This window comes from Podarcis pityusensis, assembly GCF_964106645.2.
Source record: "Podarcis pityusensis genome assembly, chromosome: 1".
Taxonomy (NCBI): domain Eukaryota; kingdom Metazoa; phylum Chordata; class Lepidosauria; order Squamata; family Lacertidae; genus Podarcis; species Podarcis pityusensis.
Window position 1 is genome coordinate 56939560 of NC_138028.1, and position 144179 is coordinate 57083738.

Consider the following 144179-nt stretch of genomic DNA (forward strand, 5'->3'; position numbering starts at 1 on the left):
CTGCTATGGTCCTTCCCATAATCAGTGCCAGTTCCAAACACCACGATGTACCACCTTCAAATTTTGAAAACTAATTATTTTACTTCACCTACAGGACAGCTGTATACATTGCAAAGGGCGCAGTGCTGGCGAGACCCCAGCCGCCAATCATCTTAATTTGCTCAGAGGCCTCTGTTTAAATTAGCATATGCAAATTCGCATCATGGGCCTATGCCCTTGAAGCTTTTAAGAACCTAGAGGCGCCCCTGTATCTAACCCTCAGGGTCTGCAACTGCAGTCTGCTTCTAGCAAACAGCCTGACTGAAATGGAAGGACATCTCAAGATCTAATATGGTGTGCATTCACAGATGATTCTAGTTTTGCCACTTTATTATCATCATTCGCACTACAGCATACATTATAATTATTCCTACTTGCCTAGAGCAATAACAATTCTTTCCAGTTTACTAGAAAAACTGCTCAAACCACTTGGGTTGATATATAGGTACACATCAGCAGGTAAAACTCCTATTAATTGTATACAGAAAAGCTTGAGGAACAAATTATCAAAAAAGACACGACGACACTTCAAGGTCAGAAGCCAGAAGGCAAATAAAAAGCCCTTTAAAAAGAATTGTGATTTAATATATTGGTCATCCCACATTGTAGTTTTTCAGGTTTCCAAAATCTCACAGAAACCCATAATGAGAGTTATGATGCAAAAGGTCTGTAGCTTGTGTCTGATGCATTAGGCTCATATATGTACTAAAAATAAAATATCACTGTTCCAAAGGTTATTTATACTGAAAGCATCTTTTACAGTTAATTAAAATTTTATTCTCAAATATATCTTGAAAGCCTAATTTTTAAAAAGCAACCTTTTATTTCCCCCCCATCTTAGCTGCACTGAATGATTGAAACCTAGTCGAGGACCTTGCAGCTAAAATGAAAATATGAGCATGTTATTTCCACTTTTTACTGTGATGGCATTTTATATTCATCGTAAGCACCACGTTTTCAGTCTTGTCTTTGAGAAGATTGTTTGTCAACCCGTAGAAATAAGGTGATTGATGATTGAATAAATCATTAGGCATGAAAAGAAGTGTGCTTGCAAAGGATGTGTCTGGGAGAAGAGACAGGTTGTCTTGGAGGCAGGAGAAGCACACTGTAAAAGCAGAAGGCGACTGTTGTTTCTGGCAAAGATTCAGATCATCTTCCAAGGACTTCTTCACCGCAGGAGTTTTCAATGTAGGACCATCCTCTGCAAGGGAAAATTCCTGTGGGTAAAAGGGAAATAGGAAAGCATGGCATGAATTCTAGGAAAGTTTAGGTCAGTTTAGGTTCTGCCAGTTTAGGTTCTCTGACAGGGATGGGGAACCAGTGGTGAACCTTCAGATGCTGGACTAGAACTCCCAACATGCCTGGCCACCAGCAATGCTGCCGGCTGGTGCTGATGGGACTTAGTAGGTTCTATGGATTCAGGAGAGAAACCAGAATTCAAACCATGTGTTTCTTGGCAACTCGGTACTATTAAATTCTGCAGAAAAGCAGTCATTTCATAACTTGTGGTGGTTGCTCTGCTAGAGGAGCTGGGCTAGAGGAGGAGGATGACCAAATATCATCCGACAGACCCAGGATATATTCCACTGCGAGTGTTTTGTGGCTACTATGATGTTACTGGGTTACAAACCATTTGTAAATTTATTGTTTCCACAGGTGTTGTTATTTACAGTAGCTGTCTGTACCAATACATCATCCTTGACACAAGCCTTGTTGGTTGCCTTTATGACAATTCACTCACCATCTGTGGTGTGTGATATAGGGAATATTTTGCTGCATACCATATTAACTGTAAGTTATAACCACTGCTTAAAAAAAGACAGTGGGTTTGGTTATTTGGAGCTTCCTTAGAGGGTAAAGATACAGCATTAAGTCCTCTATCAAAAATGTGCATTAGAGTCCATGCGAATGGTGTGCAGGTATATTCACATACTCTAAAGAAGAAATTGTGCTGAAGTACAGGATTTGACTTCTGAGCATCTTGCCTTTCTGTCTCTTCGACACTATATTTAAAACTCCTGACAAGAGTGTCTTCTCTTACAATAACCAACCTATAAAATCTACCTCCCCTGAGACTTAAATACATGCACACACATCACCTTCTTATCTTGCTTAGATCTTTCAGTCTGATCACTAGCCAAAACCCTGGACCAAAAATGACTTAAGAGAAACAGAAATAAGTTGAACATGCAGTTGGAACATGCTAGGGTCTAGCAGGTCCCCACTGCAAGCTAAATAATGTGTATTACATAGTGGTTCTATCCTTCCTAACCCCTTTAAAGAAAGAAGACAGCATTCTCAGCCCAGCAGATGTCTTTGACAGAGATTAAATTTTAACCCATAGGTAGCTCCATGAAAAACGGGTTTTCAAAACCTCTGTGTTCTGAAGGATGCTCCTGAGATGATTGACACAAAGAGCTTGTTAAATTTTAAGTCAGCCTCCTGCTTCCTGCAAGGGCAGGACTGTCAGTTCTAGATACAGAGACGTTCCATCTATTCACAGAGCAGGTAAAAACACAGATAACAACCATGTAAGGTTTCTGTGACACTGCTCCCCATTAGTCTTTCCCACCCATGGCTCAACGAAGGTTTGGGGGCTTTACCTGCTGGGACTATGTAACATTTCCTAAAAGGATGTTGGATTCAGGGTGTGCCAATACCAACTCCTGCCAGCAAGTTCTGAACTAGGATAGATTTTTTTACTTAAGTGTTACACCTACATATTCAAGCGTTATTTTTGGACATAACTCAGAGGTCAATGTTCTTTCTTTCGTCCAAAAGAACACCGGTTATTCCTTCAGCTCATCATTATGAAGCAGAGACACAGCTACCCACAACTTCTGGCAATCTGAATTTGCTACACGTCTCCAATATCTGCATGCTAGACATAATCATTAGACTAGAATTGTAGGCTTGGAAAGGACCGTGAGCATCATCTAATACAGTGGTACCTCAGAAGTCGAACGGAATCCGTTCCGGAAGTCCATTCAACTTTCAAAACGTTCAGAAACCAAGGCACAGTTTCTGATTGGCTTCCGAATTTGCGGCATTCGGGAGCCAAAACGTTCAACTCGCAAGGCGTTTGGGATCCAAGGTACGACTGTACAACCCTCTGCAATGCAGGAATATGCAGCTAGTCTGTTTGGGGATTGAACCAGTGACCTTGGCGTTATGAGCACCACGCTCTAACCAACCCAGCTAACCAGCAACTGCAACGTAACCCCATGGGATTTAAAGGATATTGTTTCGACTTCTATACAAATGCCTTGATATTGAATGTGATTTCCACTTTCTATCCGATTCTGCCCAACGAAAGCTTCTAAAAAGTCCTTGCTACAGCTTTGCATTTGCCCACTTCCTACTTTGCAATGGCCACACTGTATCGAGCTATCTAGCAAGGGCCCCCACCTGAGCAGCAAGTTTGAAAGGCTATTATTTATTTTGATGGCTTGCTGAAGGCAGGAAAATAATACCCTCTTTTAAATGCTGTTGCAGAAAAGAGTCAATTTTCATTTTAGTTAGCGACGATCAGGATCTATTCCTAGATTTGCTGAATAAAGATTTGATCATTAATTCCGCGGCGGAAGCAGAGGCATCACAACATTGGAGTAAAAGCAGGCAGGCTTAGATAGATCTTCTCTGCATTGTGGATTCTCTCTTCCTCCCCTAATCCAAGGTGTCTTGTCTCAATATCATTGGACCGTCACTAAACACCTCACTGTGTTCTTCACAATGCAGAAGCTCAGCACCTTCAACCCTAGTCTGGAAAGCTGGGAGTATATCATTTATTTTTTGTTTTTGGGGCACTTGGTCTTAGTCTCAAGCAGAAAGAAGCACAGCAGGAAAGTCAAAGCAGATTGTGGATGTTGGGAGGGAGAGGGATGAGAAACCTAATAAAACCAGTCCCATAAATTTAGGCCAAGCAAAGGTTTCTAGGAAACAAGATCCGAGTTGGTGGAGACGAGACAAGGCGAGCCACACCATGCATAAAAAGCAAATCCTCAGAGCTGATCTCCACCCCTTCTGCCATTCCAAGCATATCTATATGAAAGTGTTTTGTGAGCAATCGGGAAACGGTGAGACCCTGGAGAAATAATTAAGAAATGAGCTCTACTGGTTGGTGGCTTCTGTCCCGAAAGGGAACAAAGTGTCTTTTGTGAAGCCTTCTCCGCAGGGGAAAAAAAAAAGCCTCCTAGAGTTTGAACAGCATCCACAGCCTCCCCTGGAATTAAACCCAAAGCAAAGCTTTATTGTTCCCTTTCACTTTGACTGCCGCGTGTGGGGGTGAAAAATCCCAAGAGGTTTTAAAATATTACTGATAGGCTAGGCTTGGCTGCTTTTTTCCCAGGACATGAATCAACTTTATTGCAAAAAACAAAAAGCCATTAGTGTTATTGAGGCACAGACAGTGTCGGTGAATATACGCAGGGGTGAAAGGGTAAACAAATACTTTCAGCAGCATGAAGATACGCTTCTGCTGTTTTAAAAATGGATAGAAAAGGGATATTTTAAAGAATTGCTCAGAAAGTAGTGTAGCAAAAATTTCAGGCATGAACAAAATCTTAAGAGGTCAAAGATATGAGGCATGCCACTTAAATGTCCCAAATCTCAGGTTTCAAGGGAGGGATGGACTCTGGTCCCAATTCTTGCATTATTTTGGGATCCTTCGCACATGACAGTTTCCCTTAGTAGATTAGATCCTGTCAGTCAGATTCTCAAGTGCCCTAAGCAACGAACAAGCTTCACTGCTTTCAAGACAAGAGACTGGAGGAGAGGTTATAAAAAATGAAGTCTGCCGCAGGTAAGCCGTGCTTACAAGTCATAGCAGAAGGCAACTCCATTGCATAAAAGAATGCAAATATTATTACTACTATTAATATTATCCATGGAGTTTTCTTGGCAGGGATAATATGAGGGCACAAGGAGAAGGGGACAACAGAGGACGAGATGGTTGGACAGTGTTCTCGAAGCTACCAACATGAGTTTGACCAAACTGTGGGAGGCAATGGAAGACAGGAGTGCCTGGCATGCTGTGGTCCATGGGGTCATGAAGAGTCGGACACGACTAAACAACAACTATTAATATTACTACTTATTAATAAACACACTCAACATGTCTCAACCACAAGTAGATAAAAATGGAGTATTTTTCCTAACAGATCTGAAAAGGTTGCTCCTAGACTATCACTGCATCAGCTCTAATTGGTTAGACATTTTGAGATATAAAAGTAGATTCCTTATGGGACAAGTTAGAAACAACTTTAATCTAATTGATTTCAATGGTAAGTAAGTTCAATTAACTCAATTTCAATCCAATTCATCACCTTCCTGGTTTGATCCCATAATGCTCTCTGACCGTGAAACACATTGGTTCTATTGCTCTACAACAGCAAACATAATAAAAGACCTTTACAACTTTGGGGATTTTCTCATCTCTTTGGTTGCCTGTGAACTGGTCAGTCCTCCTGTTTCTCAGCTGATGTGACCCAAAAAATATCTCTGAGATATTTCCCTAACATTATGGAAGCATCAAACACATTACTTTGACTTTTTAAAGACTTGTTTTCCTGGCCACAGGACAGATCACAACATGTTCTTGTCTCAATTTATCCTAATGATCTTGTGGATTAGATTAGGCAGAGAGATAATGACTTGCTCAAGGCAACCCACAGAAAGCTTCTTGGCTCAGAGAGATATGAATTCTGACCTCCTACTACTCAAACCATATCTCTAACACTTACCAGGACCGCACCATACATTGCATGCCTGTATTATAAAGTTGTAGCTGCTAGATAAAAAAAATACCTGCACCATGTCCTCAGAAGCTGAACAACCTTTGCTGATTCAACAGGGTCCATTGGCAGGCGAAGGATCGTCATCGTTGTATCGTCTATTCCTTTGGGGAGGACTTGGTGAAGGGAGAGAGTCAGCCCTAAATGGGCGGGTTGGGGGGGGGGGAGAGAATAAACAGAGAAGTTTTCAGACTTGCCTTTAAACCTGTGAATTACAGTAGGAAAAGGGATTATTACTGCATGTGATGTCAAGGCCTATGGTGTCCACACATTCACACCAGAAGTATGAATACCTAGCTCATAGAGTTAGGTTGATGGAAGGTACGTTCAAAATGACATCAAGAACTTCCCATCAAAGGCAAGGTGATGGCCATTAAATGGCTAAGCAATGCTTAGCTCCAAGCACATGCATGCGCCATATTCCAACCCAACAAAGATGGTGCTTTCAGTAGCTGCATTCACTATTCTTCTACAATTTCCACAGCCTCAGTGTGGGAGGAATGCGGCTGCTTACTGCTATTGCTAGAAAGAAAACATCCTTTGGCTTAAATACTACTAGCCTCCCAAGTTAGACCAAGAGCTGGCAGCTGTTCTGCAGTGATTAAAGGATTCACTCATCTTCTACTGCCTTGCCTTGGCTGTGCATTACACAAAGTTTTTTATGCTATTATCACATAGCTCAGTCCCACTAGTTTTAAGGATTCCATCAAGTTAAAGGATTCTTTAACATCCTCAATTCATTTTTAATCTTAAACCATTGATCTCTCTCTGTTTATTTCTTAACACTTCTTCCTAAACAAAGTAAATCTTTATGAAACACCTTGACAAGGTTCAGCTCAAACAGAAAATGATGGTTAAATACATTCCACGTCAGGCTATTCATTCATTTAGGCCTAGGCTGGAGTCCCCAGAAAGCCACTGCCAATCAGAATACACAGTATTGATCTCTCCCACCACTTGTTACTAAATCCTTTAAAGTGGAGACAGCAGGAACTGAACCTGGGGCTTTCCGTATGCAAAGCATGCCTTCTAACCTTCCGCTAACCACAGATATTCATACTCATGGAACAATGGTTTGCTTAATGTTTCAAAGCAAAACAGGAACAATCCTTGATTGCAAATCCTGGCCTTTTCTGCACAACTATCGTTTATGCAAACCACAGTTTCCTGAGTTCACACACCACAGGAAAGCCACGATGCCACCATAGTCTCTTAGCATGACATGACATGGTTTGAACCTTGGATCTTCTTTTTTTTTTAAAAAAAAAATAATACTTTATTTAGAATTCAACAATAACAAAGGAAAAACCCACAGTAATTGCTACATCAATTCATTACAATTAACCAATTTTAACAATATATAAATAGTAATAGAAAAATTACACATCACTTTTAACTTACTGAAGTTTTCATATTACACTTTTATGTCTTTATCTCTTAACAAATCAAAAAGAGAAAGACCAAGAAAGGAGGCATAAAAAAGAAAAAAGAAGAGGAAAAAGAACGGGGGGGGGGGGGGGAGAGAACAAAGAAAAAAAGAGAGAAAGGGGGTAAAGAAAAAAAGGAAAAGAAAACAAAATAAACACATTTGACTTCTGATTAGACTCATTGTGTTATTATTTCTACTATTTTTTCACACACTGATCCAAATTATTGTATTGCTTTCTTTGTTTTCGTCAGACATAAAAAAACATTATATTTGTTGTTTTACAAGGATCATTCTATTTCTGTCAGGAGATATTTGTTATTGTAATGTTTTTCCAGATACTCTTTAAAGATTTTCCATTCTTTCTGTACTTTCTGTTTTGGATAACCTCTAATTCTCTCTGTCATCATGACCACCTGTAAATATTCTATCATTTGGACCTGCCACTCATTTATCGTAGGTGTTTTGTCACTTTTCCAGTTTCTTGTAATTAAGATCCTGGCTGCTACTGTTGTGTACATAAAAAGTGACCTAATTTCTTTTTTGATTTGTGGTGACATTATTCCCAGGAGGAAGGTTTCAAACCTTGGATCTTCTACAGGCAAGGCATGTGCTCTACAGAGCTACACTCCCTTCACACCAACAGAAAAACTGGTATCAGGCATTCCCTCTTCCCAGGGAACCCGCACCTGTTCTCCTAAGTATCCTAACTGTTGGAGTGATATAGTATACAGAACAAGTATATCAGTCTGAAGTATAAATAGGATCTAAAATCCGATAACCACTTGGGGGGCTTCATGAATCTGTTTTTCCCCACTGTGAAAGTGTGTTGGGCAGACTAACACAAGCACAAGCTGGTGTCTTGGTTCAATGAATTGTGTTTGCGGGTGGGAAGGAAGGAACACAGCTCACCCAAGTAGGCCAGGATTTGCAGCTGGAACAGCCAATTAACACATCTGGTTTTTTTTCAGGTTAGCCTTAAGGAGAGAGGGGGGACAAAGTTTGTGCAGACTGAGAAAAAGCCTCTCACAGTAATTAAGTGAATTGCGGTTGAATAAACTAATACGCAGACTCAATGAAGATAATGAGAAGATGAGCTGGGAGTTAACAGAGCAGGCAATAAAAGTGAAGCAGATGTGGAGAGGAGGCAGTATCTAAGCATGTTGTAGAAATAAGCAAGAGGAAAATGAGGAGCACCTTTCCCACCCAATGCAAGGAATCTGGTTAAATCTATACACATTTGTGAATACAAAATCTGCCTTTCTCATGAGACATCTGCTTGTGGCATGACCTGCCATGCTCCAGCTGTGAACAGCTTTCAACAGATATGCATCCACATCTACCAACACTCAGGGAAAGGAGGGCAGCGACCAATTGCAGCAGACAGGTATAACAAAACAAAAAGCAAAGCAAAGCAAAACGAGAAAATTAGACCAAGTTAGGGAGCATTTGTATTCCCAGCATGAACACTGGCCATCTCATGGTCCCTAGAGCACTGGGCAACCACTTTGTGTAAACCTGTAAACAGAAGTTACTCAACTTATGGGGTAGACCAGCCTCTTGCTCTCATTTGCCTCTTGCTCAGCAGAATAGCAAAAGCTAAGTCTCAGGAACCGTGGTTCCTTACGGAAACTGAAATATCACATGAGTGCACCCACAGCAATAGGATAGGTGCAGAGTTAGTGTGATGGGAGAGGAAGGCAGAGACTTGAGGTTCAGGGGGACTGCCCCTTGAGCAACAAGGCCCAAACCAAAATAATTCCCTCTGAGAAACCACAGCCTTTATTCCCCCTTCTACTCCTCTCACTTTTAACACAGCATGATTTTATTGCTATTTTCTGGCCGTCAAGTTTATGTAGCTTTTTGTTGTTGTCACTGTCACTGCTTGTACACCTGCATGTAACCATAAAGGTTCAGCGGGAAATCAACAGGCAAAAGAGAGGTGGCAGGAGGGGTGCAAGTGGCACGTCCAATCTGTCGCAATCCATTTCTGCAGAGCGGCAGCAGAACGCTTGCTAATGCAGTGAAGATCCCGGGAAGTCTTGAGAGTTTTGTGACACATGGCGAGATGCTCCCCAGTGTATTCATCTTCCACACAGTCTATTTTACTGCCTATCCATCATCTGGAACAGGCAAAAAATGAGAAAGAAAAACCCACACCAACCAACCAACCAACCAACCCCCCTTCAAGGTGTCTTGAGAATGAGTTTATGTAAGATATCATTCAAGCACATATAGCTGTAAAGCTACTGCTAGGGGAGAGATGCTGGTGGGGGCGGAAACACAGGTGGGATATTGGAAAATATTTAACAGCCAAAGGGGAGGACGTGGCATCAGAAAGCAGAAGCAGGAGACAAATTCAGGAGCTAAAAATCAATGAACTGCTTTAAGGGCACTTACAGATTCGATAAAGATTGTAGTATGTAGAGACTGAGGGCATTTCATGAAAATGTAGCCCCATTAACAGCCTCATATATACTCCCTTGACTCTCCAGTTGTAATCTTAATGGCGGATCATGCTAACTCAGAAAAGAAGAGATGCAAGGCTGCTCAGAGGCCAGCCTTCCACTCCAGCCTCACAACTGGAAATGGAGTCACAATGGCAATTCCTCTGGCCTGGCAGAAAGACTGTGCTGCAATGCACAAGGAACATATGGCTCAATAAGTTCATTTCAATAGAAAGGAAAGGATCACACAGACTTGAAGCCCCATTAAAATGCAAGTGTAAATGGGAACTCCAGGTGCATACCAGAGTTCCCATACCCATCACAGGGAAGGATGATAAGTAACTCTTGAGATATTTCATCATCTGACAACTTGAACCTTATGTTATTCATTGAGTGACACCAACAGTAACAACATGAATACCATGTCCTTGTTAGAGGTGCATCTCAATAAGGATTATGAAGGACTCGTGTACACTCAGCATCCACAGTCTCCATGTACTAATGTCTACAGTCTACACCTTGTTTTCATAGTCATAAGTGTTGGAAGGGAACTCGAGGGCCATTTGGCCCACCCCCCTGCAATGCATGAATCTTTTGCCACTGCAATGTCGGAATCTTTTGCCCAATGTGGGGCTTGAACCCACAACCCTGAGGTTAAGAGTGTCATGCTCTACCGCCTGAGCTATCCACAGGGCACCTATGTTACACCTATTTCTACCCTTTCTCAACAGTACATTGGGAGCCCTTCCTTATTCCCCCCTTCTCCATCCCAGCACTGGTAGTTTGCAGGTACAGTGGTGCCTCGCAAGACGAAATTAATCCGTTCCGCGAGTCTCTTCGTCTAGCGGTTTTTTCGTCTTGCGAAGCAACCCTATTAGCGGCTTAGCGGATTAGCGCTATTAGCGGTTTAGCGGCTATTAAAGGCTTAGCGGCTTAGCTGCTAAAAGGCTATTAAAGGCTTAGCGGCTTAGAAAAAAGGGGGGGAGCGGAAAAAAAATCTCAAGACTCGCAAGACATTTTCGTCTTGCGAAGCAAGCCCATAGGGAAATTCGTCCTGCGAAGCGCATTGAAAATGGAAAACCCTTTCGTCTAGCGGGTTTTCCGTCTTGCGAGGCATTCATCTTGCGGGGCACCACTGTACCCACTTTGAAAATATCCCTTTAAGGTGGAAATGCTGAGGAAATATAGGGAGCTATTGTTCGGACTCAACCTACATATGATTCCAACTGCTCCCAATACATTAATTGATCTGGATGTAATGGCCTTCCCTTGGAGACAGCTGGCATTTAGTTTTAATCATATTGGTCTTCTATACATGATTTTAATGGTGCTGTTGGGAAAGGGACTTGAAGGCACTGAGATGCGGGAAAGGGATGTGCACCTGGTCAAAGTGCTCAGACCCTAAATGAAGCAAATGATGTCATATGCTGAGTGGCCATTTATGGCCACGCAACCAAATATACTGGAAATGGGATGATGGAGTCAATGACCTCATCCTGTTCTTTGCTTACACAGCCAGAGGTGGTGAGGGCAACATAAATAACTCCATCAATTTACTTTCCTATATTTTTCCATGGAAGTAAAACTGTTTCCTTTAGTTGTTGGACTAAAGAAGATTCCATAATAGGATGGGGAGGAGCAGAAAGAATAGCCTTCCTGTTCTAGGAAAGGAAAACAGTTCAAGGCACAGGAGGCACATTCTTTCTTCTTACTATGAGCTGCTTCATACACTAGAGTTTTTCTATACAGATTGGCCCTTCTGTGTAGAAAATGGCTGCTGTGTCAGTCGGGGTTTTCCCTTCACACCTGTATATGGCAAAACGGCACATATCTATACTGCGTTCTTCTCACGACAGTAGAGCTTTGCCACAAAGAAGCACATGAGTTGGAGAGGAAGAGAAGGGGGAAAAACTTGCAGCCCTTGAACTGTTTAGTTGAGTGGGGACAGGGGTGGTCTGAAGAATGGGTGGGTGGGTGGTGGTGGCACCTAACCCCTAAAACCTCACCTAAATCCCAGCAGAGCCACCACCAGCCTCCCTCAGGCAACCAAAGCTCCCACCAATGCTGCCTCAAAAGTCTGTCTTATTTTGGAAAGAACTCAACTGCTGTGGCTGAAAAGGGAGGTGGGAGAACCCACCCATCCCACTTGGAGAAGCAAGGATGGACACTCTGGGTTTCCCACTGGTATTGAAGAAGATTCCTGGCACAAGATGTGTGGATGGGGAGTAGGAAGAGTTCTGGAAGCGGGAAAGAGCAACTAGGAAGGGCACAGGGAGGAAACCAAAAAGGGTCTTTTGTGCTCTCTAATGGCGTGCTATGCTAGAAGGTAATGATCCATGTCTAAAATGAATGGTGCTGGGGCTGAAGCCCAAACAACTGTCACATCATGACCTTGCATGTTTCTAAATTTGCATGTGGGCATGGATAACTTACAATTGCTCAGTAGTCAGGATAATGTGCTCCTCGCATATTCAGAGGTACTTTCTCTCACACATTCAAGGGCCCAGCCCTGGTAACTGAAAACAGATCCCTAAGAGCCCTGGTACAATGAAGCACCATTCTTTTTGGGTGGTGGAGTTCCTTATTTCACTTTTTGGTACCAAAGGTAGTGTGTATACACACCCAATCCATTGCAGGTAACTCACATCTTGAGTGAGGGTTTGGTGGGGGGTGGGCACACATATACATACAAAAATGCATAAAGCCAGGATCTCCTGGAAAGGGATGCTGTTTGCCTGGCTTTGGGAAAGAGCCATGAGGGCTCTGGCAGTGTCCTAGAGCCCTCACAGTTCCTTACCAAAGTCTTGAAAGCGCTTGCCCAGCTTTGGGAAGGCGGGGTGGGGGCGGAGAGCTCTAGGACCCTGTCAGAGGCTTGTGCCTCCTTCTCAAAGTCCATGGGCCTCGCTTACCTGGCTCTGGGCTTGGGGTGTTAGGGCTCTGGGATGCTGACTGGGGTAAGTAAGCTCACAATCATCACACACAGAGAGATTTGCTTTAAAGGGGTAGCCAGTGAGAAAATGGCGCTGCAGCAAAATGTCCCACACAGTCTTCAGACATGAGCGTTCTGCTATTGTCATCAACGGAGTGGAGTGGACACGCCAGAGAAACGTTTGGAGGCTACAGTCCCAGGAACCCAAGATGTGCATGGAGTGGAAGGTGGTGGAGTTTTACATATTGATTGACAAAAGAAAGCATCAGGCAAACACCTCCCCCCTCCACCCCTCTTGTGGCTGTGACCTGTGGGTGTGACAGTGTATGTGAACTTCTCTATGCATATCCATGCAGAAAATTAGACATGTGTGAAGCAGCTTCCAGGTTCTTTGTTTCAAAAAACACAAGCTTGAAATGTAGGGGGGGGGCACGTTCACAGCAGCCCTGTTGGAGGCAGCAAAAAACGCAGCTGTTCCAAAAGCAGCTCACAGTCTCTGCCGTGCGTGGCGCATTCTCACCTCAAAAGCTCTCAGAACAATTTCTGTACATTATACGCAACGATGTTTCTTTGGAACGGCAGCGCGTGTGCCACTCATTAGCATGTCACCAAGAGCAACATCTGCAGTGATGAGCCAGAAATATTATTAGTGCTCCTTCCACCCAGCCCCTCTTTTATCACTCCCCCTTTGCCTCCAAAACTTATTTACCAGAAAACTGACACTCTCACTGAGGAGATCTGATTCTGGGAATCAGGGAATATGACAGCATTAGTAGAGAAGCTTCCCAAAACCCTCTGATGCTCTTTATTAATTTAGAATCCCATGAATATCAATGAAAAATTGAAGAAAAGAGGCATAAGATGCTTGTCTCTTGTGAGGGGTGAATGATGTGTCAGGTTTCAGTCATTTTGCATGTCATATTATTTTATTTTTTGCTCTATGCACTGTGAGGCTAACATAGATAAGCATATTTCAGGGGAATAAAATGATTTCTAGGTTGTGATTTCTGTATGGTCAAAACTCCAGATTGGGCCAGTACATTTAGTACTTGGGTAGCCTTGCAAAATAAGGAGATGACACAGTTGCTTCCTGTTTCCTGTATGTAGTACTTTTACTGCTGACCCACCTTCTCCTTGTTGACCACCCACAGGACTATACTGTCCCCAGAGCCCGCAATTGTCAGCAGCACACATGTCCAGAACTAACTTTGCTGCTCTGCAGAACACAGAAGTGTTGGCGTTTTATTCCATACCACAGTGCTGTTAACAGCCTATGAAACAGAGATATACATGCAGCTGATTAAGACCTGTCTCTGTTGGATCGAACCAAGTGGTTGTCTAGCACTTCTAAGGCCTGCTTCAGATGTAATGGGGAAACCCTATATTACTGCTAGATGGATGAATATCCCTGACCCCTCCCATACTTGTTGCTCCTGGTGTGCAAAAGATAAGAGGAGGTTAAAGCAAAACAGATACTTCCAAAGTAAACCATATGTTCACATACACATGTAAACAGTCCTGTTCATATTCAAAAGTGGCTTGTTTAATTGATAGCTCATTAAAGGAAACCAACGTATGAAGCCGCAGTTTGATCTTGGCTTCAGTTTAATCAAACTACAGTTCCCAATGTCTGGACAGGTCAAGGAACTGTGGTTTGTTTTGAAAGTGGAAGCATATGCACCCAAGTTTCTCTTCTGATATACCAAGACGGAGAGAGCAGGGTGGAGCACCTGAACCCAGAACCTCATTCACATGGCAGGAGGCCATTGATGCATCTGAACTGGGGCTTAACAACAACCAGTTAGATGCCCCTCAGGAAGTTCAAAAGCAGAGCAAAATAGATTGTCCCCTGTTCTCTGGTAATCAAAATCTTAAAGTATGGCACTCTGCTCATCCTTTAGCAGCAACAACGCTCCAGGGAGTGGAAGAGTGAACCTTCAGCTGAATAGCCACCAGTACCCTTCCCAGTAACCTATTAACAATCAATCAGTTTGATTGTACGTCTTTTCCAAAGTCAAACAGATGAGCAAATCTCTCACCTTTGTGGAAATTCTCCTGATTAGCTGGTAATGGGATGTGTGGCTTGAATAAAATTAATCTGTCCCTAACAGCAAAAAGCTTGTGCAGCAGAGATGACAAATAGCCGATCTAATTCACCTTCATATGACCAAACTTCCATTTTATTGCATTCAGTCTCCTCCCTTTCATCTCTACGGTAGCTACTCACAAACAATAATGTCAGAGAAAAATGTGCTAAAACAGGAAGGGGGAAAGGACTTTGCAAGTCCTTTCGCTGGAACTTCAGGATTTTCTACTGAGGAGCTAAGGAAAAGGACACAAATAAGTTTTTCCCACCGGAGTGTCTGCTCCGATAAGACCTTGCAACTGACAGATGAGAATATGCTGTGCGCTTGGTTTATAAATATATCTCATCCCCCCCCCTTTCCTACATACTTATATATTACTTCAGTGCTTGGACCAAGCAGAATCTTCTCTTGCTGTCATGCTTCATTCTTCAGAGTGCAGATTAAAGGCAGGAAGCAAGGAAGACACTGGGATTAGCCTGAAGTTCTCCCTTGAAAATCAGGAGACCAGACACAAAGGATTCTTGGGGACATATGAACAAGCAGCTGATGTCTGTCACCACAGACTGCCGGAACGTGAATAGACATGTTGGGACAGGGCTTGCTTGTCCCTGTATCCAGAGATCTGAAACAGCAAGGCAGCAGGTTGGTAAACAGAGGCGAATTCAGAAGCCACAAATATGCTGGTATTCTCAAAGATTCTATTATGCCACCATTTACAAGACATTCAGCAGCAGGCCTTTGTTTTAGTTCCACTGCCAGGGGAACTGCACGGTGAGGTGGCATGACACAGGGTCTTCTCAGTGGTGGCACTCAGGTGTCTCAAATGCCTTCCATTTGAGGATTCACCTGGTGGTCCGTCTTACTTGAGTTTCAAGCTCCAGTTAAAAACCCATCTTTTAAGCCAGGGGTTTGCAGGAGGTTGTGATGTGGTCAGCCACTACTGTGTACAGTAACACAATTGCTGTATTACTTTATCCCCCCACTTTTTTGTTTAAAACAAAGACAAAACAACTGCATACAGTCAGAGAATCAACTCTGTGCTGTATTATTATGAATTTTTTTTTAAAAAAAAATGGGTTTAAATTGTAACATTTGATATGTGTTATAACCCACCCTGGGATATGGATGATTGACAAATAGAAGCAAACAATAATAATAAAAAAATAAAGGGACTTGGGTTCTCTCTGACCTCTTTACTACATTAAACATTCTTCCTAAGAACTATATAGCACTGGGAAGCAGTTGTAGAATGATTTTTACACATCCTCCTGATCCACAATTGTTCTGCCTCTCAAGCTGGCCTGCTTATCAGTATTTCCAAAGTTTCCTACAACAAGGAAAAGTCTAGTGTTTTGATTAAACTTTGAAAGGCATTTGGCTGTCCACTCTTAGAATACTGGACTAGTCTGATCTTGCTGGTTCCAACCTTTGTGTTCTTATATGCTCTCATGTCCTTTAGCAAGGCAACTTTGCAAATAGTTAACTTGCCAGTCTGCTCTGCCATTTGCCACCTCTTTTCTTTTTAAATACATTTTTATTAGTTTTTAACATATTAATTAACATTCATACAACAGAACTTCACATCTTATACAATATTTTTTGGACTTCCATCAACGCCTCTGATGATTTTCTGTTCTTATCACTTATTATGCATTTCTTAATCTCATATTACCTTTAATTGTCTTTAATTAATAATTCTCCTCATTGTCTTTTTTGCAATATTTCTAATAATTCACCTTACAAAACCTCTTGCGAACCTACTAGCATAATCTGTCCATCACAATTACTTTTCAAATAGTCTGTAAATTTACTCCAGTCTTCTGAGAATCTCTGATCCCACAGGTTTCGAATCCTTCCTGTTAGTTTATCTAATTCTGCATAGTCCATCAATTTCATTCTCCACTCTATTTGCCACCTCTTTTCTTTCCACCACCTCCATGGCATCCTGAATTTTCCTCAACTAGAATAAATGCACTTTAATTGCCATGATTTCAGTGGAATTCAGTACAGGTACAACTAAATTTCCAGAACTGCATCAAAGGATTTAAAAAATAGCAGCACATGGTCTACACTAACTCTTTGAGGTGAAGTTGTTGCTGCTAACTGTTGATTCACAGTAAAGGAAAGTTGTCTGCCAAAAAGATACACATGGAAATGTAAGGCATTCTAGGGAGCAAATTATGATTCACTTTGATTATTCTAATGATCCTATAGAAATAATCAACAAATTTCTCCTTTAATATGCCACCAGATGCCTAGCTCACAACTCACAGATGGGCTGGTGAGATGGATTTCTAGCTCTGGAATTTGTCCTCTCTTCATGTTAGGAGGCAAACAAAAGTTGAAAACAGGGGGCATTCATGTGCTTTGGGGTGTTTTTTGGGGGGAAGGTGTGGGTGGGTGGGTGATAGCTGTCAACGTTTCCCTTTTTTAAAGGGAAATTCCCTTATTCTGAATAGGATTCTTCACAAGAAAATGGAAAAGTTGACAGCTATGGTGTGTGTGGGTGGGGATGGGGGTGTACGTTTGATTGGACTGCTGGGGATGGAACAGATGGGGTTTTGAAGACATTCTGTATGTACAATTCTCTAATGGAATATGCTCTTCTCTTCCCAACTAATGCCAAGATCAAACTCTATTCTGGTTGTGTTTATCACAGTGAGAGATGAAAAGCTAGAGCTCACTCACAGAGGTAAATAATCGGAGATCAATCAGCTATTAATGGAGGGACCACATCATTTTGCTCTGAGTGGGAAAGGCATGCTGGTTTGGCAAAAGAACAGTCTTCTTGATCCTTCTTCTAAAAGCTACCCATAGAGGTAAATCTATTTTTAGCCAGCTCTTGCCAATTTAAATGCAACCTAATGATAAACCCAAGCATGCTGAATATGCAGCTTGAGAAAGAGACAGGCTGTGAATTCTCTTTTTACAACAGACAACTAGAAAAAAATAAAGATTTTGTATTGAAAAAAAAGTGATGTAAATTTGCTACATTTGCTAGGCACTGTTGGAATATTTCATTTGCATAGCCACCGTAATCCAGCACACACAATTTGTGCACAGAAATCTATTTCTGAACAGGGATTCTTCATTTATAGATTCAGACTTATGCGCAGTAAAGGGGATCCAGCACATCGTACACCTAGCAGAGTGTACTCTGGGAATCCTGCATCAGGAAAACACACTGAGCAGAAGACCAGGTCCCTGATAGTACGGCTTTGGTAGACACAGTACTCCACTCTTTCTCCAGACTTCCCCTGACAACTGCCTGTGCCTTCTAAGAAACCTGGTCTGAATGTTATTATCCCAAATAATGTTTGGGAATGTTATTATCTCACTGAGAGTGAGAACATTGGCCTGCCTGTTCTTGTCTACTATGACCAGCTGCAATTCTCCAAGATCTCCGGCAAGTGGACTTTTCTCTGTCCTGTACCAAAACATATTTTAACTGGAGATGTTAGGGATTGAACCTGGGAGAATGTTCCTTCCTTTTTCCTTGGGCATTCAAATTTTCACACTATATTATTGTTGCTGCTGCTGCTGTAGCACTTCTCCATGTGCAAAGAATTTTACACCGTCTATCTCAAGTTGCCTCAACCAAATCCTATGAAGGTTGCAAGATAACTATTTACCCCAAGCTATTTAGTGAATCTCTTTATGTTAAACTAAGCTACAAAAAATCAAAAACAAAGTTAGGTAGTAACTGCTCTAATATGCACTTAGCTACACCCTCCTGCAATTTGTTTCCTCAGCACTGACGGTTGCCATTCAACACAGCATTAACATTATTACTATGCCATGAATGTCAAGCTAGTTTGAATTCAGCCTTGCTCACTGACAAAACTGACTGGCAAAAGGCAACACACAGGCAGCCATTTCATTGCCCTTATGAAAGCCGGCTCTGTGTTGTGCTGCTTGCATTCCATTTCTTGCAAGCTCAAAAATACACTGCTCTAAATTATAAGTGTTGTATCTGGGAAGATGCAAGTGGAAGGGTTTTTGTTTTTTGTTTTTAAAAAAGATGATCATTAGGAGCTCCACCACCTCTGCACTTGATTGCCAGAGAAAGTTCAGGGCAGTGACTCATCCAGTCACTTGGTACAGCTTTGATAATGCATAAAATTACCAATAAGAAGTCAGGCTCATGCCACACTGCAATCATAGGAGAGGCTGAAACATGGAATGGACTCACTCAGCTCAGTATAACCAGTTGTTAAGCACTGTTATTCTTAGAAAGGTTTTACAGTGGTGCCTCGCAAGACGAAATTAATCCATTCCGTGAGTCTCTTCGTCTTGCAGTTTTTTCGTCTTGCGAAGCACGGCTATTAGCGGCTTAGCGGCTATTAGAAGCTTAGCGGCTATTAACGGCTTAGCGGCTTTAAGAAAAAGGAAACAAACTCGCAAGAACTCGCAAGATGTTTCGTCTTGCGAAGCAAGCCCATAGGGAAATTCGTCTTGCGGAACGACTCAAAAAACGCAAAACCCTTTCGTCTAGCGAGTTTTTCGTCTTGCGAGGCATTCGTCTTGCGGTGCACCACTGTATATTCTGCCATAAGTTCCTGATATTCTGAAGTTCAAACTGAATTTCTTTAACGACAAGGATTTTTCTCATGGTCCAAAAAATTGACTTACTGTGCTACGTCATGATAATGTAATGTATGTTTAGTAAATAAGACACAGTTTGGTGACCAGTCAACAAATGTGCAGAACTATCTTTTCCTCCCGGTTGCCTTCTTTCTATTTACCTAACTATGTATGTGCCAAATGTCCTATAATGGAACCAGAACACAGTGGTACCTTGGGTTAAGTACTTAATTCGTTCCGGAGGTCCGTTCTTAACCTGAAACTGTTCTTAACCTGAAGCACCACTTTAGCTAATGGGGCCTCCTGCTGCCGCTGCGCCGCCGCTGCACGATTTCTGTTTTCACCGTGAAGCAAAGTTCTTAACCCAAGGTAATATTTCTGGGTTAGCGGAGTCTGTAACCTGAAGCGTATGTAACCTGAAGCGTATGTAACCCGAGGTACCACTGTATGCTTCTTGTGGAACAAATTTCACTCCCAACTGCTTGAGTTATAAAATGGTTCCAGAGTGCAGTAGATAGGTCAACAAGGGCAAAGAATTTGATTTCCATTTCCCAAAATCAACTCAATGGGTAAAGGTAAAGAGTCCCTGGATGGTTAAGTCCAGTCAAAGGCGTCTATGGGGTTGCAGCGCTCATCTCACTTTCAGGCCAAGGGAGCCGACGCTTGTTCACAGACAGCTTTCTGGGTCATGTGGCCAGCATGACTAAGCAGCTTCTGGAGCAATGGAACACCATGATGGAAGCCAGAGCACACAGAAACGACGTTTACCTTCCCGCCACAGCAGTACCTATTTATCTACTTGCACTGGTGTGTTTTGAACTGCTAGATTGGCAGAAGCTGGGACAGAGCAACGGGAGTTCACCCCATCCTGTGGATTCGAACTACTGATCTTCCAATCAGTGGTTTAGACCACAGTGCCACCCGCGTCATACATGGGGAGGGACTAGAAGAACAATATGTGAATAAGCCTTCTTAGGCCCAAACTCAAAGGTTATGGCATTCTTTCCTCAAAGCAGTATGAATACTCTGCAATATCTCTTGGAACGAAACAAATTTCAAAATGACAAGAAGACATATTACAGTTGGTGCCTTAACACACACACAGGGAAATGGGCAATCCGAGAGACAAAGCAAGGATCTCTACAATCAAAAATCCAATATAATTCCTCAAGGGCAGCTATCCATACAAGCCTATGCACAGCATCAGGCTCTTCTCACTGCTTTACTTCAGAACACCATTCTATCACGCCAGGATTTTTTTGATGCAGCAGAAAAAGTGAAGTCATTATTTAGCTTGTGCTCAGTTTCTTGCTGATACTTCCTGGAAGAAAGCTGCTAAAAAACCTAGGTGTTGCTCTTCCACTGTTTCTTTATGCTTGGAATGGGGCACAATGATCAATGTGCTGACACGGCATAACAAATCGCAATCTTACCCTGATGTAGCCAATAGCTTAGTCCAGAAAAGCTGCATCCAGATATAAGGAAGCAAATATTTAGGACTGGGATGTGAGAAAGAAAATGAAACCATTTGCACCAATTTCCTTCAGGCAGAGTAGCTTTTAACAGGCAAGAATTCTGCCAAATACCAGCAATACCAGATCTTCACTGAACACCCCCAGCACTCAATGCCTCTTATTGTATACATTACAAACTGTGTTCTCAGAAACTTCAATCAGATAAGGTTAATGTTAATTGAAATTGACACTGATGGAGAAAATGGTGGAATAGAAGCTTTCTAGAGCTCTGGAAAGATGCATGCTGTGTTGAAGCAGGAGACCCAACCGTTTGAGCAGATTCCTGAAAGTCCCAGCAAAGGCTAACAAGGCGAGTTAGACCCCTTGGCTCCCAAGTGCCGGCTGCTGACCTACTTTAGGAGCAGAGCGTACCACAATATTATGGTAATGAATTCTGTGTGAGCCAAGCTATACTTACTTGACTCTAATTGTCCAATCACGTACTGATTTGAGAAACGTATATACATTTTTTTTCAAATCAGTCTAAGCTATAATTTGGGTAACAAACATTTGCATCTAGGCTTTGCTTCACCTCTCTTCTCTTCCCTCAACAGATGCCTTTATGCTTTGCCTCATCTGTATCTTGTACAGTGGTACCTCGGGTTACATACGCTTCAGGTTACAGATGCTTCAGGTGACAGACTCCACAAACCCAGAAATAGTACCTCGGGTTAAGAACTTTACTTCAGGATGAGAACAGAAATTGTGGGGCGGCGGCACGGCAAGCCCCCTTAGCTGAAGTGGTACTTCAGGTTAAGAACAGTTTCAGGTTAAGGACGGACCTCCAGAACAAATTAAGTTCTTAACCCGAGGTACCACTGTACTAAAGTGTTCTTGTACCAGGTAAGCTACCACACCTCCAAATAGCTATTTATTTATTGGTTGCACCTAAAGCACAAGTACGCTCTGAATGCAGTTGGATTACAACTCCCATTTCCCCCTGACTATTGACTATGATGGCTGAGAATGATGGGAGCTGGAATCCAAAAACACCTGGGAGCATACCACATTGGCTACTACTGACCTAAAGGATAGTTGTGTACTTATTTTCCCGGGGCTGAACACTTGTTCTTTGGTGATCACTCCCAGCTGAGTAAGATTGTCTTCCATGAACACGGTCTTAACTGTGAGTCCGTAAGTGACCAAGGAGGCCAATTCTGGATCCACATATCCTTCCACGGTGGGGACAAGAGACTCACCACATGGTCTTTATAGCTATATTTCAAGTCTACCTTTGCAACAAAACCATAAGGCAAACAAACCAGCCTCTCAGTGTTACCCTCCTTGTGAATGCTGCTGCTGCTGCTGCCTTTGGACTACTCATGTCTACCTGAGGAAAGCTGTATTAGGTGCCCAAACACGGGACATTTGCTGGCATTCTTTAGCCAAAGAAAGCAGCAATGAGTGGAGAGGTGGTAAAGGTAAAAAAATGATGGGAATGAACCAACACTGGTATGCTCAATCTGGGTCAGCACTGCACTGTCAAGTCTCTTTCTATATTTTATCTGTCTAAATTGCTGCAAAAAATGGCAGGGGGAGTCATATAAAAGCTTTCATGTGTTATAGTAGAGTCAGTGTTTTATTTTTCTAAAGGTCACGTCGGGAAGCAAGAGACAAAGCAAATGCCAACAATTACAAATTTACTTTGCAATGGGGAATCTCTTTTCAGTATTAAAAAAAGCCATTTAAGGCACTTATGGGAGCACAGGGCTAGAACTGGTCAAAAGATTTAGATCTCAATGCAAGTGATACACTGAAGAATTTATAAGACCTTCCAACGGCTTTATAGATTAAGACAGCAGGTCTCATTCTGGTATTTATTGAGGTATCTGTATGGTGATTTTGCATTCTAAGTGTTTTACATCTGAGTTCCTAAACAAAAAGGCACATGTTAAGCTGTTATTTAAGTTGGCTATGGAAAGTTTACTTATGTGTAAGAGAATACTGTATACCCACATAAATGAAAAATTAACTAAACATAGTAAGTCTTAAACTAACAAATGTACCCAAAGGAAATGAAATCCCGCTGTTGGGAGTTATTTCACTGAAAAGCTTGGTAATCACTGGTGTCAATTACCGATGTTCAAATCACGGCCAACACCCTCCTGTGTTGCTGGGGCCAGATGTACAGACAAAGGTAGTTATCAGTGGAATGCGCCAACCCTTGTATGAACAAGTACTAATTATTAACCAACAGGATATACTTCACTGAACTACAATCTGCCACTGTTTGTTATGAAATCCAACTATGCCATTCAAGAATGGACTTGCTTTCATTCTTAACACAGCAAGAGTGCAAGTAAAAGATTGCACTGCAGCCTCAGAAGTCTCCAACACACAGTCCCGACACATATATCCTAAAGGGTTTAAGCAGGCAGAAGAAGAAGAAGAAGAAGAAGAAGAAGAAGAAGAAGAAGAAGAAGAAGAAGAAAGCCTTCCTCTGTAGATCTCTGCCTGAATAAGGACCTGTGTTGCAGCAACTCTCTATTGGAAAGACTACAGTTGAATTCTTCCAAAATCTTGTGGGTTTCCCCCCGCCCCCATTCCACTGTAGTTCGAAGCAATTTGCAAAACCACACAAAGTATTTGAACACCTTGCTTCTATGATTTTTTAAAATATATAAATAGGAACTGAATACAGTCAAACTGAATGCAGACAACCAAGGCGTGGCTTAAGATTGGCTGCAGGAGCTTCCTGCACTCAAGTGGAAGCTGCGTCGGACTTTTGGATTCTGAAAAGCGTTCGAAAACCGCAACACTTACTTTCGGGTTTCTGGCATTCGGGAGCCGAAACGTTCCAAAACAGAGGTGTTTGGGAACCGAGGTTTGCCTGTACCCACTTCTCATAAATATATATAAACTACATCAAAACCCCACCCCACCCTAGCCTGGTAGTCTCTTTAACCAACGGCAAGGCTTATGAACCCATGATTTGTTAATAAACGCAGCAGGTAGTGAGTGGGGAGAGGTCATTCTCTTGAGATAGTCTGTTTTTCCTTGCTTGCCCAGTTCCAAAGTAATGGAAATGCCAAGAATCGGACTATAAGATCTGGGGGGGGGGGGGGGGGAGAATGTTTTCAAGGAAAGAATTTAGTAAGAAGAAAATTTAAATGTTAGAATTTGAGACTTATTATTCTACCAATTACAATTAAAGTTAACTAGGAGAAATAGCCATGGTGGAATGATGGAACAACTGCATTCACAGGGCTGGAAATACCCCAAGCAATTGTCTAGAAACTAAGAACTGGGAATGCAGTTCTTGGTTGGTATCTACAGATTTGACTCTTTTGAAATATTTTCCCCACCCAAAGCATATAGTATATGGAAAGATGGTTTGGTTTCTCAAAGTTTGATCAACTCATGTGCTTGAAAAAGGGGGCACCACTTTAAAGCCACTGTTCACATCTTCATCATTTCTTCCTTGCCTCTGAAATGGCCTTTATGGTGTGATTGTGCAGTGTGATCCCAAATCCTTCCAATCCTCATTCAAGTTGTTCGCGCATCAATCAAGGCCTGGCCCGTCTAGGGAATAAAGCTCTGCTCATCCCCTCCCCTCCCTCCGGTTCGCTTGCAAACAGATCTCTTTATGCTGCTTCAGCTGTTTCGAGCAACTCACAAGTGGCAAGGTGAGGAGAGAAAATTACAGGCACGGTAAAAACAGTGCTGCGCTTGCAGCTAAAGTAAAAGGGTGTTTCTCACATCACTCCCATTAAACAGAACAATTAGTTAAACCCAGCAAAAATAGTTATTACGGTTCCAGCTCCAGCCACCTTGGGACTGACCCCAATAACAATTCAGCATTGAGATACTACAAATTAGATTCAGTGACAATACACACAACATAATGTTAGATGTGTTGATGGTGGAGACACAGCATTACGGGTAGGGGCTCCCTCCTTAGTGTTTATTCACAACACTAGCATTTTCTGGGGTGTTCCATTAGTGTTCTTCATTCCCCCTAACAATGGCTCCACTTCTAGATTTTTATGGACACCATATAACTCTAAAGGTTAGTGGGAAAGGACTTGGAAGTCATGCTTATTCCACCTCAGCAAGACGTACTGAATTTCATCCAACGCTGGATGGCATTCTAGACTGGTGAGCAAACAAAATAAATAACGTGTATTCTACATTTTCAGAAGAAAGGAAAGATGTGGCACATTTCAGTTTAGGAATGTATCACAACAGAACATGAGGGGCTGTCATATGACATTCCCTAGCATCACAAAATGTTTGTTTATGGAAAGCTAATATGTCAAGCAGACTGGGGCTGGTTTTCTTCCTTACCTGCTAATCTTTTTTGTGCAGGTAAGTGAGGCAAGACTTACCTTTGTGCCTTTTTGTACTCTAAACCAGGCACGGGGAACTTTTAGCCCTTAAGCCCAGTTAGGCCTGTGAGAGGTCCTAATCTGGCTCAGAAGGCCATGCCCATGCTTGAGATCACACCTGCCTTCAGGTGTAGAACCAGAAAAGCTGTGCCTAGAAAGGAGCAAGGAGTGTTTACTCTGAATGTTCTTCTGCAAGTGCAGCTTCCTTTTAAATGCAGTGCTAAATGTAAGACTACTGGGCCAGCTCCCAATCAGAGCTTCCGAGTGGAACCAATGCTTGCCACAATCAAGAGTTTACCTTTGGTGCTGAATTTAAATTGCACTCAAGCCAGGCAACAAAGGAAAAATGTTCCTTTGCAGATGCAGCTTTAATCCAAACCATCCCTGCAAAGAACTGGGAAAAGACTCCTGATTCTCTCCTTTGAAATTGAGCCATCTGAAACCAGGGTGTTGTCAGGTGATCTGACAAATGTGATAGGTGCCCTACCAACCTGTCCAAGTGAGGCACAAGGGTAAGAGGGGTCTGGACTTGGCCTGGTGCCTCCACAGCTCTATACTACGAGTACAGGATTTTGGATGCAATCGTGGAGGTGAGCAGAGCAAAGTATCTCTGTGATCTATGCCCATGGGGAAGTGTCCAAGTCATGCCATCTGTTCCCTTTCACCATCGGCCAGTGAGAAGTGCTGATCTAGACATAGGAGGTACAGCAGGTATCTCCACTGCTCCCCACTGTAGTCCTCCTTGAATCAAAGCACCCCATGTCTTTCACGCAGAATGCACCAGAGAGGATGGCATAGGCACCCTAGTTCTCTCTTCTCCAGAAACTGCCTCTTCTTCTGAAGGAGGTTACTCACAGCCTGGGAGAATAAAAGGCCTTACCATAGACTGCTTCATTCGTGAGAAGGATGAAGTAACTGAGAAGAGGGCTGAGTGACTTGCGGTGACTGAGGAGTGCATGTGTGCACACCGAGAAGACAAAATAGTTCACTATTTGTTATGAGCTCCCATTAATCTTTATCTGTCTTAGGCCACTCATTTCTCTTCTCACTCACCTCACACTCGTTATATCAAATCTGAAGAGGTCATGTATTATTTGAACTCCAAACATCTGCCATCAAATTATTTTTCTCTCCCGGTTCAGTGACCTGTGATTCTGCATCGCTGAGCAAAGGAGGGTTTATCTGCAGACAACAGACTTGTCAGTGGAACGCCTGTCTCTCTTAGCTTAAACCCTGTGGATTCATGATGCCTTTTGGTGGTGGGGGAGAGGGGGCTGAAAAATGCAAGGGCTACTCCACAGATGACAAGTTAAGAAGCTACCCCCACCTTTTAACTTGACCTGGACAATCCAAAATAGGTACTTGAGATGGTAAGTGATCTCTTAAATTATGTCAACCGCTGAAGTAACAGCAGAACATCTACAGTGAAAATGAGCAAATCAGTCAGATATGCTGTGATTTAATTATGCTGTCAGGAGGAAACAGTTCATCAAGCAATAATGATTGATTGCTGATTTCCCCCCAAGATGAAGCGTTTTCTAGCTGAGAAAAAGAAGTGATCAACTCTGCTATCCCACTTTGCCCCTTGCTCTCTTGCTGGATCAACAGGCTCATGGGCAATGCTTTTAAGTGTCCATTTACTGATGTAAATGACACTGAAAAAATCCAAAAGTGCCAGTGACATCTGCATGAATGCAGAATGAATTCATTATGATTGGCATCGTTACAACGAACAGCAAATGTATCCATAAGAGCAAGACATTTAAAAGTAATGGGTTTCCAGATTCCTTGTCCATAAAAGTGATAATGAGGAAACTCGTGTACTACATAAATTAGAAAAAGGCTCGCAAACTGGCAAAGTGCCATTTCAAGGTGTGGGGAGAGGAGTTCATATGCTGATTTCTCTTTAGGAAGGACAGAATTAGGCCTTCTTCAGAAGGCAGCTTCCCCAGGGACTGTAGCATCAAATGTAAGATAGAGCTGGGGGAAGAGAGACATGGGAAAGAGGGGAGAGAGTGAAAGATTTGGCTGCTCTCCAAGTGATCGTGCCACAAGTGCTAATCTTGTGAGCCTCCTTGACTAAAAGAAGGTGGATACAGTTTGAATAAGAGACACTGATTCAAGGTGTCTTATCCTTGCAAACTCTTCCATCTGTATGTGTCCTTACTGTTTCCTCTTCTACTGTGAGCTCCTTGGTTTTCTAGCTTCAGTGATTCTAACCAACAGACAGTGTGCTATAGTGGCTAGTGTGTCAGTCTCAGACCTGGAAACCAAATCCCCAATCGGCCATGGAGCTCAATGGGAAGAACCTTGAGCTCCAGGGGTGGGGTGGGGAGATATAAATGCAATAATAAATAGATAAATGTTACATTTGGCATCTCTGGTGTAGGAGCTCATCAGTAGATTGCTAGGCTGATGCTCATGAGTATAATGGACACAAGGTGTGTTGAATGGTTGTGGGAACCTTGTGTTGGTAGGTGCCTGAATGAAGGCAACCTTGTGCCTGTATTTCAATGTTTGGGAAGAACAATATTTAGGGAAATGGTCTGAAGACAGACCCAAATACAAACCTTCCAAGAGCCTTGGGAAAACAAGGCGCTCTCATCTGCAATATGTTTCCAGTCAGATCTTTATCTACAGTGACTTGGGAGATATTGAAAGGTGGCTACATTTCGTATATGATTTCATACTGAGCTTTCAGCAAACCACAGGCAGTTCCATGAAGCACTGGGTATAGGAGTTTGTCCTGCCATTTGTCCTTCAGGAGAAGGCTTCTGATAAGTTTTTAAGAGGAACTCCAGGAAGTCTATGCTGACATAAAAAATGGATTTTGCTCACAAGCCTGGCTACATGAACTCTTCCGGCTGCTATGAATATTGATTGAAAACCTTTTAATTGGTAAGGGACTGTAGCACTCAGAAGACTAATGCATACAGTTTGATGATCCCAGATTTTGTATAGTTTCCTATATATTGATTACATTTGGAGCCTATAGCCATAGGTTGCCAGAGCGCTCTTGTCCTTGCTTGTCCTCATGACAACACAACACAATGAGATATTTCAGTTTTGTAAATGGGAACTACAGTAAGGTTGGGAGAATATGACTTTTGCAATTAAGTCCATTTCTATGCTCAAACTAGCAAAGTATCTAATTTACACTCCATCCAGTAGAGTAGATCATTCATGAAAGACCGGTCCATATTAGGACTTCAACAGTGTGCAGAACCACCTCATTTCCCAGCTATATCCATATTTAGGGTTGTACATGCATGTACACAGAAGTGTTAGCAATTTTTCAGCAGGCATGAATCAACCACATAGCTTCCTTCATTATAAAGAGAAACCTTCACTGCATACTTGGCAGAGATTTAAGAAGTGTAGCTCTGATGTGTATATCAGAATTATTCACTCTTTTTGATTAGTGTCCCATTAGCTCAGCTATACGGACCAGGTCACTGAATTCTGCTTCAGCAGTATGCAACATTTCGCTTCACCTGCAAGGATGCTCTGCCAGAAGCCCAGATATTTTTCCACGCTCTTTACTATCAGTAAAACACAGCAATGGTTGGGGGGGGGGGGAATTGTTACTGTGCTTTCAAGTTTCAAATTATTGTTTGTAACAGGTTTCAAAGAAGAAGCGAAGGCAGCGGAGGGAACTACTGCAACTAGGGAAGGAAGGAAGCAGGAACACTGAGAGTCCTTTCTGCCTACTAGCATAAAACACAACTAAATGGACATTCCCAAACTGCCAAACTGGTGTGCATCAAAGCTGATATGACTTTTCACTCCAAAGACACATTACTCCAAAGACATATTGCCATTTGTGCACAGGGTCTGGAACAAAATAACTCCACAGTCAGCAGAAAAACTCATTTGTACCTCAGTAAGAACTGTTATTATTACTATTACACTACCTGACTACTCATTTCAAATAAATACTCAGTTTCAATAGACAATATTAAAAGAACAAATTAATACACAGATAATTAAAAATGGTATGCAAGTGTTTCCAGCTGAACCAAGAAAGCAATATTTGAGCTAAAAACTCAGCTTAGCTTTGCTTCAGCCCTGCTTATAAAGGAAGCGACAGAATTTTAAGAAGCTAAAACAGACATATCTTTTGAAGAACAAAGGATTTGTTTTATTACTCAGGTCAAATCAAGTGCATTAACAGCAAACCAAGAGGGATTTCTTCACAAGGGAGAAACACTACAGATGGCCCAGGCTGTACCATGGATTAACTCAAATGCTGCATGTAGCAGCAAGACATTAATTTGTTTGCGGGATCAAACATCTCAGGAATAGCAAATGCAAAGTCAGAGATTAACCAAATCACCAGCAAGAGAGAAGGGCATGGGAAAAGGCATTTTCCAGAGAGCAGTCTGGAGTCAAAGTGTATTTTACTACTGGCAAAACTCACCTTGATTAAAGTTGGGCTTCATAAGGTCAGCAAAAAAACCCTTCACCTAGTGATCCTGAATCCAGTAGAAAACCACAGTATTTTTACCATGCGCTGGACACTGTAGAACATATTCTCTTCTACTGTCCATTGTACAACCAGCTACACAAACACATGCTGTCCCCTTTTTTGGGGGTAGTCTAACATCACAGCACAATGAAAATATCAGATTCTATCTGTCTGACATTAACCCAGAAGTAACTGCAAGGGTGGCTGAGTTTTTGTCAACAGTATCGCTTAGAGTGGTGAATGACACTATTTAGCGGGAAGAAATCCCAGTGAAAATCTCCGTTATTATATATTTTACATGGCTGTTTATTTGTATATACTTTAAAATTTTATATATGTTTTATGATGGCCTATACTTGTAATGCCTAATAAAGGTTTGGTGAAATAAGTAAGTAAGTAAGTAAGTATTTTTACCATGATTCTAGAAATCTATAAACTAGAAAAGCAGACTTAGAACATATGCATTTTTGATGATTTGCCTTCCCCTGTGCTTACTTCCTGCCCTGGATGTAGTTATAGGAGCAGGTCTGTAGTCTGTGTGGGCAGTCTGGTTTCTCTCTGTGTATTTTGTCACTGTGGAACTCAGTGGCTTAGAGCACCTTGCACCAGCTGCAACTGGTACATCAGCTGTAGTGGTTCCTGGACCTGGATAGCTTAACTGCAGTGGTCCAGGAACTGGTAACTTCAAAATTGGAGTACTGGAATGCACTCTGCGTGGAGCTTCGCTTGAACTTGGTTTGGAAGCTGCAGTTAATGCAGAAGGCTGCAGCAAGATGGCTGACAGGCATGAGGACCTACTAGCATATTCCACCCTGCTGAGAGATCTGTATTGGCTGCTGATTTGTTACCAGGCCAACATTAGTATATAAAGCCCTCGGCACCTTGGGACCAGTTTACTTGAAGGATCATCTTGCCTCATACATGCCCCATGCATGCTTTCATCTGTGGAATTTACACTTTAGCAAGAACCATAAAATGGTTCATGCTACATCTGCAATGAATCAATCTTTTAATGTGGCAGGACCTATTTTCAAGAACTCTCTGCCTATTAATGTCAGGCAGATCCCTTTATTGTACTGCTTTTGACACCTGCTAAAAACTTCTTCATTTTGGCAAGCCTACTCAGTCACGTAGTTTTGCCATGTATACTTGTTTTTAAATTCTATTGATTGTATCTGGATTTTTATAAATGTATTTAAAAGTATTAACTGTTTAGAAGTTAGTTTGTTTTTGATTTAGCAGTTTATTTCGTTGTTGTTGTTCAAAAGTATTTTCCATGTGATTTAAAACAGAACCACCCAGATATCACAACTTTTACCATTACTGGCCTCAATGCTCTCTTTAGCAATGACGAACTTTCACAAGCAAAGAAGAGCCAAGGTGTTTTATTTCTGATAACAGTGGCATCCAGGAATCCTCATCAAAATTCAGCCCTATTGCTTGAGGCAGCAATATTAACAAATCCTGTCCCAAAGAGCTCGTACTTTATTTCAATATGTAATGTGTTTTATCAGAAAGGCTCAGGGAAAGTTGCATAAATATTTACACTTCTGTATAAAAGAAGAAGAAGAAGATCCCCAGCTCCACAGGCATGCCACCTTATTTTTATTCTATGAGAGACGTCTTAAACTCAAGCCCAAGAAATTCATGGTTGGCCAAGGTTTCAAACTCGGTCTTCTCTGTTCTAGCATTATAGCCACTGGACCTAAACATTCCCTTTCAATCACTGACTTTAAAACGCAGAGATTTTAGAGGAAAGAGGTTCAGTTTTGTGAGATGAAAGACTTACAGATGCACTTACAGAACAAAACTTCTGGCTGGTGCCTTTATCGGTTACTAAGTTTTATTAACAGGAAATGCAGCATGTGTCGAGATTCCCCCAATCCACATAAGAGGGTTCTGAGGTCCTGCTGCTCCCTGCCCACTTACAAGGTAGCTGAGGTATTATTGTTACTTTCATCAGTTGAAGTGGCTTGGATTCTACAGAGCCAGTTCAGCACCCTCTCCTTTATCTTCCTCCCCGCAGGCAGGTAGGAGTAAGAGTGATCTAGAGTAATGAAGTTCAACCCTCCATTTCAGTCTCAATGACAGATGGGTATCACAATTAACTGGGGCTACTTTCAATATAAATGAGTAGCTATGCTTAATTAATAGGGGGGTTATTTGTTTTGTTCTTGTTTTGATTATGCATTTTGTGTTGAATTTTCATGCTGTGAACCGCCCTGAGATTTATATATGAAGGGTGGAAAACAAATTTAATAAATAAATAAAGTAATTTGAAAGCCCTTTACATATTCAAATATTCACTTTTAACAGGGCAGGAGAAGTTACATTTGTGATTGCAGGAGATTGTGGCGGCAATATGGAAAAATTCACTGCTGGGGCTGCAGCTGTTTCTGAGAATCATGCTTCTCTCTCTGTCTCTCTCTCTCTCTATACAAGTTGACAGAGAGATCATTCTCTTCATTAACTATCTGCCCAGGTTCACATGCATGTAGGCGATGATGATGATGATGATGATGATTTTAAAAAGGTAACCTTTCAAGGACCAGCCACTTTCCACACCGTATGATAAGGAAAGACATTACGGTCCACATAACTAAAGAGTCTACCATTTTTTATCGCACTTCGTAGTGGCATGTAGCATGGAATACCACTATAAACAAGGGAGAGAAGCATTTCGTGCCCCATGAGCAGCACCCGTGTTTGCAAAAAAAATACCAGTATTTATTTTTATTCTATTTTTTGATATTTTTGTATGCTTCACTCTGGAGCACAAGGCAGCCTCACATAAGAAACTATTGAACAACCTTCTAAAATAAACAACAGTCACAAAATATTTACATTTCATTAATAATATGGCTGCTGCAAATGAAAGGAATCAGCTTGTATGCATGAACCACCGCTCATTTCCTGTTTTAGAAGGTACAAAGACAGAACTGGGAACTGGAGTACTGCGTGCCCTCAGGTCTCTGTTGACAGGTCTTTTGCCCTACAGGAGCTGACAATTACCAACACAAAACTAGGTTGTGAGAGGCCTAGACAATTGCGTGTGTGTTAAAATGATAAGGCAAGACAGGAATCCAGTGTGATAACATAAAGAAAAATATAAGATCAGGATGAGTAACAGATGATGATATTGTCTGGAACGTATCAATTTGTTTAGAGAAGGCTGTGCATGATGCCGAATAAATGAAAGGATGTTTCAGGAATCTCTGAACATAAATGTTTATATCCTGTAAAAATAAATGGCCACAAATAAGAAGGGAAGGATCAAGTGCAGATTAGTTGCAGAATACAAACTCAGAGGCCTAGCGGTCTTCACCCCTCTTTTTAACTGCAGAGCGGGTAATTAAATTAGCAAAGGCATCTGTGATAAATGTGTGCAATCACATGAACTCACCACGAAATAAAAAAGGACAAATGCTTCAATAATTAAGGACCAGAATTAGGCCAATCACCAGAAAGGGGGACAGTGTGCAAGTACACTGAAGTAGAACAGACTTGGTTTCTCTCTGTGTGTGTATTTTGGTTTGTTTTACAGAAACGCATCAAGAAGTAGAGCATTTTAGTTTGTACCATGTATATGAGCGATTTCCTACTGCAGATTACACAGGTCTGGTGCTGAGACACTCTAATTAGTCCTGTTTCAGGGCATACAGTGAGGCCACCATTTAGACCTCACTGCTTAATTTGTGATTGATCAAACCTAGTCATGTACTATTGAGACTTTCACTCCATTCCTGAATTCAAGGCAGGCAATAAACCAGAACTATAAAGCATCTTGTAGGCTGCTATATCTAACTCATGGACTGTATTTGGCTTGGTGGGTTCATACACTTATGCATGCCTTACTGGGCATAGCACAACTTTAGCATTTCAGACTGAAGCAAAGTTTGAAAATCAAATGGAAGCAAAAGAGGACTGATGGTAACTAGAAGAAAAACAAAAAGTTGGCTCTTTTGATTGGGGTTATTGCACTTTATAGTCTTTTCCAGGAAATACTATTTGTTCATAAAAGAAAAGAAAGAAGAATGGCTGCTATGGGACAGTATTTATTATGTAGTTCTTTTCTACATGAGGCAGGCATGTGTGTAGATAATTAGCACTATGTTCTAAGTTTGGAAGTAAATAACATTGCATGTGCTCAACAACTTGAGTCCAGGATACCATAAGAACTGCCTGAGCCTTTATTATCTCAGCTCATTCACTGAGATTTATCTGGAAGAGCACTGATAGTTGTCCTCCATGTTTCAGAGGCCCAATTGGCCTCAACTAGAAGTTGGGCATTTAGAGCCACTGGTCCCATGATCTGGAACCCTCTTTCAGCAAAGATCTGGCAGGGATGCTCACTTTTTACTTTCAGGCATCTATTGAAGATTTTTTTATGCTGACAGGCCTATGTAGCTGTTAGAAGCATTTTTGACTGGACAACCATTTTATAATTGTTTTGCACTGATTTTAATGATGTTTTGTGTTTTATTGTTGTACGCTGCCCTGACATTACAGTATATAAATGGTAAGTATTTATTTTTTAAAAAAACCTTTATAAAAAATAAATTGGTGCACTCTGAACGTCTTCTCAAATCTAAAGATCACAGTGAGCTTCCATCTTGTACCAATTTCAATACTGTTTTTGCTTACATACTTATAAGCAATTCACAGCAGATCCATCCAAATCTTTCAATGGAGATAAGCAGCCTTATTTATGCTAGCACAGCTGTTCTATACAACATAAGAGACATTATTTTGGATACTAGAGGGATAATGAATTTCTGCCTCGAAATGCCATACCTATTTGTTTAGATTCACAGTGACAGATAGAGCTATCCAAATTACCAGTCTGCCATGCTGGATGTGATTGGGGTGGAATGGAGATGATTTCCTGCCCAGTCCTGCTCAACTCTGCCAGACTTTGCCAGCAGGGAAGCACTGCTGTCATCAAGGAAGCCCCAGTGGTGTGGAGCATCCTGTTATGTCCACCCAAATGGTGGGTGGGCAGGCAAAAGCTACCATTCAGGACACCCCCGACAGTGCAAGCCAGCAGAACAGCCCCTGAACAGGCCATTTCAGGAGTGGGACTGGGAAGGCACAGGTTGTGCTCGATCCGATAAAGACCCTGCTGTTGTCATGTGACAAGAACACACCGAAACTGGGCCTCTATGCTTCACCAACCTGGGAGTGGTGCCCCATATTCACCTGTTGGCCTTGCCAGCATGAGTTCCAGGGCTGTGAATGTGGCACTGCTTGCGCTGTTCCATCAAGTCATTCTGATGCCAACCAGGGGTTATGATTCCATCTTAATTTTATAAGATTAGACACCATAAAAAGAAATGTGTTTCTACCCATTTCCAAGGCTTTGACAGCAGGCTGCCTATACCAGGTTTCCATAGAGCCTCCAGGGGTGAGATTTATTTTATAATGAGTTGTGCCAGAAGATGTTTATTAATAGCCTCTTTGACAAAGTATTTTTACCAACCGGTGGCCTAGGTGTTCGAGGATATGATGAGGAGTAACGCAAGCAGCAAGCAGCCCTGGCTGTTCCTGGCTGTCTTTGTTGAGTGACCAAAGTCATTCTTTGCACTCTTCTGCTTTCTGAAGCCTCTTTGTGCTCATTTACTGTGTCCTTTCGGTACTTAGAACTCAGCAGGATGAGCTGAGAGATGATGATCCACAAAATCTATTCAAAAAAAGTGCTTTGTGAAGATGAGGCTTTCTAATGAAAAAAGCTAAATCTGATCTGGGTAATGATATTTACAATTTATACACCAATGTCGTTTAGCAAATAAGGAACTGGCCTAGAAAAACAATCCAAAAAGACCTACTTCTAATCAATACGTATAACCACAACTCTGAATTCCCTGACACACAGAAATATAGTTCATACAGGTCAGAATGTGAAATGGTTTTTTGACTGATGAAATAGTGAAATTGAATGTAAGAAGATAATGGCTTGGATCCTAAATTGTTCCTCTGTTCACGTAAGGGGTGGGGAGGGGTGATTCCCATCTAATCTCTGCTCCACCTGCACCTCCTAGGACCATATATCAAACTGTTTTCATGGTCCTCCCATCCCAAAATGAACTCTGTCCTGTACAAGGAAGGAAAATTAGGATCCAAGTCAATGTATTTCTTTAGAACAAAAGGACAAATACATCACCCTAACAGCCTCCTGTGTTTTGACCCCTGAGCTAATCTTATTAAGAGACAGGTTACTAGGCCCTTTGTTGGCAAATGGCACATTAATGAGATCTCCTTGAAATAATCCCATCTCTACTACGCAGAGAAAATTACATTTTCCAGTATGATTATTATGTCACTCAAACACCTCAACTCCAGCATTCAGTGCTTCTCTCCAAATTATAGCGTAGCTTGCCAGGCAGCAAATAAAACCTCTGAAAAAGAAGGGCTTTTTGGAAGAGGGGGGTACAAGGAAATAAAAAGCAGGGGATGCAATAGAGGGACTATGGCAAAGTTAATTGCGCTTTTAAATGAAGTCCAACACAGTGATGCTTTGTTAGTTGAGTCACACGGACCCCTTTGTCTGAAGCAGGAGTCTAAGAAACAGACCAACAGCTTGGGCAGAATTAGGTCACCGCCTTCACAAAAACGACATTCACCAGCATAAAACCATTCCTCAGGAACCTCTACAGGCTTTCGCACGCGTGTCTCATGAAGGTAAGTGTGCTACAAAACTCACCTTAGCAAATAGCCTATATGCCATTCTACCTATCAAGATGACTTGAAAGGTTATGATTAGCTCATTTGCACTGCAACGTTCCTCCAAGGAGCTTTAAGTGACTTTTATACAGTCTATCCCCTTGTATCATTACAAAAGCCGGGAGAGAGGCTAGATTAAGAGGTGATGATGATTTTGGGAACTGAAGCTAAAGGTTCTGGCAGTAGAAATCTGCAAGCGGAGAACTGTCCAAATTTCTAGTGTGAAACTTCTACAGGTGGTGATATAGTGGTGATGCAGCTTTCAACCCAACACAGACTAGGGTCTCATTGATTCTCAAGCTCTTGATTCTGGATGGGCTTCCTGGTTCAGGTGTAGACAGGTTGTCCAATTCCTTCACTGAAACACCTGACTTGCTCCAAGTCCCCAGTGAGCTTCACGGTCAAAAACAAATCTGACCCCAGGTCTTCCTGGCCTAAGTCTGCCAGCACTACACAAAGAATGGATGCTAATCCATACCAGCAGCATCCCTCCCTTCCTCCATTCTTTTATATTATGTTAGTCCCCTTTTCAGCAATCAGATGAGCTAGTTTAGATGGCAGGCTGGATCATTATCTCCCCTACCTCTCACATGCCCAGTTTGACAGGAAGGCATCAGATGTTGGCTGGGTGCAGCTTGGCCAAAATCGCCTTTCAGGTCAAGTGAGGAAACCTGGTGGGTTTAATTAGGTTCCCCGCCTGCGAACTAAATATTGCCATGCTCCATTTTATTTCCAGGACACTGAAAGATATGGGATACTTCTTTTATCAAGTATCTATGAGAAAGGCAGCAAGCATCAAACCCTCATCAGGATACCCAAAAAGCCCACACTACAATTTTATTCCTAGTCAACAAATACAGGCTACCACTCCCATGGCTAGAGGGAGTAATACCATGTTGGGACACCATGTTGGATATTCCTGCCTTAATATGCAATTGCTAAGACAGATCAGAAGTACAGTGTTACCTTGCCAAAGCATTCAAAAACCAAGGTGCGCTTTCCTATAGAAAGTAATGCAAAACTGATTGATCCAATCCAGACTTTTAAAAACAACCTCTAAAACAGCAATTTAACATGATTTTTATTATCTAATGAGATTGTTGATCCATTAAATGAAAGCAATAATCAATGTACTGAACTATGTATTGTAGATGATAAAAATTAAAATTAATTCTTTTTCTTGCCCACACTGATGATAGGTCATTGTTTGGATGGGGGGCTTTTATCCATTTCTGCAGTCACGCAATCAAACAATCAGTAGCTGAACTGAGTTCCACACAGTCACAAAACCAAATTAACCGAAAAAGCCTCAAAAACAAAAATGCAAAATAAATAGCAAAAACAAAATTGGCAAACTTAATCCGTTCCAGAAGTCCATTTGACTTCTGAAATGTTCGAAAACCAAGGCACAACTTCTGATTGGTGCAGGTGCCCCAGAAACAATAGCCAACAACCACATTGGACGTTTGGCTTTCGAAAAACATTCGAAAACCGGAACACTTACTTCCAGGTTTTCGGCGTTTGAGTACCAAGGCGATTGAGAACCAAGGCACCACTGTACAGCTGTGTACGTGCAAATATTTACTGGGGCGCAATCCTCACTGTGAGGCAGGGGTGTGTGTGTGTGTGTGTGTGTGTGTGTGTGCAAGTAAGTAAGTGAGTGAGAGAAGGTGGGGGGGAGAGTGCCAACTAATCTGCATTCCGTGCTCTCCAACCGGGACATTTTGTGTTTGTCTTGTAAACGGACCATGTTGTCTACAGCACTCCAGGCGCTACCCCTTTTCTAATGATTTTTTGCATGCTGCCCTTCTGAAAGGTGAATCCCTCCCCCGCCAGCCCCCCCCCCAAGGAGCTCATTTACCCTGCTTGAAACTACATTATCTTGCATTTCGCACCACTTTGCAGACTGCAGGGACTTAAATGGCTACGTGGGGTATGACACACCAACAGCATCTGCGCCCTGCCTTTTCATCTGCGCTGCACTCATATAATTAGACTTCCCCTTTCTCCTGCAATTATCTCCTCTCTCCCGTCCCCCCTTAACGATCAGCTGCGGAATTAAGGCGATTTCCCTCACTCTTCCCTTGTTGCCATGACAACAACAACTTGCCTGCACCTGCTGCTAGATGAACAGTGACACTTTTTTGGGTGGCGGGGGTGGGGGAGGGTATGTGGAGGGAGGCAGAGAAATAGCCACAGTGGGAACACTTTCCTTCCTATTAGCAAAGCATGTGCGGTAAAATGTCAGGAGAGGGAAAGGAGTCACAGGAAGTGAAACGAGGGACTGTGAAATGAAGACACGCACCCCAAAATAAGTTTGTACAGAGCTTAGGAGGGATGTAATTTCTTCCTTTCCTTCTGATCCACAGACAGCCATTTAACACAATGGTTAGACCCAAGGTACATCCTGCATAAATTTTCAAAAAAAAAATATTATGAGAAATAAGCAGAATAGGGTCAGACAAGGCGGGGGGTGTCCTCCCCACTTTGCACGGCTGGACAAGCTTGCTGTCATGTAGGTTGTAAAAAAGAATCTCTCCAGAAGAACAGGAGTTCCTCTTTCAGGTCCACCATGGAGCTAGCCCTGATAAAATAGCCTTAGTTTGTAAACTTTAAATCTAACAAGGGGTAGTGGTGTCTTTCCCTTCATTTCCAAATGCTGTTGCTTCCCTGCTAGCCCTATAAAGCTCAATGGTGCAAGAGTACATGTCCCCACCAAAGTTGGGACTGCGTCTCCTCAGAAGGCAAGCCCCCAGTATGATATTAAGGCACAATCCCAGCCACGCAAAAGTAAGTTCAACTGAAGTGGGGCTTACTCCCAGGTAAGTGAGTTTAGGATAGGAACCTTAAGTCTCTGGGTACCCTGAGATAGAACTCCCTTCATCACAGGTGACCTTCTGCCCAATGAACTAGGCGTCAGAGTCCAACAGAGCTTACCTGCAAGCATGAGGAGTTTCTACAAGTACAGTGACTGTGTTAAACTGGAGCTTTTAGACCTAGAGGCAGATCCTGTTCCCAGTCCTGTGCCAGGTGCTTCAGGCATGTCTGCATCCCTGTCCAACACCTTCCCCCCTCCCTGCTCCCTCAACTGGGGCCTTGGTCTCCCAGCCACTTTCATCTTAGCCATATTAAACATAGTTAATAATGACGGTGATGATGTATCTTGAGGCAAAGACTGCCCTTCCCTTGCTCCCTGCCCTTTCACGCTCCAGAGAAACACAACCCAGTTGTTTATGTCTTCTCCAAAATGCTTGTTTTATTTACAGGAGCAATCCTTCAGGTTACTTCAAGGACAAAACTGTGGTTTTGTGAGTTGCTCCAGTGACAAAAGGAGTACAGTGGAAATTACATACATATCTAGTTTTTTAAAAGAGAGCTACTGATAGCAGCATTTCTGTGTATAAATTCTTCTGCCAATATGAAATTTGTCAAAGTCAAAGATCTGCTGGAGAATCTCCATGAATGATAAAATTGGAAAAACTTGTTACCCAAGTAGGACATGGGTATGCTGAGAATCCCCATGCTAGCAAGGAGTTAATAGCTGGTCCAGCAATACAGTGGTGCCTCGCAAGACGAAAAGAATCCGTTCCGCAAGTCTCTTCGTCTTGCGGGTTTTTTCGTCTTGCGAAGCAAGCCCATTAGTGGTTTAGCGGATTAGTGCTACAGTATTAGCAGCTTAGCAGGCTTAGTGGATCAGCTGATAAGCGGCTTAACAATAAGCTGATAAGCGGCTTAATGATAAGCTGATAAGCGGCTTAACGATAAGCTGATAAGCGGCTTAACGATCAGCTGATAAGCGGCTTAGCATCAGCTGTTAAGCGGCTTAGCCATCAGCTGATAAGCGGTTTAGCGGCTTGGGAAAAAGGGGGGGGGAAGGAAAAAACCCCCGCAGGAACTCGCAAGACATTTTCGTCTTGCGAAGCAAGCACATAGGAAATTCGTTTTGCGAAGCACCTCCAAAACGGAAAACCCTTTCGTCTAGCGGGTTTTCCGTCTTGCGAGGCATTCGTCTTGTGGGGCACCACTGTATGTATTTTTAAAAGCCCATGACAAATGTTTCATCTGCGCAAGCATTTCAGGGTGAGGACAGGGAGGAAAGTCCTGTAGCATGTGCAGAAGTCCTTGTGTAAGGTTTCTGCTTGTTAGCTGAATCCTGCCCACAAAGTGCATTTATCTATATTTATCTATAGCCTTCCCCTAACATGCAAGGCTAATAAGGGGGATTGATAAAAACGTCCCTGAAAATGCAGACTGCCCTTTAGACCTTTGCTTGTTTGGCATGAAGGTCTGGAGAGGGTATCTAAGTGCTGCTAAACACACTTAGAAACCTCCCTGCAATCAAAAAGCCTGATAAGACAACACATGAGATTTCTAAGCGTGTTCATCACAACACATGTAGGAACCTTTGGCAGAGCTTTTTGCTGAACACAAGGAGTTCCAAAGAGGCGCGCTGGAGACATGTGGGAGATAGGGAGCCTTGCATGCACACCCTGACCCTTTGTTTAGCCCTCACATGCTCAGGTAAATACCCGAACCGAAGACAGATTTTGTGCAGCTCAAAAATTTAAAAAATCACACTTTCAGCCTTTGGAGTACAGTCGTACCTTGGTTCTTGAACGGAATCCATTCTGGAAATCTGTTCGACTTCTGGAAATGTTTGAAAACCAAGGCGCAGCTTCCAATTGGCTGCATGAGCTTCCTGCACTCAAGCGACGTTCGGCTTCCAAAAAATGTTCGAGTACCAAGGCATTCGAAACCAAGGTATGACTGTATTAGTTCATATAACAAGCAAAATACTTGGGGCAGTGGCACAGGATAGGGACTTTTCAGTAGTGACACCCTATTCCAGTTATGGGCTCCCCTTCGAAGTATGTCTGCTGCAGAGGTTTACTTTTTGGTGGCAGCTGAAGACACATCACTTTGCCCAAGCCCCTGAGTAGGTACGGAGTTCACATATCAGTTGCTATTGCTTGCTGTTAATACTTGGGTGTTGCTGTTTTTTACATTCTGTATTTTATATGTTTCATTTGATAGTTTTATTGTTCTTTTATGTTAACCTGCCCTGGGTTAACAGGGGCATAAACTGAATTATTAAACAATACTGGATTAATACTAAAGCTGCTGTCACCTTACTGTATTTTGATTTCACATTTCTTACAACTGTTGTCTCTCAAAGTGACTCAGTTACTACTACCAGTCATAGTAGTACCAGCCGTGTTGTGTATTTGTTGTTGTTCTATATATATAAGACCAACATGGGTCCTTTGATTCATCATGAACATCGGAAGAAGCTTTTCAAAGCATTACCATGGCTTCAGATGGAAGCAATGTATTAAGAATCATGGTCCCTTTATGTTCCACAGCAAGTATAGGCCATCTATTCAGTGGATTCCAAGCACACCCAGCTGCTGTGTCCCCTGAGATGACAGATAAATTTGACAAAGGACAACCTTTTTTTCTCCGATGCTATTCTAAAGATATCTGCTGGTGTCAACTCAAGTCTCCTGAGCACTGCACTCTATGGGACACAATACAAATGACTGCCCAGAATTAGACATCTCAGAAACCAAAATGAGGCCACATAGAAGAGCCCATTTAATCCTCAGTCCTAAAACAAAAAGGGACTTTTCCACTTTAGCTCTTATTTTCAGATACTTGCATGTTATACTCAATTACAACAAATCTATATTTTCTCTGTCTGCAATTTGAGGGTGATAATGATGCCTGCCTCAGATGGCTGTGGCAAGGATTACTGAGATAATGCACAGGAAGTGATTTGAGCACCTGAAATGTGCTGTAGAAATAATAAGGATCACCAATCCCATTCTCAAATCACCTAGATATTGGGCTGGTTACACGAGGGGATTTACAGAGCCCTTTTAGGGATAGATAAAGTCACCTTCATTGCTACGATAAAATTCTAAAACCTCCCAGTGCAGACATTCTAAAAATTGCGGCCAGCTGTCCAAGCAAATTTGTGATAATCAGCTTTTCCCCTTTTCATTCACAGAAGCTGCTACTACATCAATGAGGAGACACACAGCTAGATATAACCTATTGCCCCAACATGCCTATACTGAAGTGTGCCTTGCTTTGATTTAAAGAGAGACGTTTGTCTCCCTCATTATACTAGACTCAATGAATGGCGGGAGAGTCAAGACTCAAGACAGACAAAAGGACACACCTTCATACCATGCCTACTTAAAATCTATTGCATCCCGCTACCAGATGGTGACCCGCAAATGGTCACCATCTTAGACGGCTTTCAAGCTGGATTAGACCAATTCATGAAGGATAAGAATTTCACTGGCTACTAGTCACGATGGCAGAACAAACTTTGAATATCAATTTCTGAGGAGCAGCAGCAGAATCCTGCATTGCTCATGTCTTGCTCTTGCATTTTCCAAAGGCAACTGGCTGCTGTAGGGAAGTAGGAAGGAAAGAGTATGATGGATTAAATTGGCTCTTGGCCTGATCCAACAGGGTTCTTGTTATATTTTGTAAAGCAGTTATGTTTGAGGATTCAATACTAGCCCCTCTGGTTTCCCCTTCTGCCATGTAGACAGGAACCACAATCTCATGAAAGCTATACAGTTCAGATTGCAACTGCAGCCGAAGCTAAAGCAGTTTCTACAGAGGGGCAGTGGAGATATTATAAGCATCTCAGTAACTGTGAAGTGCTCTTTCCCTCCATTCTTTGTAACTATCCTGATTCTTTTTGCAGGGGGGTAGGGATTAATTCACTCCAGTCACTCTGTTTACTCATTCCACCTGGCGCATGTATGGCCAAAGTTCATTTCTACATAATGAGATTAATAAAAACATATAAGTTTTCATTTACTGATGGAGTATGCCACGTGGAACTAAATGTAAGCTCAACATAGTTTTTCTGCCTTTTTCCCCAGTGAGAAAAGAGTAATACTGCTTCTGGAAATCAGTATACTGTAAAACAGTATACTACTTGAACATGCTCATTCTTTCACCATTTTCAGCTTCAATCTTTCATTGTTTTAAATCTTTTAGAAGATCCTTAATTGGAAAGGAAAGTCAAGAGCAGCAGTACGACTAAACCCAAGCAATGAAGAAGAGGGCTTTCAGAATTAACATATAATATAAGTAAGTACAGAGGGAGTGATTACAGGTTAGACTGCATTCGCCTGGCAACATACTGAAATGTACAAAACCTTTTTTTGGATCATCAAGTTGTTAAATGATTAATCACAAAGTTCTGCTTGCCCGTTGTTTGAGACCATTAGCGTCTGAATTCTGAAATGCAATGTACCTATAGTGGCACAAAGAAGAAATAAAGCATTGCCAAGAAAGGATAGATAATTGGTCTGCAGCTGATGGGTCAGGACCCAATACTGGGTTGCAGACTGAACTACAGGCATCCCGCACTTACGTGCTTTTGACTCGTGCACGACTGTGCATACGTGTAGCGCCGGGAAATAAATAAGTAGATTCAAACCAGGAAATGGCAAGAGAGAGTTGCGAGAGTCCTCGTGGGTCATGAGAAGACTCTCCTCAGAGCCCAAAGAGGACTTCAGTGAGGGTGAAGAAAGCCCCAAAGAGACCAGAGGCACAGTGGGGCTTTGTTTAGGCTGCTCGGCCTCCCTGCCTAGCAGCTGATGCGAGTGGCAGTGCAGCAGCAACAGCCATTGTTCCGCGCTGTCCCCAGCGTGGCACAGAGCTTCAACTGTAGTTGAAGAGAGTTATGTGGAGAGAGGACAAAAGAGAGAGCTGGAGTCTTGGGGGGGGGGGGGAGGCATCAAGAAGCTTTTAAGAGGGTGCTCCCACTGCCTGTATGGTAGGTTGCAACATACAGTTCCAGCACCATACAAATGTATTGTTAAAACCTTAAGTAATGGGTGCCCAAATGCATGTTTGGGCTGAAGATGGATCCTGGATTTGAAAAGGTTGAAGACAGAGGTTATTCTTGTTGTTTCTAATGTGCCTACGTCACTGGACCTACACCTAGTCACGCTGCAAAGGAACACTAATGAACACTAAGAACATAGTACTGGATATGCATTTGCCCTGAAACAGTGACTATCATGAGGAAACATTATCACAATCTTTACTGGCATATAGTAGTTAAACTAATTTTTTTTTAAAGAAGAGCAGTCACTTTTTACATAGGCAGAAAATACTCTTTCTGGATACTGTGGGTTTCTCCATGTCCTTTTTTTTTTGGAGGGGGGGAATTGGCATGGATTTGTATAAAGGCCTACATGACATCTGCTTCATGAGAAAAGGGAATTTTATATCTTGGCAAATTTCTACGAATGCTTAGTTTATGCTCTTCTCAGAGGGAAGAATAAAAGGAAACAGCAAACAGAGGGGATTTCGGAAAATATCTAGGAACAGGAAGGGAAAGACAGAAAAGGACTGCCTAAAGTAATTAACTTTCTTGTTTAAAAATTTCCCTGTGGAAAAAAGGCCTTTAGAAAGGAGTGACTAAGCACTGGTTAAACCTCAGTTTTCATGCACATCAAATGGCTCTCACCTCAGCCAGTTCTAATCAAATAGAGATAGAGGCAGGACAGATGGAGAGACAATGGACAATTACTCCCTTGTGGGAGAGCCAGGCTATTAACTCAGAGCCAATCTGTGTAAGGTGAGTAGATTGGTCCCATTTGTAATTTCAGGTTCTGCTGGGATCCTGTTAACAATGTATTACTGTCACAGTGAGAGATTTAGTGAGACTAGGACTCCCCCTAAGGCTGCAGTGTTTAATGGGTGCCTGAAGTCCCTCTTGTGGAAGTGCTTTTAGTAATACCACTCCTCACTGCACTGAAGGGTAGGGAACAAAACAGTAAGACAACTAGCCATGGTAAAAAATAGCCTCTCATCAATACAGTAAACAATATAGTAAAGGTAAAGGGAGCCCTGACCATTAGGTCCAGTCGTGGCCGACTCTGGGGTTGCGGCGCTCATCTCGCTTTACTGGCCGAGGGAGCCGGCATACAGCTTCCGGGTCATATGGCCAGCATGACTAAGCCGCTTCTGGTGAACCAGAGCAGCACACAGAAACGCCATTTACCTTCCCGCCGGAGCGGTACCTATTTATCTACTTGCACTTTGACATGCTTTTGAACTGCTAGGTTGGCAGGAGCAGGGACCGAGCAACGGGAGCTCACCCCGTCACAGGGATTCAAACCGCCGACCTTCTGATCGGCAAGCCCTAGGCTCTGTGGTTTAACCCACAGCGCCACCCGCATCCCAGTAAACAATATGCAATGCTGCTAAAACAAGTGCCATATTGACATGCAGGATTTGTCCCTGTTCATCCTACCCCAGTGATTCTCAAACCTTCAACATTCAGCATCCACTTACGGCGGCTGAAAACTAACAGGTCCCACCTAGAGATGCGAAGGACTGTTAAAAATGGGAAAGAGAACCATATTCTCCTCTCTCACTGCCATTTCCTCCAGCCCTTCACATTTCTAATCCCACCAGTCACAAAAGGGTGGCAGATGCAGGCAGAGTTTAGCATAAATGGCTGGCAGTTTTAGATATTTTCTACTGATACCTAATTCTTTTTTCTTTTTTTTAAAGTCTAAATTCTTTGCCACACTGCTTTCCTTGTGGCAAGGTGCAACATAGATCAGCTGTCCTCAAGCTAGGTATAGACATTTGCTCTTGAGATATTATGACTCAGGCTCCCCCTTTTAGGCAGAATTTGCTGGTCCAAAGGCTCCAAGTGGAGAAGGCCATTCTCTATCGTATTTTTCCATTCCTACCACCAGATGCTCCTCACAATATTTTTACTTATCTCCTGAAACTTCTCCTACTAGTCACATTTCATGTTCATCCCCTGCCCCGCAAAAACCCATACTTGCATCCTTTCTCCCTGGAGCATCAGTACATGGGGAGTTCCTGGTGCTGTCACTGATCTAACCAATAGGCGATGGCACGGCTAGGGGGCAGGGTAGGAAGGTGAGGCAGCAGCAGGTGAGATGGCAGCAATGGCACAAGCAAACTGTGGGTAATTTATTTTTGTGCACAACACAATGGCTAAAATCACCTGCTCACATCCTAGCTAAATAAGCCAGGTTCCACGCAATCACAGTCAGTCCCTTTGCTGCTGCTTCACTACTCCCTTTGTGCAAGCAGCAAAGCAACCCACAAAGCTGGAGCTCATCAAGACTTCCCGTTATGTGTGAAACGTGAATTACGGTTAATGGTTCCAAATGAGACAGGCTTTTAATCTGGCTTGTTCTCTCACTCCACAAACAGCAGCAATGAGACCAAAGTGGCAGGGCCCCCACAGGAACCAAACTGCAAGCCCTAAAACACAATTCTTCCAAAGCGGAATTCTTTGGAAATTTAACAGGACTTCTTCACTGAGAACAACAGACACGATTCTCTGAAACACAACCTTGATCAATATCCACTATTACTGATTGCCCCCTGCAGCATAAAGTTGCAAGACAGCATTGAACACATTTGCGGTACACAATCTGTAGGGCAACAGCAAAGCCTAGCAGTGTGCAATGCTGATTCACAAAAAAGAAATTTCTCAGCTGTCCCATGAAGGTCTTTTGCCAGCTAAATCGACACGGAACAGGCTCATGGAGAGCAAAAAGTGTGAAAATCAATGCCCCAGAATCATATGTGATGCATTTGAGTTCATTGGCAGGCATTCCTGAGCAGACAGGATTCCTTGGATGTAGGAAATCTGAAGGTCGCTGTCAGGGTTTGCATGATTTTGACATAGGACATAAATATGACAAAGATAATAAGAAGAGATAGGCGAGCAGCAGCAGAGAAGGCCACCGCTGCAGAGTAAGTCAGCATATGGAAGACAGCTACAGAAAGGAAAGGGCAAAATGAAAAAAGCAGAAGGACTTGGCATTAGACAGGATGTGGGGAAAAGACTACACCATTAAGAAAGGATACAAAAGCACCCTTTGCATCAAGAGAGGAGATAACAAATTAGGTTGGGTGGAAAGTTTAGAAGCTTGGGGTTGTTGTTTTTTCCCCTGCGGGGGGCAATGTTCAGATAAAGTATGATGAAATAAAGGAACTGAGGGAAAGTCTGATCCTTTGGAACAGAAATGACATCAGAAAGAAAATATGGCATGCATAAGGAAGTTATTTTTCCAATACAGTACAATTGCAAGCGTGAAAATATAATCCAGGCTACTCTTATTAGGGGGAGCTCTCGAAAAGCTGCCATCAATGAAAATAGACTTGCTGCAGAGACTTCCCAGAGCAACAGCAGTGGATACAAGACAGTTTTTGTTTAAAAACATTCTACACTTCAATTCAAAATGTCCCGGTCAGCTTACAATAACTAACAAGAAGACTGCAAACAGCAGTCCTATAAGCAACCACACTGGGGTGGGAATATTGGGAAGACAGAGGGTGAAAGCCTTGGAAAATGAAGACATTATCCTAGATGCCAGGCAAGTCTCCATGAGGCGATAATCTCACAAGGGAGGCACCACAACTACCTCATTCTGGGTATCCAAACAAGAGCCTCAGAGGAAAATCTTTGCGTATAGGATCTTTGTGTATTCATTATTGCAGCCTGTGAACAAACTATTGGATACCAAACCAAGAAACACCAGGACTGGTTTGATGAGAATGACAGTGAGATTGAATGCATTATTGACAAGAAAATGAAAGCCTTCCAGATCTGGCAAAGAGATAGAAACTGTGCCACTAAGAAAAACACCTCAGCTAAGGCTGATGTTCAAGAAGAACAGAGAACTAAAGAACACCTGGTGGATTAAAAAAAAGCTCAAGAGATCCAGCACTTAGCCGACACTCATGATGCACAGAGTTTCTTTAAAGCCACAAAAACAATCTATCGGCCAATAAATTATGGCATATGCCCCCTATGCTCAACAGAGGGTACCACACTTCTAAAAGATGAAAAAGCTATTGCATTGCACAGGAAAGAACATTTGTTGTTTAGTCGTTTAGTCATGTCTGACTCTTCATGACCCCATGGACCAGAGCACGCCAGGCACTCCTGTCTTCCATTGCCTCCCGCAGTTTGGTCAAGAAAGAACATTACCAGTATCTTTTTAACTCCAACTCCCCTGTAGATGCTGAGTTCCTTTCACAAATTCTGCAAAAACAAACTAGAGACGTGCTTGCAGTATCTCCAAATCTGGGAGAGTTGTGATTAATCAGATGAAAAACAACAAAACCAGTGTACCTGATGGGATACCCGCCAAGTCTTCAAAGTGGGCAGAATTGAACTTGCACAACAACTTCACAAGCTCATTGAAAAAATGAGGGATGCCTCTTTGGGGATGCCAAAATTATCAATCTCTTTTTAAAAGGTTGATAGAACGGATTGCAGAAACTATCGAGGCATCTCTTTATTAGCTGCCGCCGGCAAAATTCTTGCAAGGATCTTAGCAAACCGTCTCCTAACTATATCCAAGTCTACCCTTCCTGAATCCCAAAATGGTTTTTGACCTTCCAAGGGGACAGTGGATATGATTTTCACTGCTTGACAGCTTCAAGAAAAATGCACATAGTGGAGAACTCCATTCATTTCACACCAAACCCACCCCTTGCTGATTAGGGAAAATATCATCCATAAAGGCTTTTGCCAGTTCTGCAGCCAACTCTGGCCCACTCCATACTGCAAGAACCAGAAAATTACAAGATGGAATGTCACCTTTCTCCTTACTTTGAAGAGAAGCTGTCTTACTATTGATATTTCTTTCGGATGTGCCATTTCAAAGCACCATGAACTACTCAACATAGATACATTAAAATTGCAAGGTCTGGAGCGAGATGGAAGAGCAACATAAAACAAGCTACTTAGACACCAATAAATTCAGTTGAACAACTCAGCCTGGAAAATTCCATACCAATTGCCTTGAGTACTCTTAATATCAGTGTTAAAACAGTGTCAACATGTCTGCAGCCAACAGAAAGGCACAAAAATTTGTGTTCTAGCTCTGCACATCGTCATCTTGTTGACTTAATCCATTTCCCTTTTCTCTCTTTGTGAATGGACACTTCCCAACTCCCACAAAGTCAAAATTGTTCCCAAGAACAATGCAGAACAGCCTATGCTTATTGGAAATGATGGGCATGTGCAGTACTCACCTGAGCATTCATTTGGCTGGCAATCTGGAATGTGTATTAGGAATGCCAAGCTTGCCTTGTATTATTAGAGCACGTCTCCCCTCCTACTGAGGAAAGTATATGGCTATGAAAAATAAGGCCCACAGGGAAAAGAGGAAGAAGCAATCTATTCAGCCTGTCAGCCTGCACCAAACTCAATGTCAAAATAGTGGAAGTCACATTGATAGACTTCATAAGGATTGCAGCGGGCATTGTCCGAATGAATTCCCCTTTCCCTGCTGTGGTACTGCAGGCAGTTGTGTGTGTGTGTTTTAAAATGCAACAGAAAATAAATGTGATGAAGCCCAATATATATTGGATTAACCTTCTCACAAATAGGGATTGGAGGGATTCACAGAGGAGAGAAAAAACAGTCAAATAATTGTGTATCTATAAACGCATAAAACAGATAAAGAGCAAAGAACTGGTCACAGCAAGAGGTAAAAAATTCATAAACCAGTACAAAGTGCTGTTTTTAACTCACAGTGGCTCAGAACAGCAGTACCCGAAGAACATCTTCTCCCCTACAAACCTACCCAGTCTTTTAAGGGCATCATCTGAGACCCTCCTCTAAGTGCTCGCTCTGGAGGGGGGCAACAAGAGGGAGGGCCTTCTATGGAATGCTCTTCCCAAAACAGCCCACCTGGCACCAACATTGCCATCATTCTAGCACCAGGCAAAAGCTTTTCTTTACTCAAGTAAAATCACTGGAACAGATTTTGTATCTCTGAATTTTACATGTGATTTTGTAATTATGTTTGTAATTATCTTTATATTGTACATAACTAGGAGGTGATTTTTATAACTTGGAGGTGATATTTATAAGGCCACTAAAAATCTAAATAATTAACATTGTTTTTAAAAAAGAAAAAAGTGGGGGAGGAATCTAAGACATCTTACTTTTGGGTACAACAACATGTGAAATTAGCTTGATTTCAGTTTCCATAGTTGGCAATAACCACTGTCACAAGATTATATATAGACCAATATTGCAACTCATATGCCTTTAGACCATAACAGCAGCTCATTAATTGTCCAGAGGGGGCACAATTAGGCCATGGTAAGTCATTGTGAGTTAATCCCTGCACCTTATTAGGTAGCATTTTGTTAGCTAAATATATAAGGTAAAGAATTTAAACTAGTATCAGCCGTTGGATGAGAAATATTTCATTTCATGCCATACTAGCAGCTCTCGGTGTTGCTTGCTTGAACAAATTTACAAACTGGTTGGATTTTTTGTTTTGCTTTTACTATTTAATACACATGCTTCCTTGCAATTGGGCAAACGCTTTTAGATCCCTTTGTGTAAAGCTGATGGGAAGAGTGTTAAAAATGTGCCTCGCCCCCTCCCAAACAAAAGACAGAACAGAACCTAAAGTCAGATCTGGAGCTGTAAAAAAGGAATGCAATCCCAAACACACACATGGGATTACCAGAAAATACCAACAGGGAAGAAAAGCTTACAGCTTCTCTTCCTGACTACAGTTCAAAGCATCAGCCACCACACAACACAGCTGACTGCCTATCTTTGTCCCCAGTGTTTCATGCCTTGACTTTCAGGAACCACACAGAGATTCCCCTAACCACTGGAGATAACAGGTGTACCCTGGAGGAACCATGGTAGCAATTACCAAAATGAATTATACGTTCAGACTGAAATGAACAACAAAACCCTTGCTTACAGGTCTAGTTTTCACATAAGTGATTCAACGTGTTACTAGCTATAGCCTTGGCTGAAAACCCAAACTTCTACAACTCCCTCCCATAAAATAAACACGGTTCCAGTGCATTTTTAAAATGTTTAAGTCTTATCTCATCCCCAACGGAATTTTGCATGCTTATTAGGTGGAAGGAGGGAAGAAAGGAGGAAGCAAGAGAAGGTTCTTTTTATCATATGTGGTGGTCTTGTAGTAAGGTTAAAGTTTACTGGGAAATGATAGATAATGAAATGAAAAGGATGTTTAAAATAACCTTTGTTTAAAAAACTAAAAGCCTTTCTTTAGGGAATTATAGGGACAGAACTACCTAAAATGTATAGAAACTTATTCATGTATGCTACTACAGTGGCAAGAATGTTACTTGCCACAAAACGGAAAGAAGCAGAAGACCCAGCAAAAGAAGAATGGATACAAAAAGTTATGGAATATGCAGAAACGGTGAAACCTACTGAAAGAATAAGAATTCAAGATAACAGGTTTTTATAAGAGAATGGAAATGGGTTATTGAATATTTACAGATATACTGTAAACAGATAAGATCATTGGCATGATTATTGTAATAACCTGAAGTTTTATAAGAGTATATATTTAAAGTAGAAGAATAAATGAGCAAATTAAGTTAATTTGGATATGCAAAGATTATTAAAAATAAATTGAAGGAACTCCAGAAAGAGAGGGAAGTCAAGTTTTGAAATGTTAACATGATTGTAAAATTAGTGAAAAGTATAAAACTAGTGAAATGTATAAACTTGGAAAGAAGTCAGTGTACTCACCTGTTTTCTTCATCTGTGCTCTGCAGGAAAACACACAAAGAAACAAAAATAAAACAACGTTGAGAGCAGCCCTGCAAACACTGGTTTTCATGTTTAGACTAGTGCGAGTAAGTCATGTATGACAGTCAGATGCAAGGCTTAGTGTCCAATGATAAAAAGAGAAGTTCCACTCAGCTAATGGAGGTCATTATCATTACATTGCAAGCTGCAGGCTACATGCAACCAGGAGGGCACACAGAAAAGATCATTTATTACACTGGGCCTGTGGCAGTAACAACAGTGATCATCTCCCCATTCATCCATTAAGCACGCTTGAGCCCTTCACTCTGGATTCTCAGGTCATCCTGGCCAGCTGAGAACAATTCTGGATGAAAATTGCTGAAGACACCACCTCATCCTGCTACGAATGATAGTTGATAACACTTATGCAGTGCTTGGGATGGCAGATGGCACACGATTGCACAAGGCCCTAATGGTACCTAACATTTCACATTATGGGGTTTTTTTTTTCTCCCATATGCCCTGGTGCTTAAATGATAAATACCTACAATCCCATAGAAATTGGGCTGGCTCCTTCTTGCCTTCACATAGGCGTGTGAACTAAAGGCAACACATACGCTGAGGCAAAAAAAGAAGCTGGCTCGATGCTCATTAAAGCGTGGCGCATTAAGGACATTTTATATCACATTCTGAGAGAGGAAAGGGCATTGCAATAATCAGTTCTATGTAAATACCACTGTGGAGTTACACAAGCAACATTTTCTCTTCGGCTGAGAAAAGGGCAACATTAAACAAGCTTTGATATCTGCTCACTTTGAGGGTCCGATAAGGAGGAGATGCAAAATATAAACTTCCAGTTAACAGAGAAATTTAATAGACATTTGTTTAAAGAGACAAGCGAGCATATCCAGGACATTAAAGAAATGCATATAACTCATCCATGCTTTCTTAAATTATTTGGTAAGCAACTGGTGCTTTTAAAGGCAGGCTTGGGCAAACATTACATCAGCAGCCTAGTAGCAGATGGAGAACAGAGAGCCAGGCTTTGCATACTGAATGTCCCAAGTTCCATTCCAAACATCTCCAGTTAAAAACACTCTTAGACCGAGACCTTGAAGAGCAACTGCCACTCAACGTAGCCAGCAATGGCTTAGGCACCCTAATGAGATGATTCTGAACATGGAAACTTCCTGTGTTCATAAGATATGGTGTATAACACATAAGCCAGCATCTTTCCATATCCCCCCCCCCCCACAACATGAGATTGGCAAAGACATGGTCTTCAGAACAAGGGAACCTTTGGCCCTCCCGATGTTTCTGGCCTACAACTCCCCTTATTCCTGGCTTTGCTGGCTGGGGCTGATGGGAGTTGGAATTCAGCAATGCCGAGAAGGACACAGATTCCCCACTTCTGCCTCAGAATGTAGTGGTGGAACCGTACTAGTTCTCTTTCTGCTCCCTTCATTTCATGAAACCTAATTACTCAGAACAAAAATGGGGCTATTATGTTATTTCAGTTTTCGTGTATTAACCTAACAGATCCAGATTAATGAAGAATTTACTGTTTTTAGATATACTGCATGTTTAAAACTACATTTACGAATTCATCAGTCATCTTCCAGATCCAGTCCTTTCTTGAATTATAGCTCTGTTTAAACTAATGTTTATTCTAGCACCGAGCCTACAGCAGAAGTGTTCTATTTCTAGGCTCACCGTTTCTTTGTATTTTCTATTTTTTAAAGGGCAGGGAGGAGAAAAAGTTGTATAATAACTATTTAGACAAAGAGAAATATTGCCCCACACAAGGCGTAATTAGCATATGAGAACCTGGGGACACTAGGGACGCGAGTGGCATTGTGGTCTAAACCACATAGCCTAGGGCTTGCTGATCAGAAGGTTGGAGGTTCGAATCCCCACGACGGGGCAAGCTCCCGTTGCTCGGTCCCTGCTCCTGCCAACCTAGCAGTTCGAAAGCACGTCAAAGTGCAAGTAGATAAATAGGTACCGCTCCGGTGGGAAGGTAAACGGCGTTTCCATGCGCTGCTCTGGTTTGTCAGAAGCAGCTTAGTCATGCTAGCCGCATGACCTGGAAGCTGTATGTCAGCTCCCTCGGCCAATAAAGCGAGATGAGCACCGCAACCCCAGAGTGGTCCACGACTGGACCTAACGGTCAGGGGTCCCTTTACCTTTACCTTTACCTCTAGCTCACGGTACACAGTTTGCAAGAAACAGAGACAAGATGAAGAAGGTTGATGTGGAAAAAAATCACTGACTGACAGGGCTTGGCATTTAATTTTTAAAGACGTGGGTGAACAAACCCTGTTCCTCACAAGACTAAAGGAAGAGAAAATCCCTTTACTCAATGACTGCTCCAGAGAGTCTTCCTTCTCGAGGGGGGAAAGCTGCAGAACAGAAAGTGAACAAAAGATACCAAGGTACTAACAGTAAAAATATTTCTGTGATCTATAGAGATCAACAACCTTTCCACCCAACTATCAAAGTACCTATGGTTCCTTTTCTAAGACAGGTGAATCAAAGGGTGTGGAATAGGCTCAATCTGTGCTTATAACAATTTTTTTAAAAAAATCAGTGCAAGTTCTTTCTTAACTTAGTTTCTTAAAATCAGTGATACAACTTCTAGGAAGTACCGTATTTTTCGCTCTATAAGACGCACCAGACCACAAGACACACCTAGTTTTTGGAGGAGGAAAACAAGAAAAAAAATATTCTGAATCTCAGAAGCAAGTTCAGCAAGAGGGAAAACAGCAATCCCTCTTGCTGTTCTGGCTTCTGGGATAGCTGCGCAACCTGCATTCGCTCCATAAGACACACACACATTTCCCCTTACTTTTTAGGAGGGAAAAAGTGAGTCTTATAGAGCAAAAAAAATACGGTAATTAAAGTTTCACCAAGGTTACATTTGTATTTTTATTGAAGAAGTTGGAATAAAGTCTTAGATGGGGAGTAAAGACAATCTTAACTGTAAGCATGTGCCATGAATATGCAGGCCACAAATCAAGATCTAATAAAATAGTACAAGATTCAAGAACTTATTTCTTATTAAGTTTGTCTAGTATTATGAGTACTTAACCACACTTTAAAGTTACATAATAAGTGAGAGCTGGACCATAAAGAAGGCTGATCGCCAAAGAATTGATGCTTTTGAATTATGGTGCTGGAGGAGACTCTTGAGAGTCCCATGGACTGCAAGAAGATCGAACCTCTCCATTCTGAAGGAAATCAGCCCTGAGTGCTCACTGGAAGGACAGATCCTGAAGCCGAGGTGCCAATACTTTGGCCACATCATGAGAAGAGAAGACTCCCTGGAAAAGACCCTGATGTTGGAAAAGATGGAGGGCACAAGGAGAAGGGGACAGCGGACGAGATGGTTGGACAGTGTTCTCAAACCTACCAGCATGAGTTTGACCAAACTGCAGGAGGCAGTGGAAGACAGGAGTGCCTGGCGTGCTCTGGCCCAGGGGGTCATGAAGAGTCGGACACGACTAAACGACTAAACAACAACAAAAGTACCAGGGTCTATCATAGATCTCCTGTTTATGTTATTCTTAAACAATGTGGGCTCAAAGTAAGCCATCATTTAAGTTTGCAAGCGCCACAAAATGATTCCGGATGGTGAAAACCAAAGCAGTCAGTTAAGAGCTCCAAACAGATCTCTCCAACAGCATTAAGGTCAACAAAATGGTAAATGATATTTAGTGCAAGCTCAAAGTGATGCCCATGGAATGCACATGGAAAGATATCACTGAACTGGGATTCAAACTTGTTTAAGATTCAGGAACCCTTCTGTGCCAGTAAATGAGGATCCTTCATTATTATTAAGTTCTCTAGCGTGCTTAATTAAGTAGAATCTTCTAGCAAGCCTTTGTCCTGTCCGAGAACAGGACATGAGTTTGAGCCCTACAAGGATCAATAAAGAAACAATATATTTTGTACCACCTAGATATTGGTTAACTGACTTTGGATGTATCTCTGCTAGAATAAGTGGGACCACCATTTCTCTATTGGTGATTTGGTGTAAAATTCATCAATAGAAAAGTCACAGAGTAGATCCAAGCATTTCAGTGGAAATGTCTCCAATCAGAGTAACTAATTTCTGGTATTCAATGGGGGAAAATATTGGATGGAAGATATTTTTTGTTAATTACAACATTATTGTGAACCACCCTGAGATCTTTTGAAGAAGGGTGGTATATAAATCTAATAATGATGATGGTGGTGGTGATGATGATGATAATAATAATAATAATAATAATAATAATAATAATAATAAAAAATTCAGCTTAGTGTATCTCAAATAGTGTAGGTCTGCTTTAGGCCTATTATAAAGTGCTTCAGGCCAAGGGGCTGGATGAGATAATCCAGGCATAGGCAAACTCGGCCCTCCAGATGTTTGGGGACTACAACTCCCATCATCCCTAGCTAACAGGACCAGTGGTCAGGGATGATGGGAATTGTAGTCCCCAAACATCTGGAGGGCCAGGTTTGCCTATGCCTGAGATAATCTATGCTTACTTTTACAGCTAGGTATTTGGATTATATGAGTGGTTTGCTGAACCCCAAACTGAAAACATAAGACCATCATTGTGGCATATGGGAGATAGCTACTGTATATCCAAAGTGGCTAAAACAGCTGTCAAATAAAATTCATGCCAACCCGAAAGCTGTAATAAAAACACAGACCTATTCTAGGACAAAAAAGCACAGTATCCTCCTCCTTTAAAGGAAGAAAGGGGAGCCATCAAATATAACCAAAATGCAACATTCTACTGTGTTCTTTCTACTTTGATAGAAAGCAGAATTGAAAGGAGTAACAAAAATGTGAAAAATACTCTGTATGGGTCCTGAGATACAAACATCATGCAGCAAAGCGCTGCAGCCTTGCTTTGAAATGGATGGAAGCAGTTGGCTTTGTGCCCTTTCAAACCACCTCAGTCAATTGGGTATCAACATAACCACACACAACTCATAATGCGTTATTACTTACAACTCTGCATATCCCCTTGGAAGTTTAGTGGATTTGTGGCCATCTTTAAATGCTGACAAGCAATAAAGTAGACTAAACCTCTGCATCCATCATAAAGCTTTACGGCCCTCTGCTGTTAACTGCTTCGCATGTACTTTATTTACCTCAGGCTTGAGCATGGCTAGCTCATTAAAGGTGTTCAGCTGCCTTGTGAGCTCTGCCATTTCTGTCATCAATTTTTCCATGCGAACATCAATTTCTGCCAGAACTTCTGTCGTGTGAGCAGTGGCCAGTGCTTCTTGGAGATCCACCAAGTGGAGAGCTCTGTGTTCCTCTTCACAAACCAGGCACCGTACTTTGTCGAACTCTTGCTGAATGCACAGCTTCATGGCACTCTGTGTCACCTGAAGTATAAGAGAATAATGGGCTTTTTAAAAGAGAATTTCTGACCATTTAATTTATTTCATGTTTAGGCAGGAATAGTATTGAGATATGGAATTACCCCAAACTCGGGGTGGGGGGGGGAACCCTAAACAGATACCTTCAAAAGACTGGTAGAACAAATACATTTTCATATGGTGAGAGAATCCCATCACACCTCCTGGGAAAGGGTGCCACTATAGGGAAGGCCAAATCCCACATCACCACACTATAGTCACTGGTGGCACAGCAAGACACAATATCTTTGAATGAGGGGCAGATTTTTTAAAAATAAATAAATAAATAAATAAATGAAAACATGGGTGCAAAATTATTTGAATAAGCAAGCAAACAAAGGACTTGTCTTTCTTCCAGAAATAGTGGGTAGTTTATAAATTCTTTGAATAAATAAATAGGGCTGCTGCTGAATCATTTAAATAAACAACCCAAGGATTAATATTCTTCCAGAACTTTGCAGAGTAGCTGTTGGAGAGCTAAAATGTGTTCATAGTTTTAAAAAAAAGGTTAAGGGACTCCGGTTAAGTCCAGTCAAAGGCGACTATGGGGTTGCGGCGCTCATCTCGCTTTCAGGCTAAGGGACCCGGCGTTTGTCCACAGACAGCTTTCCGGGTCATCTGGCCAGCATGACTAAACCGCTTCTGGCACAACGGTTTAGACCACAGCACCACCCACGTCTCTAGTGTTCATGAGAGGGAAGGGGATCAATGAGTCCATGCACTGTGATCCAAACCCCTGGGACAAATACCGTATTTTTTGCCCTATAGGACGCACCGTCCCATAAGGTGCACCTAGTTTTTTTGGGGGGAAATACAGGGGGGGGAATTTATTTCCCCCCAGGTGCGGGGCTGGGGCGGGGGAAGCCCGAGCTTCCCCCGACCCCAGCCCCCAGAACAGGCAACTCTCCGCAAGCCGCGGGAGCCCAGCGCCGGGCTCCTGCGCCTTGCGGAGAGCTGCGCCAAGCCTGGGCACGCTGAGCTCAGCACGCGCAGGCTTCAGCGTGCAGGCAACTCTCCGCAAGAGAGAGAATATCTGATTTCCTCCAAGCGAAAGCCACAAACTTGATGCATAAATTCACGCTTCTTAAATTGGATAGCTTATTTAAAGAATTAAGAAAAAGGCCTAGATTTCTGAACAGTTGAGCTTTGCTCAAATTATCCTTTTTACACCCTCACTCCCAACTTCTATCTTGAGGAGGAGAAAAAACATGAAGGGTTTTGTCTTCTAGTAGTGCATGTACAAAAATACAGGTCGTATTTCCACAGGGTGAGCCAAATGTTGTAATCTATAGACACATAAGACCTGAAGCTTCATGGCAGCAGGAGAGAGAACTGCAACAGTGAAGGCAAGCAAGGCTGATTGCAGCTGTAATGGCACTTCTGCAATCTGCAGTGGGGCAAAGCTGGAGAATTTCTGGAAATAAGTTCTTCCCACACCACACCTCTACTCCTTCATGGAGGAATGAGGTGCTTCACGGATCATCCTTTTGATTCCTGTTTTGTAGATGTGAGAGAAATGGAACATATAGACCCATTCTTAGAAGTACAGATCTGACAAAATGTATGTGTAGAAAACACTTTAACACAAGAAATCTTCACAAAACACAGCATGAAATCCATGTGTACAACTACAAATGACAACTGCTGTAGGGGAGCAAGACCTCTACTTAACAAAAAAGAAAGTGCACCGTGCATTACATGAAAGGAGATTCCAGCTAAACATCAGGGAGAAATGTCCACCAGTAAGAGCTGTTCGAGAGTGGAACAGACTCCCATGAAAGCTACTGGCTTCTCCTTCCTTGGAGGTTTTTAAGTATGATCATGTATGATCAAGTTGACATTCCTGCAGTGCAGGGGGGTAGACCAGATGACCCTTGGGATTCCTTCCAACTCCACAATTCTATGATTCTACAATTCATTTTAGATAACCCCCCTAGGGGTAGGGACCACTCAAATCTGTTCTTTGTAAATAGATGGCACCATATTCACAGCAGCAGCAAAAAAAGATGGGTGGCATGGCCTGGAAAGATCTAATGAAATAAATGCAAGGCAAAGTTTTCCCCAATGTCACAGCATTTCAACCATAAAGTGGGATAACTATGCTTACTTCTTCCACCTTTTTTTTAAAGTGCAATACTCAGATGGCATTTTGCAGAATACTCAATCACTCACATGTACAAATAAAATATTCAATTTCTAAACTAGTCAGAAAATGATATGAGCTGAGGTCACAGGCACCGTCAAAAAGGTGCTCATGGCACTTTCATAATCACATTCCTCACTGCATGTCCATTGGCCTAAAAAAAGTGCCATGCTATTGTGGTTTAAAAGACGTCGCAAATGTAAAACCTGCACATCAGATGTTGCATCTTGAGGGTGGCCGAATGAGGTAAGATCAGCACATGAGTGCAGAATGCACTACTACCTAAGGTAATCGTCTTCCAGCAAGGCCTTTTTGTACAACAAAATTGGAAAGCATTTAAACTGATCAGTCCGCTTCACCACTTCAGGACTGTACCATTTCATGCTGTTGAATGCATAATATAGGACTGAATAGCAAGTGTCCATTGGCTTCATCATAGCCTGCTCATCTGGAAGTATTTGTCAGAACCACTGCACACGAGGAACTCACAAGAAAGAAGCAACAACCCAATGCATGTGCACTCTGATGCAAGTTCCACCAAAATTAATGGACTTACTCCCAGGTGAATACGTATAGAACTGCAATCTTAATGGTGCACTTCACTAGGACAAGTAGGCTAGAAAACAAACACTCCCGGGGATGCTAGTAACAGGGAAGCTGAGTATCTGTTTCCTGCACACCAGGAATACCTGCCAAAGAACAACCAGCCCCGTTTTAAGAATCTGTTAGAAGTGAAGGTTCTCCCACTAAACCAGCCAGAAAAATTCTCTCCAGTTCTATCCCAACGCCTGTATGACTCCTGCAGCCTAGTATGCGAATGCAAACTGGCTGTGAGTAACCTATAAAAACTGAAGCTGCAAATCGCAGATGGGCATTGTTTGAAACACAGGAGCAATTGTGCAAGCTCTCTCTGTGTGTGTGGGCCCTCCAGAGCAACCACATTATTTTTGCAGCACTTTAATTGTAGGTGAGGGGGAAATAGCAACATAAAACAAGAATATGGAGAGGAAAAAAACTACAGGTACTAGCAGAAGATGCCTTCTTTTGAAAAATGGCAATAGTTAGCCCCGAATTTTTCCAGCGACTCTGGTGTCAGCAAGGAGCATAAGCCACATTCTCTATTAAATTAGCACCACTGAATGATGACGAAAAACAAGGCGTTGCGCTGGAGTTGTCCTGGAAATTGCTCATGAGGCATTCTGGGGGAGATGCACAGGTCAAGGGTAGGAAGCAGCAAAAAGAGAATGCTGAAACAGCTCGCTTGCTTCAGACACATTCATCCTATTAGCCAGATATCCTGCCAGGTAAAAAGCCAGCCAGCATTTCAGCTCCTCAATGAGGCATTGAAGCGACGGTGCAATTTCAAGGACAGTTGTAAAACCACAAATCAAAGCAAAAGCATCGTTAGGGATACTCATGTGAATGTACCTTTATTTATTTACAACTGTTGAGAAGTGCTTTCTCAGAAACAGTCTAAAGCAGTTTACAGCATTTTTAAAAAGTCTACTAGTTGGAAGGGCTAAATCCCTATTAAAAAAAGGAAAGCATTCCAACTTTTTTAAAACCCTAAAAGGGAGACTTCCTAACTTTTTCAGAAGGAGGGCATTGGGGCCATGATCATAAGGTTCCTGCTTCTTGCAGCCATTGTCCCACCAGAAGGACTGGCTAGAGAGCAGTGCCAGATGACTAGGCCTTGACTGGCAGAAGGGCTCATACAAAAGGCAGCTGTGGGTTTTAAGCAATGATAAAAACAGCAACCCTCCTTGAATTATGCTCAAAAGCAGAGTGGTAGCCAGTGCTGAACCATGGGAATAGGTGATGGTCCATTAGTACCAAAGCTTCCAGGTCATCTTTGAGCATACTGTCATATAGAACACATTGCAAAAATCAATCCTGAAAGTTAGAGGAATATGGGTCAGTGTCTATCCTATCTAAGAGAAGCCAGCATGGAAGCCAGAATGAAAAAAGTGTCAAGGAAAGATGGGGTTCTTCAATGTAAGATGGGAATCTCTCAACTCACAATAAACCTATGGTTGTGAACCACCCTGAGATCTTGCTAATAGGGCACCCTATAAGTTCTGTTAATATTACCTGTTGCTTCATTAACCCTCCTACCACCATAATGCTTAGCCTAAACCCCCACCCCACCCTGAGACATCCAAATTCTGTGAAACTGAATCATCAAGTTGTAAACAAACAGAATGCTAATTCTGAAAGCCTACGCAACCTGTTGCATATAAGGAGGAACCATTTTAAGCTTGCAAGCGTTTAACTACTCCCAACCCACTCTCTAACATGCACTTGTGCCCAAGAAAATTGTACCTACCCCATCCCCTGCAGTTTGTAACCCACTCTCCCTCCCAAAATACACTTGACCCTCCTTTTGTTTTAAAAGGCTCATTAAACCGTTCAAGGCAAAAGTGTGGGGCAGTGGGACAGACATGCACAAAATCAAGACTGAGCCCATGTATCCAGGTTTTAAAGCAGCACCAGGTGGTGGTTCTTGCTACCCACCTATACAGATGGCTGCAATGTGTCCTTGGATAGCACAGCAGGTAGCTGGTGGGAAAGTGATGGATGTTGGGGTGGGGAAAGAAGCTCAGCCAAGGAGCAGAGGGGAAATGACTATTTTATGAATGATTCTTTGGAACAGTGATTTGCATTAACGGCTCTGAAGATAGGGTTTCCTTGATGCAGAGCGGTGCAGCCATCAATATATGTCACTCTCGCTCTCTCCACAAGACATTCATGGAAACTTCGGTACAAAACACAGAGGCAAAACAGCAACAGGGTGGAAAGCGCACCACCACACTGGTCTCTTGAAACATAGCCAGGCCTCTGCTCCAATTAAAACTAGATTCTCCGCTCATGAATCAAGCCAATTCAAAGAATTTCAGATTAGTCATTCACCGGCCTCCTGGCCCGTCTGTTTATAAAGCAATTTTGTTCCATTAGGAGTGATGTTTCTGACAACTGCTCAGCAAGCTCATTAGTGCGCTGTGCATTTGCCTTTTGATGGTACTCATCAGCGGCATCCGGACAACTTGCAGAGATATGGATGTGGTTAGCGTACAACAACGGATTCATCAAAAGGGTTCTTTGAAAAAAAATAAAATAAAGGTGCCACATCTGGGTATACAGAACTGCCAACATCTCCAGAATGTGCCCACTTGTTCTGAAGGCTGGAACAGGTGCTGCCGTTTTCCAGTTCTGCTTTCAAAATAACTCAGCCCCCACGGATGAAGTCTCAGAGAACTCATTTTATTCAGTGAATATGTTCCCTTCGCGCATGAGAAGGGCCTCCAGGTAACACTAAAGCTACATGAGGAATGGGCATCGTATTGCCTTGCAGATGCTGTCACATCTGACTTCATGAACGATGCCACCCCACCAACAGCAACAGCTTTTTTGCATTTTCTGTAGCCACACCACAAGTCATCCAGAGAGACGCAGTTTTGCTGCATGCTCTATACAGCCTTAACCAAGGGAAACTGCTCTAGGATCTACACAGAATGCTTAGATTTAAAATTGAGACCAATTCAGCAAAAAAAGTATTTCAGGTATACTGGACTATACAAAGTCTCTACAATAAAGCATTGTTTAAAGCAACTAAATGCTGGAGGTGTAATGCTGTGAATGTCTCAGTAAGAAACCCTTTTTGGTTTGAAGTTGATGTCCATATTAATACGGTATTGCTGAAACCTCTGATATATGTGGATGTTTTAAATTACATATATACCAGTGGCATGGGGATTTACAACAGGAAAACCCAATGGTCGCTAAGAGACATACTTCAAGCCTGTAAGGATAAATACTCACCATCTATTATGTAATGGTGTGAAGACTTTAATGCCCTTGCTCCATCTGAACATTATTCTATAAACACCTACTTTGTTTGGATAACATTCAGGCATTTGAGTGGCATATATCCACCTGTACGTGTAAATTAATATACATGTCACGGGACGCGGGTGGCACTGTAGGTTAAACCACAGAGCCTAGGACCTGCCGATCGAAAGGTCGGCGGTTCGACTCCCCGCGGCGGGGTGAGCTCCCGTCGTTCGGTCCCAGCTCCTGCCTACCTAGCAGTTCGAAAGCACCCCTAAGTGCAAGTAGATAAATAGGGACCGCTTTCTAGCGGGAAGGTAAACGGCATTCCCGTGTGCGGCGCTGGTGCTGGCTCGCCAGATGAAGCTTAGTCACACTGGTCACGTGACCCGGAAGTGTCTTCGGACAGTGCTGGCTCCCGGCCTCTTGAGCGAGATGAGCGCACAACCCTAGAGTCGGTCACGACTGGCCCTGATGGGCAGCGGTACCTTTACCTTTACCTTTACCTTTATTGATGTTTATTGTATTGTGAATGTTAAGGGACTATTTTGCTTTTGTTTTCCCCTTTTCTCTTTCCTGCCCTCTTTCTTTAATAAATTTACAATTTAAAGAAATCTTTTTTTAAAAAAAAAAAGAGGAAATGAAATTTTGCAGAATAAAGTTAGCATATACTGTGTGTTGCCAGAACGTTGACCCTCCTCATTCTACTAAGCTTCTTTATGACAAGAGGTGGGGAACTTTCAATCCATGGGATTAATTAGCCCCACTCGGCTAATTAATGTTTCCTAATTAATGTGTTTCAAGCCCAGCCATGGCCACCTGTTTTATACCTGATCCCATATATATGACATCAGGTGTGGGGCAAGTAAATATACAGCTCCCCGCAGGCCCTGCCAATCAATGGTGCCTGAAAAGTCTTGTGTCTGCATGGTTTGCTTTGCAAGCAGAAGAAAACAGGTCACATGCATCAGTGTAATGTCAGGTAAGTGACAGCCAGCTGGTCTCACCCATCAAAGGTGGCTCTCAGGGGGAACTAAGGATATGGCTCTCTGGCACAATCCAATTCTCCGCCGCTGCTTTACATCAAAACACAAGCAAGAAACTTACCTGTACATCACTCATAATATGTGAACAGTTTTGACTTTTTCATATAGAAACATGTCTATGTCCTCTTTGTTTTCATAAACATTTTGGCAAACTGTATTCTCATAAACATAATGCATGTAGGAACACTCCCAAGAAACCAGGTCCCCAGGGAATTTGTAAAACACCTGTTGATATGAATGCATCTTTTCTCAAAACATAAGGGAAGATTAGAGAGGCAGGTACACTAGCATGATTTAAAGTATAAACTGTCTCTTGGCCCTAGGTTTTCATAAGCATTGTGCCAACCGCTTGCTAACATTTCCCCTTATCTACTAAACACCAACTGATACCAACTCCCTAGAGAGAGCTGTAGCATAGCTGCATTTATTTTCAAATCATGGCATTTATTTATTTTTTGGAAGTCGCCCCTGCTCAGAAATGAGCCCATGTGCCCTATTTAGCTTTCAGCATCTGACAAGGTCGTGGAGATGGCAGTGCCATGAATATCCATAAGGTTAAGGCATTTGGGGTGAGATGGTTTGGGGTGGGGAGAAAATCTGCTTTCCAATTCACGGGAGAACAGCCTATGCCAATATTACCAGTGGCATTTTCTCTGTGCCAAGTCCTCTACAGATCGATGGAATGTGTATGCACATGGAGAACCAATTGTGCTGGGAAGACTGCAAATTGAATTACTCAACTGCTCTGCTCTTTGCTGCCGAGAGAGCTCTCCTGTCTATTACCTTTACTTTTGCTGCATACATGTGCATGTGCATACAAACACACACACACACACACACACACACACACACAGAGAGAGAGAGAGGGGGGGGGGGTTGCTCTGTGGTAAGTGGATCAGTGTGTTATGTCACGAGTAAAAAAAACAATGAGTTTCATGATTAAATCATTCTGGGTCTCTTCCCTCTTCCCCTGAGTCTCTAGCTTAAGACACTTTTCTCAATGCAAATAAGGCACTTCAGTGCAATCTGAAGTGTGGGGACAATTGGAAGAATAAAGGTTCTGTCATAAGCAGCTCTCGGTTGCTTTATCTCCATTATCATTGCAAAGTCCTGTGAGTAGGTACCAAGGGCGCTTAAATTAAATGTCAAATACAATCTAGCACTGGAAACAAAAAGTGGCATTGCTCAAGGGGAAAGAGCCTGACAGCTTTGCTCTGCTTGTCAAAAGTGGCATTTGCTTCATAATTATCCGTTTGCACAAATGAATCACCATTTGGCAGCGAATATTGCCAAAGACTTGAAATAGCACGAAATGAATAAGAATTTTTTTTTTTTTTAACGAGTAAGAAAAAGCAATTTGGCCTGAAAAAAAATTCTTGATGGTGTTTAGCTCAAGGTTTCATCACTAAGAATAAAGAAGGTTCAACACCTTCTCTCTTCAAAAATAGTAACTGGGTGAGGCGATTTAGCTATATACTCATCATGGTAGCTAAAACAGGGCAGGTATCATGGGTGATGGAGACAAGAGTCTGCAATAAAAACTTTTCTATATACACATTCATGTGTTCATGGCAGCGTATTCAGGGATCAAAATATTTCAAGCTTACAGGAAAAGGCACATAAACCATTTGCAAACTAGCCAGCAGATGTTAAGACAAATTAGTCACAGGAATAGGGTTGGCCCTGAAAATGCATGTCTCAAGTGTCAAAGGCCAGGTTCACACCAAAAGCAGTAAAGTGAAGGTTCCAACTACCATATTTTTTTCAGGTGAGACAACTAGAGACCTCATACAGCATTCCAAATGTAGTCACACCATAGATTTGTGTAATGGCATTATGATACTAGAACATTTATGTTCAATTTCTTTTCTAATGATCCCTAGCATGGAATTTGCCTTTTACACAGCTGCCACACAATGGGTTAACATCTTCATAGGGCTAACCACCATGACCCCAAGGTCTCATTCCTGTTCAGTTGCTGCTAGTTCAGTTCCCATGAGTGTACATGTGAAATTCAGTTTTTTGCCTCTAAAGGATCATTTTGCAATTGTTTGCATTGCACCATATTTACCATTTTACCACCCATTCACTCTGTATGGTCCTTTTAGAATTCTTCACAATCTTTTTTTTCTTTTAACAACCATAAATAATTTTGTATCATCAGCAAACATGGCCACCTCACCTCTCACTCCTAACTCTAAATCATTTATGAACAAGTTAAAAAGCATAGGCTCCAATATCAATCCTTGGGGTGTTGTAAGCCAAAAATAGTTTATCTCCTGAGTTTATGCCAATAAAAAGGGATGTGGGTGGCACTGTAGTCTAAACCACTGAGCCTCTTGGGCTTGCCGATCAGAAGGTCGGCAGTTCGAATCCCCACAACGGGATGAGCTCCTTTTGCTCGGTCCCAGCTCCTGCCAACCTAGCAGTTCGAAAGCACACCAAAGTGCAAGTAGATAAATAGGTACTGCTCCCACGGGAAGGTAAACAGTGTTTCCGTGGGCTGCTCTGGTTTTGCCATGCTGAGCACATGACCCGGAAACTGTCTGTGGACAAATGGCAGCTTCCTCGGCCAGTAAAGCGAGATGAGTGCCACAACCCGAGTCGTCTGCAACTGGACTTAACTGTCAGGGGTCCTTTACCTTTACCTTTTTTTATGGCAATAAAACTCAGAAATGTGAGGAGTTAGGAGTCCATCATTGTTTATTGCAAAGCGATAGGTTATAGTCGGATCCTTCTGCAAAACTGCAACTGTGCCCAGTGGTCCAGGCAGTGGTATTTATAAAATTTCAAACAAAGCATTTCAATTTTCACCAATCATATACATCATTACCTCATTTCATGTTTAATACACATGTGAAATAAGCAGTGGCAATTTCTGCTGATTAAGTTCTGATTCCCACTGTGTTCTGTTATATTGTGTTAGTGTGCATGTTGGGAACCTGTGTTACGTGTAGCCATTTGCACCATGTAGCAACTTACCTTCTGGCTTTGAGCTGTATCTTTGTGATTCACATATTATCTATTTCTGCCCCAATGGGGGTCGGCAACTTGCAAAATAATCAGTTTCATAAAGTGGCGGGCTACCATAACTTCTCTATTAGAAGCACACTCAAGGATTTACAGGGGTACACAGTATCACATTTATTGTGGCCCTTTGGGCCACTACCACACGGGGAACACCATTTTCTACATCCCTCCATTGTGAGAACTATCCATGTATTCCTACCCTCTGCTTCCTGTTACTTAACCAGTTCCTGATTCACAAGAGGGCCTTGTCTCTTATTTCATGACTGCTAAATTTACTCAGGAGTTTTTGGTGAGGTACCTTGACAAAGGTTTTTTGAAAGCTGAAGTGACATTATGTCAGCTCAGTCACTGCATCTGTATGCTTTTTACACTCTCAATTCATTCTAACAGTTTAGAGAGACAGGACTTATCCTTTCAGAAACCATGTTGGTTCTGCTTCAGCAAGGTTTGTTCTTCAGTGTGCTTGGTTATTTTATCTTTAACTGCCTGGAATTTTGAGGAGCCATTTTTTTCCAAAATTGGTGTTATATTGACTACTTTCCAGTCCTCAGGTGTGGAGGATGATCTTAGGGAGAAGTTACGTATTTTTGTTAGAAGATAAAGAATTTTACATATGGGTTATTTGAGAACTCTTAGGTGAATAGCACCCAGACCTGGCAATTCACCAGCTTTTATTTTGTCTATTAGGCCTAGAACTTCGCCTCTCATCACAATTATTTGCCTCATTTCTTTAGACTCCATTCCTGAAAAAGTTTGCTCAAGGAACAGAGATTTTATTGTATTTCTTGATTGTTGCTATTATTGCACACTGCCTTGGGATCTATTTTGATGAAGGGTAGTTTAGACATCATTAAAAAAATAAATGAATAAAATAAATGTCACAGTGCTAAATCCAATACAATTTTGAGATTAAAACATAGGACACATACAGCATCTTCGTAAATGGCATTATTTTCTTATTTATTTAACTCACATTAATTTCTAGAAGCTTAAAACTGACTTAAGAGTCTCACGGTTCTTAAACCTCAGGAGCAAAATTCAATTTTATACATGGAAGTCTGATGGGTAAAAACCACAAGGCATACGTCAACTGAAAACAGGATGTTTTCATGCAGTCAGAAATAGATGTTCCAGACAATTAGGAAGGATTATATGAAGTGAAGAAGGTGGTAGTGAAGCACACTCACACACCCCACTTCTCATCAACTTGTTCAGAAACTGCAAGACCATTGGAATTGAGTTACATGTGTTTAAGGACTGAACTAGATATGTCACACTCTATCCAGATAGTACAATAAGAATCCTTGCTTATGTCTCTGACTAGTTTCATTCAAGATTTTCAGGGTCTTAGAACTTTTAATTAAAAAACAAAAAGGGCTACGTAAGAGCTGGCAACTATGAAGGAGATGCTGTTTCAGATGCAGCTGCTGGAATGCATCCAGGTCCCATATATAGAGAAAGGCAGCTAGATTTTTTACTAGACAAAGCCATAAATCTTCACCCACCCTTTGCACAACCATAATGCTAAAAATAACTACAGTGCCTGTGGGACATCAGCATTTGGATTAATCAAGTCCTGTGATGCTAGCGGGAAATTTGCTACAGGAACAGCAGCGCTGGAGGATTTTCGGAGCCAGATTGTACAAGTCAAGGATGCGGCAGCATCCAGAGATTGAAGCAGTTTGTTTCTTTCTTAAATAGCTCTTCCAAGACAATTAAAGCCAGCAGAAAAGGAGACAATTTCACGCAAGCACATAATAGCCAATTAGACGTGTGCAAGAAAGGAACAGAACGGGGTGGACTGTTAAGATCTGAACATAGTTAACGCCTTGGAGTTACAATCTCATTTACTTATACAGAATGCTGGATATTCAGAGTTCCATGTTGAACAGTAAAGCTATCTATAAGAGACAGAGCTTCTTAAACACTGTAAGAGTGCCCTCTTTAAGCACATAAAGGAGGAATTCTGGTCTGAGCCTTCCCAAACATCTCAACACAAGTTGCAGCGCTTGTATTTTTCATCATGCATCTTTTACATTTCCCATGACTTAGGTCCAGGAGGTGGCTAACTTGTGGAATTCCAGACATTGCTGGACTACCACTCTCATCATTCCTGACTACTGGCCATGTTGACTGCAGATGAAGGGAACTGTCACCTGACAAATGTTGTTGACCACCAGGTTTAGTCACTCCTGCTTTAAGGAGTCAGAGAAGAAACATTTTTGGAGAGTGGGGTGGATAACAGCTCCATTTATTTCTAGCTCAGACGCCCTGCCCCAAAATTAACAAGGGTCAATGCTGAAACTTTCAACTCCAAATGCATTCTGGGAATAGAAAAGGGAGCCTAAGCCACGGTCAACTGTTTATACATCACTGGGGGGGGGGGGTGGTGGCACTTACTTGACATGCTTTTGTGCACTCTTGAGAGAGTCAGTGATGGTTATGAACCACTACCACAAACAAAAAATGGCATCATGTTGCTTGCATGCAGTTCTTTTTTCTGGGGGGACGCATCCGCCTAAACATTTTGTGAATCTAAGTCTGGCCTCACTGAGGGACAGTATTTCAATATGAGTAGGAAAATGAGGAGTACCCCTAAACATATTTTTGGGGGAAAAGCACTGCTTGTGTGATACAGATTTCATAAATAAACTTGAGAGGGTTTCTTCTTCTACAACTGTCCTTTCTTCTTTGTTAATATTCCGCAAATATCACCTATTTTATTTAGTACTTTAGTCTCTATTCCAACCTTCATCCTAAGTACAGCATGTGTAAACACCAAATTTAAAACAGCAGTTATAGAAAAAGAAAGCAGTAATCTATTAACACAAGATACAATGGTCAATTGCACCAACTTAAGCAGCTGGGGGGGCAGGTTTTCAAATGGTATGTATGTTGGCACCAACCTAACCTCCAAAGGGAATTTTTTCCACAACCTGGGTGATATTATTGAGAAAGCCCTTTGATGGGCAACACCAGTTCCCCAGGCATCACTAAATATACCTGTCTTAATGAAATTAATCTCTTAACAGAAGTATTACAGTCATGGATTAACTGCCTTGCTTTTTACTGATGAATCAAGTCACATTTAATCAGTTGGCAGGCCTAAATCACAATATCAAACCCTCCCCCAGTACAACAACTTGTATTTATTAATTCTGTACAGATGGCCAACCTAGTTCAAGAGTGTGACCCATAAATCTTGCATCACACTCTATGATACTGTATTACACAATTACCGTTCTCTTGACCCTGATGACAGCACTTCTCACTTTGACTTTGAAAGCAGAGTGAAAAGCCCACTTCATAATATTGGAAGGGCGCAGCCTACGGAAACCACACAGCTCCCATGTTGGCACTCAAAAAGTCCCCCTTTGGAAGAGCACAAAGCACATGCTTAAAAACTCAGATTGGAGGATAGTTTTGGAGGTACATACTCTGCACTTGACAGCTGACAAAAAGAGTAAACAATTCACTCTCTGAAGTGGGTTAAAGAATTGCAGAACACCAATGTATAGATTCAGAACTAGATAAATATTAATCTACTTTGTTATAAAACATAATAAACATGCTACCTTGTAAGCCAGCGTGGGGAATCTCTGGCCCTGGTGCATGTGTGCATGCAGAAACATCTGACTTTTGTGTGTAACCTAAGGTAGATAGGTTAAAGCCACATCCATTGCTCTGCCCACTTTTGCCCTGGGCCCCACTCTGCCTTGGGTCTCGCTTAAAACTGGCATGCAGACCCCTAGATACTTCCCATATGGGACACAACTCTCAAGAATTCACCACCCCTGTTGGAGGCAATCAGCAAAGGCTTAAGAACCAAGACAGATATAGGCTCAGACTGCACACATTAAACCATGGTTTCTGAACAAACCATGCTTAAGCCAAATGATGTTCAGCAGACCATCAAAGAAACTATGGTTTGCTTCATTACAGTGGACGCTCGGGTTGCAAATGTGATCCATGCGGGAGGCACGTTCGCAATCTGCAGCGTTCACAACCTGCAGTGCCACATCTGCACATGTGCAGGTCGCAATTCGGTACTTCTGCGCATGCGCAAAGTGCAATTTAGCACTTCTGCGCATATGCAAGCACTGAAACCCGGAAGTAACCCATTCTGGTACTTCCAGGTTCAGCGCGGTGCGCAACCCGAAAACACACAACCTGACATGTCTGTAACCCGAGGTATGACTGTATATAGATTTGCTTCTACCACACCTACTTCCCACCATCAGCTGTCTCTGTGCCTGATTACCCTTAAGCATCACCCAACAGTCACTGGCGCCTTCTATTCCCACCAGAAAAAACATCCACACTCCTTTTCAGCCTGTCGTTTAACCCTTTTCTTCCACTTCTTCACTCTACAATCACTTTCTATTTTTCATTCCCCAAACCACCATCACAATTTTTGAAGCAGCCATATTTTCTCCCCTGTACGTTTACTTGAAAAGCTGCTCACATTTAAAGGAGGCACATTCCCCAAAATTGTTCATTTGCCAACCAAACCAACCAAGCACCCAGCAGCGGAAATGCCTGCAAAAGGAACAGCTCAAAGAAATTCCTTTTAAGTTTTCAGTTCCAGCGCATTATGCAGCTGTGAATCAAAGAAGGGTGTGGCGGATTTGGGGGGGAGGGCCCTGTTATCAAGCTGTTAGCAGTGATGTCAGCTTCAAGAATAGCACCAGTGAGCTGCTGAGCATTGAAAGCAGCATAGTTTTCCAGTCGCTCTTGTCCAGCATTTCTGTTGCTTGTTGGACAATTTGGGTGGGGTGATGAAACAAATCACAGATATAAACTACTGTTAAAAGAGGAGCCATGTTCATACATAACTTCAAGCTATAGATGTCAGTAAGGCAACAATGAACCATGGCTTATTTTCACAAACCATGGTGAAAGAACAACAGATAAGGCCCCTGTGCTAAGCTATGTTTTATTAGCATGACATGCTAACCAGGTCAAAGGGGTGCTAAGGTCCAAAAAAGGCCATCAGTCCACCCCTGCTGCCAATGCAATGCATCCACTAATAAATAAGTAGCCACACAGTCTCCACATCAAAACCTCTAATGAAGAAAAGTTCACCAAACAATCTGCAGCATCAAGATGTTATTCCTAACATTTAGTCAAAATCCTCTTTCTTGTAATTTGGACATGCTGGTTTTGAGCCTACTCTCTGGAGATAGACAGCCCTTCAAATATTTGTATATGACTCTCATATCACATTATTCTACTGACTGAAATTTTCAACCAACAGGTATCCAACTTTCTGTTTGGAGCTGGATGGGGCTAGAACACAAAAGCCAGTGCGTAGGCAGATCCAGGGAATGGAATGGTGAACAGAAGAGTACATCCACCTGGCAGCTGTTGCTGTTTAATTTGTAGTTTTAAATTTTCTGTACTGGTTTGCATGGCTCATGTTATTTTAAGTTGTACTTTTTGTCTCTTACTCCTCTGCGAGCTGTTCTAGGAACATAAATCCATGTTGAAGGTGCAGGATATAAATTATGTAAAAGGGTGTGTGTGCAAGATCATTGGTTTATTTCACTGGTGGCCCCGAAACCTCATTGCTTTCCATGACCTATTATTTGCCCAGAGCAAATAATCTGGGTTTTTTGCCCCCAGGAGTGCTTTTCATTAAAGTAAAACAAAATGCGCTCCCACATTCAATACATAAACATATAAACATTTGGTTCAGAGGGCACTCGATTATGTCTATGTGGACTACTGTACAAGAAAGCCAACAGCCTCATCAACTCATTGAAGTGAACATCTTTGGTACCCTAATACAATGTTTACTGTTTCGGTGCACCACCACTCCCTCCCACAGCAGGCTGATTAATAATTATGCACTCTGAAAGTAGATAGGCCCTTAAGGAAATGAAGCCAGTATACCTCAGTAGACCAAGAGTTGGGCCTGGAATTAAGCGATCTGGGCTCAAAGCCTCCCTTAGCCATACAGTTCAGTGGGTGACCTTAGGCCAATTATTGTTCGACAGTGGAACGGTTTCCCTCTCCCGAGGTTGTGGTCTCTCCCTCCTTGGAGATTTTTAAGCAGAGGTTGGATTGCCATCTGTCATGGATGCTTTAGCTGAGATTCCAGCATTGCAGGGGGTTGGACTAGATGACTCTCAGGATCCCTTCCAACTCTCATGATTCTGTGATCATACCTCAGCGCGACATTGATTTTCAACTGGTGGGCCTAGACCCACTACTGATTTGCAGCCTAATGTGGGTAACAAAAGCAATGCTATCACAACGAAAATATATGGGTTTTAAACACTAATCAGTTGGTTCCCCAAATCTGTGTTTGGGTAAAGGTAGGCACTGGGTCTGAAAAGGAGTCCTAAGTTACAAGAGGCTTGAGCTGCAAATGCTATGCAAATCATCTTGGAGGAAGGGCTGTATACGGATGAGATAAATAAATAATGTAAAAAATCATAACCATAATTATATGCTGTTTAGGGAAGACAATTACGGATTGTGCATTTCAAGCCATAAAATGAAAGCGGGCGGGCAAGAGAAAGAGACTACTTATCTCTAGGCACATACGAAGCTGGCAAAAAAAAAAAAAAATTGACTGACAGGCTTAATTAGATCTTAATGTAATGTGCAGATAGTCGTTAGCAAGCGTTTTTCTCAAGGAGAATGAAAAGACAAAAAAAAAAGGCAGCAGGCACTTTATTAACTTACTTTGGGGTCTGCGCACTTGAACTTTAACCTTTCCACCATATCTAGCATGGCCACCTTCAGGTCCACATGTTCTCTGTTCTGAAAGACAAAGAGGGCAACGGTCATGACTCTTTTCAACTCTACAAACGCAACAAGGATTTCCACAAGACAGCTTGGAGGGGGGAAAGGAGGGGGAGCACCAATCTTTCAGCACTTTCTACTAGCTAAGTTGCTATGAGCCCCTGAATACATTCACTCATTCTTCTGGGACCGAGGTTAAGCAAGCAGAGGTCTCCACGAAGAAGAAATGTCTCTGCCAAGAGCACTGGGAAAACTATTGGAATGAAAATTAAATGCAATTGCACAGGCCAAATCATTCACTGCTTGTGTCACATGGCTCAGCTTCAAGCAGGCTCAAATCCTGTTAGATGCTCAGCATTTTTCACCTCTCACCGAAGTCAAGAAGGCAGCCATCTGCAAGGGGTGACTCAGTACCCTTCAGCGTAAAGGCCGTGCTGAGAATATGCTAGGCAATGGTGACCTGGCTCCATGTTTCATTTATTTTCTGTAATTGGTATTGGCCGCCCGATAATTTAATCCTGCACTTCCGTGCTTCCAATTGTAAGATGGAGCAGACGGAAAGAACTAATTAAGGAAGTAATCAAGAGTTCACACTTCAAGAAAGGCACAAAGCACAAAGCACTTGTAGAATCCCGGGAATATTTGTTACTTTTGCTTGAACTATCCTCTCTCCAAAACTAAATTGCAGCTCATAGCTAAGGGATGGGGGAGGCCCCAGTGGTGAAACAAGCAATTCAGAGAGGCACACTTGGACTATTTAGTATTTTTCTGTCCTTCCTAACATGACTTATGGTTTAGATTGCCTTTTTCTGATTGCCTGAAAAGAGATTTTGAATTTTATCCTCAGTATTTGTCAACCAAAACTTAAAGATCCAGCATTAGCTCCTGAAAGATATTTTGGACTTTTCAGTGTCTATATAAGGATGTCATGCTAAAACAATGTTTTATCATGATGGAACAAGATTAGGGTTGCCTTCCCTCGTTTCCTCTTCAATACAGCTGAGGAGCTGTTCAGAAGCTTTCACTTCCATTTTCGATTAGTCACACCCTGCCGCGTTGTCTGACTCTGGCAAGCTGCAGTTAGTTTTAACGCTGGTTTGCTGAAACAAGCCAGCTTCAAACCATGACTTACAAAGCTGGCTTGTTTCCACTAATCACATTTAGATTAATCAGAGTTTAGGGTTTGGGCCTAACAGTAAACCAAGGGTGAGGAAGCTCTTCAAGCCTAAGGGCTGCCTTCCCTCATATGCAACATTCTGGAGACCATGTGCTAGTGGCTGAGAGGCAAAAGTGGGCAGGGCTTGAAGCAAAATAGACTGGAGCAATGGATGTGACTCTTAACTTTGTGCAGAAGGTTACACTCCAGCCAGCGTTTGAATTTAGCCAGGCGCAAGGTGCATTTTGCACCTATTGGCCACCTGACACCAAGTGAAGTTGCCAGGGCGCCAGGATGGCACCTGACGTTTCCACCATCTGGAGGTGCATTCCTGGGGGGCATTTAATCTTTCACACACTAATATGTCCCATCCTGAAGAATTCCATCTGCTATATTTTATCTGCACAATCATAATGAATTATAGGAACCAAAATGCATTGAAAAATATGACTTTTGAGCTATCTGGCCCCAAAATAAATAGAGGTCCCGGGCCCTAAGGAAGTCAGACTATCCTCCACCAGGGCCAGGGCCTTTTCAGTGATGGCTCCAACTTGGTGAAATGCTCTGTCCCATGAGACTGGGGCCCTTCAGGATTTAACCTCCTTCTGTCGGGCCTGTAAAACAGAGCTGTTCCGCCTGACCTTTAATTTGAATTCAGCCTGATATTTTATTTCCCTTCTCTTCCCTCCCCCTCCCTTTTTATGAAGATCACACGCTCTGAGACCCCACAGCTAATTCTCCCCTGGCCTCCTTGCTGGCCCAAGTAGGACCAATTCAGCCAGCTAGCCCGGGGGATTATCTAACTGATTTTCGATTTTTGAATTTTATTGTTATTCATGTTTTTATACTGTATTTTATGCCGTTTTTATAATTAAATGTCTAAAAGTGTTTTAAATTTGCTGTTAGCCGCCCTGAGCCCGGTTTTTGAAACGGGAAGGGCAGGGTATAAATAAAAATTTATTATTATTGTTATTATTATTATTAAAATGGCAACTAGATATGGCGACTGTAACCCTGGTTTAAGGAGCCAGTCGGCACCTAGCTAATAGATCTGAGTTTCTAACACTGACTCCAGCCACACAAAAGCCAGAGGTTCTGCAGACACAAACAGCCCACCTCTATCTTCCATCCAGGCAAACAAGAGGTGTTATCACAGTCCAAGGGCACTTCCAGCCAGGCAAAAGCACTCTCAAAGAGTGTGGACCAGTGCTGGTGAAGGGCTGTGGTTTCAAAAGAGTCTCAAGGGCTGGGCAGAGAGGCCTGGAGGACCACATTCAGACTTGTAGGCCTGAGGTTCCCCACCCCTGCTTTAGGCTGCTGTAAACCAAAATCAGAAGCAAAAGCTTTTGAACTCCTCATCAGTTACACCAGGGAGAAAAAGGGGAGCATGCAGACATTCCAGAAGATAGGCTTCTTCCATTCATGAGAAACCATGGTTTGTGATGTCCAAACCCACTAAAAATAGGACACTTTTGCAAATTGTTATTCTTGGGCCTAGATAGTCACCAGGTTTGAATTCTGGCAGCTTTCCAATTCGACTACATCACGGTAAGCACTTCATCCAAGACAAACGGTCACCAAAACAATGATCTATTTATACTGGGCTGCTCCCAATGAAACACACTTTCTGTAGTTATACACAATTTGCATACACTTCCTCAGCATTTTCCAACAATAATGAAGACAATCACTCCCACATCCATGTCCCCTGAAGGCTTCGAAAAACTAGCTGCCTGTGACTGTGAGGCAATACTTAAATATTCTCCTATGTATGGCTAACTCATGCATCGTAGCCAGTAAAAATGAAATCGGCTCCATATGTCCAACATTTGGAAAGATCCAAGTCTAAACATTTGGTTGTGCAGGCTTACATGTTCAGGTGTTTTAGAAAAATTAAATTCAATAATCTTACATCATTTCTGGCCCAAAAGAGCACCTTGGAAAGAAAGGTTGTACAAACCAAAACCAACTGTAAGGATTAAATGAGAGCTGCTCTAGGATATAGTCTAGGTGCATGTGCCAAGTCATTCTTGGTTCAAAACCTACCTTAGTCATGGTAGCCTGAGGCTAATAAATATTTTCTTAATAGGCTCCTCATCTGCCATACCAGAACAATATTGACTTGGCTTACAGGGTTGTTATAAGGGTTACTGAAATAATGTCTGTCAAACACTTCAAACATTGCCCCCCTTCCACAGCAAAGAATAAGGAGGAGGAGGAGGAGAAACAAAGTTAATGAAATAAGAAGTTCAAACTTGCAAGGGAACTTGATTGTGATGACCTCAATATTACACAAGAGAAACTTCATTAGCTCAGTCAGTAGAGCATTAGACTCTTAATCTCAAAATTGTGCGTTTGATCCCTTTGTTGAGGAAAAGATTACTGCATTTCAGGGAGTTAGACTAGATGCCTCTTGTGGTCCCTTCCAAGTCTATGATTCTTTTCTACCTTATCCAACCCTTTATTCACTTAACACTGAATCTGCTTGCGTAATCAGGAGGGCAATTCAAGATTGAGCTATACTTAGAGTGAGGACTATGGCAATGTCACATGACCATATGAGCATACAACATATATATCCAGATTAGGCAGAGTTATATGTCAGTAGGTTTCCCATGTGCCTGCAAATATGAGAATCTCTTGTCTAAATAACATGCAAAACTTGTCCCCAGCCAGCCTTGCAGAACTACTGTTCCACTTCCAGTTTATTATTGTCTGAACATCACAACATGTTGCATACAGCACTCAGACATGATACTCTGATTTGCATACTTGTGGAAGGTAGCCCATGTCTTCTAAATGTTGCATGATAAGCACCTCTTAAGAGGCAGCAGAACAGAAATAAGATGGTGGAATGAACTGTGCCACTTCAGACTGCAGGTAGAGAATCACAATTTAAAAAAAATGTTCCTATGCATAAAATAACTCCCAAATAGAAATCAGTTGAAACACAGAAAAATTCTTCTTGATAGTTTACTACATAAAGGGATATGTCTTACCAACCCACTGATGAATTAAAAATCATCATCATCATAATCTCCCTACATACAATGTTAAGTACATTTCATTCCACCACTTCTTTCCAATTTACGCACAAAGTGTCTCTCCAGGAGCCAATTTATACAGAAGAAGCAAAAGGGCATTTCTTGTGAAAATTTCCAATGCATCCTGGGTCACATTTAAATCCACTTACTACACACAGTGGCCTATTTTCATATAACATCATCATATCAGTGGCCTAAGCCACAGATCTCTGGTGTGACCATGAATGAGGTGGGAAACAAACAGCAAAACTAACTTTGCATTACAAGTAAGCCAGCACTCATGGCTTGCTCCTCTTCAAGCAAACAAAAGAAAATTTGTTTGTGGTAACCCATAGTTTGTGTGGAACTGTGGCTTACTCTTATGTGCACAAACAGGGCCACTGCCAATACACGAATTGTTACTTGCAGCATGACAGTGAGAAGTGCAATGCAATTGCCCACATGGTCAACTACAAAGTCCTCCTCTTATTTATCAGCCACAAAGGGTGCTGAGGAATGGTTTGCATATTACTTTCCCCTTCAGTTTCCATATAAGGAAAAGGAGAAGAAATGGCCAAAGCTGCAAAGCTTTGAAAAAATGATCGCAGGAGACCTTCCTTACACACCAAACTGGCAATGCTTCTTAAAACTTGTTCATCAGTTTTGTGTGTTTTACAAGTATCAATCCAACCAATCCTCTAGACGCCCACTTTTCCCACAGTCTTCCTGAATATATTGAGGGAAATGAAGTATTTCACCCAGAAAAAAACAAAAGGGGGTTTTTGTTGTTGTTTTTTAAATAACTGAAAGCACAGTATTCTGTGGGCACACAGTAAAGATGCTGGAAGTTAAAATAAGTCCCGCATCCCCACCCCCATCTATATGCACTGAGTCCTTTTAAAAGCATACAAAGAACAAGCAGAGTCTGTTTCTCACTGGAAGTTGCAAGCCTGCAGAATACCTCCTCCTCCCCCAAATCTATTTTGGCAGCTGGAAAAGTTAACACCATCATTGAAACACCTCCTACAGTTCTGCAAACAGCTACTTTTTTCTAGGGATCGCCCAAAAACAAACTGCTTATGTTTGAGAGAAAGCCTAAAATTAGACATATCAGCTGTTCTTTGGTTTGCATGGAATATTCTGTAACAGCAGACTATGGCAATGTTGGCCTCTCAGACTCTGTTTCCTGCCTGCACAAGAGGAAATAGACATTCAGCAAGAGAATGGGTAGCCCCTGAAAGCTACATACTACACCAGGGTCAGCAAACTGTTTCAGCAGGGGGCCAGTCCACTGTCCCTCACACCTTGTGGCAGGCTGGACTATATTTGGGGGGGAATGAATGAATTCCTATGCCCCACAAATAACCCAGAGATGCATTTTAAATAAAAGGACACATTCTTCTCATGTAAAAACACGCTGATTCCTGGACCATCCGTGGGCCGGATTTAGAAGGCGATTGGGCCGGATCTGGCCCCCGGGCCTTAGTTTGCCTACCCATGTACTACACAGTCAATAGCAAGCCGTTTCTATTCAGTAAAGAATAGGTCAGATGTTGCCAACAAGCCAGGATAAGGAAGTGATGTGTTAAAATTGGCTTATAATCCTGTTGTTTAGAAACCATTGACTACAGTTCCCAGTTTGCATGTAAAAGGAAGCGATGGTTAAGTCCAGCTTCTTGATTTGTTTCCCTGCTCGTAGGAGGGAGCTGCATATGAGCACATAGCATATGTGCACAAGGTTCCTATGGTGGTGTACACTTAGCAGATGCCAAGATAACAATAGCTAGTGAGAACTATTGCCTTCACACCCTGTTCGAAGGCAACAGGATAATCACTGCAGGAAATGGGACACTAGGATAAATGTACCGCAGGGCTCTTATGTTCTTATTCCCAAATACCAAATGTATTTGGCAAAAACAAGGGGCAGGGATTGCAGTAGCAACATACATGGTTGTCAGGCAGCAAGCAAGTTCCAAACACAGTGAAAGCAACAGCAAGGGATACATTTTAATCCAGATTTCCAGTGGTGACAGCTGCATAAAGCCAATTCTGAAACCACCTTCCCCGCCCCCTAAATTGACATGCCTTTCTCAGCTGCTTGATGGGCAGGAAATCAACATGTGTACCTCTCCTGAGATAGTATTCAGTTATAGGATGAGCTGCTCCCATTGAATTTTTCCTGTCATAGCAATGTGAAATGCAGACAGACTCTTTCAGGAAGGATGGTAACCTTAGCAGAAGTATACCGCTTCCACCTGGCTCTATAGGCATGGTTCTTTACAACAAAGTTAACCCAAATTCCTTCCTCAAGGAGATTCCCTCCAACTTCTTCCACTACATGTTGTTGTTGTTGTTGTTGTTGTTTAGTCGTTTAGTCGTGTCCGACTCTTCGTGACCCCATGGACTAGAGCATGCCAGGCACTCCTGTCTTCCACTGCCTCCCGCAGTTTGGTCACTACATACTTCTGGTCAACTCTTCAGAGCTACTTTCTAATAACTAAGGATTAAACTCAACAGTGCTCAACTCAAGGCCTATATTGTTTCAGTTTTTTGTACACCGCTTGGAGATTTCCCCCCCATATATTAAGTGGTATAGAAATTAAATAATCACTCAATCCCTGCAGGACATGATCCTCAGGGCTCCCACTTTGCCATCAATGGTCTTGTTGAGGAGAACCATTGCAATCATAAAGTCTGCTTACTGCAGGGAGCGAAAGGCAATTAACCAATTAACTGTAGTTCTTTCTGACCATAGCGCCACAGAAAATATGCATTCAACAACCTTCTGGTAAACAGAAAGTCGCTAACAAGGCGTCTGAACGCACTTTCTGCTTGATCGGCTGGGGAAAGCACTTTTAGAGCCTATTTCTTAAAAGGAGAAACGGGCCATCAGAGACTTCCTTGCCCCGCCTCCACTTCTGCCACATCCCTTTCCGCTGGCCCCCGTCCTTCCTCTGCAGCTGGACCAAAGCTCCCGTGACTCTCCGAAGCGGCAGGGGAAGGGTGCACAAGCCACAGCACGCAGTCAGAGGGGTGGGACTGGTGAATTCTGCTACCCAGAAGAACGAACACCCGATAAACCTTTCCAGCGCCCAAGCTTCCCAGTGCGCTTATGAACGCGCCTTCCGAAGTGGTCCCCGCCCACAGCCCTTTAACAAGTGCGCTTTCCGGGGTGCCATGCTGCCAGCATCCAAACCAAAGGAGAGCCGCTGGCTTTCGGGCACCACGCACTCCTAGCCCACCTAGCGCCTGCTCAGGATCCTTACCCGGACGGCTTCGTAGGCGTCGTTGAGCGTGATGATCTCGTGCTGCTGGTGGGAGCCCGAGACGGCGCACAGCACGCAGATGATCTTCTCGTGCTCCTTGCAGTACAAGCTGAGGTCTTCGCCGTGCTCCTCGCACTTCCTGCGCTCCGCCTTGCGCTCCCCTTCTGCGACCACCCGCTCCGGCTCCGCGGCCTCCCTGCCCGCCGGCTCCGCAGCGGCCACGCCAGCCGTCCGGTGGGCGCCGTACTTGCGGCTGTGCTCCTGGGCGTGAGGCCCGCAGAAGGAGAAGCCGCAGTCCTCGCAGGCCTGCACGGCCCTCTGCGCCTCGTCGGGCTCGCACACGTCGCAGGTGCCATCTTGCAGGCAGTCCTCGCCGCTCGCTCTCCTCTCGGAAGCCATCGCTGGCCGAGGGCAGGAAAGGCCCTTCGCTGGCCGACGCTGGAAGGGAGCAAGTGGGCGGGGAAGAGCAGGGCGCCCGGGCCGCCTCGTCGCCTGCAAAGCGGAGCTCGCTCACCTCCCGCGACAACTGTCCAGCCTTGGAGACTTGGAGCTCTGCGCTGCTGTTTTGCTTTCGTTTGCAAAAGCCACCTTTCTTTCGGATCCCTGTTTCCTGCCAGCTTCTTAGCAACTTTGGGCCAAGATCTAACACACATACACACCCAAAACAAAATCCCTCCCAGTGCACGCTTTTATCTTAAGGGCACCCCCTTGGTTCCGCCCCACCCCCCGCTTTATTCCGTAGCAAGCGCGCTAATTTCGCTTCTGGAGCGCAGGGCCCGAGTGAGTGTGCTTGTGCATGCGCGTGTTTAACTTCCTGAGTCACTTAAAGCGGCGATGCTTTTGCTCCTCTGCTCTTGAGGGGCTGCGCGGCGCGCATCGCGAGCGCGGCCAAGCCATGGTGGTTTGAAAAGGGATTTCCTCATATGGGATTCATTAAGGCCTCTTTTTTATATAAAAAAGGAAAAGAAAAAAAAGAGATTTCCTCTTGTGGTGAGGAGGAGGGAAATGCGCGCGCGTTTCTGTACCCGGTTGAAAAGCCAGGCGTATTCATTGGGAGCGGAGCCTCAAGCAGCCTAATAACCGGTCTGGCAATAATCAGCAGAAGCTCTTTGAAGTCGAGAGAATGTTTTCTTTTTCCCACTATTGTACTAAGAGGAGATAAAGGAAAGAAGCAAATTGGCTGGTTCTCTTTCTTGGCTTCAGGGTGCTTTGAAAACTAGGATTTGCCATTCCAATAAGGAAGTTTTTCTTTTTCTTTTCTTTTTAATGCAGATTTGTTTAAGCCTCAGTTTGCAGCAAGTACTATAGCACAAATGTTTCTGATCAGGCTGTCCGCCTGGCCCCCAAGCCTGTGTTCCAGAGGACGAAGGAGATGAACCGTGGCAGAAAAGGTGGAGGAAAGGGTTAACTGGCCAGCCATTCCCACAACTCCTTCTGTCACTGAGTTCAGTGAGTTACTTCCAAGTAGCAGAGTAAGGGCTAGTGTGTAAGTCCTATTGCCCAGTTACCAGAGCTGTACCCACTGAACTCAGGAGATCAGCCATTGCCAACCAGTTGTTCTGGATTACAACACCCATCACCGGCTGCACTTGCAGAGGCTGATGGGAGTCGTGGTCCGAAACATTTGGAGGTGGTCAGATTTGCAAAGGCTGCAATAGATAATAATACTTCTGTATTATTATTATAATATTATAATACTTCTGTATGTTTGCGTGGGCTAAATATATATATATTGATAAATAAGGGCTCTAAATGTTTACATTGTTGATTTGTTGCCTCAAGCAGCAAGTGTGTTTCAAAGAGGTAGTTTATAGCAGAAAAGTTGTGTTTTGGTCAACCTTTCAGCCCCTCTATAGCTAGAAAGTTAATTTCAGTGGCAAACCCAGCATTATATGATCTGAGATCATAACATTTCCGTTTATGGTAGCCAGGAATGGGTTCAGCGCTGACTGAATTTAGTTTGGCTCATAATTAAACGCCCAAACAGTTTGCAAAATTGCTACAGCAACTCTGCTCTGCTTCAGATTACTTGAACATGAAAACATCCCATGGCGATTGCTGGTGCGTGACTTGCCCTGATGTTACAGCGGAGCCAATAGCATCAGGAAATCAAACAAAACTCAGGAAAAACACCTTGGCATCTGCACAGTGCCTCGTATGTCATGAAGCAGATTTGCCAGTCAGAGGTGTGCCAAAATTGCACCTGCTGGAAATGCACAAGTATCAAAGATACTTGGGCAGTTGTTTAATTTGCCACTTATTATGAAATCTATGTTTGTGCCTCTTCAACCATTGCATTTTGGGGGGTATACTCCTTCCAGGGGGTTGTTAGGGGAGGGTAGTACCTCATGCTCCTTCTGGAGTGGTTTGTCCACCTTGGGTCCCCACCCTGCACTCAGTTCTCACTTGTGGCTCCTAGAAGCTGTCAGCATGTGACAGCAGCCACACCCTGGGAAAAGGCTTCAGCTGGCCAGCTAAACCAGGTGAGGGTAGTTGATGAGTCTCAAACTCTCAGTGAGATCAGGTGGTCCCCTGCATGCAAGGACAGGCTCCAACAGATTGAGAGGATGAGACCAAGAGTGGGTCCAAGGATCAAGAAAATGGTTTCTGCATGAGCTGTAGAGGGAAATGCGGGGTAAATGTTACATTAAGCAGTATGTAAGTTATAAAAATGAATAGGAGTTGCATCGCCAAGTGTTGTGGCTGCCTGCTTAATGTCAGCATTGGGGTTATTGTTACTGTTGCAATTCCTTTTACAGCAGGAGTGGGGAATAGCCTTCGGGTTAGCCTTACATGAATCTGCACACCAGTGATGGCTGAGGGAGAGGCAGAAGTGAGCGGAACAATAATTGTAAATTTTAACTTTCTACAATACGCTAGTTTCTACACACACACACACACACACACACACACACCCTTTTATCCTCCATCCATACAAGTGACAGGCATTGCTGGAGCTCAAGGACATGTTCCAGCCAGGCAGAAACATTCAAGGAGGGTGCAAAGGAGACATGTGGCCTGGAGAGGAGTATATGGCTGGGGAGAGTCCCAAAAGCTAGATAAGAGAGGCTTGGAGGGCTGAATTTGGTCCCTGGGCCTGAGGTTGCCCACCACTTGTGTTACAGTATAACATGGTGGGAAGAGAGCTCACAGTTTAGACATCAGAGGTGAAGCACTAGAAACTAGATGAGAGGGAGAAAACAGAATGAAGAGAAGAAGCAATGTGTTACAAAAGATGAATGTCAGCAAATAAAAAACACCCAAATTTAACTTTGTTTTTGGATGTTATTAGACTTCATTTTGGTTGGAGATGAGGAGTGGGGGTTAAGGACCAAGGAATGATCTGTAAACATCCAATCCTTTTGAGTGTGAGTTAAGGAGTAGTTAGTGATCTGGTCTAGAAGAAGAACATTGTGATTTTAATTGGGCTATTAAAAGCTTTTTGTGGGTATTTATCTTGATCTTTTATACATTGCTGCCTTTTATCTTCCATAGCTCAAGGGCCAGTTCAACAATTACTATCATAGCTTGTGAAAAATAGCTTTTGCAGTTCTACCCATTGGCTATTACAGACAGCTTCCTTATCATATGAACACATTCTCCCAGAATATATTAGGGATGGCAGGTCATAAACCAAGGCTCTTTGAAGCCCGAAAATTGTCTGCATTGTCACCAAGCTCCCTTCTATCATCCTGTTATGCCTTACGCTCTCAGGGTAGCTAATGGATTGGACCTATTGAAGGGGAGGTCTGATACTATCTCCATTAACTAAGACATGTCAGTCTTGATGGCCTTTGGTTTGAGGTATCCAGCTCTCACCTGGATAATACTGTATACACACAGTGGTCTTTAGTTTACTGCTAACTTGTCTACCAGTTGACCCTTCTTATATGTTCTAGCAGTATGTGGACCGAGAACTCCCAGAAGTGCAAGCTGGATTTAGAAGAGGCAGAGGAACCAGAGACCAAATTGCAAACATGCGCTGGATTATGGAGAAAGCTAGAGAGTTCCAGAAAGACATCTACTTCTGCTTCATTGACTATGCAAAAACCTTTGACTGTGTTGACCACAGCAAACTATGGCAAGTTCTTAAAGAAATGGGAGTGCCTGATCACCTCATCTGTCTCTTGAGAAATCTCTATGTGGGACAAGAAGCTACAGTTAGAACTGGATATGGAACAACTGATTGGTTCAAAATTGGGAAAGGAGTACGGCAAGGCTGTATATTGTCTCCCTGCTTATTTAACTTATATGCAGAATTCATCATGCGAAAGGCTGGGCTGGATGAATCCCAAGCTGGAATTAAGATCGCCGAAAGAAATATCAACAACCTCAGATATGTGGATGACACAACCTTGATGGCAGAAAGTGAGGAGGAATTAAAGAACCTTTTAATGAGGGTGAAAGAGGAGAGCGCAAAATATGGTCTGAAGCTCAACATCAAAAAAACGAAGATCATGGCCACTGGGCCCATCACCTCCTGGCAAATAGAAGGGGAAGAAATGGAGGCAGTGAGAGATTTTACTTTCTTGGGCTCCATGATGACTGCAGATGGTGACAGCAGTCACAAAATTAAAATACGCCTGCTCCTTGGGAGAAAGGCGATGGCAAACCTAGACAGCATCTTAAAAAGCAGAGACATCACCTTGCCAACAAAGGTCCGTATAGTTAAAGCCATGGTTTTCCCAGTAGTGATGTATGGAAGTGAGAGCTGGACCATAAAGAAGGCTGATCGCCAAAGAATTGATGCTTTTGAATTATGGTGCTGGAGGAGACTCTTGAGAGTCCCATGGACTGCAAGAAGATCAAATGCATCCATTCTTAAGGAAATTAGCCCTGAGTACTCACTGGAAGGACAGATCGTGAAGCTGAGGCTCCGATACTTTGGCCACCTTATGAGAAGAGAAGACTCCCTGGAAAAGACCCTGATGTTGGGAAAGATGGAGGGCACAAGGAGAAGGGGACGACAGAGGACGAGATGGTTGGACAGTGTTCTCGAAGCTACAAACATGAGTCTGACCAAAATGTGGGAGGCAGTGGAAGACAGGAGTGCCTGGCGTGCTCTGGTCCATGGGGTCACGAAGAGTCGGACACGACTAAACGACTAAACAAGAACAACATATGTTCTAGACTTGCTTCTTCATGCACCCTGGTGTCCAGCTTGTCAAAAGTTGCCTGGTAGGATATCTTTATGTTGGCAATTGTTTTCCATTGGTTTTCCAGATATTCTGGCTCTTTGCCTTAGGTACTTCTTGGATACATGTGTATTGGTTCCTATGTGTTAACCATCTGCATTGGTGTCATATCTATGTTCCTCTATTCTGATCCCATCTACATCTTGATGAGCCCTGGTTGCTGCTGCCCTGAATCTACTTGAGAATCCCACTTTGTTGGTACATGCAAGTACTGTTCTTGACCGGCAAGCCTGCTTCAACAAGCCTGCCTTTTTCTGTAAGTTGTATCTACCAACTCAGTTGAACACATGAATTGGGCCTTTTTAAAGCTATAGTCTCCATATGAGTAGATGGCAGATTGTAGACCAGGGATGAGAAATCTCTAGTTCTCCAGATGTTCTTGGTCTGCATTTCCCATCATCCCTCACCATTGGCCATGCTAGCTGAGGCTAATGCAGTCCATCAACATCTATAGAATCACAGAGACAGATGACAGGAAGCTGTAATTGTGAAGGGTCCATCATAAAAGCTCTTGGAGAAACATGGTGGAATAAGCCCGTTCTCTTCTTCCATCCTTTAGTAAGGTTAAGCATCTAGAAGTGCACACAGAAAGATACTGCTTCTTCCTGGTACAGCCCTAACAACTGGTTACTACTTGGTCTCAATGGACCAATGATGGGGAAGGAAGGACCATGCATCTCCAGACTTAAGTTGCCACTTGACTGCATGTTAAATTGCAGTAGCCCAGCAGCTCTCATTCCTGTTTGCCTACTGTGGAAGTTTGGAAAACACGGTTCATCATGACAAGCTGTCTGCAAGTAAAATAAAGCCTAAAAGAACCCCATATGGCCATTTTCATACCCTTTCCCCTCTTGCCATGATTATCTAGCACTCCACAGAAATATCTTCCCAGCCGTATCTGCGCTGCAGGCGCTGCGGGACTGAGCCTTCATAAAAGGTTTACAAGATGCTTCCCCTCTTGGGTGTTAGTGCAGGCCTCTGCCATTCCTGAGGAGTCCTCTGTTTGAACTCTTAAGCTGACAGATGTTTTTGTGGTACCTAAATGTTTTAAAATGTGTTGTCTGTATTGCCGGAAATAACATGTTTTGAAGTGAACAAAAGAGGATAACAGATTTCTCGGGGTATGGTTGCCAGATGAAAATACTAAAAAAGGAAGAAGCAACAGGCACTAACTGCTGCAGCATTTGCTCAATGGAGCTACAGTGTTCTGAAATGCAGGAGGCCCATTGTGTTTTCCTAAGGCTATGATGTTCTAAAATAACAAGCGTCTTTTCAAATGTGGTGCATTTGCAGTTGTTTGTGAGAAATGAGTAGGGTTTTTGCATGGCAGCTCCATCTACATTTAGACTTAGACTCAAAACCTAATGGCACAGCCGAGACCCATTTTAATTGGTTTGCAACTTTACCTCTCTTTCTTTTTAATGTTCCTTTCACCATTGCACACAGGCCCAGTTTGTACATAATGCTAATCCAAACCATGACTTAGTGTGAGCTTGCAGCCTCCTGTAGAGGATGCTGGGAGCTAAGCCTCGGTTTGAACCCCAGACTCTGGTTTCTGTCAATTGGCAAACCTTGTAGCCAAGGTTTGTTTTTGGGTTATAGCTCATGGCTTGCCTTGTGAGCACTGGGAGAAGACCTCAAGGGTGCTATTTTGCTATATGTATTCTACCTTAGTAATCCTTGATCTAGATTTTAGAAGCTGCTCAGAACAAAACTTGGTTTTACTGTGGTTTGTAATGCTGTGTGAAACTGTTAGAGGTGCATAAGCCATTTTAAGTTTTTTTAACTCTACTTTTAAAAATATACATTTCTTAAAATATATATTCATGCGACAGAAGGCAGTGGGAGGGAAAAAACCAATAATGCATCAAAGAGTAGGAGTTGAACTTTTCTCTGTACTACCTTTGAATATACATGGCGGTACATGTAGGCATATTTTGATATTTCCTAAACACCATCCATTTAAACACCTAGTCCGGAGTATGCAAACACATGCTGTTGCCACTGGTCAAAACACAAATGATAGTGTACACTGTAGACACATCACACAAGACAGAAAATAGGAAGAGAACATGATACATTTTACTATTTTTTACTTATTCTTCCTGTAGACCATACTGCAGTCGGTTAGGATTTAATGCTTCAGAATAAGAAACAACAAGCAATGTAATGTATAATTGTAAGATAAGAAAATTAGTAGACCTGGGTACCTGTACCTTTTCTTCTAGGAGCTCAAGGTGGTCCTCATTTTATCTTCACCACAATTCTGTGATGTAGGTTAGACTGAAAGTCAGGGAGGGTCCAAGGGCACGCAGGGAGCTTCATGGCTGAGTGGGGATTTCGAATCTGAGTCTCCCATGTCCTGGCTTAACACTTTTATCATGATGTACAAATCCTGTTTTGTGTACTGAGCACATAGGGGTCTGGTATGCAGCAGGAATCTCTTACACTTTCATGTACTGTGCAAATGGCTAAAGTTGTAATCTCAGGGTTTGGAGGTGGGGAGCGAGGACCACTGATTTGTATACAATGGTACCTTGGAAGCCGAACCCATTCGACTTCCAAAACGTTCAGAAACCAAGGCATGGCTTCCGATTGGCTGCAGGAAGCTCCTGCGGCCAATCGGAAGCCGTGCCAGACATTCGGATTCCAAAAGAACATTTGCAAACTGGAACACTTACTTCCAGGTTTGCAGCGTTCAGGAGCCAAAACGTTTGACTTACAAGTCATTTGTTAACCAAGGTATGACTGTGCTGCAACAAAGCAGCATGCATGAATAAAATAGTGGCGCTAGAAGGATGCATTGCACACCATGCATTTTAAGTATACATGCCTGACAAAGGATCCAGGGAACTGTAGCTTGCTAAGGGTGCTGGGAATTGTAGCTCTGTGAGGGGTAAACTGCAGTTTTCAGGATTCATGTGTGCGTGTGTGTGCTTTAAATGTGCTCTAAATGTATAGAATTATAGAGTTGGAAGGGACCCCAAGAATGATCTAGTCCAACACTCTGCAATGCAGGAATTTCAGCTAAAGCATCCATGGGGTAAGTCCACAACCTCCTGACTTTCTGCAGTGCAATGATCCTACTCCAAATCTGGAGAAATCAGTCATGCAGTTTCTATACTTGAATGTCTTTGGGGAAATTATGAAATAAGCTATAGGTTCTAGGACAATATTCTGATGCCTAAAATTACCCTTAACTGATATATTGTGGAGAAGAAGTGGCAGGTTTTTTTATTTTTGAAACTATTTTCATTGGGCTTTTGCATATAGACTTAAATGCTTTCCCTGAAAATAATGGTAGGCTAATTTCACTCATAGCATCACTAAGTTATTTACCTGCTTCCACAAAATGGATTTACTTACTCTCTTCTGCAGAGAATCTTTTTGTATGTTAAGTGAGCTATCCTTTTTATTCAAAAATGACTACAATTTCCAGTTTGTGGGATTAATCACAAAGCTATTTGCATTCCTTGCCATAGTAATGAAAAGAGTAAATTCCAGAAAGGGAGTGGGGAATCATATTTTTAATATTGAGACTGTAAAGCAGATAACTTTTTCATGCAATACAAGCCGTGAGAGTTTATGGCCAGTTTCATTTTAGCAGGCAGTCCCCGAAGATCACCTTATCTGATTTCCTGCTGTTCCCATATTAACTGATATCGTATCTTATTAGAGTACATGGCAGCAAAATGTAATGTCTTCTTGTTGAATAAATCCATTTCTGAAATGTTATGAATGAAAGAATCACAGCTGTCGCTAATGTTCCATGTCTGTGGATGAACATAACCTGCCAGAGTTGCCAGAGAAAGGGTTTGATTTAACTCCTAAATATTCCATCCTGCTACCTGAGAATATTCTAAATAAGTTATTTTGTAGGCTAAGCTGAATTATTCACATGTCCGTATTGCTCCTTTTATGCACAGTCACAAAGACAAAAAAGAATAAGGACAGAGCCATTTAACAACTCCCGAAGCTATGTTATCATTTGGGATGAAACTATTCTTTAATCATCATTTTCTCTAATTATTGTTGCACATTGCTTCATTGTAAACAGTATCATCTAACTAGAACACAATGACATTTACCCATATTTAGAAATCCTTACTATTTATCCAAGTTGATTTCATGTAAATGGAACATTGTTCTTATATATTGTTGTCACATGCCTTCTAATGCATCTGCCCCTTGTTGTAACGTACATTATGTGAACATCTGAGAATAAAAATATACTCTCCAGGAATTATTGGTAAAAATGTGATGATGCTCAGCAAAGGCATGGTAGGTTCCTTTTCAGGGTTTACCATTTAGGCCAGTGATGTTCAAACTTTCAGATATGGAACATTTTCTGAAGAACCCCTGTCAAAGAAGGAACCCCTGAAATCCCCAAGCAGATTCATTTGGCCCCACAAACAGAAACCCACACAAGGACTTCTGCTACCACTACTCTCCCCCTAAATTGGCTTTGTGGGGGTCAGGAGGATACAATGCAGAAGAGTCTAGGGCAATTGCTTGAGCACTTGCTCAGTTAATGTGGGACATTGGACAACAACACAGAAATCTACCATTTGCCCAGTCACAACAGACCATGTGTGCTTGATTAGGCACCAGACCTCTGAATTTGGCCCGTGAGGCCATTTTGGATCAACTATGCCCACCTGATATCCCAGTGGAGATCTGTTATCTCCACATTAAGGAAGGAATCCAACATAGAGGAGATTGTTCCATCAGCACATGCACTGCAGCTTGCCAGGCAGAATGCTGTCCCCATCCTCCTGTTTTGTGTTGTGGGACTACACTACTTGGTACTATTGTGGAACCAAAGATGTCTACTCAGAAGTAAGCCCCATCAACCTCAGTGGGACTTATTCCAAATTAGTGTGCACTCTCCTCTGTACCGCAAACCATACCACTGCTTATTTAACAACTCATTGCATTAGGTCACAACCTTAGGTCTGCTTTTGATGTTTCTTTGGAACACTTTGAGGTCATTTCTTCAGTCGCATGCATTGCCTAAAGACTCTTAACATGTAAGCTGGGAAATTGTGACATTCAACTAAGGTGAAACTTGCTAATGTGTCAGGTACATTTGAAACTCCTATAATTCCTGCATTTTCTATACTTCATATCCATGAGCTTACATCTACAACAGGACCGTTTCATGAGTGAAATTTTTAGAACATTTGTGAACCCAACCATTTGATGTTAAATAAAATCCAGCCATCCTGACCTCAATTTCATCTGCCTATCTCCTTTTAAAGGTAAAAGCGAATTATGAACAAACAAGTGCTAATGCACTGCTATAGACCTTCTTTCAGCAGTGACCCTCAGACTTCCTTTACTTCAGGTGTGGAAAAGCTGTTCTTTGCAGTAAGAAGTTAATTTGTTCAGTCTTGCTCTGTGTCCCTTTGGCTTTGATATAAGAATTCTATCCACCCAAGTCTGCAAATTATTGACTTCTTTTGATCCCCCAAGCTGAGATTTTCATCCATTCCCTAATAATTCATTTAACTTCAGTGGGAAACTACCGTTTCTAGCAGTAGCATTCAGGAGCAAGCAATAATCATGCAACCAGTGGGAAACGATAATCTGAAATGAAATGAACCCATTTCAGTGAAAGCCTGCTGAGGTGGGTTTGATTTTTTTGCTGCTCTTCAGAAACCCTCGGTCCAATATAATTTTGAGAGAAAACTCATACTGTTCAACTGTATTTTTGCTTCAGCTACAAAAACACATCTAAGAAACCATGTGAAAACGACACTGGAAAATGGTAAAACTATGGTTTGTTGGTTTTAAATGCAGGTATGTGTTTGTCAATGGTACATTTGTTACAGATAGTTTAGTAGTTCCTTTCAATGAACTTCTGGGGTGGGGAATTTTTTCAACCTGAGGGTTACAATGCTTTCTGGGAAACCTTATGGGGGCCACATACCAGTGGTAGGCATGGCTAGAGGCAAAAAAAGTGGGCAGAGCCATGTATATAAATTTTAGCTTGCAATACGAGGCTGGTTTCAATACATGCTCCCACACTGCTCTCTATCCTCCATCTAGGCAAGCAGGAGTTATCAAAGTTCAAGGGCTCATTCCAGCCAGGCAAAAACAATTGAGGGATTATGAAGCAAGGCTGGGGAGAGGCCTGGCCTGGAGAGAGGCCCAAGAGCCATACAGAGAGGCCTTGTTAGGTGTGCGTGCAGGAGCCAGGCCCTGTGACCAATAGGACTCTGCAGAACTGGGGCCTTCCTAAGTTTGTTCTGAAGAGGCAAGGTGCGGCCCACAGGTGAGGCCGATTGGTAACTCACAGCACCTGGTGGCAAGAGCTGGGAAGGGATATAAGGTCAGCATTTTCCCCTTCAGCTCTTTGCCACAGCAACACTTTCCCTGCCTTGCTGCGTTTGACTCCTTGCTTCTTGATCCTTGGTCCTTGGACCCTTGACTTTGTAATTCCTTGCTTCCTGACCCTCGGACCTTTGGCTTCTTGACTCCCAGCTCTCTGACCCTTGGACTCTTGGCTTTCTGACTCCTGGTTTCTGGATTCCCGTTCCTGCTCCCATCCTGCCATCTTGCCCCAGGTCCAGACGTCCCCAGCCGGGACTTCAATCGCCCGTGAACCGGACTGTGACAGGCCTCCCGGAGCCTGAGGTTCTCCACCCCTCTTCTAGAGGTTATAACATAGTTTTGAGTCATGGGGGCTGAAGGCCTCATCCTGCAGCAGGAAATGAGCCATTCGCCCTTTCCAGCCCTTCCTGCTTTATCATCATGGTAGCTTCTTAAATCTAGGCTGCTGGACTCTCTCAGACAGGTGCTAGGGAGCTAGAGCATCTCAGCAATGATACCATTCCCAGGCTTGGCGTATAGGGGTAGAGCATGTGAGAACAGGAGTCCCTTGTCTTCCTCTTCATACTGGCTTGGAAACCAAGACACAGCTTCTGATTGGCTGCAGGAAGCTCCTGCAGTCAATTGGAAGCTGCGTCAGATGTTCGTGTTCCAAAGAAAGTTCACAAACTGGAACACTCACTTCTGGATTTGCAGTGTTCAGGAGCCAAAACGTTTGAGTCACAAGGCATTCGGGATCCAAGCTACTTTCTTCTTCTCTGAGCCTGGTATTTTGACCAGTGCTGGTATTTTGAGTTCATGCCAAGGCCCACTGTTGGCCTTGTTGTAGCAATTGTACTAGTTGTGAGGACTTAGGGTCTAGGAACTGTTCAGATAGTTGCTTTTTAAAAAGCAGCAGCAACCCAAGTTGGCCAAATCTCATGAATGTTCTGAGATGTGTTTTACAAATATGGGTTTGGGTTTTCCCCCAGCATCCATCTCTTTGGAAGCTGACACATAGCATCTTCACATGCCACAGGAAGATTGTGTGTTCAGTCCTGCTTCCTAAAAATGTTGCCAGCCAGGGAAGCAGACAGAAGGGAGAAGATCTTTCACATCCAAAAACTTCCATAGAAACCTTTCTGCAGCCTCCCTGAGCAGCAGAGGAGCTTTCATTGCTGCAGTGTTAAACTCCCGTCCCAGGGAAGAAAGTGTCTCTGGTTCTGTCTTTTGCAGGATCCTTTCCCTTGCCAAAAAAAAAAAAAAAAAAAAAAAAATCCCCTCCAGATGTCTTGTACCTCCCTCAGAGAGGGATCTGCCTTGCATCTGGAAATCACTGTGTTAATCTCGTAATGCAATAATCATGAGCTGCAAAGAGAAGAGCAAATTCCACATATGAGAACTGGCAAGTAACACAATATAGCCAAGATTTATGACAATAAAGACACAGTGTAATCTTATGCTTAGACTTTCTGCAGCATCTTAATCACCTAGTTAATTCTGGTTATACCCTTTAGATAAATATCATTAACCCAGTTTACAGATGGAGAAACTGGGGCAGACTTATTGTATAATTTGTCCAAGGCTGATTCAGCAAGTGTGTTAATATTCAGTACACTCTGGCACTTAGATAAATTATGTGTGCACACAAACACACTTCTCGTTTTTCATTACTCATGGTTCTTAATGGGACTACTTTGCATTATGCTATATGGACTCTTGTCTTATGATAAATCTGGGCCAATTCATCCATAATATATCCCACTGCCACCACATGTAGCAATGTGTATGTGGGAATGCAGGTGGAAAACATTAATGACTTTTATCTGTTCTGCTGCTTGTGGAGATTTCTTTTCACATGGATGGATGTTTGCGTGTTTTGTGTGTGACTAGACTGGAAGCAAGCTGGCTTAGGTGCTGTGGAGTAGACCACATGGTGCACAGTTCTAGCTGCTTTCCCATCTCTAGCCCTACATAATATTCAGCAGGTGCACATTACATTCGCACAACTCCACAATACGCAGCATCACTCCAAATCAGATATCCCATTAGCTGGTAGAAGAGATACATTTTTCCCCTCAGAATATATTGTGGATTTTAAACTCTGGGGGAAAGCAATAATCTCAAAGCTGAAGCACTTTCTTGGGGGAAGTCATATGCATCTCACACAGCAAATGACTACCACCTGTGCACTTGTTCCTCTGCAAAGTGATCCTCTGAAAAAAGCCCTTAAAGATCATTAACAGCGTTTTGATGGAAACTAAAATGTCAGAAACAAAGCGTAAGTACCTATCAGTAGAAGATTCACAAAGGGAAAATATGATTCCACACCCCCTTTTGACATTTTTCATTGATGGGAAAATGTCATTCAGACCTAGTGAAATGTAACTTAGTACTGTAATACCTCTCTGTCAGAGCATCAAAAACATGTGCCTCCATAATGTCTTCTTGTAAACTTGAATGCTGTCAGCTTTTAGGCCCACTCTTACCTATTGGATAGTGTGAGGTGGTGACAGATTTTGGGATAGTGTCATAGGTGAGCAAAGTGTCGACAATTTTTGACAAACTTTTGTCAAACCAATACATGAATCGTTTTAATACATTGTGTTTTGGCCACCGTTTGGATTTTATTTTATTTTATTGCCTCAGGCATCAAGATGTCTGAGGCCATCACTGTCCGTCTGCAAATGACAGGAAAGCCTTTTTGTTGAGATAATCAATGCTGCCCTCTCCGCCTTCAGAGCCTCAAAGCATTTGCTTGTGTGATACACTCAAAGAACTGAGGAGAATTTTCAATCAGCCTGTGAACTTTAGAGGGCCCAGCCAAGGATCAAATGTCTGTGAAGGTGACACCAATCCTTCACATGGACAGCAGTATGTTATCACAGGGACTGAACACCATGCATAATGTAGTAAATGGTCTACAGAGGGTTCTCTGAAAGAGATAAAACTAACAGGTTTGGGGGGCTGCTCTTTATGAGAAATGAGACTCACAACAACAAAGCTGTTGACGCAGAAGCAAGGAGAACTGACACTCGCAGCTTTTGACTTTCACACAACTGTTCTGCCAACTTTCTGTACATTAAGTGGCCCCCTCAGCCCATAAATTAGTTGGCATAATGCTTTCATCACCACAAAGGCTCACAGTAAAGTCACCATGAATCATGAAAGGGGCAGTGTTGGGTGTTCAAGCTGCTCATGTGTACTTGAGGAGCTCTAGCAGCAGTGCTTTTTTTTTTTTCTTTAAAAAAACGTTTAGGGGTACTCTCATTTTGACTCAAGAAAACCACCATTTTATAGTTCAAATCAGGAAAAATAAATACAGTAAAAGTACAAAGATTCACAAAATGTTTAGGGATATGTGTACCCCTGCGCTCCCCAGAAAAAAGCACTGCCTAGCAGGATTAAATGGCAAAGGAGAGCAAAGCATAAGAGATCCTAATCAAGGATCAAACGCCATGCTCTTTAGTTTATAAACCATCCCCGACTCTGCGTTCATCATCTGAGGTCCTTCTTCATGTGCCTCCTCCAAGTAGGTCTGGAGGGTGGCAACACAAGAATGGGATTTTTATGTAGTGGTTACCCATTTGTGGAATGCTCTGCCCAAGGAGGTTCACCTGGTGCCTTCATTATATTTTTTTAGGCACCAGGCAAAAATGTTCCTTTTCAACCAGGCCTTGGGCTGGTTAATATTCTACAGCCTTTTAAATGTGTCTGTGGGAAGTGGGGATTATTGTTTTGCTGTTTTGTTTTACTTATTTACTCATTTTTATCCTGCATTTTATAAAATAAAATACTGGACTTAGAAGTGGTTTTACTGCTACAGTGGTAGCTTGGTTTTCGAGCTTCTTGGAAGTTGAATGTTTTGGTTTTCAAATGCCGAAAACACAGAAGTAAATGCTTCCATTTTTGAACACGCCTCGGAAGTCAAATGGCTTCCACTGAGGTCCCCCCCCCCAATTTTCTCTTGAATTTGCTGACCACCCTTTGCGCCTCGGTTTTTGAACATTTCGGAAGTCGAAGGTCTTCCAGAATGGATTACATTTGAAAACCAAGGTACCACTGTATTTGCCTTTGGAGCAACATTTCCCCAACTTTGTTTTTCGAGTACGACTCCCATCACCCCTGGCTAGCAAGACCAGTGGTCAGGGATGATGAGAACTGTGGTCCAAAAGCAGCTGGAGACCCAAGGTTGGGAAACCCTGGTTTAGAGGAATGTCAGATGATTGGCAGGTGCTCACTTCTCAAAATACTTTGTGCAGCGTTTCCCAAGTGCTTGGCAATGAGCTGATTGTCTGGTGCAAGGGGATTTGCCAACCCTGTGCTTGGTAAAGCACTGAGCACAGGCCTGGCAAAACTGCTTCCTGTAAGGAACAGCTATGTGGCCAAGTTACCTAGCCACATTTCTGCTTGCCTCATATCTGATGTCACATAAGATGTCAGGTGTGGGGCAAGTACCTGCAGACCCTCCAAGTGTCCCTATTTTCCAGGGACATCCCTGATTTAGAGAAGCCATCCCGGTTTCTGATTTGATCCCAGAATGTCTCACTTTTCCTTAGGATGTCCCTATTTTCATTGGAGAAATGTTGGAGGGTTTGGAGTTATCCAACCCCGGAGATGTCTAAAAGCAATCCTATATAGGGAAGTTTTTTAATGTTTGATATTTTATTATGTTTTCATATATGCTGGAAGCCGTCCAGAGTGGCTGGGGCAACCCAGTAAGATGTATGGGGTATAAATAGTAAAAATTATCATTATGGAATGGGACATCTCTATTTTCATCGGGAAAATGTTGGAGGGTATTTAGGTTTGGTCCAGGGAAAACAGCCTCCTGAACCAACTTGCTAGGCCAAATGTGGCTTGCAAGCTCAAGGCTGAAAGTTACCTGTGCAAAGGGCATTGATAAATTCATGGCAGGCGGGTGGTTGCTGCTGCTGCCATGTTGTTGTTGTTTAGTCGTGTCCGACTCTTCGTGGCCCCATGGACCAGAGCACGCCAGGCACTCCTGTCTTCCACTGGGTCCCGCAGTTTGTCAAACTCATGTTTGTAGCTTCGAGAAAACTGTCCAACCATCTCGTCCTCTGATTCTACGGTCTTTTCCAGGGAGTCTTCTCTTCTCATGAGGTGGCCAAAGTACTGGAGCCTCAGCTTCACGATCTGCCCTTCCGGTGAGCACTCAGGGCTGATTTCCTTAAGAATGGATAGGTTGGATCTTCTTGCAGTCCATGGGACTCTCCAGAGTCTCCTCCAGCACCATAATTCAAAAGCATCAATTCTTCGGTGATCAGCCTTCTTTATGGTCCAGCTCTCACTTCCATACATCACTACTGGGAAAACCATAGCTTTTACTATACGGACTTTTGTTGGCAAGGTGATGTCTCTGCTTTTTTTTGCTGCCATAGTCCCACTTATTTTGCATGCCATTTTACTCAGAGCAAAGGAAAACAAAATACTGAATGTGAAACGACTTCAGATTCCAGGAGTGCTGGAGAGAGGGAAGCTGAGGAAGGAGGAGGGAGAGAATGGATTGCCTTGAGGTGAGATGTCATGCAGAATTTTTAACAGCAGTCACCCAACGAGTATTGATAGAACAAACCTGCTGCTCTTTGAGAAGCATATGAATGTTGATGACTACTGAAGCTTTCATTAAGAGCAGCTTAACTCCAGATATAGTGTTATACCCACAAACAAAACAAGTAAATAGACTCTTTTTTAGAAAGCAAAGGGGGTGGGGGTGGTATGACCTTAGCAGGAAGATCATCGAACTCAGGAATTTGAAGTTATTGCCTGGAGACTTCCCATGATACCACCACCATCTGAAGCATGTAATTCTTAAAATACAGTACATAACAGATGTTCACCAGGTCACAAATGACAGGAATGAGTGAGTAGTTTGGGTCTATGCACTCTGAATCCCTCTTAGTTCTATAAAACATGCATCCCAGAAAGAACCACAGCTCAGTGGTTCTACACTCCACAGCTCATAGGCAAAAGGTTCTACCTTCCATGTCCAACATCTCTAGGCAGGGTTAGGAGAGTTCTGTCTGAAGCCCTGGGAGATTGCTGCCAGCCAGACAATCCTGAGCTACAGTAGATGCACCAATGGTTTGACTCTGTATGGGTCAGTTTCCTATGCTCAAAGGGAAGGGTGGCTAGGACTGTGGCTCTTCAGTTACATCCTAAGTATCTTTATTGAGAGTTTAGTCCCTTTGACTTCAATGAGACTTCTTATCTAGTAAGTATCCTTTGTAGTGTAATAAAAGTTGCCTTTTTTGTTTTTGTTTTTTTCCAAAATGTCATTTGAAGCTGTAGGATCTCTTTCCATAAAGTGCTTGGAAAAGAGTAAATTACAATCGTAGAGTATGTTTTAGATGTTGTTGTTTTTTAGGTGTTTTAACAGTTTTTAAACATTTTAAATATATTTCATACATTTTTGAATGCTTTAAATATGCCCCCCCCCCCATAGATGTGTTTTCTGCCCTGGGATCCTTTGGGAGGAAAGGCAGGAGAGAAATTTAATCAATAAAAATAAATAAATATGAATCTGTCAGAATCATTTCCAAATCTAGAGAGTCCTGCTTCTGCAGTACGCTGTACTAGGTGTCTAACCAAATGATATGAAGTCAGTATAGTATAGTTGGTAGGGTTACGCTAATGAGAATTTGTCTATGAAAGCCTGTAGTCCTAGGCAAGTCACTTTTGTTGACTTACTCCCTTACCCCACCTGCAATATATGGGTCATCATATTTATTTATTTTTCATCATTATTGCCTTTATTGCCACAACAACCCTGGAAGTAGGCTAAGTGACAGTGACTGACCAAAGATCTTAATGACCACAAGTACAGGGCCAGCCCAATACATTTTAGCACCTGAGGTGGATTCCAAAATGGCGCCTCCTTCCCTGCCGGGGAAAAACGGGTGATGGAAGATCTACATCAGGAACAAAGGGGTTAGAAAGATCTACATTGGCATCTGCCTGCCCGGTGGATCCTGCTGACTGAAGTGCCATCTTACCTGGTCTCATGGGTGGTCCGGCCCTGACTAAATATATAATAGGGGTGGTCCATAAGATGACTGAAAGAATGTATCCAAAGTGCTTTAAATGTTTTGGGAAAGCTGTTACATAAGTACCAAGCATTGTTACGTCAGTATTGGTCTCTTCACATGAGCAAGAACCAGGTCCAACTGTTTCCTAGTTTCCCAGTCCTAAAAGACTGGTGTCCAGTTACATCTGTGTGCGCTTCTTAGGACACTTACCCTGCCATCTTGAAAGGTGTATTCAGGTCCTACATATACTTGTCCATCATTCAATTATCATGGAAACAAGCCCCAGTGAATTTAGCCACAGTTTGGCAAGAGCTCAGTTAACTCCTAAGCTACAGATAGTGAAATGATAGAGTCTACGTGCTAAAGCTGGGGCAGATTAGCTTCGAACAAGAAGCCTTACTGCTTCCAGAGTAAAGTCTTGCTGTCTTGTAATTTCTTAATTTCCTGAAATTTATGCCCCAATAAAAGATTTTCTTTTCAAAATTGCCATCTTAAAGTTCTGCATATTACTGCAGTTAAATTAAGGGAATATCATAAATGTGTGTTATATGAACAGTAACATGGCTAATTTCATACTGCTATGTCCTTTTAATAGCAATTTGCAATTTGCGCTTTTGCAAACTGGTAGGCATCCTGATTAGCGAAAATTCTATAACCTCATTGTGTTGGAGACCAAACCAAAAGAAAATGCATTGCGTGGGAAAGTGTTGGCAATGCTAGATATGAAATCATGTATAACTTTGAAAGTCCCAATCTTTCTTCATTCTCCCATACTGATAATGCCTTACAGTGCAAGGCTATACATGCAAAACCTCTAATCTTCAAAATGCTAATTTCATGTAAAATGTGTGTGTGGTTTTATTGTCCATAAAAGGAATTCCCCACACACAAGGGGAAATCTGCCCATAGATTGATGGGCAGCTTGATGCAGCTAAATTTATTCATTTAGCACCACCAGTGTGCCTGTGCTTTCAGAGTCCAAGGGGACAGGTCTCTGTCCTGAAAAGCTTACAATTTAATATTCGATGCAGGGGAAACAAAGGAAGGTGAGATCAATGGAGCTGGGGGGCGGGCGGGTGGAACAGGGAAGAAACAGGTGGTTGTTTAGTTACAGGCTCAGTTACAGTAGAGCAAGGGAACTTAAATTAACTGTGACTAATTCCATTGGAAGCAATTGGTTTCAATGGCACAAGCCGTCTTATACACATTTACTCAGAAGTGGCACTTAAGTCAACAGGATTATTTAATTCAAGGTAAGTGTGCTATCTTGATGCTTTATGCTACAATCCCTGTTACCTGAGAGCTAGCCCAGCTGAATTCTTTCTGTGTGGACATAGTTAGGATTGCGCTATCATATTCCTTTTAGTTGGATTGAAACCGATGGTGGCTTGGGATGGATTCAGATCACTCCTTTCCCTTTTGATATCAGGAAGGAAAGTGAAGGTCATTTATGGGTTCTGATGAGCTGCTGTTGCTGCTGCTGCTGTTCACCAACCTAAGTCCTACATCAGACACTTTTCTTGGACTACCCTAACATTTTCTGGGTTTCCTCTCCTGCCGCTTATCTACCGATAGCACCAGGCACTCTGTTTTCAGGTTGCTTTCTGCTAGTAACAAAAGCGTGATGCACCATGGCAGTGCTGAGGAAGTGAAAGCCATTCCATCTGCTTAGCAGCAGTAGCAACAACAACAACCGTGGAACAAACCCCTTCCCCCATCCCAGCAATATGTTGCCCTGAGCCACGCAGGGTTGACAAACGCTAATCTGGCCAGGCTGGTTTCTCATCTCTGTTAAGCGAGCAGCAAAGCACAGAACTGCCCTCCTTGTAGCAATCAGGTTGTCATTTCCCCTCTTAATATTGTCCTTTTCTCCCCTCCTCCTCCTCCTCCTGCCAGTAGCTGCTTCTTGCTTTTTGCAACTATCTCCATGGCCACTTCAGCCTTTGGAAAGCTGGAAGTGTGCCTCCCCTGCCAAATCACGGCAAAGGTTGCTTTTTGAGTATTTCCAGCACAACTGGGCCTGGCCTTGCACATGGCAGTGGATGTACACACTCATCACATTATGGGTTGGAATGGCTGAGAATCAGAACAGGCAGTGGTTTTTCAGTAGCAAACCACAGGCTGAAATTATTGTGCATGTCACCCCTGATTAGCTTAGCTTGAACAGCATGTAATTTGTGCACTCCACCACAACCCTCCGCAACACGGGTTGAGCTGTGCAGAACAAACTCCAGAGGGCAAAGGAAAAACATCAGCTTCCTTGAGCTGATACAGGGATAAATTATCTATGCCTCCTGTTTTCATTAGCACATTAATTTTCTTCTTCGAAGGACTTCTGTCAAACTTTTGTTCAGTTTCTTCAAAGTCCTTTGAGATCAGTGGATAAAAGGTGTGCTACTATCTAAGCGGAAATCAGTTTTTTATTATTAATTCACTCCTGAAATCCAAGGCACGGGTTAGCATTAATAACCATTATTATCTATGGTCTATTTCCCCATCCTTTTACAGGATGATGTGAATAAATCCAATAAAATTTGTGAACGTAGAAAATGTGAAAAGATTAGTAGATATTGTCACAGCTAAAGGAATAGAGGGATCAATTGGGAAATGTGTATTTGTTCTCGTATTGTCCTAATGGAAACAATTAAATGTTGATGAACTTTCTGATCTGCTTTCTGCTGTGATCAGTGAGCAAATTCCTTCCCGCACTGAAAATAAATTCTGCAAATGATAAGGAACATATTGATACTTGTAGTTAACTGAAAAGAAACTTACGATCACTATTAAAATGCCAGTACTCTGGAAAATAACAGTGAAGCAAACACTTATGTGCACATGGATCATAAAATGGTTTCTCTCACTTTCTCAATATATCACCATAAATGGTGTTTCAGAAAGGGGTCTGGAGCATCAGGTATACTTCTAGAAGTGTACTTTTAGCCACAGAGAAAGCACTGGGTGTGGTAGTGAAGGAGACGAAGGAGATGATGGTGGAACTGGACATATTAAGCAGTTCCATACTGGGGGCTCAACTTAACATCACACACTAATATGTGTAACAAAAGTCACATTTGTATTGCATTTGCAATTGTCATACCAGAACAGCTGGAAGATCACAGGGTCCCTATGACTTTAATAGCTGTGGATGGTCTCTGGAATAGGTAATTCACATATAGGACTGGATGTTCTGATCTGTTTTACAGGGAAAGAAATCAGAGCCAGATTTAGGGCAGCGTGGCTTGTTCCCCCAAACTGGGCATCGGTAGGCATGCCACAGGGCACCTCAATATGATTTAGTGAACACACAGAATGGAAGGTCAGAGGGGGCAGGGTTTCTGTTGAGGCAGGTGATTAGCTGTGGGAGGAGCTTATCAGAGCTTGCAGGGCAGCGGCGCGTGCCTAGTGGCGCGCGCAGTTTGATCCATCTTTTAGATTTAGGGGAGCTAGTCTCAAGCTTTTGTTGGGGGAGACCAAGGTTTTTTTGTGGGGGGAGTTATTTGTCCTGTCTTCACGTTTTTTATGATGGAGGACCACTGTAGCCACCCCCAACGACACGTTCTCAAGATGGAGGGGGAGGGAACAGCTGTAGTCGCCTGAGGTTCCTGCGCAATGTTTGCCATCTTGCCAAAGGTTGCAGGCAGCTTTACCTGCAGCAATTGCATGTTGATTGCCCTCTTAAAAGACAAAGTCCAGCAACTGGAGGAACGTGTAGCTACACTCCAAAGAATTAGAGAGCTGGAGCTCTTCTTGGAAGCAACAGAGCACACTGTCTCCACCAAGGAGAAGCCAGATATATGGAGAAACGTGACTCAAAGAAGTAGGAGGCCCAGGGTTCGCTCTGATTGTTTAGAAGTACACAATCGCTTTGAGGTCCTCTCCCCTAGCATGGAAGACGAAGAGCAGACTCCATTTGAGGATCTCTCCCTCATTACAGTCGATCAGGTATATGAAGACGAGCAGCAAAGTCAGTCCTCAGGGAATGTGCAGGCGACCTTGGAACGGACACCTCACGGAAGAACCCCGACCAAACCTAAGAGGAGGCGTGTAGTGGTGATAGGGGATTCCCTACTGAGGGGAACAGAAGCAGTGATCTGTGGGCCTGACAAGATGTCTCGGGAAGTGTGCTGTCTCCCCGGGGCTAAGATCCAAGATGTAACTGAACGACTGCAAGGAATCATAAAACCCACTGACAAATACCCCTTCCTCTTGGTTCATGTGGGAACCAATGACACTGCAAGCAATAGCCTCCAGAAGATCAAAAGAGACTACGAGGCTCTGGGCAGGAAACTGAAGCAATTAAATGCACAAATTGTCATCTCATCTGTCCTCCCAGTTGAACGACGTGGCCCAGGGAGAGAGGGAAAAATAGTGGAAGTGAACAGCTGGCTTCGCAAATGGTGTAAACAGGAACGGTTTGGATTCTTAGATCACGGACTGCAGTTTCTTGAAGATGGACTTCTGGCAAGCGATGGGCTGCACCTCACAACGGTTGGGAGAAATGTTTTTGCCAAAAATCTCAGAAACCTCATCAGGAGGGCTTTAAACTGACTAATGTGGGGGAGGGAGACAGTGCTCCTGAAGGTAGGAGTCTATCAATTGATGAAGATGATCATCCAAATGTCATAGACCAAATGGAGCAAACAGCACGCAGACCTAGTGGTGGGAGGGAAAAATCCTTAAATAAGAGACACGGGGGAATGATTAATGGACTTCAATGTCTGTACACTAATGCGCAAAGCATGGGAAATAAACAAGATGAGCTTGAGCTCTTGGTACAGCAAACTAAATATGACATAATAGGCATCACTGAAACCTGGTGGGATAAGTCCTACGATTGGAATGTAATAATGGAGGGATACAATCTATTTCAGAGAAACAGACCAAACAAGAAAGGAGGAGGAGTGGCGTTATATGTCAGGGATGTGTATACCTGTGAAGAGATCCAAGATTTAGAACCTCAAAGCCAAAGTGAGAGCATTTGGGTCAAAATTAAGGGAGAGAAGAATAACAGTGACCTCATTGTGGGAGTTTACTATAGATCCCCAAGCCAAACGGAGGACATAGATGATGCCTTCCTGGAACAGATGGCCAAGCATGCTAAAGGAAGGGAGATAGTAGTAATGGGGGACTTCAATTACCCGGATATTTGTTGGATGTCAAACTCAGCCAAGAGCATAAGGTCAAACAGATTCCTCACTGGCCTTGCAGACAACTTCATTGTCCAGAAAGTGGGAGAAGCAACAAGAGGAACAGCCATTTTAGATCTGGTCCTAACCAATGTTGATGACCTGGTTAGTGGGGTAGAAGTGGAAGGATCATTAGGCGCAAGTGATCATGCTCTTCTGAAGTTTACTATACAGCGGAAAGGAGCAGCCAAGCATACTAGGACTCAATTTCTTGACTTTAAGAAAGCCGACTTCATAAAACTTAGGGAAGTGCTGGGTGAGATCCCATGGACAGTAATACTAAAAGGAAAGGGAGTTCATGATGGCTGGGAGTTTGTTAAGAGGGAGATAGTAAAAGCACAACGTCAGGCAATACCAATGAGACGGAAACATGGAAGGTGCCTAAAGAAGCCAGGGTGGCTATCTAAAGAACTTTTAACTGAGTTAAGATTAAAAAAGGATGTGTACAAAAAATGGAAAAGGGGCGAAACCGCCAAAGAGGAATTCAAACAAATAGCCAGCACGTGTAGACACAAAGTCAGAAAAGCTAAAGCACAGAATGAACTCAGGCTTGCTAGAGAGGTTAAAAGCAACAAAAAAGGCTTTTATGGGTATGTTCGTAGCAAAAGGAAGAACAAAGAAACAGTGGGGTCACTCAGAGGAGAAGATGGTGAAATGCAAACAGGAGACACAGAAAGGGCTGAACTCCTCAATGCCTTCTTTGCCTCAGTCTTCTCCGATAAAGAAAACAATGCCCGACCTGAAGAATTTGGAGCAAATGATTCAGCAAAGGAAACACAGCCCAGAATAACTAAGGAGATAGTACAAGAATACTTGGCTAGTTTAGATGTATTCAAGTCTCCAGGGCCAGATGAACTGCATCCAAGAGTAATAAAAGAACTGGCAGATGTGATCTCAGAACCACTGGCAGTCATCTTTGAGAATTCCTGGAGAACAGGCGAAGTCCCGGCAGACTGGAGGAGGGCAAATGTTATCCCTATTTTCAAAAAAGGGAAAAGAGAGGACCCAAATAATTACCGCCCAGTCAGTCTGACATCAATACCAGGGAAGATTCTGGAGCAGATCATTAAGCAAACAGTCTGTGAGCACCTAGAAAGGAATGCTGTGATCACCAATAGTCAGCATGGATTTCTGAAAAATAAGTCATGTCAGACTAACCTGATCTCGTTTTTTGACAGAATTACAAGCCTGGTAGATGAAGGGAACGCAGTGGATGTAGCCTACCTTGATTTCAGCAAGGCATTTGACAAGGTGCCCCATGATATTCTTGTAAAGAAGCTGGTAAAATGCGGTCTTGACTATGCTACCACTCAGTGGATTTGTAACTGGCTGACTGACCGAACCCAAAGGGTGCTCATCAATGGTTCCTCTTCATCCTGGAGAAGAGTGACTAGTGGGGTGCCACAGGGTTCTGTCTTGGGCCCGGTCTTATTCAACATCTTTATCAACGACTTGGATGATGGACTCAAGGGCATCCTGATCAAATTTGCAGATGACACCAAACTGGGAGGGGTGGCTAACACCCCAGAGGACAGGATCACACTTCAAAACGACCTTGACAGATTAGAGAACTGGGCCAAAACAAACAAGATGAATTTTAACAGGGAGAAATGTAAAGTATTGCACTTGGGCAAAAAAAATGAGAGGCACAAATACAAGATGGGTGACACCTGGCTTGAGAGCAGTACATGCGAAAAGGATCTAGGAGTCTTGGTTGACCACAAACTTGACATGAGCCAACAGTGTGACGCGGCAGCTAAAAAAGCCAATGCAATTCTGGGCTGCATCAATAGGAGTATAGCATCTAGATCAAGGGAAGTAATAGTGCCACTGTATTCTGCTCTGGTCAGACCTCACCTGGAGTACTGTGTCCAGTTCTGGGCACCACAGTTCAAGAAGGACACTGACAAACTGGAACGTGTCCAGAGGAGGGCAACCAAAATGGTCAAAGGCCTGGAAACAATGCCTTATGAGGAACGGCTAAGGGAGCTGGGCATGTTTAGCCTGGAGAAGAGGAGGTTAAGGGGTGATATGATAGCCATGTTCAAATATATAAAAGGATGTCACATAGAGGAGGGAGAAAGGTTGTTTTCTGCTGCTCCAGAGAAGCGGACACAGAGCAATGGATCCAAACTACAAGAAAGAAGATTCCACCTAAACATTAGGAAGAACTTCCTGACAGTAAGAGCTGTTTGACAGTGGAATTTGCTGCCAAGGAGTGTGGTGGAGTCTCCTTCTTTGGAGGTCTTTAAGCAGAGGCTTGACAACCATATGTCAGGAGTGCTCTGATGGTGTTTCCTGCTTGGCAGGGGGTTGGACTCGATGGCCCTTGTGGTCTCTTCCAACTCTATGATTCTATGATTCTATGTCATTAGGCAGGTGCGCCCAATTTCAGCCTCACACAGTGTTCTGCCGAAATCTAAAATACCAAAGTCAGCCCCTGAAGAAACAACAGTTTTGGAGATGGAGAGAGGACAAGCTGTAAATTTAGTGTACAGTATAGTATAGTATCTCCTTCATGGATCACTGCCTTGTCATGGTGAAGGGGCTTGAATAACTCAGAGAAGCTATGAGCAGGGCCACCCAAGATGGACAGGTCATAGTGGAGAGTTTTGACCAAACGCGATCCACCTGGAGCAGGAACTGGCAAGCCACGCCAGTATCCCTGACAAGAAAACTCCATGGACAAAGACAACAGGCATATAAAAGTTATGACGCTGGAAGATGAGCCCCTCAGGTCGGAAGGCATCCAACATGCTACTGAGGAAGAGCGGAGGACAAGTACAAGTGGATTCAGAGCTGATGAAGCGGCTGGGCCAAAGCTGAAAAGTCGCTCAGTTGTGGATATGCCTGGAAGCAAAAGGAAAGTCCAATGCTGTAAAGAAAAATATTGCATAGGAACCTGGAATGTAAGAACCATGAATCTTGGTAAGCTAGATGTGGTCAAAAATGAGATGGCAAGAATAAATATTGACATCCTGGGCATCAGTGAACTAAAATGGACGGGAATGGGCGAAATCAGTTCGAATGACCATCATATCTATGGGCAAGAATCCCATAAAAGAAATGGAGTGGCCCTCATAGTCAACAAAAGAGTGGCGAAAGCTGTACTGGGATGCAATCTCAAAAATGATAGAATGATCTCGATACGAATCCAAGGCAGACCTTTTAACATCACAGTAACCCAAGTTTATGCACCAACTACCGGTGCTGAAGAAACTGAAATTGACCAATTCTATGAAGACTTACAACACCTTCTAGAAATGACACCAAAGAAGGATGTTCTTCTCACTATAGGGGATTGGAATGCTAAAGTAGGGAATCAAGAGATAAAAGGAACAACTGGCAAGTTTGGCCTTGGAGATCAAAATGAAGCAGGGCAAAGGCTAATAGAGTTTTGTCAAGAGAACAAGCTGGTCATCACAAACACGCTTTTCCAACAACACAAGAGATGACATGGACATCACCAGATGGGCAGCATCAAAATCGGATTGATTATATTCTCTGCAGCCAAAGATGGAGAAGCTCTATACAGTCAGCAAAAACAAGACCTGGAGCTGACTGTGGCTCAGATCATCAGCTTCTTATAGCAAAATTCAAGCTTAAACTGAAGAAAGTAGGAAAAACCACTGGGCCGGTAAGATACAATCTAAGTCAAATCCCTTATGAATACACAGTGGAAGTGAGGAACAGGTTTAAGGATTTAGATTTGGTGGACAGAGTGTCTGAAGAACTATGGATGGAGGCTCGCAACATTATACAGGAGACAGCAACTAAAACCATCCCAATGAAAAGGAAATGCAAGAAAGCAAAGTGGCTGTCCAACGAGACCTTACAAATAGCGGGGGAGAGAAGGCAAGCAAAATGCGAGGGAGATAGTGAAAGATACAGGAAATTAATGCAGATTTCCAAAAAATAGCAAGGAGAGACAAGAGGGCCTTCTGAAATGAGCAATGCAAAGAAATAGAGGAAAACAATAGAATGGGAAAAACCAGAGATCTGTTCAAAAAAATTGGAGATATGAAAGGAACATTTCATACAAAGATTACGATAATAAAGGACAAAAGTAGTAAGGACCTAACAGAAGCAGAAGACATCAAGAAGAGGTGGCAAGAATACACAGAGGAATTATACCAGAAAGATAAGGATCTCTTGTACACCCCAGGTAGTGTGGTTGCTGACCTTGAGCTAGACATCCTAGAGAGTGAAGTCAAATGGGCCTTAGAAAGCACTGCTAATAAGAAGGCCAGTGGAAGTGATGATATTCCAGCTGAACTATTTAAAATTTTAAAAGATGATGCTGTTAAGGTGCTACACTCAATATGCCAGCAAGTTTGGAAAACTCAGCAGTGGCCAGAGGATTGGAGAAGATCAGTCTACATCCCAATCCCAAAGAAGGGCAGTGCCAAAGAATGCTCCAACTACTGCACAATTGCACTCATTTCACACGCTAGCAAGGTTATGCTTAAAATTCTACAAGGCAGGCTTAAGCAGTATGTGGACTGAGAACTCCCAGAAGTGCAAGCTGGATTTTGAAGGGGCAGAGGAACCAGAGACCAAATTGCAAACATGCTCTGGATTATGGAGAAAGCTAGAGAGCTCCAGAAAGACATCTACTTCTCCTTCATTGACTATGCAAAAGCCTTTGACTGTGTTGAACACAGCAAACTATGGCAAGTTCTTAAAGAAATGTGAGCGCCTGATCACCTCATCTGTCTCCTGAGGAATCTCTACAGTGGTACCTCGGGTTACATACGCTTCAGGTTGCATACACTTCAGGTTACACACTGAGCTAACCCAGAAATATTACCTCGGGTTAAGAACTTTGCTTCAGGATGAGAACAGAAATCGTGTGGCGGCACGGCAGCAGGAGGCCCCATTAGCTAAAGTGGTGCTTCAGGTTAAGAACAGACCTCCAGAAGGAATTAAGTTCTTAACCCGAGGTACCACTGTATGTGGGACAAGAAGCTACAGTTAGAACTAGATAAGGAACAACTGATTGGTTCAAAATTGGGAAAGGAGTGCTACAAGGCTGTATATTGTCTCACTGTTTATTTAACTTATATGTAGAATTCATCATGTGAAAGGCTGGGCTAGATGAATCCCAAATCGGAATTAAGATTGCCGGAAGAAATATGAACAATCTCAGATATGCCTGCTTCTTGGGAGAAAAGCAATGACAAACCTAGACAACATCTTAAAAAGCAGAGACATCACCTTGCCGACAAAGGTCCGTATAGTTAAAGCTATGGTTTTCCCAGTAGTGATGTATGGAAATGAGAGCTGGACCATAAAGAAGGCTGATCACCGAAGAATTGATGCTTTTGAATTATGGTGCTGGAGGAGACTCTTAAGAGTCCCCTGGACTGCAAGAAGATCAAACCTATCCATTCTTAAGGAAATCAGCCCCGAGTGCTCACTGGAAGGACAGGTCCTGAAGCTGAGGCTCCAATACTTTGGCCACCTCATGAGAAGAGAAGACTCCCTGGAAAAGACCCAGATGTTGGGAAAGATTGAGGGCACAAGGAGAAGGGGACGACAGAGGACGCGATGGTTGGACAGTGTTCTCGAAGCTACGAACATGAATTTGACAAAACACCTGGAGACAGTGGAAGACAGGAGGCAGTGGAAGACAGTGTCTGGCATGCTCTGGTCATAGTATAGTATAGTATAGTATAGTATAGTATAGTATAGTATAGTATAGTATAGTATAGTATAGGAATCTATATTGTACCAAGTCAGACCATTACCTCAGTGGTGTCTACACTGAATGGTAGCAACTCTGGGATTTCAGACAGGGTTCTCTCCCACCTCTAGCTGGTGAAGCTGGGGACTGACCTTCCGTATGCCATGAAGTTGTTGTGTCGCCGAACTACAGTCCTTTAGAGTCAGCTCCTGCTCCAGGTGCAGAAACTAGTGTTGTGCAATCTGTTTAGGGGTGTGTGTGTTTTTGTGCTTGCTTCCACTATCCTGCACTTCAATGTACATAAAAAACAAGAAAGCAAATATTACAAAGCCAACGTCAGCCTCCAGTGTTCTCCTCCAAAGGAAACAAAACCCTGTAGCATTGTCTTCATAACATTTCACTGCTATGGGAAGCCACAAAGTACCTTGTTATGTTCCTTGTCCATGATGGATGCAGTGCAAACAGAAAGCTAGCGGACTACATAGCACGGTGGTGTAAAAATAATAATAAAATACACATGTCAGTCTTCAATCATGAAAGGTGCTGTTAATAATACAAAGATATGTGCTTAAATTCTCCGGAGGTACAATCTACAGCATTCAATTTCACCCTTCCATATGCTTCCAGGCTGTCAGTAATTTTTTCCTTCTTTCCTTACATTCTGTAGATCAGCTGTGCATCACAAGCCAGTGTGAAAGCTGTCAGTCATTAGATAACATCTTTTGTCATCTGCTGACAGACACTTGAAAAGCCACATTAACGCCTTTAATGGAAAGCCCTCGCCCAAATCACAACTGTCAGATTTCTCAGATTTGCTCTTCCTCAGGAAAGAATATAGCATGCAAAATAAAGTTCAGGACAGAAAAATCCATTTAAGAGTTCTAATGCAGCAATGCAATTTGCAAAAATCGTCAGATTGTTTAACGATTCTAGTAGGCTTGACCTTTCTGGTGTCTATACTTCTCCTTCCATGCCATTTACTGAAAGCATAAAAATGTATAATGTGCTCCTGGTTTGGCTTTAGAATAATTTCCAGGAATTGAAAAAGTACATACCTCAGCTATAGTTTTCACCCAAAATCTTGTTAAAAGCAGAAAACCTCCTCTCTCTCTCTCTCTCTCTCTCTCTCTCTCTCTCTCTCTCGGGTAAACTAGTCTGGTTTGTGCTCCTCCAGTTTTTCCAATCACACCAGGGCTGTGGATATTTGCCTGTCAGGTACCTAATTTCTCACAGAATAACTGAATAGGCTTCTTTTTTTCTGTGAACATATGTTTCCAGGCTACTTTTGAGTAAGTGTTGAGTTGTTAACACCTGTTAGCAACCATGGAATGAGACCATGAATCTCCATTTGCACATTATTAGGCTGGCAGTAATACCAGCTATGTATTGATTACAAAACTGTATGATTCAGGCTGCATATAGACTATATGCATGTCATCTGTCACATGGGATCTCACTTCTATTTTAGAACTTTCTGTTCTCCACAGAGAAGGAATTTAAAAGGGATGATTCTTTCAGACAGGTTTTTCATTATTTAGAAACTAATTACACAGCAGGCATCTTTACTGAGGTCCCAACTGCGCTATACATTTTAAACAGTATCACACCACTTTAAACAGTCATGGCTTCCCCCAAAGAATCCTGGGAACTGTAGTTTGTTGTACTGGGTACCAAGAGTTGTCAGGAGACCCCTATTCTCCTCACAGAGCTATAATTCCCATTTTCCCTGGGAAGAGAGATTGACTAAGGACACCTCTCTGAATCATTGGCAGCATCCAAATTTATTTATATTTGATTAATTAATCAGTGTGAAAAATCCCACATGATTAATCAAGTAAATGTTCTCTTAATTGGTTGACAGCCCTTTTAAAATGACTTATTGGCTTTCAAAGCAGTGCCCCAAAGGAAATGGCAAATAGTACGAAAAAGAAAAGTGATTCATCACTTCAGAAAAACAAAAGTGGAAGCATAGTGATAGAAACAAGGTGGAGCAGTATGCTTGTTTTATTTGAGATTTCAGTCATTCCTGGATTCCATATTACTGTTCTTTTGGGACCCATAGTCAGCTGGATATCTTTTGCCGGGGTTCATGAGCTGGAAAGGGCCATTGTTCTTGAGGGCTTCCCACAGGGATCTGTGAGAACGGGATGTTGGAATAGCCACCGATCTGTTCCAGTAGGACTCTGCTTGTGCTATTTTGGGACAACATCCCCTAAATTGATTTGTACAGGTCAAGTGTCCTGGGCACTTTCTGCCTCCCTCCTGTACACCGACTGACACAAAACTCCCAGCAATCTGTTTTACAAACCTGGAAGTAATATGCTAGACTTTCCCATTTTGAACTTGCTTTTTCCTTGCTTGTAGTTTGGATTGATTTCGATAAAAGTAATTGTTTTTTATGAGCCTGCAGATGATTGCTACACCTTCATGTAGGCTCTACAAATAAAAGCCAATGATAAAGCAGTTCATAAACACACACACACACACACACACCCTTGTGTCCTGGCCCCCTGAATTCTGCAGACATATTTGTCTTTCTCCTAGATGCTTGGCAGCTGCCAGTGGTCATTCTTTTGCTGCATTTCTGTTGTCGTAAAAGAATAACAGAATAAGATCATACAGTGTATAAGATGCTAACCATCGATGAACTCTCATTCAGTTATTAAGCATCGCTTGAGTAGAGGAAATGCATTTCAGTTGGGTGTGTTTTTTTATTAGTCACAAATTTGGGGGTCAGTTTTCCATTCCTCACCAGAACCTTGTGCAAGATGGCAGTCAGAGTAATTTGACTATCCTTTGCCTCCACTAATACTGGAGTTGAAACAAGCGTCCTATGGTAGCTAACAGAGTGGGTTGCAGTCAGTGTGTGCTTGGTTGCAGTGTGCTGTGGCCACCACAACAGTTTCTCCAATTTGCAAATGTGCCCAAAAGCCCAAAGAGGTTGGCACCCCCTGCGGTAGAAGTTTGAAGGACTGTAACTGAGAACTGAAACAGCTCCAGGAAGTCACATATGCAAGTTATGTTAATTCTACCATAGAACCATCTGAGTGTCCACTGTTTTTGAATGTATGTGGGTGTGTATCACCCTCTTTGGGTGTTCATATCTAATATTAAAGTGGGGAGATGCAGCAGCGATGAGCATGCTAGAGCTATGCTCAATCCTTGTTTTCAGTGTTCTCCACAAGCTGGAGAGTGACCGTATCAGGGAGCCTTCTGCTCTTGTGGAAACTCCTCACGTGTTTTAGAACCCTGGAAAATACCTGCTGTTTTTGTCGCTTGAGCTGCCAGACATGGGTCAGATGACAAATTAAGCCAAACAATAGCTTAGCTCAGATACAGGGGTTCCTGGAGACAGGGCAGTCTTAAGCATATCCAGCGCCATGGTGCAAAGATCCCTCTGGCACCCTCCCCCCCCCTTTTCCCAGAGTAGTCGACCTTTTCCCAAGCCTCTCCGGGATCACTCTCCTCCTGCAGAGGCTTGGGAGACAAGCTGCACACCCGCCAGCCATATGGTTGGTGAGGCGCAGCTGGCGGGTGCAGGGAAAGGGGAGGCCGCTGGCAAAGCCGCACAGCTCCCCCACTCGCTGGGGTGCCCCTGAGATGCCTGTGCCCTGGCGCAATGCACCACTAAGCCCAATGGGAAAGACGGCTCTGCCTGGAGAAGAAATTGTAGCTATGCTGCTCCATTGGTACTACTGTTACTGCACTGCTGTGAGCTAAGCCATGCTTTGGCTTAATATGTCGCCCAAGCCCAGGCCACAGATCCTTTGCCACCCTTTGTGCAATTGGTCAGGCATGTGTGTCTGCTTTGAACATTCCCAACACCAATACAAGTAAAACCTGACATTGTGGCTGGCCTAGCATAGTGAAATGCAAAAGATTCATCCTGAGTTTAAATGGGTGCAATGGGCTGGTGCTGCATAGCTGCTCTCCCAACAGTGGCATCAGCTCAGTGGTAGGGCTGCTTGGGCATTCATTTTGCTGCTGTGCCCACACAGCCTTGACCTCTCAATCTCCCCTCACCCCCCCCCAAAAAAACTCCCATGGACAACCAATGAAGCTGAATGTTGGAAGATTCCGGGCAGACAAAAAGAAAGTACAGTGGTACCTCAGGTTAAGTACTTAATTCATTCCGGAGGTCCGTACTTAACCTGAAACTGTTCTTAACCTGAAGCACCACTTTAGCTAATGGGGCCTCCTGCTGCTGCTGTGCCACCGGAGCACGATTTCTGTTCTCATCCTGAAGCAAAGTTCTTAACCTGAAGCACTATTTCTGGGTTAGCAGAGTCTGTAACCTGAAGCGTATGTAACCTGAAGCATATGTAACCCGAAGTACCACTGTACTTCTTCACACAACATAGTGTTAAAGCTATGGAAATCACTCCATAGCATCGCCCACCAACTTGGATGGCTTTCAAAGGAGGTTGGAAAAATTCATGGATTAGGCTATCAGTAGACAAGATGGCTATGATCAATGTCCACAGTTGGAGGCAGCATGTTTCTGAATGTCAGTTGCTAAAAACCACAGGAGGGGAGAGCGCCATTGTGTTCAGGCCCTGCTTGTGAGCTTCCTGCTGGTATCTTGTTGGCAACTGTGAGAACAGGATGCTGGACTAGATGGGCCATTGGCCTGATCCAGCAGTCTCTTCTTATGTTCTTATGAGGACAGTTCTACGCCTCAGATCAAGAGGACGCTGGAATAGTGACCTCAATATACACCCTATATCAGTATACTCCCTTTCAAATACATCTGTGATTTATGAGTCACGTGATTTTGGGTTAGGAGGAAAAGGATAAACACAAAAATATTTGCCAGGCTAGCAACTTTTTAAATACCACATTAGCAATGCAAAGGAAAATGTTCTTTCAAGAAGAGAAAACTTTCAGAAGCCTAAAGGTGACAGAGCTACAAATGAAAACAGCCAAACAATATTCAGCAGTTTGAAAGACTGCGACTGAAAGGTTCCCAGCTCAATTCCAAAAAGCCATATGCACCAAAGGAGATAAATTTGCACCAGCAGCTTTGAAATATAGTTTATTAATGCATTTCTTCCCCACAGCAGGACACAAAAGAGGAAGATAGCAAGACAGACGCATAAAAAAATTATAACTCTGACAAATGAAATGTACAGGCACAGAAAGGAGCCACCTTCCCTTTGTGCTGTGTTGAGATGCCAGTGCAAGGAATGTCTTCAAAGCGCCTCCACTAAATGCACCATCTGTGCTATTAGCTCACTAATGCCACTTCCTGTAAGTGCCTAAGTGTCTGCTGCTTTCCTAGGATTTTGGGGAAGCTTTGCTGATGCGTGAAAAAGCTTTTTGATTGGAAAACGGAAGAAACAGCAGCCCACATTTGCCTCCGTCTCTTCCAATCTATCGGTTTATCCAATATCATTCTGAGTTCCTTAGTGTACACATATGGAGCCCAATCTCTGGCTCCTGGATGCATTTATCTGACTTTAACATCTACATATGCTTCTTTCCAAGCATAGCTCTGTCTCCCTCAGAGATCCTAATGGTTTTAGCATGTCTGCCTGCTTAAAATGTGTGTGAAGCCGTTTCATCTTAAAGGCATGTTTAGCAAGAAGTTCAATAGGGCTTATTACTACATAAATGTGCATGAGAGCCCAGCTTCTGGGAGAGATTCCCTCCCCTAAAATAATGATGAAATGGACTGTATAGGTCTAGATTTACCTGTCAATGACAATTCCAAGTTGATATGCCAAGTTGCTAGATCTCAATGAGTAGAATTTTCCTTTCCTTTCCTGCCCTATCCAATCCCAGATACTGCAGTTTTCTTCAAACTCCTCCATATTCCCCTCTCTTTCATTCTCCCAGTCCCTGTGCACCCCTGGAAGCCTCTCCTGAGTGTGGCGAGAAGAGGCTGCTTACACCCCATGTCAATCATGTTGGGGACCAGAACGGATTGAAGTTCTGCACTTGTTAACTGCAGACAGTAAAAAATGTTGCATGAATGCCTTTGGTGTTTGAGCCTTCAAATAAATGCTGCTTGACTGTGACCTATGTTTTCGTCTTTGCATGATTTTCAAACATTTTAGTCAACTGCATCACCACCACCTGCAAAAAAAGGGGGGTTGTATTCTGTTGCTTGCATAAACTGCACAAATAGGGTGCTTATTTTGCATAATTTCCTCTGGTTCTGTAAGTTATGGGTTGACCTGTGTAATGATGGTGAGCAAAGAGATTCTACCATTGATAAAATGTCATTTTTACTGAGACCTCTCCCACCCCGCATTGCATCAGGCATCAGAAGACACTGAGGCAGAACTCCCTGCAGACAACTCACTGGTCTCCTCCCCAGAATCAGATCCACACTCTCATCCCAATTCTCCTCCCACTCTGACCAGACCAGACCAGACCTGCCAAGAACTCTCCACGGAGCTCATGACATGCTTTTGAGCACTTGTGGACTGGTGGTGCTCATCGTCCTGGCGGGTTACTAAATGGCAGTTCAGTTTGGGAAGATATGGGAAACCGAATACAAAGAAGTAGTACAGAATGTTGCCTGCAGCAGTTTTGACTGCCTGCCTACAGTTTAGGATGGTAGCCTGCTGCCTGTGTGAATCTACCCCGCTGCGTGGCCTCTCATGCCTGTAAATCTAGGTCGCGTCCCCCATGCAGATAAGTCCTTCCTCGCTAATGCCTTGGGCCAAGGAACAACCTCAAGGTAAAAGGGTTTATAGGTCGTGGCCAATCCCTGCCGTCATTCTTGGCCTCAGCAGGAGCTGCTAGATTACACAGTCTGCCCTATTATTGTTAAGAGACATTGGCATGTCCTCGTACAGCTTTGAAGCCCCAGTTAAAATTGCATAGTGTGAATCCAGAACAAGACAGAGTAACACACCAAATAGAATTAGGTCCTAATGTGATCTCATAGTCAAGGCCTGGACCCACCAAGCATGAGAATGGGAACATTGTGGATATGATCACCATGGAGAAGACAAGTCCCCAAGGAAAACAGATCACAAAAAAATTCCTTTATTTTCCTGGCCAAGCGAAAGGTAGCATCTGCTGCCAACCCCAAGGAATCCAAATGAAGCTGCTATCTTTATCCCTCATTGCCGGGCACTGGCAACATTTTCAAACTGTTAAGTGATCAGACAGTTCTCTGTTGTTGATGCAGCAATGGTGAAATGTTACTTGTGCAAATACTGAATTCTGCCCCATCTGCGCAGCAGCAGCTTGCTTGAAAAACAAACAAACTATCAGCACTTTGGGGAATTTGGCAACTGGAAAAAGTTGTTCAGAATGAGGTGTGATGCATTTCCCAAAGCTAAAAATCCCAAATAATTTTTGAAAAAAGACTCAGCCTCTATACATGCAGTAAGCATATGTCTAGTCACAAACCACTTTAATGTCAGACATGCGGGGTAGATTTGCAGCAGCGTGTTATCTAGCAGGTGCAACCATCACTGCATAAGCCGGTCTTCTGAAAATTCAGAATGCTGTCGCCTGCAAGGTACACACCCGCAAATTCAACATAGTCAAACACACTAGAAGCTACTTTGTGAGTGTGATCATTACATGTGAACTGATTAGGTAGCTAAAGAATATGCTTACTCAAACAATAAGGTAAGTATATTACTATTTATGAGATCCTCAAGTCGCTGGTGTTCAAAGTGTGGCTTAAAACCTATCATGGGATCACAGAAACTAGATGGATGTGTTGCTCTAAGCAGATGCCAAGGAAATTGCGGCAGATGAGCGTGGAGGGTGTGTATGGTCACTTCCAGTTCCAGGACTTCAAGCAAAGACAGAATCCGGAAGGAATCCCATAGCTGAATCACTTGAAAGCCACTACTCAACAATTAATAGCAGCTTAAACTGTTTGACAAGCAAGCAACTAGAGAACTGATTTTTGCTGAAACATGGTAAGTGAATGAGCTGGGGGCAGGAAAAGGCAGGTGAAGATTCCATTGACAAGCATCCTGCCGAATTTGGAAGCTTGGAACAGAAGTTGCATTGTGCAAAACAGCCAGCCATATAATCACAGAATTGTAGAGTTGGAAGGGACCCTGAGGGGCATCTAGTCTAACCCCCTGAGATGCAGGAATCTTTTTGCCCAACATGGGGTTCAAACCCAATGACCCTGGTATTAAGAGTTGAAGTTGTTCAGAGACACTAACCGTCCTTTGTTCATAGGAAAATGTGCACAGGTTCTTTGTGTGGTTTGTGTGTGTTTAATAAATTGTTCGTCTCCTTCTACCAGTTCGTTATGTGGTCAGTATTTATTGTCTGTACTGAAATGGCATGGAGCTGTAAGCAGTTCACAGCTCTGCTTTAGAGACTCTGACCTCTCCAGATATAAGTCTACAAACTCACCTGATTCCAACCTTCCATATTGATTCCACCTCCGCAAGAATAAAAAAGGCCTCTCTTTTCACGTCAGTACAAATAAACAAGGGATCAACTTACAAAAGGAGTCTGCACACATTTTGTCACTCTACTGTGGTCCTGATCCAGATTATGCATTCTATGCTGGTTATTTGCATAAGGGGGAAAACTCCCATTGGAGCAAATGGGAACTGCCCCCCCACAACGCAACCTGAAGGTGCATGGGGCCCAGTCCAAACTAGGACTATACCAGATGCCACAATCCCCATTTGGATTCCCCCACCCCCATTAAAAAGTCAATAATGCAGTTGCTAAGTGTTTGATTGGTGTCTCATTCAGTCTGACCCTTAGTTACGAAATATATCAAATTCAGATTTGCAGTACATCTCCGCTTCAAACGTGGCAGCATACTACATGGGTGAAGGTGAATAGTGTTCTCATTGGATCTGGTTCCACAGGACTAGATGATTCATGAATGATTCATAATGCCCTTGAATTAATTAGTGAAACAGTATCAAATTGAATAGCAATATCGTGCAACCTACATGAATGACTAAACTGGAGAAGCAGATAGTGTAACTATTGAAAATGTATAGGTATTATGCAGAGATGGTTTCAGCAGGACCTCTGCGCTTTCTCAACACTTCTGAGTGTGCTGCATACGAAGTCACCCTCCTGCAACTGAATGGATTCTTACTGTCACCTGTCCCTTTCCCCTCCCCAAACCTCCAGATTCTGAGGAAGGAAACCCAGCATTACAGAATGATCTGTATACAAGTTAGGTAAATTTACACAGACACGCCTGCATTGGTATTTCTTGAGAATAACTTTTCTGTTTATGTTTTTCCTCCATTTTGCCAATCAATCTGCTTTACCATTTGTGCTCAAATAAATGGCTGACGGTACTTAAAGGAAGCCACACTAGCAACGATGATGAGAGCACGATCAGTAAAAAGTTTAGAAAAAAGTTTTGATTCTTTGGGTTAAAAGCAGCAGAAGCCCAGGCAGGGTATTAAGCAGGAGCTGGAATCCAAGGAATGTGGCAGACCAAGAATGCATAAGAGAGTGTTCTGTTTTAAAGGAATGGATGAGGGAGGGTTCCTTAACTTGATAGGAACTGAAGAATGTATTTCTCGGAGACCCAGGGTCCCTGGCACCAGCAGATTAATCTGCAGAGAACCCCACACTATTTTCTCTGCAATTCTGAAGCACATTGTTAAATGTCATTACACAGTTTAGGTATTGGTTAGGGTGCTTCCAGGCTGTCACTATTTTTGGCTGGGATTCAGTCACATACCAGCAAATTCAGGTTGCAAAATTATAGTTGGCTTTTGCGATCAGGGAAGCGGTAGGGAAATGCCCTGAGCAGTGTATAATAGCAATGACTTGGATGCAGCGGCATCTAACCTCTCTGCAAACAAATGGGGATGATCGCTGACTAGATGGGTCATCTGGAAGCAGCCTTGGTCCCTCAGATTCTTGCTTCTTAACTACTATGGAATCTAGTCCAAAACTATAGAGTTTAATCTCTGTTTAAATTTCTTTTTGTGTTTTCCGTTGGCAATAGATAAGCCAGAGTTCCCCTTGATTTCTCTCCTATTCTGAAGCAGCCATTGGCAAGCTGTCCCACACCCTCCTAAAGAGGAGAGGACGAGGAAGGACAAAAAGATGTCTTACTCATAGATTTCAGCCCCGGCTGAGTGGACTAATTGGTTCTTCCCTCCTGTCTGCATTGGCTTTCTGCAGCTGAATCATTCCAGAGGCAGGGCAGAGGGGCAACAATGAACCGGCACCTGATCTTACAGAACTAATCGGAATGCAATTCAACACTTATTTAGAACTGGATAGCCTCAGCTGCGCCAGAGCTAGGGATGTTCCTTTTTCAAAATACAGCGGCCGAAGCAGATTTAAAGCTTAGTGCACAACATACTATGACGCATTTTATTAGAGCAACTGCATAGACACCAACAGTTCAACAACTGTGGCTAATCCTGTTGCTGACCATCTGCCTGGCCCTGGGAAAGATGCTGAGAAAGTTCAACCGATTTGCATCCACAGCTTGATTCTGAAATCCAGAATAAAATGGGTTTCCCTTTATCAATGTACTGTATAGGCCAGAAAGGGGGGGGGCATGAGGCCCAAGGGCCAAGTGTGCCCCCCCAAACCTCTCTCTTTGGCCCTTGAGAGTCTCCCCAGGCCACAGTCCCTCCCTTATCCTTGAGTGCTATTGCTCCACTTAATTTTGCATTTGGCCCCACCCACCGCTGGGGTGTGGCTTCTGGAAGGCTGTCCACAACAGACTGTGGCCCCCAAGCTGAGAGAGTTCCCCTATCCCCCGTATAGGTTATGGTACATAAGGCTGCTTGTGATCAATAGCAGAAAGCCAACTTGGGTCAAGTTCTTACTGAGGTTCTATACTAGAGTCAGGGCTGTACCACATGGCAAAATGCTCTTCCACAAAATAGTTTCCTACCCATAGAAAAGCAGAATGTCAGGTTGAATGTTTGGTTGGAGCTTAGTTTCCTAAGCAGAGATATAGGTCACGTCCATGGCATACATTAAAGTCCCCCCCCACAGAATCCTGGGAACTGTACTTTACGCCTCACTGAACTACAGTTCCCAGCACCCTGAACAAACTACAATTTCCAATATTTTTTCGAGGGGGGGTGCATTTATGCTATAAATGTATTCTGCAGACGTGACCCTATATATATTTGAGTGGGGCAGGGGTAGAGAAAGAATCCTTAGTCCTAGGAGGCTGTACTTGTAGGTTTATGCGGTGGAGCTCAAGTAGAGAATCACCAACTCATTGAAAGAGAAACAAGAGCAGCTATAGTATCAAATCAGCCAATGGGATTAAGGCAGGGGGGACCAGCAGAGGTGAGAAGCAAAGGAGGGGAAAGAAGAAGGGGGGGGGACAATGGGAAATACAAGTCAACCAGGAGAACAGTGGTACTGAGAGCATGATCTCAGGGTTGTGGGTTCAAGCCTCACGTTGGGCAAAAGATTCCTGCATTGCAGGGGGCTGGACTAGATGACCCTCATGGTGCCTTCCAACTCTACAATTCTATGATTCCTGGCCCTAATAAATTCTAGTCACATGCACTGAATCTGGTGGAATACAATCAAGCTAACAGCCTATCTCCCCTACGAAGCCATTTCCCCCATTTGCAGATTTCCTGCCCCCCCTCTAGCATCATCCACTTAAAACCATTCTCCCATTTCCAAACATCACTGCCTACATATAATTTGAAATAGTCACCAATCATCAGAGAGGAAGCCCCGGCTGCTTTCTGAAAGGTGTAATTATCTAAGGCTCGGCTCTGGCACTGCTGCAGAGACGTATCACCCATTAAAGCAGTTTGAAACTGCAATTGTGTTGATACTTTCAGAGACATTTCAAGCGGAAGGAAAACCTTAAGGATCTCTGTAGCACCAACCGTTCGCTCTTGCGGGTGGTTGAGACTTTATGCCACTGCTATATTATTTAAATGCATTTTCATTAAGTGAACACATCTGGGGGGGAAAACCCTGCAGCCAGGCTACTTAACAAAACTCATGCTGACAAACAGTGCTAGGAAGAATCACACAGCTAAATTGTATATTATCATGCAAATGGCAAAAGAACCGGCACATGGGACTCTGTGCATTGTGCACAGTGATAAAAGAGTGGAGAGTTATAAATAAGAGTTAAAGAAAAGAGTCCTGTCAGTCTGGGCAGTGGAGTGAAAGAGCCTTCTTAGGGCAGTTAAGGAGGTCTGAGAACAATACTTAGTTAACAAGCCCTATGTATTTTAAAGGTCCAGCATCTAACCTTTGTAAAAACATCATTGTGCTCTTGGGCTCAGAAGTAATTATGATCAAGATGATTCGAACCAGCCCCATCACTTGCGGGAAGCGTTGTTACCCGAAAGGGTGCAATATGTTGGTGACGAAGCTCTTAGCTTACAAAGGATATTTGTATGCTCAAAACGATGTCAACTGCACTTACTTTATCTGATGCCTGCAAAATGCCCTCTGACCTCCAGTCTACGAAGGCAGACATCTCCCCAGATGCGGCAGAGATTATATTCTTATCTGATAAACACATACAGTTCAGAGGGAATTCAGCCGCTTTATTCCATACCTCTACATCCTGTGTTTACAAAGAGAGGCGTTTATAACATTGCCCTCCTTACTGTACGGTGTGGCTCCTCAGAAGCTCAATCAAGGCTGCCAAAAGACTTTAAAGACCCAAACCAGTTCTGGCCACGTCCGACCTATTGACAGCCTGTATTCACGCGCACCAGAAGACATAGCCCGCCAGTTCCCTGGAACCCAAACAAGCATTACAATACACACTGATAAGGGCACTGGCGCTGGTTAGATAATGGATCTCCCTTGCTAGATGGGGGTTTTGAACTTTAGTTGCAATTATGTACACATTTCATTTCAGCTTCTATCCCCTCCTCCCACCTAGATCTGGATAGAAACTAAGCTGAAATGAAGCCCTGAATTATTCTGGCATGAACAGTAAGTCATAGACTTTTCCATTTGTTATTGGTTTCCCAGAAACCAAAATGGAAAAGGAATTAACAGCTGCTGAATATGGCACATGCTCTCAGAGATGCTCTGATTTTATAGCTCTTGGTACTACTATAACAGGTTTTTCACCAGTGTGTGAGAAGCAACCAGCAGGGGCAGTCAGTGCTGAAACCTGAACTGACTGAATCAAGTCAGTTTTTAAAAATACACAGTAATTCTCCTGGAAATTTGTGTATGAATTCTTACTCAAATCAGCAGCAACCATTAGACATGCGTGTTACGCATTCTTGATGAGCACAGGGTTTTGGATAACCTAAGGCACAGGGAGAGAGGCTGCAAAATTAACTCTAAAGAGCAAGTGCTGTATGGAACAACTTAACTCTTTTATACCAAGTAAAGAAAAACACCCAATAAAATAAGGAAAGAGAAGGGAAAGTGTCAGAAGAAAAACATTGCTTTTCATAAAGCCAAAACCTTGAACACAAAAAAGGCAAAACTTTTAACACATTTTTACTGAAATATCCATTTCTTTAGTATGTTACAGAAGAGCTTAAGAACATACGTCATGTACCTAAAATGCAGACTTCTTTTAAAATAAAAAAGTCTTTTTATAAAAAAAATAAGAAAAGTCAAAGTAAAGTGCATGAAACTGATGTTTTCCTCCTCCAGATTAATGCATCAAAACATTTTAATACACTGACAATACTATATAAACCTGGGAATATTTTCTCCTCCATCACCCCATTAGTCAATTATTTACTGTACAGCAGTGGTTACATATAAAAACAGACACACAGAGAAACTAATGATATTTGCCAAATGCTTCTCACTGGTTAAAGTCAAGAGCTACTGGAATAGTGACTTTCTCATCACTTCTTTTTAAAAATACTAACTTTTGTCAAAACTATGTCCACCCTAGCTAGGAAGAGCCACAGGAAAATTTAAGTCTGTAAGTGGGATAGATGCTGATTGTTCCTGGATAGCAAGTACTTTTTCATTTAAAATACAGGGGATTGTTACAGGGAATCTTGTGCACATACAAATCCCCACTGGAAGGAAAAGATAGCTAGTTCCACCCAACCATGGCAATAGCTTTTGCACAGAGTATTTCAGAGTGAATTCTTAAGGGATGCTCTTATAAGAGCAATTAAGGGGGGGGCACACTTGAAAGAGAAACCTGGCATGAAATTAATACAGGGAAATATATAGCAATTAAAATATACACTTATTATCATTATGCCATGATGTTACAGGAGGCGCCCAGTGGCCTCTTATCCAAGGGACTAGTTAGGACCACACCCATTTAGTTCCAGCATCACATACTCCCAGGCCACAAACTGAGTCCCTCAAAGTTATTTTGGACCCTAATTACTTTGGACACAAAGAAAAGAAAAACAACACACTGTGCAATGGAAGGATATTACCTGGCCTAGTTTTATAGCAGACAATAGTGCAGGGCAGGTGCATCAGGGCAGCATTATACCTTACACCTAAAAAGGCCATTGTTTTCAGTGCATCCCTCTGACAAAAATCTAAGCCAACGCAGGTCTCTTTTTGAGGACAGGGTGGGAAGCTGGGAGTACAGCCTGCATAAGGCTGCCTAGTCAGAAATTTCACTTTTGGGGTTGGAATTTAAACTGTGTGCACCAAACAAAGGAAGACCACATTCTGCTGATGGATCCCAGCAGGAAAATGTCTGGGAACCATTAACTAGTCTCTACGCCCTCCCCCCTAAAAAAAAAAATGCTCTCAATTATTAAGTTCATTTTTCGGCAGGCTGGTCAGATATTTCAAGGCAAGGTTTCCAGAAGTGCTCTAGACCAGAAGCTGCGTTCCAGCCACCTACAACCGCGGCCCCTGCGTTCACCTCCTTTAGGGACACTGCACTACCGGGCACACTTCCAGTGCCTTCATTACGCCCATGGAAATGTTAAATCCACCCAGGTCCAGAGGGGTCACAGCGAGGCGGCCTTGGCTTTGCAGTGCAAAATGTGCTTGTGGACAAAGTCGACACGGTCCTGCAGCAGCTGCGCTTGCTGCTCTGAGAGGAAGCCCAAGACGCCGGCCAGGGGCTCCCGGGTCCGGTAAAGGTGGAGCAGCTGGGCGGCAGCGTTGCGCGCGCGGTGCAGCTCCCGCACCCGCTGGGCGGTGGCCTCTCGGAAGACGCAGACGGAGCGCAGCAGCGGCTCGTTGTACTTGTCCCACATGGCCAGCAGCCGGTAGCCGTGCACCAGCCCGGCCTCGTTGTCGAGGAAGACCAGCCCGCCGTTGGGCGCCCGGTGCAGGTTGCTGGTGGCGCGCTGCATCACCCGCGGGTCCCACTGCAGGCTGAACAGGTTGCTGACCAGCCGGTCGAAGTTGGCCGTCACGTAGTCGAAGACGATCAGGTCGCTCCACTGCACCAGCTCCACCAGCTGCGCTTGGCTCAGGCCGCGCAGCTCCCCGGCCGACAGGGGCTGCAGCCGACGGGGGCCCGATGTCGCCGCCGCGCCCGCCTCGGCCCGCCAGGGGGCGGGAGCCACCACGTCGGTCAGGTTGTCCACCCAGCGCGCCAGGCTCACCACGGCGCCGTCGGCCCAGGGGGAGCCGCGCAGCTCGTCGCGCACGGGAGCCCACTGCCCTCCGCGGGCTTCGACCCTCGCCAGCGCCAAGGGGGGCAGGCGCTCCTGGATGCCCAGCAGCCCGGCCAGGTGGTACGAGAGCGCCTCGCCCTGGATCTGCTCCGCGTTGATGCCGTAGCGAACGCACGCGCGGCTGCCGTCCGACAAGCGCGCTAGCCGGTTGGAGCTGCGCCCGCAGCCGCCGCGCTCCAGGGACACGACGCGCGCCTCGCGGGCCGCCCGCAGCCACGACGCCGCCTCCTCGGCCGAGAAGCCCGGCGGCACTTGCGCCTCCAGCGCCCGGCTCCAAAAGATCCCGCCGCGCACGGGCGGCTCCGCGACGCCCCGAGGGGGATCCGCGGGAACAGGCGGCGGCGGCTCCTGCCCACTTTCGCCCGGCCCCTCCGAGGGTTGTCCCGGCAGCGTAAGCAGCGCGCGGAAAGTTTTCTGCGCCGCTTGGCTGGGCGGCCGGAGGAGGCGGCCGCTCGACGTCGCTTCGACGCCGGGCTCCGGGGCGCCGCGCCAGCTCCACAGCCCCGCCAGCGCCACCACGGCCAGCAGCCACAGCCCGGCCACCAAGCCCAGCCCGGCCAGACTCGCGCGTCGCATTCTCCTCCTCCGCCTCGTCCCGCTCTCGCCTCCGCCGCCGCCGCTGCCTCAGTCTGCTGCGCTGGGACCCGGCGGCCGGGCGGCCCCGCGGCTCTCCCGACGCCCGCGGCTGCTGCCTCCTCCTCCGCTCATGGCGCGGCGCTGCTCCAAGAAGTCCGCCGGAGGGAAGCAGCCGCCCGCCACGGAGAGGGAGAGAGCGCGCCCTTCTCGGGGCGGCGGGACCGGCGTCTGCAGCGAGACCCTCCAGCTAGGGCAATTCACAAGCGCCCAGACCACGTGGGAGAGCGAGGTGGGGGGGGGGAGCGCGCCGACCCAGCCCACCGCCCAGCGTGGCTTTCCGCTTAAAGCGGCGATGGCCCCAGAAAAGCGGGGCCCGCCGTCGGGGAGTGGCTGCCCGTGGGGGGCTCCTGCGAGGAGAGGGGGCGCCTCCCGAGCCACTCTGACCCAGGGAGTGGGCTTTGTTTCCCCCCGGTTAGCTTCTCAGCCGCGATCGGGGGCATTTCTCCGACGGGGCGGCCTCGGCCACGGGCCCCCTCCTCCCGCGCCTCCCTCCTCCCACCCGGGTTGGGAAGCACAAAGGATTCGGCACGTTTAGAAGAAAAGATGGGAGCCGAGCGCTGGTTTCAAAGAGCCTTCCTTCTGCTGGAGTGGGAGGGGCAGAGGAGCGTGGGACGGAGCAGGAAAACCAGGCTGGCGAGAGGGGTGGGCTGCTTCCCGGCAACAGCGACACAAACGTAGGGACATTTGATCCTTGCAAGCGGGGAGCGAGGGTCGACGTGCACCTCCCACCTGCCCGCCACGCACAGAAAGGGCTACCCTTCGAAAGAGGGCAGTAGTCACACGTTTAGTCCGCTGGAACCCTACCCCCCCCCCAAGCGGTGTTTGCTCCGGAGTGAATAGTGCACAGGTTATGTGGGGTTCGGATCCTACTAACTGAGCCTTGTAAGATATGCACCAAGAAAGGCAGCATTGGTGAGGAACACAACTGGATCCACATTTCTCGCTGGAAAGGTCCTGTTTCCTCCCGGCTGAACCGACAAGAGGTAAATTCGGTCCCCTCCACTTGGCTTCTTCGGAATGATCGAATAGAACTATAGTGGCATCAGTCCCTTTGTATGTATCAGTAAGGTGCACAAATTACAGGTAACATTGGGTAAATATTTATTAAGCGGGAGCTCTTTGAAATCGACCAAGGATGGTTTGAAGTCTAGGCTGCTATCTGCTGGCCTCAGTGATTCGTTCTGTCATCCTCCCACAGAGGAAAAAAAATGAACTGGGGGGGGGGGGGGGGAACGGACGTGAATTCAGAGACGACAGTCACAACCATCTTTCTTTGCCAGCTCAGTGGCAGTTACACTGTGATCCTCAGATGTGAGCTGCTTTGTTCAGTGGAACTTTTTTAAAAATAAAAATGAGTGTACATTGGGTACCAACATTAAAGTACAATCTGTAATTAGAAAGGATCCAGGCAGTTTGATGTAGATTCTACTTCCACCATGTACACAAGCTTTTTTTTCTCTTTTCTTTTGGCATATGAAGTCATCCCATCTCACCCAAACAAGCTGTCACACATGTGGACCACCAGCTTGATGTTATTATTTCACACCCCTTTGGGAATAATCTGGGGAGTTTTGTACTTACAACAAAGAAGAATGGTCCATCACCAGCTTAGAGAATTGCTATGGAAGGATGGGAAATGGGCCACAGTATCCCAAAGCATCTCTAAAGGAACGTTTTATTGACTATTCCAAGAAAGACTGTAGGTGCATTCTAGAATAGAGGGGCTTATTATTTCCCCCCGGCCCCAGTCTTTCTTCGTAATGACTTGTCCTCTGGACCCTCTCTCCTCCTTGAACTTTCTTAATTCTTGTTTCAATATCCTTCTTGAACAGAGGCAACTCCAGCTGAATACATTACCCCAAAATTAAATTTCTCAGAGTCTAAATGTAACAGTCTCAGATCTTTCTCAGATCTTGGGGCCTTCACCAATATCAGTTGGTCAAGCAAAAATGCCATGTGTTGTGCAGGATCAGTATGTGTTATCTGTCTAATAAGCACTTTTCTTTAGAGAATATTGCACACACACACATCCTCAAACAATATATAATTGCTGGGTGGAGGGGAGGACGCAGTTATTCCCCACTGGAACAAAGGGACAAGCCATGGCAGCATGAAGGATGTCTAGAATATGGTTGGTGGAATGAGTGTCACAGGGAGCCCCATGAGTGATAACACAAGTACTCTTCCATGCCCATTAAAGAGGTTTTATTTGTATTATGTATTTATAGCTCCTCTGTTGAACCAGGGTGCATGCACAGACTGTCTAAATCAATGGTTCTCAACCTGTGGGTCTCCAGCTGTTTTTGGACTACAACTCCCATCATCCCTCGCTAGCAAGACCAGTGGTTAGGGATGAAGGGAATCGTAGTCCAAAAACAGCTGGAGACCCAAGGTTGGAATACACTGGTCTAAATTAAGGGTGTATGAAGACAACCACAATCACATATCAGTTGGCCAGAAGCATACAAGAATTTAATTAGGAAAATGGGAACGTACTAGGAAGTTGCCTCATTCCAAGTCAGACCCTTGGTCCATTTAGCTCAGCGTTGGCTACTGGCAGTGGCTCTGCAAGGTTTCAGACAAGCCTCTTTAGTCCCTAACTGGAGATGCTACTGCAGATTGAACTCGGGACCTTCTCCATGCAACACAGATCTTTTGCCACTGAGCCACAGCCCTTCCCCATTTAGCTTGCCGTTCTGCTCCCAACTTTCTTCTGACAAGTTCACAAGGTCATTAAGGCAACACCCCCTTCCTTGCTGTTTGTTGCTGGTGTCTGCTATCCAGAGGTATACTGCCTTTGCCTCTGGAGGCACTATTTGGTTATCCTGTCTAATAACCCGGGTGATGCCAGAGCACGCAGCCCACCTCAAGCCTGATCCAATGCTACAATCCATTCTCCAAGGGCTGGATTGAGTCACCAATAAAATGAACAAGCCCTCCAAAGCTCTAGCTGAAACTGCCACCAGCCTTCATGAGTATTCAATAAGTGCACAAACCACCTACATTTTCTTCATTGCGGATGTTGAAATTACATAATTGCTTCTCCCCGTCATGCATTATAATGTATTAATCCACTAGCCCCAATTCATTATTTACACAACTAATAAAAGCGTTCAGTGTTTTAATATAAAATGACAAGTTTTACAAGTAATTATAGACACTGTTATCATCCTGGGATAGCACACCGTTACTGCGATTGAGGGCTCCACCGTGTGGCAAAAAACTGAAATGGATGGAATTCATAAGATGTTGCATTTAGCACTGGAGATCGTTCAGAGTGCTGTTGCACTTTATTTCACAAATCCTTACAGCAGAATCATTAGGTTGCTGATCATCCTCATACAGTGAATAAGGGAGTGATACTGAAAAAGCAATGGCTTGCCTCAAGCAAGTTCTTGTCAGAGATGGTATTTCAACCAAGGATGTGGTTCTGTCTTAGGCAATGTACTTCTTTGTGTCTTTACTCAGCAGAGAGCTCCATTGCATTCAAGGTATCAACTCCCAGAAAAAATGTGCATAGTATATTGTTGCCTGTCACTATACTGAATTGGTATGTGTAATCTACATACTATGAAAATTAGTGTGTGTGTATGAATAATTCATATTTATTTTATGATAGACATATTTTTAAGGTGGCAGATGTTCTTGTTTTAATATGGTTTCAAGGTATAAAAACAATAATTTCTGACACTTTATGAGGTGTCTATGGTGTAGTATTTATAACAAACATATTAGCAAAACATGCATTGTACTTTTTATATAACCTTTATTTACTGTAAATAATTGCTGTTCTCACTTTAACAGTGAGCTCTGAAGCTAAAAATCACTTTGTTTTTTCAAAAATAATAATCAAGTGGTATCTAAATTTTATGAAATAAATAATGTAATTAAATGAGGTTATTGTTATTCCCATTTTACATATGGAGTACTAATAGCCCAAACTGTGTGACACCATCATATCTATGACAGACCCAGGACTTGCTCCATTACTGAAATCATTACTAGCTTCATTACTGAAATCAAAAGGAAATACACTTCAAATGTCAAAGTTTATTTTAAACTGTCTATCAAATTATAATGCCTTTTTTCAGATGAAGAAATATTGAGTTTTATGGTGAAACTAGAAGACAAGCTTCCCACTTTTGATGTTGATGTTCAGGTAGAAGGACTGGACAAAAACTGTCTTCATGTGGAACGGTTCATAACAGATTTCACATTTGCATATTCAAAGATTATTAAATATCTTCTTCCTTCCCCATCTGGCTGTGAATATGGTATTTTAAACTGACCTTTGTGGCAAATTTCTGCTTCCCCAACAATGTTCTTCTTACTCCACCTACAGGCCAAAAGCAATTTTGCCATTTGTTTCTGTTCACTCCTGTACAACAATATTTGAAAACAAATGCAGGCATTAAATGCATTAAGTTACAATGTAATGCTGCCCACCTTGTTACTAATAAAAATGGACTGGAAACCGAGATGAAAGGAAGAAGACCCTAGGACCAGTTATAATTCTGCTGGGTTCTGTTCTCATTCCCTCCCACCAGCAGATGCAATGTTCTGAAGGTGGAATATGGAAATGCAGGTGTCTTCCCTTGAGGCAGGAGCAGCCCTCCTCCTAGAACGCTGCCCACAATTTTGCATGCCAACCCATCAGGAACCTGTTTTCACTGCCTCCCTGGGACTGCAATGACAGAAGGGTCATCAAACACCTGGCAGGCCATGCTTGATGGACCATGTTCAGATTGATGGTTCTCAACTTCTGCAAGCCTGCCCTCAAGGAAGAAATATGCATTTGACCTGCTTTGTATTGTGAATGTTTCAGTGACAGAGTGGGAAATATATTTTTCCTCTCCCTTGGGTTTTTTTAAAAAATAAGATAATGTCAGATACCACATCATTCAACCTCTAGGTTGTAGAATTAGCAGGCCCTTAGCCATTGCCCTGCCAGTCTCTGAAGACTTAGACTGAAGCCATACATCTGGGCTGAGGGACCTGTGGCTGAAACCAACATCCGGAAGGCCACAGGTTTCCTGCTAAATCTGAAACCTTGGTGAAGAAGAAGAGTTTGGATTTGATATCTCGCTTTATCACTACCCTAAGGAGTCTCAAAGTGGCTAACAATCTCCTTTCCCTTCCTCCCCCACAACAAACACTCTGTGAGGTGATTGGGGCTGAGAGACTTCAGAGAAGTGTGACTAGCCCAAGGTCACCCAGCAGCTGCATGTGGAGGATCAGGGAATCGAACCCGGTTCACCAGATTACGAGTCCACTACTCTTAACCACTACACCACACTGGCTCTCTAGTGAGAAGTTCTGAGCCTCCTGATAGAAACTGGGAAGGCAAAGTCACAGGAATATAGGAAGCCACCTCCTGCTTTCTCAGTCTGGAGAGCTTGAGTTAAGTCAGTTACTGACACACCTCTTTGGCTGAGGGGTTTTCCTGAAATTGATTGCTGCCCAGATTCCTTCTTCATGCTTCATGTCTTGCTTTACAGTTGCCATCTTTTTATTCTGGCTGGGCATTCTTGCCCAAAACCCAACATGCATCCCCATCATTGCATCCATGTGCAGAGGAAGACCTTCATCTCTTGCAGTTCTGCTAGTAAAGATCCAGTGACACTGCTGGAAAGGAAGAAGGGGACACTATATCTGCCATATATATGCCTTTGAGTCCATTAGTCCCTGCCTCATTCTTTGTGATTTAGTTTCACAAATTCAGCCAACCGGGTTGCTGCATTCCTTCAGTCAATCAAGTTCACTTTAGTCCTATTGATACATTGGAGAAATGCAGCCTGATCCTCTGCTTTATATTGACTTAGAAGTACATCCCGTGGAATTCAATGGTGCTTACTCCCCAGTCAGTGCACATACAATTTCAGCCTAAGTGCCCTGGAGTGGGTGAGTATAAAATGGGGATAAGAAACTTGTGGTCCTCTAGATCAGCCTTTCTCAAGCTGTGGGTCCCCAGATGTTGTTGGGCTACAACTCCCATCATCCCTGAGCTCTGGCCTTGCTAGCTAGGGGTGATGGGAGTTGTAGTTCAACAACATCTGGGGACCCACAGGTTGAGAAAGGCTGCTCTAGATGTTGTTGGCCTCCAACTTCCACCAGCCCCAGTCAGCTGTAGTCCAGCAACATCTGGAAGCCAACAGGCTCGCCATAATTTAGGAGTATAAATTTATTCTGTGAATCGCCCTGATTTATTCTGTGAACCACCCTGAGACCTGTGGGTATAGAGCGGAATATAAATAAAATATATAACTCCGGTCTAAATATCTGGAGTCTGCTCTACAGGCATAAGTTTCCTGCATGATTTAGGAACATTATAAATTGCATAGGGAACCTATGCCTGTACAGAAGCTCCCCTCCCGCCTGCTGCAATCTTTAGACCTCCTCTCCCAATAGAGCTATGTGGAAGTGGTGCTAATTGGGTGATGTGAATTCTGTGAGCTGAAAATGCCAGAATAGGGTTCTATCAAATCTAGGGTTGAGAGAGAGAGCTTTTGAGACACTGAATGCCCACATCCCAGAAGTTCCATTTTGTCACTTAAATGCTATATGGCTTGATAGAAATGTTATTATTTAATTTTTTATTTCTTTCGAAAAAAGTTTGTTTTAGGATACCATGTGATCTATGTACGTGACCATCTAATTGCCACCAATTTGACAGAGTGGGCTTCAACTCTCCACAACCAAATGTGTGGATACTAATTGTAAAGGTTTAGGATTGTACCACTGTAGGTGGACATGTTGTCCCTTTAACATCTGGAATTTCAAGGTGGCTCCACCAATAGGAATAAGGGATGTAGATCATCCCTTCCTCACACCTGAAACTCACCCCACCCCATTTCCGTAAATCTTTACCCACATCATGATCTCACAGAAGCCTTGTGTTACTCTACCAACTCACAACAGATGCTGCTGGCTGGACAAGAAAGATGCACATCAAGGAGTCAAGGCCATTTGCAGCTGCCATCTCTTGTTTCTTCCTCTGACCTGCTATTGAAAACACTCCTGGCACCTGGATAAACATTGCTCCTGCTTATATTGCCAACAGTCACAGTTCTTATCACATCAGATCCTTCTTTGGTGGTGCACAGCTATTTAATATTTATCCAATGCTAGCAGTGTGCTGGGTGCCAATAGTCCTTTTTCTTCTTCTTCTCCAGATTCTTTTTACTGGGCAATGATATGCTAAAAGCTGGCTTTTTATCCCTTGAAACTGCACAGTGTTAACAGGGACAATCAGATATTCCATTGATGGTGCTGATTGTCAAAAACCCGCAATTCTAGATAGGAACAGCCCCATTATCCCGAATAGCTGCTTCTTATTCAGTAGGAACCAGGGTGGTGTTTCAACAGGAAGGAGCCCAAAGGCTGACACAGGCTAGCATCCGAGAGCAAATCATTATGTGCCGGGAAAGGGAATCAAGGATATGAATTTAAATTTAGAGATCGTGGTTTTACTAGTAATACATTTTCAAGGAAGTCTATTTCTCTCTGAGGCTAAATTATGCTTCTAAACGAGCAAACCTTTAGGCAGGGAAATCCTCTCAGTGAAGAACCCTGGCCACTGATATACAAAAAGCAACGCTAAACATAAAGATTTATGTGCTATTGCTTACAGCATAAGCAAAGAGGCCAGTGGCATGCAAAACTGATTGAATCCCCTTAAGCGAAAGCAAAAGAGATGGGGTGGTAGTGGAATGCAATTAAGAGTGAAATGCATCAATACTGGAATGCAAAAGGTGGGTCTTAATAGAGTTGTCACTTGATTACAAAATATTGTACAGCTCAGTTGTGTGCATGTCTATCCAGAGGTTCGCTTGAGTTCAGTGGGCTTTATTCCTAGGAAAGCAAGCATAAGATTGAAGTCTAAGGTCACCTCCAGATTATCAGTATTTTGCCAGGGCGTTTCAAACACATACCAGAAATGCAGGTTTGTGCAATTTAAGTTGATTAAACTGTTTTTTCACCCTGGTGCAACAAATCCACTTTTAAAATACCTTTTGTGTTTAGGAGAGTTATGTGAAAATGTACTGCTGAACAAATATTAACAGGAATACTTATTATTTACTTATTTTATTTATTTACTTATCTGGAGAGAAGCAACACGAGACCGGGCCTTTTTGGTGGGGGCTCCTCACTGGTGGAATGTTCTCTCCAGGGAGGCTCACTTGGCACCATCATTATATGTTTTTAGGCACCAGAATGCAGTGGGTCCCAAGTTCAATTCCTGGCATCTCCAGGTAGGACTGGAAGAGACTCCTGGTCTGAAGCCCTGAAGAACCACTGTCAGTCATTGTTGACAGTACTGAGCTAAAATGGAATGATGGTCAGATTCTGTATAAGGCAGTTTCCTATGTTCCTGTGCTAGGGTCTCAATCCATAGAAATTCTGGCTACTTAGAAAAATAAACAAAAACATTGCCCTTAAAATCAGAGCTACATGACATGAAATTTGGCCCTGAAATTTGGATTCTGATACAAAACCTCCTGCAGAAAACAACTGCACAAAGACCTGACCGAAGGCAACCAGTTAACGCTGAAATTTCACTTTCTGTCTGGGACTCATTGGCTATTAAACATGTGTAGCATCTATCTGTGTAGCCTAACACCATGCTTCTGCCTTTTTTTTGGTTTGATTTTTGGATTATTTTCTTGTGTGTTTCTTCTCTTGGAGTATCTGAACACCATCATGGCAAACTTCTGTGTGATTCATTGGTGGCCCTGATTCATCACTTGCGAATTACTGTTTTAGAACAGCGTGTGTTAGCACAGACCTTGCCATGGCTGGAATACAAGGAGATGCCAAGTATTTAAGGGCACGCTGGTTTCCTTTCTCCAGCTCCTGTGCCTACCCATGTCTGTTTTCCAGATGGAAAAAGAAGAGAATACAAAGGACTGAGTTTTACAGCTGCAGATCTACAGTACCTGTGTATTCCGGGTGCATCCATTGTTCAGCTAATGCAACAACTGACATTCTGATCGTGCTACAAATAAACCCTGGTGGCAGATATTCTTTCAGTCCATTGGCGCTAATTTACCCCGAATGAAGCAGAAATACAGATGCTGGATTTAGGCCAGAAGGTTCATAATCCAGCTCTTACAGAACTCAAATAAAACAGATCATTTAAGGGATATTACCAACATGCTTGTGTTAATGGAGGAAATGGATAACAGTTCCTGTATCTTGTTATTGCCGTCTAGGCAACCAACACAATGGAGTAATACTGGTGCCTGAAATATTCATTTCTTTGCCTTGTATATCTGCACCTTCCACTAATAGTTCCATAATTTCTAGAATTCCAGTTACAATTAAACAATAAATATACCAGCCCCACCTGCCAATGATATGTGGCCCTTGGAAGGTTTCGTCTCAGAGGATGCAGTTCTTGGGCTGAAAAATGTCCCCCAGTCCTATTTTAGAAGGTCACATATTAGAAGAATTAATTCATATGCCTTGCACCAAGGGAGCTTATTGTTATTTAGGTAATACATCAATGTACAGAGCAGCATCAGCAAAAGAAGATAGGCCTCTGCTGCAAGGAATTTACATCACACTGCTTCCAGAGACCAGTTTTTCATTGTGCTGCTTTGTTTTCTGTACATTCTCTTCAACAAGCGCCTTCATTGGCTTCTCTGTATCTTTTAATGGAGCTGTCCACTGTAATGAAAGATTTGATTAGGATGTTCATGATTGAAATGATTGGGTTTTTATTATCTTCCTGACGTGATTGTCATCTAGAGATCCTCTAGGGGTCCTCCTAGGATTTTTCCAATAGTAGTCTACAAATTTGACGGAGCCAGGAACCCAGAATGCTTTCTGTCTTGTGGAATGTTTGAATGCTATATGAAACAAATGTCTTTTTTGACATTAACCAAGAAATCTAAGCTCCAGATGCAGGATACTAAAGGCCAGTGATTTATGTACAGCAGAGTTTCATGTTACACAACACTTCATAGGTAACCATGGCCAGCAGCCCTCTTTAACATCAAACCAGTTCACAAGAGTTTTGATGCCTGATTCTTGGCAAGCTATAGTATCCATCAGCTGGTTTGATGATCCACAGTTATATGAGAGGGATATGCACATTCCTTTTCAAAGATGATTCACAAAGGTAAAGGGATATTTATATTTAGTCTAGTAAGGAGAGCCAAAGGCTCTGCCATGTGTGATTTATCTGGCACCAAAGAAACTCACACTGTGATAATTCAGCTGTACGTAAAATACAGTCTGGAATCCCAATCCTAAATTCATTTCTTTGGAAGCAAGCACAGTTGATTCCAATGGACCTTACTTCCACACACAAAAACTTTCATCCAAGTTGCACAATCCAAGTAGAAAAGTAGGAGTGTGCCTTGTATGGATCTATGCTCAACTTGCACATGTTGATATGATTGTGTGGTTGCTTCACAATCTACCCAGTGACCCAAAATTATTCCACAGTTAAATATGGATTGTAAAGGGGAATCATACACATAACTATTTACCAAGGGCTGAATCTTGCATGGATCCACTCTATCCAATTTTTGAGGTGCTAATGCAGTTGTGTGGATTGTCTTCAAGAACCTGAATTGTCTCAAAGAACTGATGCTTAATTTAACTGAAGATTTTCATTGGGATTAGAAGACACCAGGAGATATGTATTTGTTTTCTAACAATGTAACGCCAGTGTCTTAGAAATGAGGTTTAATAATAAAAGATGGCTGTTGCACCATGCAGACACCATCATTTACTAATCATGCTAAGTTCTTCTCTTTTTGAAAAGAGATAGATGATTTTAATATTCGTATAAAGGATAATCCAAAGTAAACAGCAGAGATGTCTCTTTTCTGACACATCACCTCCATCCCATGTTTGATTTACTGGATTGTTCCTCTAAATCTGCCATCATGTACCTCTATTACTAAAAACTGCTTTCTCTGAAATTCATCTTTGCAGTTCCTGCTGGTGTGTTTGCACCGCATAGAACCTGCTGCTGCCTCCCCTCACTTTCCCTCCATCCCAGTATGCAGTGATGATGCAGGCAACTGGAGGTCAGGGTTTGTCCCCCCCACCCCACCACCTGAAACTGGGTGTGGAAGGCCACTAAAAAGGAGCCCCAGAGACAGGATTATAGTGATAAAAAAGCAACATTTTATTTATTTCAGGAAATTAGTTGGCATGCCATTCAAATGTAGAAAAGAAGAAAATATTCAAAAGTATATTGCTGCAAGTTTCTTCCTACTTGTCTCATGAGGTTATTGGGCTTGGAGGTCCTCGAGCTCTTGATTTTATTCTGTGAACTGCCCTGAGACGCCCGGGTATAGGGTGGTGGAATAATAATAATAATAATAATAATAATAATAATGCAGAAAAATTACCTTTGCTTCCCTGAAGATGGAACAATGCATACAAGAACCCCCAGAAGTTTGATATCATTGTCTCTTAAAAATCCTTCTTAACTTGTTAATAATAGCTTTGTGTTTATAGAGTAGCTTTTTCTAAGAAGACAAAATGTTTGTCTTTCTAACCCTTCGTCTTTGTAACCCTTTCAACATTCCTTTTCAACAGCCACCTGTCTGTACCAGGACAACTTTCTCCCTAAAGTTCTGCTTTCATTACATCATTTTGAGATGGTAGTTCATGGCCAAGCTGAGATTTGACCCAAGGGCTTTCTGCTCCTAGTTCATTCTCTTTAGTTCATGCCTTGTATACCTTAGACCAGGTCTTTCACACAATCCCCCCCCCCCCCGGAACATTCTTTTCGCAAAAGAAAATAAATTGCATGTCTGGCAACTGCTTATGCTGAAACTATTACAATCTACAGATTTGAATCTATATCCTATTGGCTGATTTGAGAAGCATAACGAAGAACATTTCTTTGGTTCATTGTAAAATGGCTCTTTGGCTCAGGCTTCTGGGCACACTGTGGCTGGGTAAAAAGTTCATTCCCATAAACAGGAATTCCCCCTTGCCACTCCATTAGCTCATACGAGGCAAGTCCAAGGCCATTATGGCTGTGTAGCTAATTAGGTCAGATGCCTTCCTGGTGAGGTATCATGTTCACTCGCACTTCAGTGCTGGAAAGTTATGGTGATCCAGGCTAAGGAATAGTTGTCCTCTGTATCCAGGCTTCTTTCCATAAAAGTGGTTTTGCTCTTTGTTTAGTGCCTCAGTTTTGGATCATCACACCTATGCACACCCGGGTGCTGCTTGCCAGTTTTTCAGTGCGGAGAGCAGCTCTAATGGTTAGTATGAGAGAGAGGCAAGCTAGTTTTCTAGTTTTATGCCCTGTAGTCAAATTCCCAAATGTATTCTTGCACTATGGCTATTTCTCTTATTTATTTATTTTTTAATGTGACGGGTTCCTGCAAGGTTATAAGCTACTAATCTTATAATTATTAATACATCTACTTTTTATATTTCTGGTGTAGTTTCTTGTGGTTAGGCTTGGCTCTGAATCCAGTACCTACCCACTAGTCCAGGGGCCAGCAAACTATTTCAGCAGGGGGCCGGTCCACTGTCCTTCAGACCTGGGGGGGGGGGCAGACTATATTTTGGAGAGAAAAAAATGAACGAATTCCTATGCCCCACAAATAACCCAGAGATGCATTTTAAATAAAAGGACACATTCTACTCATGTAAAAACATTCTGATTCCTGGACTATCTGTGGGCCAAATTTAGAAGGCAATTGGGCCAGATTCAGCCCCCAGGCCTTAGTTTGCCTACCCATGCACTAGTCAAACTGCTACAGAGTAATTTGGGCTTGGGGCTCAAGAGGCAGAGAATCTGGATGTTTAGCTCTTGCTCTCCTGAATGTCTGGCATACAGCTTGAGGTTTTTCTGGCTCCTGCTGGATATAGACTAACAGGAGTGGTGGCAGCTGTAGGATTAATTTCAGCCTGGTCATTTGGCACCTTTTACACCCAAAGGAAGCTAGTGCTGAGGTCTTGGGCACCAATTATCCTTTGCAGTAAGGATCACAGCCCAATATACAATTATGTGCGATTTAGCTTCCTGATTTAAAATGCTGACCTGAATGTTCATACATTTGGTATTCAGGTCAAGAGTAGTGTGTCTCTGGAGGGAGAAATATTTCCAGAGAAACCTCTTAAATGGGTGAATGTTCACTCTTTTCTCTTATTGTATCTATCTATATATTTTTTTAAAAACCATCCTCTGATAAGACTTATGACAAACAATCCCCATATACCTCTAGCCCCCGAGAAACATTCCATGCACGGTAGCGGAGAGAGGGGGTGGGGGGCCACGGGCGGCACTGGGGCTGCAGGACTTCCTCCAGTGGATGGGCCCAGTGCTGCCTGAAAATGGGACATGGCATGGGACACGTGTGGCATGTGGCCTGCAGTGCGCTGCAGCTGCCCTCCAACTGAAGGAGAGACTGCTGGCCCCTGCCCCGGCTCACCCCGCCCAGTGGGTGACTTGTCCCGCCCCGGTGGCAGCTAGCCCCACCCCGTGGTGGCTAGTCCTGCCCCCATGTGCAGTGCGCATGCAGGCACCCCAGTGGCTAGCTATGCCGCTGTCCATGCATATACAGTGTAAATGATAGTCAAACATTAAGCAGGTTAATACAGGAGTTTCGAGTTGATTATATCAGTTAGGTGCCTTCTACTCTCCTACTAGAGGGACGTGGGTGGTGCTGTGGGTTAAACCACTGAGCCAAGGACTTGCCGATCAGAAGGTTGGCGGTTCGAATCCCCGCTACGGGGTGAGCTCCCATTGCTCGGTCCCTGCTCCTGCCAACCTAGCAGTTCGAAAGCCCGTCAAAGTGCAAGTAGATAAATACCGTATTTTTTTCACACCATAGGGCGCACCGGACCATAGGGCGCACCTAGTTTTTAGATGGGGAAATCAATAATAAAAATCTTTTCCCCCCCCAGCCCCAAAGAGCAGCGTACAGGCTGTGCACAACCTCTCCCTGCCGGAGGAGTTGTGCGCGGCTATGGCACAAGCCAAGGCAGCGAGCGGGATGGATCCCGCTGGCTGCTTTGGCTTCCTCTTTAGCCCCGCGCAATCTCTCCCTGCCGGGAGAGGCTGCGTGGAGCTAAAGAAGCCATAGCCCCATGCAGCCTCTCCTTGCCATAGGGGTTGTGGAACAAGCCAAGGAAGCGAGCGGGATGGATCCCGCTGGCTGCTTTGGCTTCCTCTTTAGCCCCATGCAGCCTCTCCCTGCCGGAGGGGTTGTGTGTGGCTATGGCACAAGCCTGCATTCGCTCCATAGGACGCACACACATTTCCCCTCAATTTTTGGAGGGGAAAAACTGCTTCCAATGGAGCGAAAAATACGGTAGGTACCGCTCTGGAAGGAAGGTAAACGGTGTTTCCGTGCGGTGCTCTGGTTCACCAGAAGTGGCTTAGTCATGCTGGCCACATGACCCGGAACCTGTATGCCGGCTCTCTCGGCCAATAAAGCGAGATGAGCACCGCAACCCCAGAGTCAGCCACAACTGGACCTAAATGGTCAGGGGTCCCTTTACCTTTACTCTCCTACTAGAGTGAGTTGTGGGTAGCTGGTGATGAGAAGACAATATTATCCTTTCCAGGGTATTGAATAAACATGTACCATGCAGTTGCAAAATCATCTTTGGTCTTTGTGCTCACTCTTTTCTTGAAGCTGCTGCTTTCTGCCGTTGTTTCCATTATCTGTTACTGCTTTATACCATTTTTATCCAAGCGAAGGCTAGGAAGAGTGACCTCAGCCAATCAGGAATCATGGAGCAAATGTTACATCTCTTAACATTCCATGGCCCATCAAATTTGGTTGTGTGCTGACATCAATGAGGGCACATGAAGCAGATTTAGAAAGAAGGTAATGTTTAGTGCACTGATCATATGGGTTACCAGAGGCCACCAGGGATCACATAGTGAATGTGATGGCAAATAAAGTGTATTTACATACATTCTTCCCAAGTCACTGAAATGACACTCCTCAAAATTGTTTTGCAGTGGAAACCTTGCAGAGCAAAAAACAGCTTGAAGCAGCAAGATTTTTGCAGAAAACTGGGGGGAGAAAAGTGTTAAGAAACTCCTTCTCCATACCAGTGCGCTGCTTGAGATTACAGCTCATCTTTAAAAGAAAATAATGTCAGGGACTTCCTATATGCACCTGGGTTTCCTGTGCGGTTTGGCCAATTTGGACCTCCAAATTGTGGAGCACATTGTATACTCAAAAGCACCATATAAATGTGAAGTGTTATTATTGCTAGGCTGATATGCTCACAGTTTTCACGTTTCCCCCTGTGCATAAGGTTTGAAGCAGCCCCCAGTCAGTGTGATCAAAGAATCTTATTAAAGCGCACAAGTGTTAGTTCTGTGCTGTCACGGAATACAAAATACCATTGCTGTCTTTTTGGATCCAGAACTGTTTTAAATTTAAAAGGAACTCTGTCACTTTATCTGAAAAGCATACAGCTTTTCAAGACTTGTACAACTGAAACTGGCCCACAGCAACCGTGAGGAATTTTTTTGGCCCCCTAGAGATACTGCCTGACTGATAAACACTTAAAAAAACAAAACAAAACACGCAGCATCTAAAGGCAGTAGCGAACGTTGCAGCAGTAAAAGCCCGAGAAAGGAAGCCATCGGGAAGTGTTATCCTTGCTGCATGCTGCTGCTCCCTCTTTAGAAAGGTGGTGTAAAACCCAACGCTTGTAAACCAAATTTGAACTAATGGGATATATACACAACTAACTGGCTTCATGGTGGAATAAAAAAATCTACTTGTATGTGTTGATTATCATTTCCAGGAAAGAATTGGCTTCTGTATGGGAAGTTTTCGACATGTAAAGTGGTCTTGGGCACTGGTGGAGGAAGAGGGGGGTGGGGGGAGGCCACCGCCCCCTGCAGCATGATCCCAGTGCTGTGTCACTGCAGCTCCCCCCCCCTGTTGGGCACCATGCCCCCACAGGTGGCATGTCACACCCCCGGGATTCGCGCCAGCCTCGCCCCCACCTGCTCTCCACCCCCCGGTGCCAGAGCATGAAGCTCCACCACTCGTCTTGGGTAAAAAGCCATTGGCCCGACGCACATGCAGATGTACCCCATTCAGTGTTTGGTGAAACATTGGAGGGGATGGCTTGAAAAGGGGTTCAGACAAATTCATGGCTAGTAGTCATTTTCGCTGTGTATTACTTCCAGTATCGGAGATGGTAGAACATCTGCTCTGCAAGCAGGTCTTAGGTTCATCTTCCAGCATCTCCCAGGTATGGCTGGGAATGTCCCCCAGTCTGAAACCATAGAGAACTGCTGTAGAAGCTACTGAGCTACATGGAATGGATGATGTGACTGTGTACAAGGCAGCTTCCTATGTGCCAGTTGCTGGGATTCACAAACAGAGCGAACGAGAGGGCTCTTGTGCTCATGTCCAGCTTGTGGACTTCCTTCCCATAGGCATCTAACTGGTCATGGTGAGAATAAGACACTGTATTTCCAGTTGGGCCTTTGGTCTGATCTAGCAGGGCTCTTGTTATATTCATATGTAGAATTCCTGGAAGGAGGAGGGATAGTTTGACAGACCTTCATGGAATCATTATTTACATACTTTCCTGATCCTTGGAGGAAGCTGTAATTGAATTGTTGTTGTTGTTGTTTAGTCGTTTAGTCGTGTCCGACTCTTCGTGACCCCATGGACCAGAGCACGCCAGGCACTCCTGTCTTCCACTGCCTCCCGCAGTTTGGTCAGACTCATGTTTGTGGCTTCGAGAACACTGTCCAACCATCTCATCCTCTGTCGTCCCCTTCTCCTTGTGCCCTCCATCTTTCCCAACATCAGGGTATTTTCCAGGGAGTCTTCTCTTCTCATGAGGTGGCCAAAGTATTGGAGCCTCAGCTTCACGATCTGTCCTTCCAGTGAGCACTCAGGGCTGATTTCCTTAAGAATGGATGATCTTCTTGCAGTCCATGGGACTCTCAAGAGTCTCCTCCAGCACCATAATTCAAAATTGAATTGTACTCATCGTTAATTCCAGAGCCTTTAAGAACAACAGTGCCTCTGTTGTTAATATG

At 43.3% G+C, this 144179-nt stretch overlaps 2 protein-coding genes across 2 annotated transcripts; both read right to left on the reverse strand.

Annotated features, from left to right (window-relative positions):
- Positions 1–351: 351 nt before the first annotated feature.
- Positions 352–83256, reverse strand: TRIM44 (tripartite motif containing 44). The gene is made up of 6 exons (XM_080984144.1): positions 81590–83256; positions 74085–74162; positions 57072–57311; positions 51924–51943; positions 5845–5971; positions 352–1256 (listed from the first exon to the last, which is right to left on the reverse strand). Exons 1-5 carry the CDS (start codon positions 81986–81988, stop codon positions 5884–5886), a joined length of 825 nt encoding a protein of 274 aa, XP_080840270.1. The 5' UTR covers positions 81989–83256; the 3' UTR covers positions 352–1256; positions 5845–5883.
- Positions 83257–124388: 41132 nt separating this feature from the next.
- On the reverse strand, positions 124389–128380 carry FJX1 (four-jointed box kinase 1). The gene has a single exon (XM_081003185.1). The coding sequence runs from the start codon at positions 127103–127105 to the stop codon at positions 125852–125854; it is 1254 nt and encodes a 417-aa protein (XP_080859311.1). The 5' UTR covers positions 127106–128380; the 3' UTR covers positions 124389–125851.
- Between the last annotated feature and the right edge of the window lie 15799 nt (positions 128381–144179).

What these genes read in the sequence shown, in the direction of transcription:
- TRIM44 (XM_080984144.1), bottom strand. Translation starts at nt 81,988, where the DNA reads ATGGCTTCCGAGAGGAGAGCGAGCGGCGAGGACTGCCTGCAAGATGGC. An exon ending in TCAAGTGCGCAGACCCCAAA is followed by an intron (nt 57,312 to 74,084) that starts GTAAGTTAATAA and finishes CTTATACTTCAG; the next exon opens with GTGACACAGAGTGCCATGAA. An exon ending in AGCACAGATGAAGAAAACAG is followed by an intron (nt 5,972 to 51,923) that starts GTGAGTACACTG and finishes CCGCCCATTTAG; the next exon opens with GGCTGACTCTCTCCCTTCAC.
- FJX1 (XM_081003185.1), bottom strand. Translation starts at nt 127,105, where the DNA reads ATGCGACGCGCGAGTCTGGCCGGGCTGGGCTTGGTGGCCGGGCTGTGG.